General features: G+C 42.8%; 5 protein-coding genes, 1 long non-coding RNA gene, 2 other non-coding genes and 1 pseudogene across 23 annotated transcripts in view; 7 read left to right on the forward strand and 2 right to left on the reverse strand.

Annotated features, from left to right (window-relative positions):
- Nucleotides 1-624: 624 nt before the first annotated feature.
- On the forward strand, nucleotides 625-58956 carry LOC115109527 (casein kinase I). Of its 12 annotated transcripts, none has more exons than XM_029634503.2 (14): nucleotides 651-993; nucleotides 17828-18175; nucleotides 24102-24142; nucleotides 24400-24469; nucleotides 40094-40245; nucleotides 40428-40662; nucleotides 42830-42915; nucleotides 43266-43350; nucleotides 43846-43994; nucleotides 44349-44456; nucleotides 47695-47808; nucleotides 48854-48960; nucleotides 50047-50070; nucleotides 51291-58956. In XM_029634503.2, exons 2-14 carry the CDS (start codon nucleotides 17998-18000, stop codon nucleotides 51343-51345), a joined length of 1404 nt encoding a protein of 467 aa, XP_029490363.1. In that variant the 5' UTR covers nucleotides 651-993; nucleotides 17828-17997; the 3' UTR covers nucleotides 51346-58956. The 12 variants fall into 12 exon arrangements, with proteins under 12 accessions (XP_029490361.1, XP_029490369.1, XP_029490363.1 ...); XM_029634504.2 differs by having other exon boundaries at nucleotides 43849-43994; XM_029634501.2 differs by having other exon boundaries at nucleotides 625-727; nucleotides 869-993; nucleotides 48854-58956.
- Nucleotides 18183-21228, forward strand: LOC135564540 (uncharacterized). Its single transcript, XR_010461126.1, has 2 exons — nucleotides 18183-18939; nucleotides 19269-21228. It is a non-coding gene; the product is annotated as an uncharacterized LOC135564540 (long non-coding RNA).
- A 2681-nt stretch (nucleotides 58957-61637) lies between the features above and the next one.
- On the forward strand, nucleotides 61638-71892 carry LOC115109529 (small ribosomal subunit protein eS17). The gene is made up of 5 exons (XM_029634512.2): nucleotides 61638-61731; nucleotides 62686-62837; nucleotides 64576-64681; nucleotides 71343-71408; nucleotides 71767-71892. Exons 1-5 carry the CDS (start codon nucleotides 61729-61731, stop codon nucleotides 71842-71844), a joined length of 405 nt encoding a protein of 134 aa, XP_029490372.1. The 5' UTR covers nucleotides 61638-61728; the 3' UTR covers nucleotides 71845-71892.
- LOC115109826 (small nucleolar RNA SNORA71) lies at nucleotides 62481-62612 on the forward strand. The gene has a single exon (XR_003860568.2). It is a non-coding gene; the product is annotated as a small nucleolar RNA SNORA71 (small nucleolar RNA).
- On the forward strand, nucleotides 64269-64398 carry LOC115109825 (small nucleolar RNA SNORA71). Its single transcript, XR_003860567.1, has one exon. It is a non-coding gene; the product is annotated as a small nucleolar RNA SNORA71 (small nucleolar RNA).
- A 6407-nt stretch (nucleotides 71893-78299) lies between the features above and the next one.
- Nucleotides 78300-83953, reverse strand: lg25h15orf40 (linkage group 25 C15orf40 homolog). The gene is made up of 4 exons (XM_029634514.2): nucleotides 83604-83953; nucleotides 79140-79269; nucleotides 78842-78969; nucleotides 78300-78750 (listed from the first exon to the last, which is right to left on the reverse strand). The coding sequence occupies exons 1-4, from the start codon at nucleotides 83799-83801 to the stop codon at nucleotides 78658-78660; spliced, it is 549 nt and encodes a 182-aa protein (XP_029490374.1). The 5' UTR covers nucleotides 83802-83953; the 3' UTR covers nucleotides 78300-78657.
- Nucleotides 83954-100420: 16467 nt separating this feature from the next.
- Nucleotides 100421-116483, forward strand: LOC115109531 (protein NEDD1-like). Of its 3 annotated transcripts, none has more exons than XM_029634516.2 (16): nucleotides 100421-100625; nucleotides 101518-101681; nucleotides 102171-102265; nucleotides 102375-102491; nucleotides 102687-102827; nucleotides 103037-103266; nucleotides 103536-103740; nucleotides 104376-104544; nucleotides 104695-104805; nucleotides 104944-104997; nucleotides 105345-105446; nucleotides 105684-105916; nucleotides 110924-111113; nucleotides 113038-113152; nucleotides 113908-113974; nucleotides 115519-116483. In XM_029634516.2, the coding sequence occupies exons 2-16, from the start codon at nucleotides 101546-101548 to the stop codon at nucleotides 115621-115623; spliced, it is 2070 nt and encodes a 689-aa protein (XP_029490376.1). In that variant the 5' UTR covers nucleotides 100421-100625; nucleotides 101518-101545; the 3' UTR covers nucleotides 115624-116483. The 3 variants fall into 3 exon arrangements, with proteins under 3 accessions (XP_029490376.1, XP_029490375.1, XP_029490377.1); XM_029634515.2 differs by having other exon boundaries at nucleotides 101538-101681; XM_029634517.2 differs by lacking the exon at nucleotides 113908-113974 and having other exon boundaries at nucleotides 101538-101681.
- Nucleotides 116484-137546: 21063 nt separating this feature from the next.
- LOC115109534 (LYR motif-containing protein 5A-like) lies at nucleotides 137547-139666 on the forward strand (annotated as a pseudogene).
- si:ch211-59o9.10 (uncharacterized protein LOC561841 homolog) overlaps nucleotides 138626-144179 on the reverse strand; it is a 13119-nt gene continuing 7565 nt past the window's right edge. For all 3 annotated transcript variants that reach the window (XM_029634519.2, XM_029634520.2, XM_029634518.2), the window contains exons 4-11: nucleotides 144126-144179; nucleotides 143745-143869; nucleotides 143448-143537; nucleotides 143232-143325; nucleotides 142997-143106; nucleotides 142667-142788; nucleotides 140092-140191; nucleotides 138626-139872 (exon numbers count right to left, since the gene is read on the reverse strand). The exon at nucleotides 144126-144179 is cut by the window's right edge and continues 499 nt beyond it. In XM_029634519.2, the coding sequence (XP_029490379.1) occupies nucleotides 139816-139872; nucleotides 140092-140191; nucleotides 142667-142788; nucleotides 142997-143106; nucleotides 143232-143325; nucleotides 143448-143537; nucleotides 143745-143869; nucleotides 144126-144179 (752 nt within the window). In that variant the 3' untranslated portion in view covers nucleotides 138626-139815. The remainder of the gene's footprint in view (nucleotides 139873-140091; nucleotides 140192-142666; nucleotides 142789-142996; nucleotides 143107-143231; nucleotides 143326-143447; nucleotides 143538-143744; nucleotides 143870-144125) is intronic.

The following is a 144179-nucleotide window of genomic DNA, read 5'->3' on the forward strand; positions in this document are numbered from 1 at the left end:
ACCTTTTTTTGTTGGTTAATTGTAATGAGGTTGACTGCCTCATCAATGCTTGATGTTGGTTAGTGTTCCATGATTAGACTAACTGCATTTTGTCCAATTTCTATGAGTGGTGGCCCTCAGTTCTCCCTATATTTTATTTTACCTTTTAACTAGGCAAGTCAGTTAAGAACAAATTCTTGTTTTCAATGACTGCCTAGGAACAGTGGGTTAACTGCCTGTTCAGGGGCACCCTTCCGGGTAATAGTCCAACGCTCTAACCACTAGGCTACCCTGCCGCCCCATGTTTAAATGCTTGACCTTTTGTACAGTAAGGTGAACCTCCAGTGCTACATGTTTGGTCAATACCATGAGATTTTCAACCAGTATCAGGAAAGGTTGGTGGAACCAATTCATCGTTGAGAAGTGCCATGTGTGACACATATCATATGCAAGGTCACTTGTAGTACAGTGCCCCTGGAGAAAATTAAGGTTAAGTGCCTTAAGGGCACATTGACAGTTTTATTAAAAAATTACATTTTTACACCTTGTTAGCTCGTATTCAAACCAGCGACCATTCGGCCCATGCTCTAACCGCAAGGCTACCTGCCACCCATAAAGCACATTGACCTGTAATTTCCATGATGACAATGTTCTAGCAGGATGTTGGAGCAACACTTCCGGGACCATTTTTACAGAGACAGAAGAGGAAGCGAGACACTCCATATGTTTTTATTCCGTTTAAATTAACGTAAGTATACAAGACCCCTCTGCTATTGCATTGGCGTCTACGGGAGACACCCTGTTAAACCGGAACTCACCGCTTTTTCCAATGGTAAACAGCCGAAGTGAGCTATCTTCGTTTATGCACCATCTTTGATTTTTATATCAGTGGAGGCGAACTGAAGAGGGCTCTGGGATGCTAACTGAAAACACCAATTGACGTCGCTTCCTCGTTTCTGGCGTAATCGCTACACGGAAAATAAATGACTAAATGCATCCAGGACCACATTGAAAGTAAGTAACATTTCCACAAGCTAAAATTGGCTAACAGCTAACACTAGTTTATCTGCGTTTTCTGAACGCCGCCTAGGCTAGGTTTAGCTAGAAGCAGCTAGCTAGCTAGCAATTTGCTGGCCTGAATTGAAGACGTTGCCTGGACAATTACCTTTAGCCAGCTACTGTAGTTCGTTAGCTAACGATCCACCTACCCAGGCTAGAGAGCGTTGGACCACAAGGAAATGCAGTCACTGTTTTGTTTGTGTCTGTGGTGCAGACAGTACTATACATGGTATGTAATGGGATTGTGAGTGGTTGACTAATGTTAGTGTTGTCTGTCAAATGCGAGTTAGTTAACTACTGTAGTTAGCGAACGTTAACTGGTGATCCAGCTAGGAGGATAATTACTAAAATTGCTAGGTTATCTAATGGACACGGGGACGTTCGTTTTTCACAAGTGGTTATCTATGTCCAGTAATCTGTCACGTTACTCTAACCCATGTCAGAACCAAGCTAGCCAGGTGTCTGAGTTTGTGTTTTGTATCTATTAGGGCTACTCTTCCAAAATTAAGGCAGTTATACAGCTATAAAAACATTTACAATACATTCACCACAGATTACACAAAACATTAAGTGTGTTACGTCACACTAGTTTAATTGAGGTGTCAATCAAAAATGCATCTGTTGACCAATGGGTCAACAATCAATTGTTAATTGTGTAGGTAATCCTCTAAAACAGTGGTTCCCAAACTTTTTGTTGTCCTATACCCCTTCAATCATTCAACCTCCAGCTGCGTACCAGGGTCAGCGCACTCTCAAAAGTAGTTTTTTGCTTTCATTGGAAGCCTGCCACACACACTATATAATACATTTATTAAACATAAGAATGAGTGGGTTTTTGTCACAACCCGGCTCGTGTGAAGTGACATAATAATAATCAATAATTTTGCTCTTTATTTTGCCATCTTACATATCAAGCTTTATTTGTTAATTGAAAATTGTGAATAACTCACCACAGGTTAATGAGAAAGGTGTGCTTGAAAGGATGCACATAACTCTGCATTGTTGTGTTGTATTGGAGATAGTCCGTCTTAAATCATTTTCTACACACTGTCTGTGCCTGTATTTAGTTTTCATGCTTGTGAGGGCCGAGAAGCCACTCTCACATAGGTACGTGGTTGCAAAGGGTATCAGTGTATTAACAGTGCGATTTTTTTTTTTTTTTTTTTCTTCCCAAGGCCGTATACTGTGAGCGCAGCCCAATCCAGAAATCTGTCAGTGGTTTCTGATTAAATTAAATTTTTACAAAACTGCTTGTTGCAATTTTGATGAAGCTCTCTTGTTCAGATATTGGTAGTGGACTGGGGGCAGGGCATGAAAGGGATAACAAATCCAGTTGTTTGTGTCATCCATTTCAGGAAAGTACCTGCGTAATTGTGCACCCAGCTCACTCAGGTGCTTCGCTATTTGACATTGTCTGTAAGCTTGAGTTAATTGCACACACAAAATCATACAATGATGGAAATACCTGTGTTGTCCTTGTTAATGCAGACGGAGTAGAGTAGAGCTCCAACTTCTTAATCATAGCCTCAATTTTGTCCCGCACATTGAATATAGTTGCATTGAGTCCCTGTAATCCTAGATTCAAATGATTCAATTGAGAAAAAACATCACCCAGATAGGCTAGTCGTGTGAGAAACTCGTCATCATGCAAGCGGTCAGACAAGTGAAAATGATGGTCAGTAAAGGTTACTTTAAAAAAGAATGTGTCAGTACTTTGCCCCTTGATATTCAGCGCATTTCTGTATGTTGTAAAAGCATTACATGGTCACTGCCCATATCTTTGCATAGTGCAGAAAATACACAGGAGTTCAGGGGTCTTGCTTTAACAAATTAACTATTTTCACTGTAGTTTCCTAAACATCTTTCAAGCTGTCAGGCATTCCTTTGGCAGCAAGAGTCTCTCAGTGGATGCTGCAGTGTACCCAAGTGGCGTCGAGAGCAACTGCTTGCACGCGCGTTACCACTTCCCTATGTCTCCCTGTCATGGCTTTTGCGCCATCAGTACAGATACCAACGCATCTTGACCACCAAAGTCCATTTGATGTCACAAAGCTGTCCTGTGCTTAAAAATCCTCTCCTTGTTTGCAGAAGATGTCTTCCTTAATTGACCTCCCATAAATGTAATGGACATATACCATGTCTGTTGACTCATCCAGCTGTAACGCATAGAATTCACAGGCTTTGGTGTGATGCAATAATTGTTTCAAAACATCTCCTGCCATGTCACTGATGTGTCGTGAAAGTGTTGTTTGAGGAAGACATTGTCTGTATAGTTTTTATGGCCTTCTCCCCCAGCATTGTCCCAGCCATATCCGTGGCAGCAGGAAGAAATAAGTCCTCCACAATAGTATGGGGCTTGCCTCTCCTAGCCACTCTGTAGCTCACCATATAAGACACTTATAGCCCCTTCTTATTAATGTTATCTGTTGCTTTTATACATGTCTTACTACTCAAAAGTAGTCTTAATTCTCGCTCAAAAAACTACCGTGGTTTATTTTTCAAATTGGCATGTTTTGTTTCTAAATGTCTACACAACAGTGAAGGTTTCATCGAGTTGTGAGATAGCCACTGTGTGTTATATGTGCAAAAGTACTGAGGAAATGCACTACTCCCAATATAAGTGAACCCCAAATCAATGTAGTTCTCATCATATTTGTACCGCTTCGATGGTCCAATGTCAATGTCTGTTGTTCAGTGCTTTCCCGGGTAAGGGGGCAGTAGCTCTTCGGCTGCATCAAATTCACAACTGTCAGGGTCTGTAGTCATTTAGGCACGTTGCCTTTCTGTTCTTGGGCACAGGGACTATGGTGGTCTGCTTGAAACATGTTGGTATTACAGACTGATAGAAGAAGGAAAGCGGCTACGGAAAGCGTGATCACACAGTCGCCCGGAACAGCTGATGCTGTCATGCATGCCTCAGTGTTGTTTGCCTTGAAGCGAGCATAGAAGTGATTTAGCTCATCTGGTAAGCTCGTGTCACTGGGCAGCTCGCGGCTCTGTTTCCCTTTTCCCTTTGTAGCCACATAAGACGAGCGTCAGAGCTGGTGTAGTATGATTCAATCTTAGCCCTGTATTTACACTTTGCCTGTTTGATGGTTCGTCGCCGGGCATAGCAGGATTTCTTGTAAGCTTCCGGGTTAGAGTCCCACTCCTTGAAAGTGGCAGCTCTACCCTCTATCTCAGAGCGAATGTTGTCTGTAATCCATGGCTTCTGGTTGGGGTATGTACGTACAGTCACTGTGGGGACGACGTCCTCACTGCACTTATTGATAAAGCCAGTGATGTGGTATACTCCTCAATGCCATCGGAAGAATCCCGGAACATGTTCCAGTCTGTGATAGCAAAACAGTCTTGTAGTTTAACATCTGCATCATCTGGCCACATTTAACATGTTGATTGATATTTGTTACAACTGATTTGTTTCCCTGCATTAAAGTCTCTGGCCACTAGGAGCGCCACCTCTGGGGGAGTGGTTTCCTGTTTGCTTATTTCCTTATTCAGCTGACTGAGTGCGGTATTAGTGCCAGCATCTGTCTGTGGTGGTAAATAAACAGCCACGAAAAAGTATAGCGGAACTCTCTAGGCAAGTAGTGTGGCCTGCAAATTATCACAATATACTCTACTTCAGGCGAGCAAAATCTAGAGACTTTACAGATCTGTACAGATCGCCCCCCCTCGTCTGACCGAAGTGTGCTGTTCTATCTTGCCTGTGCAGCGTATATCCCGCTAGCTGAATATCCATGTCGTCATTCAGCCACAATTCCGTGAAACATGGGACATCAAAAACTGTAATATCCTGTTGGTAGGATATTCGTGATTGTACCTCCTCTAGTTTTAATATTTGTCTAATATTGTCCAATGATTGCACATTTGCAAGTAGTAGTCCAAACCTAATTTCTCTCATCGTGTCAACTATGCTCAATTCTGTGCCAGAATTAAGGCTACTGGTTACCCGACATGCATGCTCACTTTCCAGTTGAACTCGTAATCTTTCTTATCGAATCTGCAGGACATAAAACAATATAGAGCCAGTTAAGATGGATATCATTTGAGTCGTGTGTGTGTGTGATTTTGACCCTCCCTTTGTTAAGGGACACATTTTTCCATTTCTGTTAGTCACATGTCTGTGGAACTTGTTCAGTTTGTCTCAGTTGTTGAATCTTGTCATGTTCATACAAATATTTACTCATGTTAAGTTTGAAAATAAACTCAGTTAATTAACAATGAGGATGTTTCTTTTTTTGCTGAGTGTATATGTGTGTGTTTATGTGTGTGTTGTGTTATAATAAACTGGGTGGGCCGAGCCCTGAATGCAGATCGGCTGACAACCATTTTTTACTGCTCTAATTACGTTGGTAACCAGTTTATAATAGCAATAAGGCACCTTGGGGGTTTGTGATATATGGACAATATATACCACGGCTAACGGCTGTGTCCAGGCACTCTACGTTGTCGTGCTAAGAACAGCCCTTAGCCGTGGTATATAGTGGCATTAGACCACACCTCCTCTGGCCTTATTGCTTAAGTATACCATTTTTTCGCATTGATTAGAAATTCATGTTTTTTTTTAATATAAGATTCCTCACAAAAACAAGTATATCTCTGTGAAATATCAATGGAATACTGAGCATATACCAAGCTTTTTATTTTGAAAGCCTAATTTAGCTTTTTGCGAGGACCACAAAATGTAAAATCCTCATGTTGTTACAAAAAGCCTGCGCCGCGATAGATGGGATGGCTGACAATGTCACAAACGAAGTGTGCGCTGCCATGGGGCAGAAGTCAGCCTGTTGTGATTTTTGATGGCAGATTGCTAGCAAGGATGACAAGAAACTTCATGTGGGGATTATATGTGGCTCAATCGGCTTGTTTCATCATGTTATTGATACTATGTCAACTGGGTTGAGTTTTTCATCCTATGTTAGCCAACCAACCACGGCTGGTTTCCCGATTTAGCGATGGAATTTGTGGTTTCCAGTAGTTACCACTGCCAAAAAGTCAATGGCTTTTGTGTTTTTGCTTTAAGGTTATCAGTGCGTATAGGGTTAATCACATTTTAAAAACAGAAATTGACGAAAAGGTTTTATGACTTTGTGGCTGTGGTAACTAGTGATGATCAATTTATGCCCTGTTTTCTATCATGATGCATTTCATTGCGTCTTATGTGAACTTCATGCAATCTTGTTCCGCTACTGGACAGATCGGATAGGGTTTCATAACACTAGAAATGTTTCATTCAAGACAGGAGAAACCTATTTTTTCAGTTGATAATAAAACATGTTTTGCGGTGGTGTGTATTCATGGATGCCAAGGGAAGCCAGGCTTCCTCAAATATAGCAATTTTAAAAAAGAACATTGCTTTTCTCTTTCATCGTTTGTTACATTCAGGCTCATGCAAATTTATCTCACCAAAGAAGGCATCTGTGTGAGCGAAACAGCACCCCTCTGTTTTTAATTGGCAAAATTAGCAAATTTATGCATGACATGCCAGCAACTAATACTGAGGCTACACATCTAAGTATAACTGATCAAATTTATAGAAGACAAGCATTGTAATTTTGACTTCTGTAAAGTGAGTGTGGAAGAGGTGAAAAAATTGTCAACAATGACAAGCCACCGTGGTCTGACAACTTGGATGGAAAATTACTGAGGGTAAATAGCGGACGATATTGCCGCTCCTATTTGCCATATCTTCAATCTAAGCTTACAATTTTTCATTTAGGCCCCCAAGTTCTCTGAGCAATTATTTTGGCACATAAGATTGTAAACACTAGGAAATCAGCTCCATCCTCAGAAATACAGTGTAGACATTGTTAATGTTTTAAATGACTATTGTAGCTGGAAATGGCAGGTCCAATAGGTTCACCACTGAGTAAACACGTCTATAATAGATATTAATGTTTTAAGAAAGGAACGTGAGTGAGTGTGTTTACACACACACATTTGGCCTGGCGGACTGGTTTTATGCGCTTACCGATAGGAAGCTGCTGATACGTTTTTTTTTTTTTTATGTTTAAACTCCGCTGGTCTCGGGAAGAAATTACAAGTCTTCACTGTCTGAGACCGAGTCAAGACCGAGTACAAATGTATTCGAGACACTTAAAACGTGGTCTCGAGACCGGACTCGACTGGTTTTCTCCTGTGCCTCTACTTCGAGTACTACCACACTGGTAACTTGAATAAGCAATTTCATAAATGTGTCAACATAGGAATCACAGAAATTGGGTGTTAACCATTACCCCTCTAATGCAGGGATCATCACCTAGATTCAGCCACAGGCCTATCCTTTTTTGACAGGATGGAGTTGGATACTGTAGATACGCCTCACAAGTCCTCAACTGGCAGCTTCATTAAATACAACATTGCTAAACACCCGTCTCAACGTCAACAGTGAAGAGGTGACTCCGGGATGCTGGCCTTCTAGGCAGAGTTGCAAAGAAAACGCCATATCTCAGACTAGCCAATAAAATGAAAAGATTAAGATGGGCAAAATAACACACACTGGACAGAGATATGGCTTTTTCTTTGCAACTCTGCCTAGAAGGCCAGCATCCTGGAGTCACCTCTTCACGGCTGGCCGTTAAATGTACATAGAGGGCTAACATTTATATATGTCAATCTGTCATGGCTCGAACTAGAGGAGAGATTGACTTCATCATTACTTGCTTTTGTAAGAAGTATTGACATGCTGAAACCACCTAGCTTTCTGTTTTTAAACTACTAGCACACAGCACGGACACGCATGCAGACTTGCCACCAGAGGTCTCTTCACAACCCCCAAGTCCAGAACAGGCTATGGGAGGCACACAGTACTACATAGACCCATGGCTACATGGAACTCAGGTAACTGACGCAAGCTGTAGAATCACCTTATGGAACAGCTGGGACTGTGAAGAGACACACACACACAGGCACACTCTTACATATGCTAACACGCTGGCCGGTCCCGACAACTAGCTCAAACACCACTAACCTCTTTTACCACCTACGCAAGAGTCATGTGAAACAGTACGGAGAGAGTCTACGGATGAGACCCAAAAAAGTACATTTGAGTGCTCAAAACAAACCCCCCGACTCAGACGTTGCATGAGGCTTTTCCCCACAGCACACCATATGGCAAAGAATTACAAAAATGGAAGGAGATAACAGCTGCCGTTACAACTTACATCTGCAAAGACATGGCCCTAATTTACACGGTTGAGAAACGGGGGTTTCGTGAGTTGTTGCTAACGCTCGACCCAAGGTACCAAATGCTAATTGATGTGTCATGTATTATTGCCAAAATAACATGTAAGCCCCAACATTTTTAGGCCTAACATTTATTTTGTTTGTTACTATAGTTGAAGTGTTTTCTATTTACCTTTTTTAGATTTTATACATTCATATTTAATATTGTTACTTGCTTAATTGAAAATTTGCACAAAGGTTTTAAATAAAAGGAGAAATAATAAAAGATTATTTGTTGACTTTAATTCAAAATGTAATAAGCAATAGGCCTTTACATGTGGTCATTTTATATAAACTATTTATTCATTGAATTTACAGAAAATGTGCTATATTGTGATATGTATCGTTATCAGGATATTATATTTTGGCCATATCGCCCAGCCCTAATTGTAGATATGTGGTAGAGCCGTGGCCTGAGGGCACGTCATGTCATATATTTTAAGGATCCTCATTAGCTGCCTTGGCAGTAGCTAATGGGGATCCTTAATAAATACAAACCTCTCATGGCCATTTTAGGGATGTGGCAATCCTCTGAGTAAAACATACGTTAACCTCTTTTTTGTTGTTGATACAGTGCATTCGGAAAGTGTTAAGACCCCTTCCCTTTTCCACATTTTGTTACGTTACACACTTTTTCTAAAATGGATTAGGTACATTTGTTTTCCCTTGCCAATCTACACACACTACCCCATAATAGACAAGCAAAAATACCTTATTTACATAAGTATTCAGACCCTTTGCTATGAGACTCAAAATTGAGCTCAGGTGCATCCTGTTTCCATTGATCATCCTTGATGTTTCTACAACTTGATTGGTGTCCACAGGTGGTAAATTAAATTGATTGGACATGATTTGGAAAGGCACACACCTGTCTATATGAGGTCCCACAGTTGACCGTGCATGGCAGAGCAAAAACCAAGCCATGAGGTCGAAAGGAATTGTCCGTAGAGCTCGGAGACATAGATCTGGGGAAGGGTACCAAAAAAATATCTGCAGCATCGAAGATCCCCAAGAACACAGTGGCCTCCATCATTCATAAATGGAATAAGTTTGGAACCACCAAGACTCTGCCTAGTGCTGGCCGCCCGGACAAAATGAGCAATCTGGGGGGGGTCCTTTTGTCAGGAAGGTGACCAAGAACCCGATGGTCACCCTGACAGAGCTCCAGAGTTCCTCTGTAGAGATGGTTGTCCTTCTGGAAGGTTCTCGCATCTCTGCAGCACTCCACAAATCAGGCCTTTATGGTAGTGGCCAGACGGAAGCCACTCCTCAGTAAAATGCAAATGACAGCCCACTTGGAGTTTGCCAAATGGCACCTAAAGGACTCTTAGACCATGAGAAACAAGATCCTCTGGTCTGATGAAACTAAGATTTATGGAAAAGGTGAAGGGGTCTGAATACTTTCCGAATGCACTGTATAAGTGAATTCGTCCCAATACTATTGGACTCATAAATGTGGGGAGGACTATGTACAAGAAGTTGTGACATTTTAAAATTGTTCACCCGATATGGATGAAAATACCCTCAAAATAAAGCTTACGGTCTGCACTTACCTCCTAGTCATTGTATAATTTCAAATCCAAGTGCTGGAGTACAGGGCCAAAACAACAACAACAAATGTGTCACTGTCCCAATACTTTCAGAGCTCACTGTACCCAGCTATGGAGGTACTTTGAACGTCCGAGAGTTGGCCCGATGCCGGGGCTAGCTCAACACCCTGGACCAGATGTAGCTAACAAACTTAGGTGAATTCAAAAACTGCCTGCTACTCAGGCCCAGAAGCTAAGATATGCATATTATTAGTATTTGGATAGAAAACACTGAAGTTTCTACAACTGTTTGAATCATGTCTGTGAGTATAACAGAACTTATTTGGCAGACGAAACCCAGAGGACAAACCATTTGAAGTCACTCTCTTTTCAATGGGGTTTCATTGGGAATCCAGATTTCTAAGCGACTTTCTTGCAGTTCCTATCGCTTCCAATGGATGTCAAGTCTTTAGAAATTGGTTGATGTTTTTCCTTTGAGAAATGAAGAAGTAGCACTGTTCAGAACGAGGCTAGAGGGAAGTGTAATCTTTGTTAGAGGCGCGTGACCTGAAAGCTAGCTACACATTGTTTTCTTCCGGTATTGAACACAGTATATCCCCTCTTAAAGTTGATTGATTATTTACGTAAAAAAATACCTACAGTTGTATTAGAAAGTAGTTTGAGATGTTTGGACAAAGTTTACAGGTAACTTTTGTAGTCATGTTGCGAGAGTTGGAACCAGTGTTTTTCTGGATCAAATGCGCCAAATAGACATTTTGGATATATATTGACGGAATTAATCGAACAAAAGGACCATTTGTGATGTTTATGGGACATATTGGAGTGCCAACAGAAGAAGCTCATCAAAGTTAAGGCATAAAATATCTTGATTTCTGCATTTTGTGTTGCGCCTGGAAGGTTGAAATATGATGGTCTGTATTTGTTTGCTTTCCCCGTAAAGCCTTTTTGAAATCTGAGACGTTGGCTGGATTCGCATGTGTGATTTCATCAAAGTTGAATTTTTATAGTAATTTATTTGAATTTTGCGCTCTGCATTTTCACTGGATGTTGGCCAGTTGGGACACCAGCGTCCCACATATCCCAGAGAGGTTAATAAAATCCACTGTGAAATGTGATCGCTATAGTATCCTTAACTAGCTGGCAGGCAGACACTGGAAGGAGATGTTTTTGAGTGACTGAGTGCTTTGTATAGGCACTTGGATTTCGCTTTTTTGTTGGACTGAGTAAAATGCATGTGACGTAAAATAACATTAACCGGTTCCCATGCTTTTAAAATAATGGTTCTGAAGCCTCCCGAGTGACGCAGCGGTTTAAGGCACTGCTTTGCAGTGCTTGAGGCGTCACTACAGACCTGGGTTTGATCCCAGGCTGTGTCACAGCCGGCCGTGATTGGGAGACCCATGGCCCTGCGTCGTCCGGGTTATGGGCCGGGCGCGTGTAAGCGGACTTCGGTCGCCAGCTGGACTGTGTTTCCTCTGACACGTTGGTGCGGCTGTCTTCCGGGTTAAGTGAACAGTGCGGCTTGGCAGGGTCGTGTTTCGGGGGACACAAGGCTCTCAACTTTCACCTCTACCGATTCCGTAGGGGAGTTGCAGCGACATGACAAAACTATAATTATCAACTTGGATATCACGAAATTTGGGAGGAAAAAGTGGCAAAAGTACAAAAAACAAAAAATAGTTGTGTTCCAGAACACTGGAGATCAAATCTTTTGAAACCGTCCTCTTGGCCGCAGAGACAAAAAAAGGTACCTTTTTTTAAAGGTAATTTCCTTAAATTCTATACATTTTGCCATGGACTGAGTTTTATTTTTTTATCCAGTTTTATAGCTAGTTACCTGCATTTCTACACATTTTGTCATGGGGCTGAGATGAAAAATACATTTTAAAGCTCATTTCCTGCAATTCTACAATTTTTGCCATGTCTTGTGTGGTTTTCTAATGTGGTCTGATTGACTTCAACATTTTAACAAACTCAGTGGGGCTCCCATGCTATTTTATTTGATATATTTTATTCCATAACTGTCCATTCTTTTCTACATACTTTTCTGGTTTTATCATTTTAAGTTTGAATTTAGTACAAGGAGGCCCGGGAAGGCCCAAATGTAGCAACCCTTCATTCTGTTAGTTACGAATGAATTGTATTGTATATTTTATTTGTTCATTTTTCTTAGCTTGCATTGTCCATTGTAACATGTTTGCATAACGACTTCACTCCATGACTGTGACGTTACATTTGATTTAGCACAGCTAGATGAAAAATAATACACATTTATGCAGGCAGAGAATGCATTAGAAAAACACACTGAGCAATTTAATCCCTGACTTTCCACACACTATTGTAGGTTTAGCCATGACGTGTGCGACGTGCACAGAGCTGGAATTTGCATAACAGCCGGTAGAGAGAGGATGGTGTGAATCAGTGACTTTGCTACCACAGGCGAGTCACACACACACACACACATTCTCTATATTGAAAAAACAGCCTTTATTCTCACAATGGCATTTAAAACACCTTCCCCTGTACTTTTGTTTATTGTCCTACCTTAAGAAAACATCTACCTCTTTTCACTGGGCTCTAACTGGATTGTGGTGTAAAATCCCCTCCATCTCCAATTCACAGCTCTGTTACTCCAAAGAACTGAAAACAATGGAAATAGTAAGAACCTGTAATGAAGTTGTAGAATGTCTTGAATTAGTGCACATGACCGCTCTGAAAACAACCCTTAAAGAAATTGGCTAGTCAAACTCTGTAATCTCCTCCAGTATTAGACTGTTGCTGGAACTGCTTTTTTACCAAAGCTTTCCTCCACATTACCAGTAAGCTATTTGTTGAAGTGTGAATGGTCTCAAGTGTAGTAAACTGGAAGGGGAGCTGATATAATGGCCACTTGTTCAACTCATGTGTTTAACGGTTTGTATTCTCCTCCCCTCCCCCCACTTGACTGGTGAATCCACACTCAACCTTTTACGGGTTTAAATTATTCAAGAAGCCCCTCTATGCTGAGTACCTTTTGTGTTTATTATGTCAAAGCTCTGACCCCAGGTCTGATTGGATATTGCACATCAAGGGTTATTTGCGCTAGTTTGATTTGACGTGGCTGTCTAACCCCTTTCCATCAATGCTTTTCATAGACAATGGAGAAAAAAATGCCTTGCTGGGCAGTCGCTGTCGGATGCGAACCGAGCATGAGTATCGTTTTACTTTTAGATGAGGGCTTCCAAGCTTTGTAACAAACTGTTATGGCCTCAGTGAAACATTTACATTTACATTTAAGTCATTTAGCAGACGCTCTTATCCAGAGCGACTTACAAATTGGTGCTTTCACCTTATGACATCCAGTGGAACAGCCACTTTACAATAGTGCATCTAAGTCTTTTAAGGGGGGTGAGAAGGATTACTTTATCCTATCCTAGGTATTCCTGAAAGAGGTGGGGTTTCAGGTGTCTCCGGAAGGTGGTGATTGACTCCGCTGTCCTGGTGTCGTGAGGGAGTTTGTTCCACCATTGGGGGGCCAGAGCAGCGAACAGTTTTGACTGGGCTGAGCGGGAACTGTACTTCCTCAGTGGTAGGGAGGCGAGCAGGCCAGAGGTGGATGAACGCAGTGCCCTTGTTTGGGTGTAGGGCCTGATCAGAGCCTGGAGGTACTGAGGTGCCGTTCCCCTCACAGCTCCGTAAAACAAACAAAGGTTTGAAGGTCTTGCATCTAGGGTGCAGGAAGCACAGAAAGCTATCTTTGTCTTCTGGTGGCCATCTCAGAGCGACTTTTTCCATCTATCACTTTTCCTCTGCGGATAGAAACTCTTTGATCCAGGCGCAGGAAATATCTCATAGGAAGCCGGCCTAATTTGTGCGATCCCAGTCACTGAGAGCGATAACCAACCCACATTGTGGAGAACAGTGACTGATCGCCATACTCCAGCACCAAGGCCCTCTCCTGTCATTGTCAGAGGGAAATGGAGCAGACAATTGTGGGAAATGAAAGGGGATCTGAAGACGTTGACTTTCTTCCATGAATTATTAACCAAATGCCTACTTTTCTCTGCAGGTTGGTGAGACCTGTCCTGCAATGTTTCATTTAGGTCTAGTACTGGCAACGGTAACATAAACCATCATGATTTACTGAGGCTTGGTTTATTAAAAAAAAAAGATGTGGGTGTAGGCTAATTCATTAATGTATGGGGGGGGGGGATGTATGCACTTGGTATGTAGACAAATCACTGAGTATACCAAACATTTACAAACACCTTACTAATATTGTGTTGCACCCCTTTTTGCCCTCAGAACAGCCTCAATTCATTGGGGCGTGGATTCTACAGGGTGTCGAAAGCATTCCACAGGGATGCTGGCCCATGTTGACCTCAATGTTTCCCACAGTTGTCAAGTTGGATGGATGGTTTTGAACCATTCTTGCAACTGTTGTGCGTGAAGAACCCAGCAGCGTTGCAGTACCTGACACAAACCGGTGTGCCTGGCACCTACTACCACACCTGGTTCAAAGGCCCTTAAATCTTTTGTCTTGCCCATTCACCCTCTGAATGGCACACATACACAATCCACTTCTCAAGGCTTAAAATCCTTATTTAACCCGTCTCCTCCCCTTCATCTACATTGATTTGAAGTGGATTTAACAGTCAACATCAGTAAGGGAGCATAGCTTTCTTCTGGATTCACCTAGTCAATCTGTCATGTAAAGAGCAGATGTCCTTAATTGTTTTGTAAACTCTGTGTAATGGCTGTAGTTAATAGCCTAAACCCTCACTGGGTAGGTAGCCTACATAAAAGTTACAAATAGTCCAAACTATATTTAAAAATATATATTACATTTGAATAATATTAGTGACTATGCTCATGGCAGTTATACCCTCCACCTTAGAGCAAAGGTCCTGTAACTTTGCCTCTACAGACAAACAAGGTCACTCGTGGATATATTTAAAACACAGTTCCTGGTTTCTAGTTGTAGCTTGATGTCAAAAGGAGCAAAATCTACATTTGAATGCTAAGGCTAATGTTCACAGCATAATGAATAGGAATTTATCAATGTGAGCCAAAGTACAGTTAGAAACTGTACACAGGTAGTTCCCATATGGCCAAAACAAAAGTTACAACTCAATGTTATATAGCCTTTTTCAATTCTGAGTTTATATCCGGTTTAGTGGACCTGTATTAGTGCCTTGAATTTTTCCTCTGTGGTGACATTACAATTAATTTTAATATAAAAGTTTGTTTCCAAAGTAAGAATTATTTTACTCATTAGTTACTTCTGTCTTTAAATCAGTAATCATATTCCGGCACTTCAAATGAAATACACACAATTTTCTTGTATAATGATGATAACCGAGTGTAAAGCTTTACAAAAATGTTGGGTAAGATTCACAGTAATTTCACTGAACTTAGATAATTGCTTTTATCTTACTTGTGTATTATTATAATGTTACCTGCCTCATGCTTGACAATGTCTTTTACATTTTTGTCTAAGATGACACTTTTTTTCTTTTTTTTCATTTATTGGCGTCACCCCATAGGACATTGTCACACCGACGGACAATACACAACAGGCAGTCCAAATTGTACAGTTAAAACATAATGACACTTTCAGAAGTTTTTGACCACTGTAAAAATGCTTCTAAACATCAGTTCTAAACATCAGCAATGGATCCTCATTTGAAGTGTACTCATTACAATTACAGATACTCCAAAGAGTCATGTATTATTTTTTGTCACTACTTCCCCGAACTGGGAGTGGCTCATTTCCGTGCCTGCTTCCTTCCTTGTGCTAGCTGTTTCTCAGGCTCCCTCTACTGACTCGAACCCTGATTTTCCGTTACCAGTCGTCACCATGGTAGGCACAAAGTACCATTGGAAGTTGATAGGGCAGACATTCAAATGAGATGCCAGTGCCACGAAGGGTCCCCGTATCGGTTTTGGGCCAGCACTTGTTGGCATATCTTAGCGCTACAATTTCCACAGTTATCCAAGTAACATTGGAGCGAATTAATGGAACCTTAACTGATTTAATGAGCCATGCAAAGTTTCACTGTACCGGCCGTGTGTATTTAGACTTGGCTTAATCTTTAGGACAAGAATATGGCAAGATCAACCAGGTAGAGCAGGGGGGGGGGGCAGTTTCCAAAAGAGGCACTGCTGATGGGGGCTCCCAGGGTGAATCACGTATGCCAATCGTTCAGGAAAAGAGAAACTGGTAGGACAGACATAAAGGGACCAATGGGATGGATGTTCTAATGCAGGGAGTGAGAAACCGGAATGGGAGCACCACAGCCATTCCCCAATGTCTGCCTGCACGATCACTAGGACCAGGTAAAGAAACTAGACCCTCCCCGGAGGGCAGAGACAGACGCAGAGGTTGCAGAGAGTGAGAAACCAGGCGTGGGAGAATGAATACATAAATCTTGCAGAATCACTTAAAAGCATAAAAATTGCAGCAGGATACAAATAGGTCTAATGCAAATAAGTGTTATTTGATTATAATGAAATGTTTATTAATAGGTTATGTCCCCTGGAGTGACCGCTGTTTCCTCTGCTGTGACACCATCTTCCTGTCACACCGTTGGAAATCTAAGGCTGTATGGCCCATTTTGGTCCTTATTGTTACTAGTAAGCCTTCCTTATGATTTCACCACAAAGTTTTTATTTTTGTACTTCAAGTGTGTAAAAAAATATATCTACAGTACCAGTCAAATGTTTGGACTCTTTTCTACATTGTAGAATAATAGTGAAAACATAAAAATAACACACATGAAATCATGTGGTAACCATGATTTGCCTTAATGACAGCTTTTCACACTCTTGGCATTCTCTCAACCAGCTTGGAATGGAATAACCTGGAATGCATTTCAATTAACAGGTGTTAATTGAAACCACTACTAAAGGACACCAATAAGAAGAGACTTGCTTGGGCCAAGAAACACAAGCAATGGACATTAGATAAGTGGAAATCTGTCATTTTGGTCTGTCGCAGAGTAGGTGAACGGATGATCTCCGCATGTGTGGTTCCCACCGTGAAGCATGGAGGAGGTGGTGTGACGGTGTGGGGGAGCTTTGCTGGTGACACGGTCAGGGATTTATTTAAAATTCATAGCACACTTAACCAACATGGCTACCACAGCATTCTGCAGCGATACGCCATCCCATCTGGTTTGCACTTAGTCCCAATATCATTTGTTTATCAACAGGACAATGACCCAGCACACCTCCAGGCTATATAAGGGCTATTTGATCAAGAAGGAGATTGGAGTGCTGCATTAGATGACCTGGCCGCCACAATCACCCGACCTCAACCCAATTGAGATGGTTTGGGATGACTTGGACCACGGAGTGAAGGAAAAGAAGGCAACAAGTACTCAGCACATGTGGAATCTCCTTCAAGACTATTGGAAAAGCATTCCAGGTGAAGCTGGTTGAGAGAATGCCAAGAGTGTGCAAAGCTGTCATCAAGGCAAAGGGTGGCTACTTTGAAGAATCTCAAATATATTTAGATTTTGATTTAACACTTGTTTTAGTTACTACATGATTCCATGTGTGTTATTTCACAGTTTTGATGTATTCACTATTATTCTGCAATGTAAAAAAAATACATGTAAAACTTTTGAATGGTACTTTACATCTCGTCATTATATACAGATCTCTGGTGTAAATGCGGAAGGTGCACAGAGGAGCGACGGAGACTAGACCAAAAATACAACATGAGAACAAGCGGACATAAAAACAAAAAATAACAAAACCTTGATTCTTGGAATATCACGCAAAAACATACATTTGAATTCATTTGATATCGCCCAGCCCTAAGCTCCCTCATCACAATTTTTGCCATTTTCAGTATCCTGACAGTATCAATTTAGGACTACACTTTTTTTTTGTAGAGTTATTTTATCCTGCAGGTCCTTGTGTGGTGGGGTTGTCATGGTTTCTCAGTACCTAGTCACTCCATAGTTTATCTCAGCAGGACACTTAAATTGGTCAATTTCTGACATTTCCTTTTCCCTTGTTTCCAGGATACCTGTGAAAGCTCTCGCTCCCCCACCCCAATGTCGAGGTCGCAGTGACGGGGCTGGGCAGAGGCAGAGCCCGGTGCCCCGGCCCCTTTGCCCAGCTGAGGAGCAGCCCCTGACAGGGAGCGCACCATCTCCCTGTGCCTCGTGTCCTCTGGGCGGCATTTTGAGCCATGGAGCACCCACGGGAAAAAGAGGGTGAGCGACCGGCGCGCAGCAGCAAGGCGGGTCAGGGGCGCAGCGGGCACTCGCGCCCCTCTGGATCAGGCTCCTCTGGCGTGCTCATGGTTGGGCCCAACTTCCGTGTGGGCAAGAAGATTGGTTGTGGTAACTTTGGAGAGCTGAAGCTAGGTAAGAACTGGCCACCCTTTCAAGAATACATTTGGAACTTTTTTTGGTGTATGTATGAAGATTGGTTTTACAATTTTGGGCCTCTGTAACATAAAATATTCATTGATGAATTCCTAATGACAGTCAGTGCCCTCTTCTCACCCTCGCTATCATAATATCTCAACACGACGATTAAAGTTGGATGCAATCACTGATTCATGATGAGGTCAGGCCCCAGCTACTCTGCAAAGGCTGTGGACACTGGAATTGAGACACAGATTACATTGGCGGCAAATAAGATGCATTTCATTTTCGTTATGGATAATTACTTTACTTTGAGAGCTGAATGTCTATCCCCCTGCACCTTCACTACAACTCATTATCACATCTGACACCTCGCAGCCTGAGGTGACCTTAAACTCAGGTACATTTTTAAGCCTTTAAGGTCGGAAACTTCCCGGTAAATTTCCTGAAATTCTCAGTCTGAAGTTAAGCATAGGAATCTTGGGAATTTTGCTTAAATTCATCAAAAAAGTTTGCTTACAACAGTGAACCTTTTTTATGGGATACACATAAAGCAATTCTAGGGCTTGTGGCATATTTTGGTTAAACTATTCCAAATTCAATGGAATTGCAACCCTCTGCATGCACTGTGCATTCTTAATCACATGTGCAGTGCACTCATCCATCACATGTACAGCTGATTCTCAAGATCTTGAACACTAATGAGATGCTATTGAGCCCACACTACTACACTGTCTGAGCCAAGGACTACATGCTTTCTGGTAAGTTTTGATTACAATACTGGCTGGGGTGAATATATTTTACATGACATTTGTGATTTAAAAAAAAAAACGATTAAATAGTAGCCTACAGCAAAGTGTTTAAATAATTTCTAACTTGTTAACAATTTCTGCTAGTTAGTTTTTGCTACCATGTGGGTAAATTAGCTTGCTTGAGCCTGCTAACTGAGTGTTAATTCACCTGTTTCCATACATGTTTCATTTTAATACATTTATCTTACAAAGGAGTTTAATCTAACTGCTTAACTATTTATCTGTCCATGGAATTGTGTGTATATATATATTTTAAACTATTTTTCTAATCTTTACAGGAAAATTCCACTGGCACTATCTGATGTGTGGAGACATTTCACTGCATCTAATGTAGAAGGGAAAGCTGTGTACATTTGCAAATATTGTGCCAAATCATATGTGAAGAAAGCAGAAAAGATGCAGAATCATCTGGCCAAGTGCATAAAGTTCCCTCAGCGCTCACAACGAACCTCTAACAAAAGTCCCTCTACTTCTATTCGAGGTGAAAATTATGTATCAGACACCTTATCGATAGCAACAGCTCATGGTCCTCCTGGAATCTGAAGGTTTTCTTTATTCAATGGAGGAACATAGTCATAGATGCTGATGAATGTCTTGCTCAAGCTGTGTATGCAACTGTTTCACCTCTGATGGTCACAGGCAATATGTATTGGAAGAGATTTCTGAATGTTCTTTGCCCAGCATACATCCCTCTAACCAGACATGCTTTATCTACTCATTTGCTGGATGCAGAGTTCAAGAGTGCAAGTGAAGGTCAAGCAAATCATAGAGGAAGCAGACTGTATTGCAGTCTCTGATGGGTGGTCGAATGTTTGTGGGCAAGGAATAATTAACTACATCTCAACCAGTATTCTACAAGAGCACAGACGCAAGGGACAACAACCACACCGTTCTCTACATTGCAGATGAGTTGAGGGCAGTCATCAATGACCTTGGACCACAGAAGGTATTTGCGCTGGTGACAGACACTGCTGCGAACATGAAGGCTGCTTGGTCTAAAGTGGAGGAGTCCTACCCTCACATCACACCCATTGGCTGTGCTGCTCATGCATTGAATCTGCTCCTCAAGGACATCATGGCACTGAAAACAAATGGATACACTCTACAAGAGAGCCAATGAAATGGTTAGGTATGTGAAGGGTCATCAAGTTATAGCAGCAATCTACCTGACCAAGCAAAGTGAGAAGAATAAGAGCACCACTTTGAAGCTGCCCAGCAACACCCGTTGGGGTGGTGTTGTCATCATGTTTGACGGTCTCCTGGAGAGGAAGCAGTCTCTCCAAGATATGGCCATATCACAGTCTGCCGACATGGACAGCCCCATCAAGAGGATCATCCTCGATGATGTATTTTGTGAGAGTGGTAAGCAGCCTGAAACTCCTGAAACCTATAGCAGTAGCCATTGCACGGATTGAGGGAGACAATGACATCCTGTCTGATGTTCAGACTCTGCTTGCAGATGTAAGAGAAGAAGTCTGTTCTGCCCTGCCCACTTCACTGTTGCTCTAAGCAGAGGAAACTGCAGTACTGAAATACATCAAAAAGTGTGAAGATACACGCCACAGCGTACATGTTGGACCCCATGTATGCTGGCAAGAGCATCCTGTCTGGTGCAGAGATCAACAAGGCTCATGGTGTCATCACTACCGTGTCTCGCCACCTTGGCCTGTACGTTGGCAAGGTTCTTGGCAGTCTGGCGAAGAACACTTCCAAGCAAGGGCTTTGGGGTGGAGATGCAATATGACAGTCGAGCCAACGTATCTCATCAGCCACCTAGTGGAAGGGACTTTGTGGATTTAGGCTCTTTCCCCTGTTGCCTCCATCGTCCTCCAAATCCCACCAACATCAGTCGCCTCAGAGCGCAACTGGTCCTTGTTTTGGAACACACACCAAAGCACGCAACAGGCTGACCAATACAAGGGTTGAAAAATTGGTGGCCATCCGGTCAAATTTGAGGCTTTTTGAGCCTGACAATGAGCCATCCTCAACAAGGTTGGAAAGTGACAGCGAAGATGAGGCCTCCGAGGGTGATGTTCAAGAGGTGGACATTGAGGTCCAGGGAGAAGACATGGAAGCCTGAGAGGAAGAAAACCAAAGCTTTAGTTTCTAGACTATATATGTTGAAAATGTTTTTAGGAGATGCAATGGATCATTAGGGATCCTTCAATATTCCCTTTTGTTGTTCAGTGAAGTCATCCCATGTGAACTAATTTAATTAAAGTTCAATTCATAACTAAATAGTTGTTTTTGTTTCTTTTGGAAGGATTTAATCATTTGCAATTATGTCTACTTATGATAAGGTAAAAGGTTTATGTTTCTGTCTCCTTATGATATGGTAAATATATCCAATGCAAAAAAATATCTACATTTTTAAATGGTATTAATATTACTTTGCATATATTCCCATATTCCAGTTCATTCCCATGGAAATGTTCCACTTCTGAATATTCCCCAAACTGTGACCCTACCTGAGTTTATGCATGTGTGTGCCTGCTCATAAGAAGACTCCTCTGCTTCTTTCTCCATGAATACGCTGTTAATGTTGCCTTGTTTCATGTATGCTGAAAGAATCTAATAGAATTCATAATAAGCTTTCCTTTTTAACCCAGTCAGCAAAGGGACATACAGTACCTGCATGGTAAATAGGAGGAGGCTGTTCTTTTAGAGAAGAGAGAGAAGAGTTGTTCATTTGGGTACAGAATAGCAGACCTATCTTTTATATTTTTTTATTTAATTTAACCGGTTTTTGCTTATACGTTAAGGTCATTGGGCCTATTTTACATCACATGTAGCCTGTGACTAAGATATCTGGATTGTCTAATGAACATATTCTCCAAGCAGTACAGTGAGGAGCATGAAGCCATGAAATGAAGAGCTATAGCCAGAAAGGCTTTACTGTTTGTTCTGAAACTGGTTGAGAGATTGAAATTCTCCTCCCTTCTACTCTGCTGCCTCCCACGTGGATATTAGTCCAGGAGGGGGTGGGTGAGAGAGTGGCCTGTTCTCTGGTATGCTCCATGCATGAACTGTGCTGCTGAGCAGTCAGAGGTTCTCTGAGGCCTATAGTTTGCCTGTGGCGTTGTCACTCAGCCTGAGTGTGGCTGGGTTCCATAGGCTCCTCTGCTCACTTATGAGGAATTTAAGAATGGCCTAAATTGCCCTGACATTTAGAATGCTGGACTGCTGTTGCTAGATTGAAGTAGAGAAGAGATAAGCCTACAGGGGCAAGACATCTTAAAAAGCAGATGTGAATACTAACTGTCTTGGGAGGGAGTTGTTATTCAGACCTGTATTCTTCTCTTCTGACTAGAATTCATGAAATTTGACTTTGTTAATCAGGAAACCTCACCACAAATCGTTGGCATTTCAACATTGAACGTGGAGGATTGTAAAAATAGCAAATATCACAAGGTGTCTTTTGGAGCCGGTGTTAACCAGGGAAGAAGCTTCCACGTGGACACTAAACCTTGTACCCTTTGAAATTTAAAGGAATAATCATCTCAGTATCTTTTATTTTATTTTTTCTTCATTAGTCCGCTATAAATACAGTCCCAAAAATGTTGGCTGGTCAGCAGTCAAGCTTTCAATATATAGCACTTACAAGCAGGCAGAAATGTAGCTGGTATGACACCTTTTGGATCATACGTTGCAACGGGTGTATTTCTGCCTTCGTGAACAGCAAGAGCTCAGATAAACATGAAATGACTCCAGGAATCGATAGAACATTGTTCAGAGATGGCAAAGTATGATATAACATTCAACATGGGTGAATCTTTCCTTTAAGCCTGGCATCTCAAAACACGTTTGGTCTATTTCAAAACACACAAACTGAAGTGATGTGCTACGCTAAGTATTTGAATTCTACAATGAAACATATTCTCCCACTGCCCTATGTAATTCCCCCACATTTATATAAAGTATCATTGCACTGCTATGCGCAGGATCATTACATCAAAACACAAGCCGTGTTCTCACTTTCCCGGCTGGTGTCGTACTGTTGGCATTAGCTCTTTCATTCTCAGCTTGCTCCGCAAACGCATTTCACTTCTCTCTCCAAGATGACACCTTTTGTAATGCGATATGACTTAGTGAGCAAGGCCTACAGTCATTCCAATTCCCCACAAAGAGACAGGTAATTGGAGTAAAATGGAGGCCCAAAGTTACTGGTTTTATTAAATCATCCGAAGTTGGTAGTTTTGTGCAAGACGTGCACCTAATAGAATACGCATGATAGGGTTCATGGTATTGCACAATGGGCTTATTCAGATGCCTAATGGTGCATTAGATGCTCCTGGTTGTCCTCCTCACCTCAACTGTCCAATGGGAACCTCTGCATTTATCAAATTGACACGCCTCTGACCTTCCAGTCACTGTTTGTTCAGTCATCGCTGTTATTTGTGAAGCATGTGTCTTAGAGCTGTGGGAGTTAAGATGGTTCCTTGGTGGCTGCACTGGATGTGCCACCATAGAAGTATAATGAATATAACGGGTGTCCCCATTCAAGTCAATGATGGCATAATGGGTGTACTGGTAGACATTGAGTGTACCCATGCCAGGACGTAAAAGCAGGAAGTGTACCCTTCAATCCGTGCTGTGATTTGTTCAGTCAACTCAACTGACATTACAAGGAGGACACTCAATTGCATGAGCCACATCGGTTAGCGTCTACATTACCATGGCAATCCAGCATAGTATTAGAAGGTCTCTGCCTTGCCCGCCTGTGGGGAAAACAATCTGTGGTTACCTAGGTTACCCCCTTGACTCACACCAGAAACGTCATTTTTTTCAATCAGCAGCTTTTTGGCATGTTTTGCGATTTTCTGTATAACAAAAAAAACGCTGACAAAGTTGTCTCTTTTGCAATGGGGAAAGTGTTTATTTTCCCCGATTTGTGGGCGTGGTAGAGGGGTGATGCCCCTTATGAGGTGAATATCGACTCGGCATATCAGTTGATAGAAATGATTGCTTTTCAATACCAGGAAGTCGATGTGACTGTACCCATGAGTTTGCCAGTCAAATTAACAGGGTTAGAGCATCCAAGCCCGTTCTATTCATTATATTTCTTTGGTGCGACCTCACATCTGTTTTGAAATAACCTTTCCCCCCCCTAGGTAAAAACCTCTACACCAATGAGTATGTTGCAATAAAATTGGTAAGTATGTGTTCTTATTTCTGTATTATTTGTGGAGTGACCTAATGAGCAGCTCTTAAAAACATACTGAATAGTCCATTTAAATAATTTTATTTAAAAAATATATATGAATTTGTAAACCTGAATTTGAAAATAGTTTGTTGAAGGATAATTCATTTGAATAATGTACCTATTTAGGTGTACTTCTTATTCTTGGCGTGTAGTGTATGAAAAGACTCCCTTCAACTGAAGTGTTTCCTTCTGTATTCCCCCTCCAGGAACCAATAAAGTCAAGGGCACCACAGCTGCATTTGGAGTACCGGTTTTACAAAACATTAGGCAGCACAGGTAAGACCTTCACTCTGTATGCCACATATTTATCTCCATCCTCTCTCTTCCTTGCTCACTAATCACTCCAACTGACTTGAGGTCACCTCAGATTGGTGATGTTTTGTATGAAGAAAGACTGTGCCCATTCTTAACTGTCACGCAAAAGAAGAATTATCAAGCTCCTGTTATATCAATTTCACTGTGCCTCTGTCTGATAGGGTGAAGGCCCTCAATATTAATGAATTACTGCATGTGGGTGTGTGTGTTTCCTCTTGTCGGTTGCTCACGCAGAATACCTGAATCTCAGGCATTATATTGCTCCAGAATATTTAGGCTTGCAAGGACATGGTAATGTTGTGCAGGTGTACAGTCTTTTAGTGGTTCTCCGTGTTGTGGTTTAATGATTGGAACGGTTGCCTGGGAAAGAGCTTGAGATATCTTTCTCTTACACATACATTACCTTTGCGTCACATACACAACTAGTCACACTTCAGTCAGTGAACTTCCTACACACTTGTCAGTCTCCTGGCTCAGGTACAGAAAGTAGCACTAGTCCTGTGGTGTTGATGAGACACCTGCAGAACCTCTGCGGGAGGTGCCATGTTGTCTCCCTGAATACGCTGCAGAGTGTGTGCTGTCACTTCCCTTTAACAGTTACGCTATTTTACCAATCACACCCAATTGTTAAAAAAAAAAAAAAAAATCTGACAAATTTGGCGGTAGTTGTCTTTTTTATATTATCTTTTGATAAGTCTGATTGTGATGGTAATCACCTTTACTACTTTTCTGAACAGTAGTCCAGTACTATATGGGATGACTGCTTTCTGCTTGAAACCCCCCATTCACTGAAGACAATCACAGGAAGTGCAGTCTGTTCACACTTGCACAGCTGTTGTGCCACCGCTTCCTGTGTTACCTTTGCATGTGGGTCATTGACAGAACCGCATGTGGGTCATTGACAGAACCAGTGTTTAGACAGAGATAATGTCAGTGTTGGGGGAAGGGAGATGTACATCTCAAATATAAGGTCTTGCATAGGTGGGTTCTGGCCATTTCCTCTTGGGCAGTGTTGGCTAAGCAAGTGTCATTAATCAATGAACTAATAAATCCATCAATGGGTACATCAGAGTTGTATCAGTCACATTTTTAATACAAAGTCAGGGTTGAAACAAAAGTTAGCTAAGCAAACGGAGAATAGAAATTTCCTAGGCGCAATATGTAGAAATCCCCCTGCCATTACCTGGTTGATAAAATTCGATCATGTTCACCTAATTTCAGTTTGTGTCCAAACGAGAATCATTGTATGATCTAAACAGCTGTGAAATGGCTTTGCAATAACCAAAAATATATATATTTTTTACTAATTTTGAAGCTTGTGTACAAAACCGAAAGTAAAAAGACACGAGCGGATAATATCCGTATGCTGTATATTTGACGGTGATATGTGGTTCACTCATCTACCTATCCTAAGGTGAATGCACTTATTGTATGTCCCTCTGGATAAGCACACCTGATAAATGTCAAATGTTAACGTTTTGCATACAGATCTCATATTACTGTGTTGAATTTATTTATTAAAACAATTATTATATAGATCTCACAAATGTATAATTTGTACAGTTTATTTAAAATGGAGTAATTTGTTACGTTTGACTGTAAGACCGAGCAGTACTACTTATTTCTCTGAGTGAGACGAAATATATAGCATCTTAATTATAGACAAAAAAAATGTGTCTCTGGAATGAAACCATCAAGTGACAGAATATGTAGAAGAGGAAATACAAGTGGTCAAACTCTTCATATGTTCAGGGGGGGTTCCTAACAAAAGTAGTCCTTTTTGTTTATGTACAGTGTATTGCAATATGTACTGAAATTGTAGTCCATTTTCAAAATGTATTTGTGAATTAAAATGGATATACATTTATCAACTGCTAGACTACAATTGTATTTGCTAAAAAAATATATATATATTTATAGTTTGTGCCATTTTCCAATTGAATTAGAAATTTCAATTCTTGAGTTCACTCATGAAGTGGAGAATTTACGTTGGAATTAATTTGGAGTTTAGACTTTTTGGATTGGAATTGTTAATTAAAACATTTAATCTTTGGAATTTTATTTTAATTTCCCAGTTAAAGGAATTAATCCACATAGTATCAAATTGACAGTAGGGTTTGTTTTTAATAATTCCAAACTGTTTTCCTATATGTATTTGTATAGCTAGACCAGGTCTGGGCAATTATTTTCCATGGAGGGCAACATTAGAATATATTTTGGCCATTGCGGGCCAGAATCATATTACAGGATTATACATTATGTGTATGACTGTATTGACAGATACAGTTGATGTTGGAAGTTTACATACAGTTAGGTTGGAGTCATTAACTCGTTTTTCAACCACTCCACAAATTTCTTGTTAACAAACTATAGTTTTGGCAAGTCGGTTAGGAGATCTACGTTGTGCATGACACAAGTAATTTTTCCAACAACTGTTTATGGACAGATTATTTAACGTATAATTCACTGTATCACAATTCTAGTGGGTCAGAAGTTGACATACACTGAGTTGACTGTGCCTTTTAAACAGCTTTGGAAAATTCCAGGAAATGATGTTATGGCTTTAGAAGCTTCTGAAAGGCTAAGTGACGTCAATTGGAGGTGTACCTGTGGATGTATTTCAAGGCCTACCTTCAAACTCAGTGCCTCTTTGCTTGACATCATGGGAAAATCAAAAGAAATCAGCCAAGACCTCAGGGAAAAAAATTGTAGACCTCCACAAGTCTGGTTCATCCGTGGGAGCAATTTCCAAACGCCTGAAGGTACCACGTTCATCTGTACAAACAATAGTACGCAAGTATAAACACCATGGGACCACTCAGCCGTCATACTGCTCAGGAAGGAGATGCGTTCTGTCTCCTAGAGATGAATGTACTTTGTTGCGAAAAGTGCAAATCAATAGCAAAGGACCTTGTGAATATGCTGGTGGAAACAGGTACCAAAGTATCTATATCCACAGTAAAATGAGTCCTATATCCCCATAACAAAGGCCGCTCAGCAAGGAAGAAGTCACTGCTACAAAACCGCCATAAAAAAAACAGACTATGGTATTCAACTGCACATGGGGACAAAGATCGTACTTTTTGGAGAAATGTCCTCGTCTGATGAAACAAAAATAGAACTGTTTGGCCATGATCACCATCGTTATGTTTGGAAGAAAAAGGGGGATGTTTGCAAGGCGAAGAACACCATCCCAACTGTGAAGCACGGGGGTGGCAGCATCATGTTGTGGGTGTGCTTTGCTGCAGGATGGACTGGTGCACTTCACAAAATAGATCGCATCATGAGGTAGGAAAATTGTGGATATATTGAACCATTAACAAAAGTTTTGTCCGTGGTGCTGAACGCACAGTTTACCCTCAGTGTAGTTGATTGCATTTTAATAATAAAAATACCTACCAAAAGGAGAACATGGATGTGGTTTATTTCTGTGCATGTTAAAAAGTAAAATAAGTAGCATATCTGGACGGATTTACAGTAGGTATACAGTTGAAGTCGGAGGTTTACATACACCTTAGCCAAAGACATTTTCACTCAGTTTTTCGCAATTCCTGACATTTAATCCTTGTAAGAATTCCCTGTCTTAGGTCAGTTAGGATCACCACTTTATTTTAAGAATGTGAAATGTCAGAATAATAGTAGATTTATTTCCGCTTTTATTTCTTTCATCACATTCCCAGGTCAGAAGATTACATACACTCAATTAGTATTTGGTAGCATTGCCTTTTAAATTGTTTATCTAGGGTCAAATGTTTTGTGTAACCGTCCACAAGCTTCCCACAGTAAGTTGGGTGAATTTTGGCCCATTCCTCCTGACAGAGCCGGTGTAACAGAGTCAGGTTTGTAGGCCTCCTTGCTCGCACACCCCTTTTCAGTTCTGCCAACAAATTGTCTATAGCATTGAGGTCAGGGCTTTGTGATGGCCACTCCAATACCTTGAATTTGTTGTCCTTAATAAGCTGTTTTGCTACAAATTTGGAAGTATGCTTGAGGTCATTGTCCATTTGGAAGACCCATTTGCGACCAAGCTTTAACTTCTTGACTGATGTCTTGAGATGTTGGTATGCACAAAAACACAAGAGAGCTCTACATTACATTTAAACTACTCAATCAGTGTGAGGAGTGAATTCTCTGATGGGCATTGACTAGAGCAGTGAAGTCCGGTATAGTTTCTGACGTCGCTATGCGCAGGATTGCTGAAAGGTGAGTCAGTAAGAGATATTCTGTTCCTTGACTTATTATATTTCATCACTGAAAAATGTCTGATCACATACGTAGGTTGACCCAAACAGTACAAACATCTTCTGAGCATGACTCCTAATCTTCTGAAAGTTTTGTTCATCGAGAGATGCATAGAACCTCGTCAGTGACATTGTTTGGAATAGTTCTCCAATCACTGCATCTGACTGAAGATTGATAAGCTCAAGTTGCAGGTCAGTGGGAATGTTATCCACATTATAGGTGAAAGGAGAGGAAACCAACAGCATGTCATTTTCCAACACTTTAAAATCCTCAAACGACGAGAACTGACCGTTCAAAGCACGCAGCAGCGATGTATACTTCTCCCGCTGGTCATCTGATAGGGAACAGACTGGTGGCCGTTCAAAGCACGCAGCAGCGATGTATACTTCTCCCGCTGGTCATCTGATAGGGAACAGACTGGTGGCCGTTCAAAGCACGCAGCAGCGATGTATACTTCTCCCGCTGGTCATCTGATAGGGAACAGACTGGTGGCCGTTCAAAGCACGCAGCAGCGATGTATACTTCTCCCGCTGGTCATCTGATAGGGAACAGACTAGTGGTGTCAGAAGGTGGGTGATTGTTGCCTTCTACTTGGCGGGTCAGGAGGAGTAATTTTCCCTTGAAGGCTTAAAAAAGGCTGTACATCTGATGTGTAAAAAGGCCCTTCTCTTGTAGTTTGGAATTCACTTCATTCATGAGGGCCATGATGTCCACGGTGAAGGCAAAATCAACCAACTTTATTTTATCTTGCAGTTGATGGAAATCCACATATTTCCTTTCATTAGCAAAAACTCAGCAATCTCCAACATCAGGTCCCACACCTTTTTAAGTACCTTCCTCAAAGCCATTTCACGTTTGTGTGGTAGGGGAGATCTGCATGGCCTGACTCTCTTCCAACAGTGAGACAAACTGCCTGTGGTTTTTAAGAATTTGCTCTTATGAAGTTTACAACTTTAGTGACTGTCCACAACATGGCTCATTTTCAAGGCACATTTACAGAGCACCTCCTGATGAATAATGCAATGCAGGAAAAACATTTTCTGATCTGGTTTCAGCTCGGATCTTGTAACCTTTTCAAAAGGCTAATGTTTTTTCCAGTCAAGTTTGGGCACCCATCAGTGGTCACACTGGATAACTTTATAAAACTCAGTCCCAGCTTTGCCACACACTTATTGACCACCTCCAATAAATATTTCCCTGTGGTTGTGCTCTTCATTGACTACACTGAAGCAAGCTCCTCTGTAATTTAAAAGTCTGGGGTTATGCCTCATAAGAATATCAACAACTGCGCTGTGTCACGTGCATCACTGCTCTCATTCAGGGCAAGGGAGAAATGGGTGAAATCCTTTACCTTGTCTTTCACCTGTTGTTCCATATTCTCTGCGATGTCCTCAACACGCCGTGTCACTGTTTGTCTTGACAGGGAAAAATTTTCAAACAGCTCTTTCTTGTCGGGGGAAAGTATTGCTGCAGAGTTGATTTAAACATTCTTTAATGAATTCCCCTTCAGCGACTGGCTTGATTATCTTTCGCAATTTTGTGGGACCGTATCTAGCTAGGTCTCGCAATCCCGTTGATTGCTGAATGCAGTTTTGTGAAAAGTCCTTGCCCTACTCTGCTCAGAAGACATTCCTATATTTCTCTGCATGCCTTGTCGGGACAAGTTGTAGTCTTTAAAGACAGCGATGCTCTTTCACACTAAGCACACAGCTTTCCCTGATACCTCAAAGAAATATTTCGACGTCCACTCTTTCTGGAACACCCTACATTCATTGTCTACTTTTCTTAGTCTAGCTCAGGCCTGATGAGTTTCTGTCTAAACAGTGACATGAGCTGCCTGAAAGTCTGAGATTTAATTCAAATTGGAATTAGTGGTTTTGTTGGGGATAATATTGAATTCTTTGAATTGGCCTAACATTGGAATTCAGAGGAATTGAATATGTTGAATTTACAGGGAGAGAATTCAATTAGAATTGAGTTTGTGGAATTGACCCTAACCCTGATGCGCGTATACCAATGGTACTTGACTCAGAGCTGACTAGCATTCAAGAAGTATTCAGACCCCTTATTCTAACACGGATTAAATTATTTTTTTCCCTCTTCAATCGACACAATACCCCATAATGACAAAGAAAAAACAATTTTGCCAATCGGGTCAAGATCAGGACGAAGGATGCATGTTAACGGCAGGTATAAACAGCTTCTGAAAGTTGTACGTATTCAGAGCAAAAACCATGCCGTGAGGTTGAAGGAATTATCTGTGGAGCTCCGAGACAGGATTTTGTCAAAAGCACAGATCTGGAGAAGGGAACCAAAAAATTCCTGCAGCATTGAAGGTCCCCAAGAACACAGTGGCCTCCATTTTTAAATGGAAAAATTGAATTATTACATAAGTATTCAGACCCTTTAATCAGTACTTTGTTGAAGCAGCGATTACAGCCTCAAGTCTTCTTGGGTATGACCCTACAAGCTTGGCACACCTGTATTTGGGGAGTTTCTCCCATTCTCTGCAGATCCTTTCACTCGCACAGCTATTTTCAGGTCTCTCCAGAGATGTATGATCTGGATCAAGTCCGTGCTCTGGCTGAGCCACTCAAGGACATTCTGAGACTTTTCCCCGAAGCCACAGCTGCTTTGTCTTGGCTATGTGCTTAGGGTTGTTGTCCTGTTGGAAGGATAACTTTCACCCTAGTCTGTGGTCCTGAACACTCTTGAGCAGGTTTTCATCAAGGATCTCTCTGCACTTTGCTCTGTTCATCTTTCCCTCGATCCTGACTAGTCTCCCAGTCCCTACCGCTGAAAAACATCCACATAGCATGAAGCTGCAACCACTCTGCTTCACAGTAGGGATGGTGCCAGGTTTTCACCAGATGTGACGCTTGGCATTCAGGCAAAATGGTTCAATCTTGGTTTCATCAGACCAGCGAATCTTGTTCCTGATGTTCTGAGAGTTCTATAGGTTCCTTTTGGCAAGCTCCCTTCCGCCCCGATTGCTCAGTTTTGCCGGTTGACCAGCTCTACAAAGGGTCTTTTAAAATTGGAGGCCACTGTGTTCTTGGGGACCTTCAATGCTGCAGTCATTTTATTTAGTAAGTTTCTCCAGATCTGTGCCTCGACAATCCTGTCTTTTAGCTCTACGGATAATTCTTTCAACCTCATGACATGGTTTTTGCTCTGAATATGTAACATTTTTCAGAAGCTCTGTTTATACCTGCCGTTAACATGCATCCTTTGTCCTGATCTTGACCTGATTTGCAAAATCTTCTCTGTTTACATATAAGGTCTGATCACTATCAGATCACAATGTCTGTTTATACCTGGTTCTACACTGAACAAAAATATAAACGCAACATGTAAAGTGTTGGTCCCATGTTTCATGAGCTGAAATAAAACATCCTAGAAATGTTACACACAAAAGCTTATTTCTCTCAAATGTTGTGCATAAGTTTGTTTACGTCCCTGTTTGTGAGCATTTCTCCTTTGCCAAGATAATCTATCCACCTGACAGGTGTGGCATATCAAGAAATTGATGAAACCGCATGGTCGTTACACAGGTGCACTTTGTGCTGGGAACAATGAAGGCCACACTCAAATGTGTAGTTTTGTCACACAACACAATGCCACAGATGTCTCAAGTGAGCGAGCATGTAACTGGCATGCTGACTGCAGGAATGTTTAACGGAGCTGTTGCCAGAAACTTGAACGTACATTTCTTTACCATAAGCCGCCTCCAATTTTGCTTTAGAGAATTTGGCAGTACATCCAATCGGCCTCACAACCGCTGACCACGTGTAACCATGCCAGCCCAGGACCTCCACATCCGACGTGGAATCGTCCAGGTGGACAGATTTTGATTGGCTGGGCATGGCTCCCCAGTGAGGTGGGCCTGTTCCCTTCCAGGCTCACCCATGGCTGCGCACCTGCCCAGTGATCTGAAATCCATTAGAGCCTAATGAATTTATTTAAATTCAAATCGACTGATTTCCTTATGAACTGTAACTCAGTAAAATCTTTGAAATTGTTGCATGTTACGGTTTACTTTTTTGTTCATTTATAGAACTATCATTGCTTTTAAAAAAGACGAGTCATCGTTATTTATGGGCCAGAAAAGCTCCTATTAACACTGACGAGCTTGCTAGAACGCTTTATTATAGTCCACCCACGAGGCCCCTATTTGCACTGGAGGAAGCTTAATATAGACTAGTCGCCGAGGCTGCTATTTACACTGACCAGCCCTGGAGGAAGCTTAATATAGACTAGTCGCCGAGGCTGCTATTTACACTGACCAGCCCTGGAGGAAGCTTAATATAGACTAGCCACCGAGGCTGCTATTTACACTGACCAGCCCTGGAGGAAGCTTAATATAGACTAGCCGCCGAGGCTGCTGTTTACACTGACCAGCCTGCAAGGAACCTTTTTTATGCCGATTTTTACACCTGATCAGCCTCCGAGGAGCCTTGCACATAGACCAGCCTCTGAGGTTTCGGGTGAAACTGCTAGCTTTGAGGCCCACCAGCCTTGATAAGGTCTCTAAGTAGACTGACCAGCCTGGGAGGAGCCTGCATTGTGTTAATTAAATGCAATTACCTATCAAATAGGCTTGGGGTGTATACCATATATGGTATTTAGAAATAGCCACGGATTGGTTTTTCAATACCGTGACTACTATTGAAACCAGTTCTTTGATATTAATATTTGTAGCTACTTAAATCAAATTGAATTTATTTGTCACATACACATGGTTAGCAGATGTTAATGCAAGTGTAGAGAAATGCTTGTGCTTCTAGTTCCGACAATGCAGTAATAACCAACGAGTAATCTAACATTTCCAAAACTACTACCTTTTACACACAAGTGTAAAGGGATAAAGAATATGTACATAAAGATATATGAAGATGGTACAGAACGGCATAGGCAAGATGCAGTAGATGGTATCGAGTACAGTATATACATATGAGATGAGTAATGTAGGGTATATAAACATAAAGTGGCATAGTTTAAAGTGGCTAGTGATACATGTATTACATAAAGATGCAGTAGATGAGTAAGTACAGTACATATGCATATGAGATGAGTAATGTAGGGTATGTAAACATTTATATTAAGTAGCATTGTTTAAAGTGGCTAGTGATATATTTCACATCAATTCCCATTATTAAAGTGGCTGGAGTTGAGTCAGTGTGTTGGCAGCAGCCACTCAATGTTAGTGGTGGCTGTTTAACAGTCTGATGGCCTTGAGATAGAAGCTGTTTTTCAGTCTCTCGGTCCCAGCTTTGATGCACCTGTACTGACCTCGCCTTCTGGATGATAGCGGGGTGAACAGGCAGTGGCTCGGGTGGTTGTTGTCCTTGATGATCTTTATGGCCTTCCTGTGACATCGGGTGGTGTAGGTGTCCTGGAGGGCAGGTAGTTTGCCCCCGGTGATGCGTTGTGCAGACCTCACTACCCTCTGGAGAGCCTTACGGTTGTGGGCAGAGCAGTAGGCCGTACCAGGCTGTGATACAGCCCGACAGGATGCTCTCGATTGTGCATCTGTAGAAGTTTGAGTGCTTTTGGTGACAAGCCGAATTTCTTCAGCCTCCTGAGATTGAAGAGGCGCTACTGCGCCTTCTTCACAACGCTGTCTGTGTGGGTGGACCAATTCAGCTTGTCATGTGTACTTAAGTAAATACCTGCAGTCGACTTGTGCAATATGTTAGATAAAGTAGATCACGTTCTTCTTTTCACCTGTCACATTATTTTACATTGAAGCTTACAGTAGTTCCCCAGAAAAGTTGAGCCAACCACGTGTTTGTTTGTAAATAGCACAACTGGAGAAACCTGGAGAAAGCAGGTGAGTCCAGCTGGGTATTGACAGGGGTCGCATTTTATATTGCAAGTCAAGTGTTGTTTTTTACTTCAATAGAGTGATCAGCAACTTTAGTTTACCTTCAGGGAATACATTAATGCTACACATTCGGCAGAAAATAGCTTATTTTTCATCAGATGACAACAGAAGTGCAATGCTATTTGACTGACAGCCACACGAGTAGGCTAAATGAGCTTCTAATGAAAAATCAAGGTATTTATTTTGCTAAACCTAATGCATGGCCATCATATTTATGTTCATCGTAGAATGTAGTCAGCTACATATCCTAATGTTTTTCTTCAAGTTAATCTAGCATTTTTACCAGAGAAACGTAGTTACACATAAATTAGAGCGCTGTCTAATGATGGTGGAGTGGAGAAATGCAATTGAAGCTCTAAATTAGTGTGATCCCGAGCAGAAATTACAATAAGAAGCAGTTTTACAAAACCCTTTGGATGAGTTATCTGTACAGATGCCACTGCTATCTTTTGATTTCCTTGCGGTTTTTTTCTCCTCTCCGTTCTCGGCCCATCTGCTCTCTGCTCCTCCCCCGTCTTCTCCGAGCAGAGCAGACAGGCCCGTTGCTCTATGGACTCCAGACTCCACACAGAGACAGCTTGTACACATGCTCCTCCAGAGCCAGCACTGTTCATTTGCACAATGTCTCTCGTTCACGTTTGCTTGTGAATGTTCAAACTCACCAAAAATTACATTCGATAGCTCCTACATTATACATGTATACCTTTATCTGCAGGATTGCCTGTCTTTGCACTCGTTAGCATATTTAGCTAGCAGATTCCATGGAAGATCGCTGTTGTGCTAATTTGGTTAACATTCTGGTAATGGAGCCCAATGGGCTTTCCTTTTGCGTTTTTGGCACCCTCTTGTGTACTAAGCCGGTAATACTGCAAATCCCGGCATGAGAGAAGGATGGTATGAAGATGTGAAAGTCTGGATTACCGCCCAACCCTACTATCTAACCAGCCTGGTAAATTGCAGCTTGCGATTAGAACATTGCTTCAGAGAAAATAGGTAGCTAAGAAGTTTAACCGTTGTAGCTGTTCTTGCTGCATCATCTAGTTAGATGAAAAAACATCCAAATAGCAGCCATATGCAGCTAGCTAGCAAGCTAAATTAGCTCATTTGAAAATGTATAACCAGCAAAGCAGCTAGCTAATCGACACTGAGTGTAGAAAACATTACATGACAGACTGACCAGGTGAAGGCTGTGATTCCTTATTTGATGTGTTCTGTTCAATCCACTTCAATCAGTGCAGATAAAGGGGGAAGACAGGTTTTGAAGACTTTTAAGCCTTGAGACAATTGAGACATGGATTGTGTATGTGTCGTTCAGAGGGTGAATGGCAAGGCAAAATATTTAAATGCCTTTTAAACGGAGTAGGTGTCAGGTGCACTGGTTTTAGTGTGTCAAGAACTGTATCGCTGCTGGGTTTTTCCACGATGAACAGTTTCCTGTGTGAACCAAGACTGGTCCACCACCCAAAGAACATCCAGCCAACTTGAAACAACTGTGGGAATCATGTGCCAGTCTATGCTCCGATGAATTGAGGCTGTTCTGAGGGCAAAGGGAGGGTGCAACTCAATATTAGGAAGTTGTTCCTAATGTTTTGTACACACAGTGTATATCAGCCTGTATACATTTGAAATAGTCTTTGCAAATAGTATTTTATTTGTGTTTTTGGATACAATGTGCTTTTTCTTGCTGTCCCTCCATCTGCAATTTGAATTTGATTGGCTGAGGGGAAAGAATGGGCGGAGTTGCATAAATGTCAGCATGTGAGGTAGTACAGCCTCACATGCACGACCCAAGGCACTTTTAATGACTTGTCTTGTGTTTGATGTTTTGATGTGGTCCATGTTCCAAAACAATTCTGAAAATGTACCCGTCACTACAGACCGTCACAATGGTGTGTGTGTGTGTGACACCAGATGCCCTGCACAGTACATTGGCTCAGCTCAAAGGCCTTTCTTTATGAGATGAATGAGTAGTAAGTGGAAAGGGTCCATGGTGTGCCAACCACCATGCCATCTGGGTATGATCATGGCTGAGAGGACTTAACCGGTTTGACACAGAGTTTAGCAGATGACCAGGCACAACTCAGATATACAAAGTGTTTTTTTTCTCAAAGTTGCGCGGATGTCACGTGTCCTACTTATATCAGTACACTCAACCTAATCATTACGAAACTTCTATTAGATCAAATAAGCCACACATAGCAAATAATCCATTAAAAAAATCTTGTTATCCAAATTTGACGGTCAAGCCATTACAATTTGTATTTTTGCCACCTGCTGGAGAAAACCGATTTTGGACCCAGTTCTCCCTCTCGTCTAGCCTCCCTCGTCAGTGGGGGAGAAGAAGTCGAAAATGGAGACTAGTGTTGGGGAGAGCTAAATTAGGGCTAGTGAATGATTTGTCAGTGGGCGTTTTCTTTTCTTCACAAGACCTCCTGTGTGTGGAACAACTTCCGAATGATATAATTGGGTGTTATAGTAAAGACCATAGGTGGCTCATGAGTTTCAAGTTTGGGGAAGCTTACAATTTAACCTTACATTTCTACCTACCTGCGTGTCATTTATGAATATTTATTTTGTGCATTTTTGTGGAAGAGTTTCAATTCAATAATGTTTTTATTCCTCTATCTTTGTCACATGATTAATCCTAAAGATCAGAATTTAAACAATAAAGTAAAAAATTTGACTAAAATTCTACGAATGCTAGAGCACCAGCCTCAGCCATAATGGACACATTAATAAACCGTACATAATATATAGAAAAATAATAGAAAATATCCTGATGAAAGAACCTGCATTTTCAATCACAATCTCTCTTTCCACCAGTCTGTCTGTCTTGACTTGAGCAATCACTAGTGAAGTGTAACATTGTATCAACTAGCCTATTCCTGGCCCCTCAGAGTTTCCTGTGCCAGTGAGCTTGGGACAGACAGCTCTTTAAAAAAAAATGTTTTCACTGGGTATATGGGGTCATCAGATCATGATAAACAGACTTCGTTGACTTACTATGTGAGGTTAAGGAAAAAAATGACTGAGAAGCTCAGCTTATTAATGGTGGATGTGGTGAGGTAGGCCTACTTCTAAGCGTGCTCAGGCATGGTCCTTCAACGTTAACAGGACAGAGAAACCAGTCACACACGTTATCAGGACAGAGAAACCAGTCACACACTCATTGCTCACACGGAGCACTCCAAACAAAAGACAATGAAGAGAAAAAAAATGGACAACTCGTAAATGAGGGTGTTGAAATCATCGCAAACTCATGAACATGCTCTCAAGCCAGGAGAGATTCCATATCTCTGACATGCATTGATCCATGGTGTGTTGTCGTTTTTGAAACGGTGTGGGTGTGGAGTATGTTTTATGTGCCTACCTTTGCTGGAGAGCTAAATTGAGTTTTTATTCAGGTATAAATTACATGAGATGCATACAGACTGCCATTATTGGTGACTAGCTAGGTGACTCAGGCCTGACTGTTCTTTGAGTGTGGGGGTGGATTAATGGTTTGATTGGTTGCGTGTCTCAGGATAAGCCAACATTTGCTCCTGTGTGACTGAATTCATTTCTCCCCAAAGCATTTCAAAAGATGCACTCTCATGGCATTAACAGGCTTTTATCCCGCCTCTGCTTAAATCTAATGGGATCTGAGACCAGTTGCCATTTTCATCATTCCGAAACTTGGTAAAAAGATGGTGCAAATACGAATTGGTTTAGGGAGCGGAAGGGGTAAGGTAAAATCACATTTGTGTTAATAGCTTGTAGAGTGGAACTCCTGTAATGCCTCGACAGTTAGGCACCATATGGAAGACATGAGAACGTGGCCATTTGCTGTCGTCGACATTGTCATTTCTCACATTACACACAGTGGGCCTTCAGGACCACTGGGCTTTTCTCAGGATTTCGTATTTCTCTGGCGCCCTCCGTCCCTCGCTCCCTCCCTCCGTCAAGCTTGGAAACACCTGCCCACTCCCACATTCTGCTTGCTCACTTACCTCTGTCACATTACTCTGTTTGTGAGCCACCAAGCTTGTACACGTTGGCTAATTGTTGACCTACTCCGCTGCGGTTTGTCTGGGCCCCTCTTGTCATAGACACACACTTTACACAACTATTTTTTTTCCTTGGCTCATCTTCTTTCTTTTGCCTAAGGGGAATATTATTAACTCTTCTTCGACTCCACCATGCTGTCTCTCTCGTCTTGTTTATGATGCTGGGAATGAAATCCCCATTGTTCAGATCATTGTAAAAGGTAACTTGGGCATCAGTCTTTCTCCTGCACACTCTCACCCCATTGATGCACCGGGCAACTATCATTCCCAGAGCCGCCAATAATGTCTAGGATACTTCTGCACTACTCCAGAATAACGGTATTTTGCTGTACAGATGGGAGTTTGCTATTGGATCGTTTTGGAGCTCTCAACCTCCTATAGTTAGCCTCTGTCGTCCAATAAAATGCATCAGTCATTTTCAGGGCGTTATGAATTTCAGTGATATTCTCTGAAGCACTCTTAAGTTACGTTTAATTTAAATTATGCCTATACACAACAATTTGTGACTAAAATATGCTCAGTCTGGAGAAAATATCTGAAATCCACTCTCTCACACCTATACTGTTGATAAACGCACAAATTCATCCGCCGTACTCGTCCAGAGCACTCTTTGAGAGGGGAAAAAGCTCACTTTTTCGCTGAGCTCAGCTCGTACAAGTAACATCACACCGGGGATGTTATTGGAGCGGAGTACGGAGCAGGTTGCAATCCCAACGGATTGAGCCACTCGAAAATTCCCAAAATGTATCCTTGCCTCTGTTCTTAATCGTTTTTTTTAGCAGCAATTCTCCTCGAGTTGTTACACAGCAGAGATAATTCTGGATATTTTTTCCAATCCCATCGCTGTTGTAGTTTTGCACTAATGGCTACTTGGCTTTGGAGAATGGGGGCGGTTCTAGTTGTGGGTTTCATGGCCGTCGTTATTAGCTTGCCCAGGTTCCTCTGGGCACCATTCCTCTCTGTTCTCTCCTGAGATGGGTACAGCAGATGGCTTCTAACAGCTGCAACAGACAATTCAGAACAACACTCATGACAAACCCCAACCAAACAGCTTGGGCCATCTTTAGATGCCACTTGTGAAGTGTTATGTACAGCATAACTACTGCTCGTCTCAAGTCCTGCATGTGACTGGAGTACAAACTAGTTCCAAAAAGGCTAATGATGAAACAATACCCAGGTATGTGGTCTCACCGGTAGAGCCGTTAAATTGGCATGTGAGCTGCGCTGCCACACCCTCATGCATATTCGAAAGAAATTAATGGTACACTGCATAATCCAAACTCTAAATTGTTTGTCATATGATTTGTTCTACTGAAAGTCTTTTCAATTTCAGTTTAAATGGACTTCTTTCTATATATTTTTTATTTTCCTCTCCCTCTATCCATCCCTCTCTCGCCCTCTCTATCTCAGCGGAGGGTCTTCCTCAGGTCTTCTACTTTGGGCCGTGTGGGAAATACAATGCCATGGTGTTAGAGCTGCTGGGCCCCAGTCTAGAAGACCTCTTTGACCTCTGTGACAGGACCTTCTCTCTCAAGACAGTCTTAATGATGGCTATTCAGCTGGTAAGTAAAGTTTACATCCAAATGACAAAGAAGCTTGTTTTGGGGAATTATGCCCATGTCTCTGTTCTGATTGTATGTCCCAGTGTGGATGTCCATTCAGTTTTTCGGTGTGCATGGAGTTGTGTGTACACCTTTTTTTGAGTGCATGCGTTTGACCGTCTCACACACACTACGCTCCCCAGCTCTCACGGATGGAGTACGTCCACTCCAAGAACCTCATCTACCGAGACGTGAAGCCAGAGAACTTCCTCATCGGGCGGCAGGGGCACAAGCAGGAGCACATCATCCACATCATTGACTTTGGCCTGGCTAAAGAGTACATCGATCCCGAGACCAAAAAACACATTCCTTACAGGGAGCACAAGAGTCTCACAGGGACCGCCCGCTACATGTCTATCAACACCCACTTGGGAAAAGGTAGGGCTACAGTACTTCTCCCCTCTACCAGACAACTTAACTTGTCTCAACTTCCATGTGTGGTACTTACATGGATACAGTATAGGCTACTCATATTTTATTGGCTGAACTTTGCCATTTTTTTGTAGTCTGTCCTGTTTACACATGGCCATGGGAAGTAGTTTGGGGGTGCTGCAAAAGAAAATAATCTACAGGGGAAAGGGGGGGGGGGACACTATTAAAAAATGTGTATTGATGAAATAGTGCAGCTGCCTTTGCAGGTGAGTAATGCTGGGGGAGCCTGAGGGACCTCACGTTTATTCTGATCTATTCTAACTAAATTATATTTAATCACCACAAAAATTCCATGAAAAACGATACAATTACAAACCAAATAAATATGTAAGCTACAGCAGCCTAGGTTAATTGTGGTTTCTTCCCCGTCTTCTCTCTGGCCAATAATGAAGAACCGTAGGCTACATGTGTGCACTGATGCAGTTTCACCCGTAAAATGTGAATAATTATCATTCATGATTGACAGTGATGATGGCCTATAGGTATGTCTAACTTGGTGTTTGAGGGTATTAAAAATATAACATTTTCTTGAGACAATATGTGTGGACATAAGCAGACGATGCTATTGGAGGATGCATTTTATGCATATTTTATAACGGTGATCTCCAACCCTGTTCCTGGAGAGCTACCATCCTGTAGGTTTTCATTCCAACCCTAATCTAGCGCACCTGATTCTAATAAGTAGCTGGTTTATAAGATGAATGTTGTTAGTTACAACTGGGGTTGGAGTGAAACCCTACAGGACGGTAGTGCTCCAAGAGCATGGTTGGTGAGCCCTGTAATGATAGGCTGTTTATCTGTCGGTACAAACCTTGATTGAGGAAATGATGACGTCATTTACACCACTGCAAGTCAGATCTGTGGTAGCTCTGTGGCCGATGGCGTCTGTAAACTGCCTGTGTGCCCCGCTGGCTTCATCCAGCTGAGCAGTAGCCAAAATGCAACCTTTTCTATGCTCTTGCGAACAGGGTAAATAAAGGACCTTGAATGACAGCACCATGGACAACTTATCCCACCCAGAGACTTGGTGCTGCTACTTCGATCTGCCGCTGAGAGATCATCTGTTCACCCACATTGCATCTCACAAAGACATGACGGTTGGAACCAAAAATATTCCATTTGGACTCCAGACCATAGGACAACTTTCCACCGGTCTAATGTCCATTGCGTGTGCTTCTTGGCCCAAGAAAATCTATTCTTCTTATTGGTATTATTTAATAGTAGTTTCTTTGCAGCAATTTGACCATGAAGGCCTGATTCACACTGTCTCCTCTGGACAGTTGATGTTGAGATGTCTGTTACTTGGACTTTGTGAAGCATTTATTTGCGCTGCAATTTCTGAGGCTGGTAATTCTAATGAACTTATCCTCTGCAGCAGAGGTACCTCTGGGTCTTCCATTCCTGTGGAGGTCAGTTTCATCATAGCGCTTGATGGTTTTTGCGACTGCACTTGTAGAAACGTTCAAAGTTGTTGACATTTTCCGGTTTGACTGACCTTCATGTCTTAACGTAATGATGGACTGTCCTTTCTCTTTGCTTATTTGAACTGTTCTTGCCATAATACGGACTTGGTCTTTTACCAAATAGGACTATATCCTGTATACCCCCCTACCTACCTTCACAACACAACTGATTGGCTCAAAGAAATTCCACAAATTTACTTTAAACAAGGCACACCTGTTAATTGAAATGCATTCCACCTCATGAAGCTGGTTGAGAGAATGCCAAGTGTGCAAAGCTGTCATTAAGGCAAAGGGTGGCTACTTTGAAGAATCTCAAATATAAAATATATTATGATTTAACACTTTTTTTGGTTACTACATGATTCCATGTGTGTTATTTCATAGTTTTGATGTCTTCACTATAATTCTACAATGTAGAAAATAGTAAAAATAACGAGAAACCCTCAACTTTTGACAGGTAGTGTATGTGTACATACATAGCCTTTCATGTCTGTAAGCCATAGGTAATTCAAATTCAGAAATGTTCTATTTTGTTCCACATTTTGGAGCTCAACGCATTGAAAGTCCTACATAAGGATACCCAAGGATGTGGTAGGTGGGATAGACGTCGGTCGCAGCTTAAAGCGGATACCCCTCCCTTTTTGTTTCAGAGCAAAGTCGACGGGATGACCTGGAAGCCTTGGGCCACATGTTCATGTATTTCCTACGAGGGAGTCTGCCGTGGCAAGGACTCAAGGTAGGGGAGCTAGGCATGATATCAGCTGGGTTGTTTTCATTGGGCACAAAGTGCGATCTGTTTTTCTATCCATTATCTGAATTTGTCCAATTCGGAAACGCTCATTTTTGTTTTCTGTTGCCTGGCATTTTACTACGATATACTCTAATAATCACAACCCAGATATTAGGAGAGTGTGATGCACTACTACTAGTGATTCAAAGAGTGGTAGAGGGAATGGTAGCCTAAACGAACCAGACGAGCAAAAAAGAGAGAGATTGAAAGACTGCTGAGGAAGTTCAACATTAGTGTGAAGGGAAGGAGATAAGATGGCAAAAGTGTGTTGAACTCAGTGTGCCTTCTACCTACAGGCTGACACCCTGAAGGAGCGATACCAGAAGATTGGCGACACCAAGCGCAACACTCCCATCGAGGTCCTCTGTGAAAGCTTTCCAGGTATTGCCAATCTTCCTTCCTGACCTTGACACTAGTGCCTGCCTTTGTGAAATGGTTACATTTCCTAAAACACGCTCCGCACAGCATACGTAGTAAAATGGCAGTAAATAATTGCAATAGAACGTACAAGAGCGAGCTCTACTGAGAAATGGGCTTATTGAGCAGAAGATGATTCTTGAAGGAAAGGCGCATCGGGGAGGGATTGGAAGAATATGCACTTGCAAGACAATGTTTGCGAATGTTTCCTTGACCTTTTGACTGCTCAGTGACCACATTTTTCTCCTCGATCTTCTCTCAGAAGATATTGGCCTTGTCTTTCAAGTATATCTGTTGGAATGGCTCAATTGTGTTCCACCAAAAAATGATTCTACTTCGTTATGTAAGGTGCTGCAACTCCATGCAGCCTTGGTGCAGTCTATTGTCCGGTACTGTGTGTCTAGATGGAGCTCTTGTTTTGCCTGAACCATGTTGACTGACTGTGTCAACCCCTTGTAGAAGAGATGGCCACGTACCTGCGCTACGTGCGGCGGTTGGACTTCTTCGAGAAGCCCGACTACGAGTATTTGAGGACTCTGTTCACCGAGCTGCTTGAGCGCAAAGGATACCTTTTTGACTACACCTACGACTGGGATGGCAGAGCGATTGTGAGTAGCTCGCGTTCACGTGCTAAATAGCATAAGTGTAGTCTCAGGTACAATAGTCATACTGAGGCTATTGAAAGAGACTAGAGAAAATGTGCTGATTAGCAGCAGCTTGTTAACTGTTCAGTCCCGTATGTCTTGGTGTAGTAATAACTTTATTTGTGTACCGTTCATAGCTGGAAAGCTGTGAAATCAAAAGTACAATAGACATTTAAAACACAAGTGAAAGAAGACAACATGCTTTCCTTGGGCAGCTCTTCACTTGAGCCTTTTTGTCTCTCGTTCTCTCGCTGTCTCGCGCTCTACGTTATATTTACTTTGTTGTTTCTTCTCCAATGGGCTCTCTCGCTCTCTCAGCCTACTCCAGTGGGGTCTGTCAACGTGGACTCTGGTGCGTCTGCCATCACGAGAGAGAGCCACGCTAACAGAGACAGGCCCTCTCAGCAACAACCCCTACGGAACCAGGTAAACCCAGTAGTCTCACATAGCAGTTCACTTCAGCTCTGCCTGTATCTGAAAATGCCAATAATTTCACGAAAATATACTCAAGTCAACAAATCCTCATAGAAAATAATGAGATTTGTTTTGGCGCCACTTCATGACTGCAATTTTAGTTTGTTTCCTATAATGTCATCAACCCTAATGGTTTTACTCAATTCCATTTCCATTCCTGTCAGTTGAATTGGACATGGAATCCAATTCCAAAATTGACAGATTTGAAATGGACAGTTGTCACAAAGTGCTTATACAGAAACCGAGCCTAAAACCCCAGAGAGCTAGCAATGCAGATGTAAAAGCACAGTGACTAGGAAAAACTCACCTAGAAAGGCAGGAACCTAGGAATAAAGTGAGAGGGGCGAAACAGCAGGTCCGGGAGAAGGTAGCATAACTGTTGAACAGGTCAGGGGTCCATAGCCGCAGGCAGAACTTCAGAAACTGGATCAGCATCACGACCAAGTGGGATGGGCGGGGACAGCCAGGAGTCGTCAGGCCAGGTAGTCTTGAGGCATGGTTCAAAGGCTCAGGTCCTCAGAGAGGGAGGGTGTCCTAAGATAACACAAAACACCACATAAGACAAGGGAATTACACCAGATGGGACAGGTTGACCCAAGCCCCCCGGCACATAGACTATTGCAACATAGATACTGAGGCGGGGAGGACAACAATGTGGTCCCGTCCAAAGTTTACCCCCGAACAGGGCCAACCAGGCAGGATATAACCCCACCTACATTACCAAAGCACAGCTAAAGGGATATCAAAGACCACTAACTTACTACACTGAGACAAGGCCAAGTATAGCCCACAAAGTTCTCCCCCACCACACGATCCAGAGAACAGTAAGGATGGGATCAAACCAGTGACTTAGCCACCATAATAGGGTCAGCGGCAGAGAATCCCAGTGGAGAGAGGCGAGCCGGCCAGGCAGGGACCGCAAGGGTGGTTGTTAACTCCAGTGCCTTTCCGTTCACCTTCGCAACCCTTTGCCAGACGACACGCAATCATAGGATCTACTGAAGAGATGACTCTTCAGTAAAGACTTAAAGGTTGAAACCGAGTCTGCATCTCTCACATGGATCAGCAGACCATTCCATAAAAATGTAGCTGTATATGAGAAAGCCCTGCCTCCAGCTGTTTGCTTAGAAATTCTCTGGACAATAAGGAAGCCTATGTCTTGTGACCGTAGCGTACGTGTAGGTATGTACGGCAGGATGAAATCGACAAGATAGGTAGGAGCAAGTCCATTTAATGCTTTGTAGGTTAGCAGTACAATCTCCAAATCAGCCCTAGACTTATCGGGAAGCCACTAGCACTGGAGTAATATGACCAAATGTTTTGGTTCTAGATTGTAGCAGCCGTATTTAGCACAACCTTGTCAGCCACACACTGACAATCGATAAGCATTGCTTGTTTGAACACCATGTACACTCCCTCCATATTATTTGGAGAGTGAAGCCTGAACTTTCATTTTGGCTCTATACCTAAGCATTTTGGATTTTAGATCAGATGTTTAATATGAGGCAGCAAGCACAATGTCACCTTCTTTATTTTACGGTATTTTCATACATCTGTTTTAACTTTTAAAAGGGGACATTCTGTACTGTCGCCTCAAACGTTTGATCTCAAATCCATAATGCTGTAGTGTAGATCCAAATTGAAAGTTCAGGCTTCACTGTCCAAATAATATGGGAGTGCATATGGTGTTCAAGAAAGCAATACTGTCCAAATAAAGGGGAGTGTAATTGTATAATTGACCTAGAGTGAGCTGCAAAGCTGTTAAAGGTTCATGCCAATGCTATTGAGTTGAATGACATGGTTTTGGGATTGTCTAAATTTAATCTCAATAAGCTTTTATAGTTTACACTACAGTACATCCACCATCATTTAAATTAGTGCATGTAGTAGACCATATAGTTTGTTCCAACTTGATGCCTCTGCTTATGCTCCATGGAGTTCAAGCCTTGCTTTCAATCATCTTTTGTTTTGGGTTTGTCCTATTTGGCTTGTTTAAGTGAAAATTATATTTTTCTGCATATTTGCGTTTGGAAAAATACAGACGCAAATTAGCTTTCAGGTCAAAATAGGGATCCTAGCATGTAGTCTCAGCTGATATTTCAAATGTTGGCACCAAAATACCTTGTCCATATCCGCCTCTGTCTGACTGTTCGACCGGAGAGGCATGGAGAGCCGCAAAATGAATTTCTCCGCTGGAAGTCCTCCAACTTTGCTCCCGACAGGCAGGGAAGCTTGTCTCAAATCTGATTGGCTGCAGCTTGAGTGGTGCTACTTGATTGTCCTATGACTGCGTTGCGCCCAGGAGGCCCAGACTAATCTCTAATCAGTGCTCCACCTGTGCCACCATTGGTGCTACAGTATGTGCCAGACAGAGATTGTGAGATGGAGAGACAGAGGGAGGGTGGGAAGGAATTGATATGGAGGGGGGATTTAGGTGGAGGGAGAAAGCAGAAGGAGATGGAAGGTGAAGAAGGCAGAGTGTACTTGAAAGAGAATGAGAGGGGGAGAGAAAGGAAACGTCCTTGGTTTTGAGGAGGTCGACCTAGATCACCCCATTAGGTGAGTCATTTTACTGAGCCAGGGCTTCAGCCCCGCGAGACAGGAGATGCCAGCCAGTCTGAAATGAACACAGTGTTTTCCAGTTGAAAGCTCCCAGACTGCGTAAGTCACCTGCCAAAACTCCTGCAACAACTCTATTAGCAGCTAATCCCTCAATGTCCTGTCACGTACAACCTGTCCTGTCCAAGGGAACGGTGATAAAAGAATTACAGGGGGACAAAGCAGAGCCTGCCTGGTCCAGACATTTCAATCAATATAGCCAGGATTCAGGTCAAAGAAACAACGCAAGTCTCTTAGAGAAGAAACCAGGGTTATAAAATAAGGAAATTTAAAAAAGATGATGTCAAACATGCATACAGGGTTTCTCTTAACTGGCTAAAAACGTTTTGCTTTAAATACATTTGTGTATCTAATTTTAAAGCTATTTTTGCCTTTTCACGCTTACTTTTTTATTTTGACCTGGTTGTTCTCAACTTACACGCTTGGCAAAGCCGTGAATACGTCTCACCTTTTACTTTTTCTTTGCTTTTTTTTTTTGTGCTGCATGGCCTGTCGGCGCCTTCCTCTCTCGCTCACTCTCGGCCCATCCACGTCCCCCTCCGCCCATCCGCCTCCCTAATCAACCAACCAGATGGCAGCATCAGACCGCAGAGGAGCATGGGATGCACAGCCCCACCGACAGACAAATTCCTCCTACCTGAGCAGCTCCCACCTGGCTGCAGACAGGCATGGGGGCTCTGTGCAGGTATACACCAACAACGGAGAGACCAGAATGTTAACTACATGTACACTGGCTGCCTTTCAAACCTAAAAACCTGCTTCATTCCCTATGTCCTTGATAGCCCTCTAGCCCACAGATCAGAAGGGACATAGATGTAGTAGATGAAAGCAATATGGCAGAAACGTCTTATTGAATTGCTAGGTGGGGCCCTCGCCACATTGCTTGCACCACCTGCTCTTTGCACTTAAGATAAAATGTTGTACTGTATATGTGTATGTGACGCTGTTATGATGATCAACAGCGGAGGCTGTCCGTGTTGTGTTTCTGTGTTTAGCAGCCAGAGAGGAGAGACAGCAGCAAGCAGACACTCTGTCTGAGGAGGAGGCAGACAGGGAGAGACAGGTTCACAAGGCCCATCAGACAAACGCGTTCAGTCACATTCTAACAAGAACCTTTCCCATTAAGGGAGACTGGTAGTAAAGGGGTAGAGGTAAAGGCTAATGAGATGGGTAAATGGTGCCACACATGGATGTCTGGCAATGGCTAAACTGTATGGAGGGAGATGGGTAACTTCACTTTAGTTGATGTTTCTATGGTGAGGGCCTACATACTACTGCCATAGGCGTGACCGAGCAGGCGAGATACCGTAAGCATTTATTACAGCTGATGTCAATGTAACATCTTATGACAACCCGCTTTACGCTAACTTGACACTTTGTTGTTGTTGAGATGGTTGGCTAGGCCTACTGCAAGCTAGTGTGCATATGTGAGAAACAGTTTTATGTTGTGACTGTGTTAAGTTAGTTGTCACAAAATGCGGCAAGTAGCCTAACGGTTAAGAGCATTGGGCCAGTAATCCAAAGGTTGCTGGTTCGAATCCCCTAGCCGACTAAGTGAAACATTTGTCTATGTGCCCTTAAGCAAGGCACTTAATGTAATCATGACACATTGGGCTGTATTATGATCATGCCAGTGTTTGATTGACCTTATGATGGAGATGTCAATGTTGTATTTTTCTGTTTTTAATCCTTATTTTGGTTTGACTGATATTACCCCCCATGTGCCTAAGGTGGTAACCTCTACCAATGGGGACCTGAATGCAGACGACCCAATGACGGCCCATTCCAACGCACCTATCACAGCGCAGGCCGAGGTGGAGGTGGTGGAAGAGGCCAAGTATGTATCTGGCACTTCGTCTTCTGTCGTAGCTAGCTCTCTCTCTGTCGTAGCTAGCTCTCTCTCCCTGTCTCTCTGTCCTAGCTAGCTGTCTCTCTCTCGTAGCTAGCTGTGTCTCTCTCGTAGCTAGCTGTCTCTCTCTCGTAGCTAGCTCTCTCTCTCTCTCTCTTTGTCGTAGCTAGCTCTCTCTCTCTCTGTCGTAGCTAGCTCTCTCTCTCTGTCGTAGCTAGCTCTCTCTCGCTCTCTCTCTCTCGGTCGTAGCTAGCTCTCTCTGTCGTAGCTAGCTCTCTCTCGCTCTCTCTCTCTCTCTCGGTCGTAGCTAGCTCTCTCTCTGTCTCACGTTCTCTCTCCATCTCTCGCTTGGTCATCTGTCTCTTTCAGTAGCACTTTGTTATTATTTGTATTGGAAGACAATTTACAACAGCAAGTGGTCATTGGAGTCATTTCTTTACTATGACTTTTGCTCAATCCATGAGATTGACTGATTGTCCAATCCCAACCTGTTTGAAGCTCAGTCAAAGAGGATTTGATCCAAGAAGTCAAACTGCTTGAGTCAGGATCAAGTCCAAACAAGTTGTCTCTTGTGGCTGGAACCTGTTCGGACCGGATGGGGTTTTGATGGGGGATCTCCTGATAAACTGATCATCTGCAACAAATCCAAATTTGATTCCGTTAGTTTCAATTACAATATGAGGGGAAAAGTTATGAAGATTATCTGAATTATTTTATTAAAATGTTCTGAAAATATACCAACTAGCTAAAACAAAAACTTTCAAAATAAAAAGCCACATCCTTGTTTAGTAAGAATCTGTTCTACCTGTGCAATCATCATTTCAAAATAGTGAATAAGTACCATATACCTAACTTCACATTCAATGTCATCTAGTAGATTTACAGATGATATCCCTATTCTGATTATTCCCTATGATTGTCCTTTCCTCCATTGCCCAGACACAGTTTTGTCTGTTACCCGTGTGTATGTATGTGCATGCAGTTCTACATTTCAGAAGGACTATCTTGAGTTGTTGTCCCTCTCTTTCTCTCTCTGTACAGTATTAATATGTCTTTTCTCCTCACACTCTGTAGCTGCGTGAAAATGCTCAACCTGTGGTGAGTCTCCGCTCCCATGCACATCAGCCATTCAAAAGGGAGTGGACCAGACTAGCACCAGACAACATATCCAGCACTGTGTTGGTTTCTTGGCTTCACCCCTTCCATTAAACAAATTACTATGTTACTTTCCTATTGGGTTTTAGGCCTCTCACATGATGTGATTTAATATCCTTTTCACACTACTGAGAGGAGCTGAAGGATGGTTATGTAGCTCAAATGTAAAGCTTTTGAGAGTTTGTTGAGTGAACTGGAAAGACGAATGCCTGGGCCACACAAAGATTTTGTTTTCTGTCAAGAACGGATTTGCGAATGGCGTTCTTACAGGGCACGCAAAGAATTAGAAGGTTGGTTCTACAGTTATTAACCTGCGTCCTTGTACAATCTAATTGCAGAACTTGACAAATGTTTTTGGGCCAGCTGGGTAGCATACAGAGTCTGGGTGTATTCCCTCCCCATTGAATGTTTGCTTTCTTCTTCACCGTCACACTCTCACACTCATTCTTATACCTGTTAAATGTTCAACGTCCATTCTTTATTACCTCTAACCCGTACGTGTCACTTTTGGGTTTGTTTACAAGCTGACATTTTGAATATTTTAAGTTGTGAATTGAGTGCAACATGAGTCTTAAGGGATAATAGTGAGAGATACACACGGAGTATACCAAACATTGAGGACACCTGTTATTTCCATGACCGACTGACCAGGTGAAAGCTATGGTAGTCACTTGCTAAATCCAACTCTATCAGTGTAGATGATTGGGAGGAGACAAGTTCAAGAATGATTTTTAAGCCTTGAGACAATTGATACATGGATTGTGTGTGCGCCATTCAGAGGGTGAATGGGCAAGACAAAACATTTACACTAAGTGCCTTTGAACGGTGTATGGTAGAAGGTGCCAGGCGCACTGGTTTTTGTCAAGAACTGCAACGCTGCTGGGCTTTTCATGCTCAACAGTTTCCCGTTTGTATCAAGATTGGTCCACCACCCAAAGGACATCCAGACAACTTGACACAACTGTGGGAAACATTAGTGTCAACATGGGCCAGCATCACAGTGGAATGCTTTCGATACCTTGTAGTCCGTGCCCTGACGAATTGAGGATGTTCTGAGGGCACAGCCTCAATTCTTTAGGTGTTCCTACTGTTTGGTATATTCAGTGTAGATTGTCAAGTAACTGTCCTTCCTTTTCTCCCTCTTCTCATTCCTTTCCTCTCAGGTGCTGTTGCTTCTTCAAGCGAAAACGGAAGAAGAACACTCCACGGCAGAAATGAGCTCCTGCAACTCTGTCCGATGTCACTGAGCGGGTTTGGTTTTAAGGAAACTAATTAAGGGGCATTTCCAGTTGTAGTTGGGAGAGAGACTTTTTATTACGAGAGATATGCGATTCTTAATGACCCGGACCTACTGAATGACCTTCGCCACAGAGACCTTTCTTTGATAATTTGACCACTGACACTCCCTCTGGATACCGGAGAACATCTCTTAATCTTCCTCAGTTTTTTTTCTTCCCTTTTGCTCAAGTGGAGATCAAAGTCAAATATCCCTCCCTCTCTTTGAGGGAGTGAGGAGACCAGTCTTGCAGTCTATAGACCCCATATTTTTTCTGTCTCACGTCTCTCTCTTGCGCTCTCTCTCCCCATTCACCAAACACTCTCACATCCCCAGTAAAAGCAGGTCTTAAGCTGTCCCTAATTGTTTGCTTTTTGTTCATGCATATTTATGTCTGTACATATGTGTGGATGTATGAATGTGTCCTAATGGTTAATTGATTCATATGCCACCCAGCCCCTCCCACTTAGCTCTGTTTGACTGTCTTGGAAGTATAGGCGATATTAGGGCAATTCCACATCAGGACAGCCTGAAAATATTTTGGGAGTATCAAATTGTTCTTGCAATTCTCACATAGAAAGTTCATTGGAAGGAAGAATGTTTGACATGCTTTTTACATTTGTATCACATTTTTCTTCTATCATAATGAAAGTGGTTTTCTGGTACTTTGGAAGATACAGTATGACCCATTTTATACATAGATGTTGACATTATAGGTCATTAACCAATCACATCCCTCCTTTAGAATGGCACATTTAGCAATTCACCAGCAGAGGGAGTTCCCTTTTTTTAATCCATTTTCCCATTCAACTGTGTTGGTGGTGCTTATAAAAGCCTACTCTGGAAATGTGATGTACTTGTAGAGTATATATATTGTTTCAAACAATGTCCTAAAATGAGCTAATCTAAAATTGTATTTCAGAATGTAGACATAGTCCATATGTTAGAGCACACTATAAGGAGTATAATGACACCAAGATGTTCTGTGTCATGTATGGTGCATGGATCATAAGATCTTACAGGAGGCATGTATAGGTCTAAAAAGGGCCTAAAATTGCTACTTACATCATGATTATCAAAAAAAAAAAAGCATGTCAAACATCCTTCCTTCAAATGAAGTTTCTAAATGAGAATTTCCATAGCAATCCAAGTGTCCCAAAAATATTTTCGGGCTGTCTTGGCACAGAATGGCCCATTTATAAATAATACTACAAAGTCCTAAAGTAACCTCTTGCTCCAAGCCGAGACACCGCTTCATGTCCCCTCATAGATCTGCAAAGACGTGACCGGTGTAAGCAGTATGTTAATAGTTCCACTTTTGCTTCTGGTTGGCTAAGTGAAGTTTCCACCACATTGCTCAACACACATCCAGTTCTTTCACATCTATAAGGGTTTATTTGGGATTGGGCATAAGTAGTCAAAGCAGAAAGAAAAGGTAGAAAAGGAGGGAACAGCGAAAGACCAGCACGTTCCTAATGCATCCCTGCCAGGGAAATAAACCTGCTTGTACTATTCACCTCACAAGTCACTTACTACATTTGCTTGGTACCTCCATATTTGTATTAAAAACTACTAAAAGTGCTAATTAGAAGGATAAGCAAGAAAAATGTAAGACAGCAGTTGGTGAGTGACCAAAGGGATGTGTGTGGAAAGAGGACCAGTTGTTACCAGATTGGGATTTATTTCTGAAAATGATTTGAATTCTAGATCCCTGTGTTTGATGCACTGTTCATTATAGCAAATGCACATCATTGCTTGTAACCACTCACTCCTTTTCAACTTCAGGCCTTGGTCTATTGTACATTTTTGGGGGAGACAATCTATCGACAATAGATCAGTTACGAGTTGCATTTTGCATTGCTTTAGTTAACATTGCACGTACCCCTAAACTGGTCCCTGTTATCCACAAACACTTAGATTTCTCTGTGTGGATGAAGGAAAAGTTGCTTCCAAATGCTGATCTAAGGTCAGTTTAGCTTTTTTACCTCCTAATATTTAAGGCTAGGATTGGGATAGAATGAACTGATCCCAGATGTGTACTTCGGGGCAGCTTCTACCGCCAGTCTGTCTGTATACAGAATCTTGGATAAGGAGAACAGACTTAGCTCTCCCATTGATTTAGATGCTACTGCTCCCTCTTCTGGCCTTAACATGGAATGCCTTAATCAGATCACCTCTCATTAGAGCCTATCAGGATAGGTGTCTGGTCACTGCAACAACATACCAGCCAATAAGAAGACATGCATGTTGACGAGTCTGATTCCAAAAAACCGGCTGTTCTCAACTCCAATCCTGGGGTACCATCTGGTGTTGCACATTTATGTTCTAGCCCTGCCCTAACACACCTGAGTCACTAAGTTAAAGCTTCAATGCAGCCTTTTTTACATGTATTTTTATCTCCATATCAAATTCGTTCTGGGTAACAATTAAGTACCTTACTGGCATTGTTTTAAATTTAAAATGGTCAAAATGAAAGACTTAACAAAGAGCAATTTCTCAAGCTATTTTTTTGCTCTGACTGTCAGTGATCTGAGTGGGGAGGGGATAACTGTAAACGAGCTGTTATTGGCAGAGTGGTGAATTTCACAGTATTGTTCCAACCTCATAGTGTGGAAATGTATATAAAACACAGAAGAATCATGTTTTTGACTGCACTGGGCCTTTAAGTATTTGAATCATGCCTGTTAGTGCTGGGCCTGAAACAAAAAAGCTGCAGTGCTGCGGTGTGGACCTTCAAGACCTGGACTTAAAGCCCCCCATGCAGTCTTTACTATTTAATTTTAAATCATCACTGTGTCTAATAAATCACTGTTTATTTCATGAAAATAACAAATATATTTTTGATCATTTAATACCCTGAGCCTTCTTTGGCCCTTGAAATGCTGTCTGACCATGTGGGCGTTAGGAAATACGTTTGAAGATACACAGCCATAATTCCGTTTACAATAACCCGAAAAATATTGAGTCCCGGTTATGTGAAACCAGGATAAGATACTTGAGATATGCTGATCTTAGACGGGATACTGTGGCATGTAAACATCTCATCACTGTTGACTGTTGTTTTTTGCAGTCTGCACAGGCTCAGTTGCGCATATCATTGGTGTTGTGTGATGTTTTCATCAGTCAAACAAATCACTCCAAAGAGAGGGCGATTTTGCGCTGTTCGATCCATCATAATTCCATAATAATTGATTTTGCTGATACTCTGTACTGGACTGTATAGCATGCTGGCTACTTTCACCCCTAATTTAGACACTTCTGCTTATAATTTCCGACATTTGGTAGGTCGAATCATTTCGGACATTTGGTAGGCCATTTCTTTGTCAACTATAGTTAGATACATGCATATTTTCTTCTGTCATAACTTGTTGCCATAGAATACTAAATAAAGTAGTGCTCACCAGAATGTCTTACATCGATAGAATGAATGCATTACACAGGAGGTTGGTGTCACCTTAATTGGGGAGGATGGGCTCGTGGTCATGACTGGAACGGTATAAGTGTCAAAAACATGGTTTGATGCAATTCCATTCGCTCCGTTTCAGCCATTATTATGAGCCGTCCTCCCCTCAGCAGCTTTGACTGCTGCATTCGTAATCTTGTTAACACCAGTAAAGTTGTCTGTTTCGTTTAGGGACCGGGAGAAAACGCAATAACTCCAAAACAGTGGAAAGATTGGCCTTGAGCAAAATGACCAATGTCATCAGTTTGACCGGTTTAAAGGAAATGAAAAGCAGAGAACTATGAAACATTTCTGTTAAGACTTCAGTTCTTCTTGGGTGCATATTTTATGTGCTTGAAATACTGTATTCTGGCATAACGGTGTCAAAGATAACACATTACAATCGCCAAAGCATTTTCTCAAGAGATGCTGATAGAAAGAAATCATATTTCTCCACTCCTGTTCCCGAGACAAAATTATAATTTGTTGTATCATAGTACTGCAAGAAATCCATAATTCTGCAGGAGTTAATATTATATTATGCTACATGTGAGATGTTATAGGCCTACAGTAAGTATTTCAGTTACTTTCCCATTTAACCCATATTAACTATAATGACTAATATTCTGTTTATACTCATGAACGGGATATCGAAGGTGCATGTAAACAGCATATCCCGAATAAGAATTTAAGCGGAATATGAGCTACTGTCCGGAATACTGTGCGCATGTAAACGTGGTCACTATTTAGCCTGTGGAAATGGTCGCATTTTGTGAGATGATACTGTGGTGTGTCTCAATTTAAATCAATATTAGCGCAGACATCGTTGAGAAAGCAGAATTTGAATATTTAAAATATAGGAACCTCCTTTGTGTCCTATGTAATGTCATCGGAGTGAAAGGAAGTGAATGGCCTCTGCAGTCAAAACATTTGAGGTTGTGAAATGCTGAACTTGAGAATGATATTCAACCCACCCCAGTGTTGACCCCTGAATGGTTATCTTGTCTGTTTCGATATATTGTTTTGTTGTTAATGTGAACAAAAAATGTATAATGTACTGTAATTTTACAAAATGTAATCATTGAATGACCTTGCTTTTTGGTGGGGGAAGGTGTTTAAACAGTGATTGAGTGCACTACTTCTGCACCTACTGTTGTCTGTAGTTAGGATTCCGGTCTCGTTCTCTACCATCTCGATCGGGTGTGTCAAACTCATTCCATGGAGTTGGACTAGTGTCTGCTGGTTTTTTTAAATTTTTATTTCAATTAAGCCCTAGGCAACCAGATGAGGGGAGTTCCTTATTAATTAGTGACCTTAATTCATCACTCAAGTACAAAGAGGAGCAAAAACCCGCAGACGCTTGGCCCTCCGTGGGATGAGTTTGACACGTGATCTAGGTACTATCCACTTTCATTTGTGTGTTATGGAAATGGTGGAAAGAACTCGTGGCCTTGAGGCAAGGCTGGGGGAATTGTCAATTTCCTTATATGCTTCTATTGAATAACTCCCTTGTACACAGACACACAGGCGTGAAACCCAAGCACAGTGTTCATTATTTTTACTTTTTTGTCTTTTGGCAGGATCCCAAGTTAACACTGACTAATGCCCCCTGGTGTGCAGGAGGACTTTTGTCTTTCCTATGATGACACATTTATCTTTGGCATGTCCACTCCCTAGCTGCCTTTTATGGATGGACAAACAAATGTTCTGTATATTTTTGAGTAACAGAGTTTTTGTGTGCTGTGTGTGGATTTAAGTTATTTCAAATGTACTTGAATGGAAAGATATGGGACGAGTCTTAGTGGAATGTCAGGATTTACTCAGATGCCATTGTCGGACTAAATTATGTGCGTATGAGCAATGTTCTTTATGCATGGATTGGTCAATTGATTGATTGATTTACCCACATGTCATTGAGGCTTTTAGACATCAATGCTGACCACAGCAGGCTAATTGTGTAGTGGGTAAAAGTCCAGGCTTAGGCTGTTGTCATGTATCTCTCGCTCTATCTTCCTTTTGCTCTCATTCAACTCTTTGTTGAGGACTTCCTCCCTTCCTTGAAGTAATTACTGATCTAACCAGAGGAGGCTGGGGTTCTATAGGAGGATGGGCTCATTGTTAATGGCTGGAATGGAATATATGGAACAGCATGTTTGACTCCGTTCCATGTATTCCATTCCAGCCATTAACAATGAGCCTGTCCTCCTCTGGTTAGATCAGTAATGATTTGACAGGTGAAAGTGATGACTTTTCCCTCATGGCTTTCACCTGTCCAGTCATATCTAATTAGTGATTGCTTAAATGACAGGGAGAAAGGACAGTGTTCGTACCAGGACTTTTGACTTGCTATGAGGCTGGTGCAGCACGGAGGTGCTGACCCTAGGGTTTCTTGAAAGGACAGAGGACTTCCACTGACCTCCACACGCCCCTGGTGGCAGTATATATTTGCCCATACAGCTGTCTGATCCCACTGTGGGTCATTTTGAAGCCTTACATTCCCATTGCTCCATGACATGTTAACATAACCCCCTCCAATGGCAGGGTTTGTTTGAGATGTCACTCACTGTATTGGGATAATCTATGGATAGATGTATACCTCAGAGAAAAGCCATTTCTGACTCTCTCACCACACACATGCACATTCTCATTCCCTTTCTCCTTTTTGCTCTCTCACTCAGTCTTTGCTCCCCAGTGCCAGCTTGTTGACCTCTGGTGCCAAGGGCGCTGAAATGTTAGCGTGTTGTAGACATGAGCCCTATTCTCTGCTCTTAAGATGGTGTCATTTTAGACCCATTTGGTGGGTTAGCTGGATCATTGCAAGTGATTTTGAAAAGCCATTCAAAATAAAAATAATTTGCCATGTTATGCTTGTGTGACAACCATACCATCTCAGAATTTGTGTAGTGAAATATTATTTTGCTTTGGCGCATTTAGGTGACATGAGGCTTCTACTATAGTAATATTGCTTATGATTACAGATGATTTGCTTCTTTCATTAAGTATTCTAGGCCTGCTTGTTTTGCTTGATCCCAACCACCAAAGTTATTGTTTTGTCATCCCTGTTTTCTTATTATTGTTCATTTTTATTAAGGAAACCACTTTATCAATATATGTTTTGCCAACTTTTGTGTAACATGTACATATGAGAAGTCCTCTCTAAATTATTTAGTTGCTGCAGAGGGGGCATGGCTTTTTACCCTCCATCAGCAACCAGAAGATGACACTGAGTCAGATGGCTTTGGCTGGTTGTATCCTCATGCCTTCTGCATACTGCATAAAGGGGTAGATTTCATTCTATCGGAGGTCTTTTCATTGGTTTTAAGCACAAAGTTATTGTATTGGTATACTTTGTGTACTTTTAAATAATACTGTCCTGCTTAAATGAGCAAGGCCCACCAGGGCCTTAATGACCATTTTTCATTCTTACTGTCATTCCAGATCATCTCTGCACTTTCTCAGTGTTTGAGGGACCATTTATCAACAGTTGCTTGCATTTGTCTACAGAACTGTGTAGGGTGCAAGCTGCAAATACTGCTCAAGTGAAGACTTCCTGACATTACCTTCAGTTGCTTATATACTGTAGACCTCCAGTGGTTAGAGACAAGACTGCAATATTGTACTGATTATTTTTAATTGTAAATTATGTGAAGTTTATTTTGTTTTTATGTTCAAATTGGAGTCTATTTTCTCAGCCTGGTTTTCTTTTCACCCTCTTCAAAGCTGTGGAACGCAAACTTGTACAGTGCTATGAGAGCTTATGTCTCGTGTTCTCTGGTAATGGTTTCAAAGCTATGAATATAAGAATCAAGTCTTAAAATTGTATTGTGTATATTGTGTTGAAACATGAATGTTACTTCAAAATGTATTTGAACGCTTTAACCAACCTAGTTAAGGGCTCCTATCCTGAAAAACCCCTCGTGTTTTTTTTTCAGGTTTTTGAATTCCTTTTTTTGGGGGGGGGGTTGGACTGTCATATTATGCCTACTTCCCAGAGGCCTCTAGTGAAACATGTCATGGGACCTTTCCAAAATTTCACTACACTACTTCAAAATAACTCAACTCAAGTTTGCACCCATTTTTTATGTAAAATAAAAATCTCTCTTAACCTTTACTCTTGGCCCTGTGTTTCTGTCCTTGTGCTGCGGACTTCTTGCCGTCCTAGAAATACACAAGATTGTGTCGTCTGATTCAATTAATGAACTTTTTCATTGTCTATCGGGATGCTCAAATGCACTTTGTTCAAGTTTCACTTGATGAGCAGTTTATTAGTTGAATCAATTGTTTCAGTAGGTTAGAGCTAAAGCCTGCACCCTATAGGGCTCCAGGGTTGGTGAGGGGTGACGATGTTGCACTGTGTGAAATGCAGCCCTAATAACCATATCCCCAAAACATGTTAATGAACTGGAGGTATAAAAAGGTGACTGAATATGGGAACACTGTCAATCCTTTCACTTCAAAACACTGTACAATAGAATAAAGTGTAAACTTATTATGATGTGTAGGATATTTAAAAAATGTTCCCAGCAATTTATTGGTTTTGTCATCAGTGCCTTCTTCACGGCATCTCCAGCAGTGTGATGCCGAAATGTTGGTTTACCCAATAAATTACTGGAAGCTTACATGTGTTTGGAGTTTGCCAGAAAGGCATTTCACTGAACTTGTGCATGTGACATTGAAATGTGTATGTATGTATGTATATACACTGCTCAAAAAAATAAAGGTAACACTAAAATAACACATCCTAGATCTGAATGAATGAAATATTCTTCTTAAATACTTTTTTCTTTACATAGTTGAATGTGCTGACAACAAAATCACACAAAAATGATCAATGGAAATCAAATTTATCAACCCATGGAGGTCTGGATTTGGAGTCACACTCCAAATTAAAGTGGAAAACCACACTACAGGCTGATCCAACTTTGATGTAATGTCCTTAACAAGTCAAAATGAGGCTCAGTAGTGTGTGGCCTCCACGTGCCTGTATGACCTCCCTACAACGCCTGGGCATGCTCCTGATGAGGTGGCGGATGGTCTCCTGAGGGATCTCCTCCCAGACCTGGACTAAAGCATCCGCCAACTCCTGGACAGTCTGTGGTGCAACGTGGCGTTGGTGGATGGAGCGAGATATGATGTCCCAGATGTGCTCAATTGGATTCAGGTCTGGGGAACGGGCGGGCCAGTCCATAGCATCAATGCCTTCCTCTTGCAGGAACTGCTGACACACTCCAGCCACAAGAGGTCTAGCATTGTCTTGCATTAGGAGGAACCCAGGGCCAACCGCACCAGCATATTATCTCACAAGGGGTCTGAGGATCTCATCTTTGTACCTAATGGCAGTCAGGCTACCTCTGGTGAGCACATGGAGGGCTGTGCGGCCCCCCAAAGAAATGCCACCCCACACCATGACTGACCCACCGCCAAACCGGTCATGCTGGAGGATGTTGCAGGCAGCAGAACGTTCTCCACTGCGTCTCCAGACTGTCACGTCTGTCACATGTGCTCAGTGTGAACCTGCTTTCATCTGTGAAGAGCACAGGGCGCCAATGGCGAATTTGCCAATCTTGGTGTTCTCTGGCAAATGCCAAACGTCCTGCACGGTGTTGGGCTGTAAGCACAACCCCCACTTGTGGACGTCGGGCCCTCATACCACCCTCATGGAGTCTGTTTCTGACCGTTTGAGCAGAAACATGCACATTTGTGGCCTGCTGGAGGTCATTTTGCAGGGCTCTGGCAGTGCTCCTCCTCCTCCTCTTTGCACAAAAGCGGAGGTAGCGGTCCTGCTGCTGGGTTGTTGCCCACCTATGGCCTCCTCCACGTCTCCTGATGTACTGGTCTGTCTCCTGGTAGCGTCTCCATGCTCTGGACACTACGCTGACAGACACAGCAAACCTTCTTGCCACATCTCGCATTGATGTGCCATCCTGGATGAGCTGCACTACCTGAGCCAATTGTGTGGTTTGTAGACTCCGTCTCATGCTACCACTAGAGTGAACGCACCGCCAGCATTCAAAAGTGACCAAAACATCAGCCAGGAAGCATAGGAACTGGGAAGTGGTCTGTGGTCCCCACCTGCAGAACCACTCCATTGTTGGGGGTGTCTTGCTAAATGCCTATTTCCACCTGTTGTCTATTCCATTTGCACAACAGCATGTGAAATTTATTGTCAATCAGTTTTGCTTCCTAAGTGGACCGTTTGATTTCACAGAAGTGTGATTGACTTGGAGTTACATTGTGTTGTTTAAGTGTTCCCTTTATTTTTTTGAGCAGTGTACAAAGCCTACAGTTTACTCACCATTAGTCAGCACCTCTACTAACTTTTTGGGGTGTGCAAGCTCTTGCTTTTCACTAAACTTATGGTGTGACATCACCTGAATGAGAACCAAAGCATTGGCAAATGATTCCATAAGAATCCATATCAGCCATAGACAGAATCGGCATAAGGAACAATGAAACTTGAATTTGTTTCTCATGTTAATACTCAGACTGTACAATGTGAGATGTGCAATATTTCTGCACTATTTGAAGACGGACCGGACTGAACTGAAGCTCAACAGGGGAAACCAAATGTTTCTGTTTTCAAGCATTATTATAAAGTAGCCTAAAGTGTGTTTTGTAGCTCTTCACTTTATTTTGAGCAATACCTTTTATGTACACTGCTGCACACCACTTTTTTTCATTTGAATTCATAATCCTATATACGTAAACAGTTTGGGAATAGAAATCTTTCCTAATAAATTAAGTCTGATAATTGTTTCACGAATTCCTCCACCACTAGGGGCCAGCAAAAAAAAATTCGCCTTGGTTTGCCAGTTCTGCATGCCCTCTTTTTTAAACTTCTGCTCAAGAATTTGTTTGGCCTCTTCAACTAACCCGATTCAATATGGTGGGTACTCAAACATTTACAACCCCACTAAATCTATCGTAATCGGCGCTTTTTAACCAACCGTAATGGTATTTAGGTCTGTAATAGTAACATGTTGGATGTATTATACAATCACATTGACATATTGAGTTGGAATGCCGTTCCTGGCAGTTTTTATGAACAATTTAATGTAGAGTGTTCCCCGAGATGCTAACGGAAGAAGCAGTACGCGGGCATTTGGCTGTCCATGAACAACCTCGTTTTCCATATCTTGATTTGATTAGAATCAGTAGAGAGAACTGGCAGTGCCTTCAATGTTGCAGAATCATCCGATGTGTGTTTGGTGGTGTTGCACCTAGGTATAAGCTGTATGTAAGGAATTGCATTTCATTCGTGATACTGATAAGCATAACTGGTTAGTTTGCTAACTAACGGTACCTTATTGCCAAATCATCCTAGTTAACCTTAGCTAGGGGTCTAGCTACCGGTAGTTATTTATCCATGTACAGTACTAGCCTGCTAGTTATGATTAATCACTGGTGTAACTAGTCATGACTTCCATTTACTAGCCGGGTACCTCGCTAGTTAGCCAGTATACACAAAGTTGCAACCCAGATAACTAGTAACGTTACAAGTAGTAACTGTATTGGGTTAGCTAGTTACGATTTTGCATTTCTGATTAGTAAGCTAAATGTAGGTTGCATGTCAGCCGTGGGAATACTGAAACCTACAATTTCAGCAGCTTCTGTACTTTAATTTCTTACATTAAACCCTGTATCGAAAGTGGCTATGGTGTTGATTTAAGTGGCCAGGTCATTGATAGTACAAGGAAAAGTGAAATGAGAGCCTTTCCCGTGTTTGATGGGTCCTCAATCCCAACTGAACCCTGGTTCTCTCAGACATTTTACATGTGGAGAATTTGGTCCATTCTGAGCATTCGGGAAACTGAAAGTCATTTGCACAACTTTACAACAGGGACGAGTCAGGACTAAGACGGTGAAAAAGGCCGCCCGGGTCATCATTGAGAAGTACTACACCAGGCTGGGAAATGACTTCCACACCAACAAGAGGGTGTGCGAGGAGATCGCAATCATCCCCAGCAAGAAGCTGCGCAACAAGATAGCTGGGTGAGTCTTTCTTTAGACATATGGTCTATGTTTAGAGCATAGAAGGGGACCAAGTGAGCAATGTTTCTCAACCTTTTATCTTGGTGGCACCACTGGCCTTTTGAACAGATTCAATCTTTAGACCAGTGACTTTGAAGAAGTCAGATTTGGCTGTATGTAGTCTTTTAAAAGGATAACCATAACTTGTAATTTGATCACACCATGGTAGTGTTTCTGGGTAAGTGGGCATTTTGTATATGTGAATAAGATGGGGTGGCATGTACATAAACATGATTAAGGTGGTTGTGTTTGAGATGGATTGTTTAGGGGTTTCCCCTTTGTACTGAAATCTTTATGGATGCTATGGGATGAGGCACTATCACATTGGACTATAATTATACATACATACAGACACACACACACACACCCCATACTGTTATCAGGATACCAACACCACTGAGTTGCATAACATGACATAAAATTATTTTACATTGCTCTTCCCCTTTTAATTTGTTGTGCTGAATGACTCATGTTTAGACATTGCTTGAACTTCAGACCGTTTCCACGGTTACCCCATGGATATTCAGTCTTGATGAAATCTACCTGAAAAAGACTCAGGAGTCTCTACAAGCCAGAATGTTGAATACAATTATCTTTACACTTTACCGGTTGTCTGTGCTGTTGGTCTTTTTGACAGTAGGAGGTGGAGATGGGGTATCCACAGAAAAGTGTTTGTCTGACTTTTTGCGGCACCTATAGGTTTTGTCGCTTGTTTTCTGACGCATTGTACTTGATGCACAATATGTAAATGATAGCCGAATGTAACCTTAAAGTAGTTGACCAAAGCATGTTTCCTCTCCATCTGTTGGAACTGTTTGTGAAATTTGCCAGCTGATTGTGTGGGACAACGTTCGGTTCGTCTCGGCCATATTGTGCAAGTGTTTTTCGCATGCGAAAAACAGATAAACAGACCAGTGTACTGAAGGTTGGGTTGATGACGATTCCCTTTGGATATTTTGTCTGATTACCCCCGACATGGGGACAAAATCAGCAGACAACGGGTAAAGTTGAAATTAAGTTCGTTCATAGGACTTGTAGTAGGACTGTTCGGTAATGCTGAGCCTACATGATAGAGATGAGAGTAAGTATTTCTCTCTTGGATTCTAAAAGAAGCTAGTCTATGCTGTGTTTTGTGGCTGGTGTTGCCTATGGATTGAATTTGAGCTTATGTCAACATAAAGCATATTGGTCAACCCTGAAGTAGCTCATTCATTACATTTGTTCATTTAATTAACATCGACTATGCTGCAGTTCAATCAGGTTGGAGTTCAACACTACTTGTAATAGCATGGGTGAATCACAGCCAGTCTGCTGCACTGGCTTGGAGGGACTGACTCATTCATTCTATCATATCCCTGACGTAGCTAATTATTGCTAGTTCGCCACTTAAAACCCTGTATCGAAAGTGATTATGGCATGACTGTTGCCATAATCATTGATAGTACAGGAACAGTGATTTTTGAAAGCTTTTCCCGTGTTTGTTGGCATACCTGTTCCTGTCAAACCCTGTATCTTTCAAACATCTTCTACGTCCGCAACAATCTAAACTTGTGTGAAACTCATTCTCATGTTAGGCTAGTTTCTGGTGATCTTGCAATTTTAAAAAATTAATTACAAATTTAAAAAACTGGTGTGATCCAATGCTGTGACAATTGTGAAGTTGAATGTGAATGAACTGGATTCTTGATTGTGCACTCAGGTATGTGACCCATCTCATGAAGCGCATCCAGAGGGGCCCCGTCAGAGGCATCTCCATCAAGCTCCAGGAGGAGGAGAGGGAGAGGAGGGACAACTACGTCCCAGAGGTAAGTGTGCCCCCACCCACACAGGGCTTAAAAATAACTTTAGATTTACAAAAATCTACCAACCACAGTTTTTACCAGCCAAAATATATTTTTGTGCCAATATTACCCCTCCCCCCAAAAAAAATAAACATGAAATTGCAATTTTTTTTAAACAAATGTATTGTGGTATATTGCTGAATTTAATATTCTGTGACCTTTTAACCAAAATATCAGACACATTTTCAACTGCCCCTTTAAGGTTACCATGGTAATGGGGCCATCAGTCATGTGCCTGTGAGAACCTCACTAGTAGAGGCCGACAATGTCTCTTTGCTAGCTGTCGAAGCAAACTCAAACACTGACAGCTTGAGAAACCAGCACACTGGTCTTGCTTGTATCACTACTCTTTATTAAGCTTTACGTATCGGCCTTCAAGCTCTGGCGAAGGCCTTGAGGCCGATACGTAAAGCATAATAAAGAGCAGTGATGCTAGCAAGAGTGGGTTTGTTCTTTTTTCTCATCTTATTAAATTGTTAAAGGTCTAACACCATGGGCCAAAAAGGTTCTGTATGACGCAAGGAGCCTCTTTACACAATATACTGAACCAAAATATAAACAAAACATGCCAAAATCAAGTAAGTCAATTGAAATAAATTAATTGGGCCCTAATCTATGGATTTCATATGACTGGTAATACAGTTGGGCACAGATACCTTAAAAAAAAAAAGTAGGGGCGTGGATCAGAAAACCAGTCAGTATCTGGTGTGACCACTATTTGCCTCGTGCATTGCGACATCTCCTTCGCATAGAGACGATCAGGCTGTTGATTGTGGAATGTTGTCCCACTCCTCTTTAATGGCTGTGTGAAGTTTCTGGATATTGGCGAGAACTGGAACACACTGTCGTACAGGTTGATCCAGAGCATCCCAAACATGCGCAATGGGTGACATATCTGATGAGTATGCAGGCCATGGAAGAACTGGGACATTTTCAGCTTCCATGAATTGTATACAGGGGTTGTGCATTATCATGCTGAAACATGAGGTAATTGCAGCAGATGAATGGTACAACAATGGGCTTCAAGATCTCATCACGGTACCGCTGTGCATTCACATTGCCATCAATTAAAATGCAATTGTGTTTGTTATCCGTAGCTTGTGCCTGCCCATAGCCTCAACGCCACCATTGTGCACTCTGTTCACAACATTAACATCAGCAAACCTCTCGCACACACAACGCCATACACGTGGTCTGCGGTTCTGAGGCAGGTTGGACGTACTACCAAATTCTCTATAACAACGTTGGAGGCGGCTTATTGTAGAGAAATCACCGTTAAATTCTCTGGCAACAGCACTGGTGGATATTCCTGCAGTCAGCATGCCAATTGCACGCTACCTCAACTTGAGACATCTGTGGCATTGTGCTGTGACAAAACAGCACATTTTTAGTGGCCTTTTATTGTCCCCAGCACAAGGTGCACCTGTGCAATGACATTTAACATTTACATTTAAGTCATTTAGCAGACGCTCTTATCCAGAGCGACTTACAAATTGGTGCTTTCACCTTATGACATCCAGTGGAACAGCCACTTTACAATAGTGCATCTAGGTCTTTTAAGGGGGAGAAGGATTACTTTATCCTATCCTAGGTATTCCTTAAAGAGGTGGGGTTTCAGGTGTCTCCGGAAGGTGGTGATTGACTCCGCTGTCCTGGCGTCGTGAGGGAGTTTGTTCCACCATTGGGGGGCCAGAGCAGCGAACAGTTTTGACTGGGCTGAGCGGGAACTGTACTTCCTCAGTGGTAGGGAGGCGAGCAGGCCAGAGGTGGATGAACGCAGTGCCCTTGTTTGGGTGTAGGGCCTGATCAGAGCCTGGAGGTAGTGAGGTGCCGTTCCCCTCACAGCTCCGTAGGCAAGCACCATGGTCTTGTAGCGGATGCGAGCTTCAACTGGAAGCCAGTGGAGAGAGCGGAGGAGCGGGGTGACGTGAGAGAACTTGGGAAGGTTGAACACCAGACGGGCTGCGGCGTTCTGGATGAGTTGTAGGGGTTTAATGGCACAGGCAGGGAGCCCAGCCAACAGCGAGTTGCAGTAATCCAGACGGGAGATGACAAGTGCCTGGATTAGGACCTGCGCCGCTTCCTGTGTGAGGCAGGGTCGTACTCTGCGGATGTTGTAGAGCATGAACCTACAGGAACGGGCCACCGCCTTGATGTTATTTGAGAACGACAGGGTGTTGTCCAGGATCACGCCAAGGTTCTTAGCGCTCTGGGACGAGGACACAATGGAGTTGTCAACCGTGATGGCGAGATCATGGAACGGGCAGTCCTTCCCGGGAGGAAGAGCAGCTCCGTCTTGCCGAGGTTCAGCTTGAGGTGATGATCCGTCATCCACACTGATATGTCTGCCAGACATGCAGAGATGCGATTCGCCACCTGGTCGTCAGAAGGGGAAAGGAGAAGATTAATTGTCTGTCGTCTGCATAGCAATGATAGGAGAGACCATGTGAGGTTATGACAGAGCCAAGTGACTTGGTGTATAGCGAGAATAGGAGAGGGCCTAGAACAGAGCCCTGGGGGACACCAGTGGTGAGAGCACGTGGTGAGGAGACGGATTCTCGCCACGCCACCTGGTAGGAGCGACCTGTCAGGTAGGACGCAATCCAAGCGTGGGCCGCGCCGGAGATGCCCAACTCGGAGAGGGTGGAGAGGAGGATCTGATGGTTCACAGTATCGAAGGCAGCCGATAGGTCTAGAAGGATGAGAGCAGAGGAGAGAGAGTTAGCTTTAGCAGTGCGGAGCGCCTCCGTGATACAGAGAAGAGCAGTCTCAGTTGAATGACTAGTCTTGAAACCTGACTGATTTGGATCAAGAAGGTCATTCTGAGAGAGATAGCGGGAGAGCTGGCCAAGGACGGCACGTTCAAGAGTTTTGGAGAGAAAAGAAAGAAGGGATACTGGTCTGTAGTTGTTGACATCGGAGGGATCGAGTGTAGGTTTTTTCAGAAGGGTGCAACTCTCGCTCTCTTGAAGACGGGAGGGACGTAGCCAGCGGTCAGGGATGAGTTGATGAGCGAGGTGAGGTAAGGGAGAAGGTCACCGGAGATGGTCTGGAGAAGAGAGGAGGGGATAGGGTCAAGCGGGCAGGTTGTTGGGCGGCCGGCCGTCACAAGACGCGAGATGTCATCTGGAGAGAGAGGGAGAAAGAGGTCAGAGCACAGGGTAGGGCAGTGTGAGCAGAACCAGCGGTGTCGTTTGACTTAGCAAACGAGGATCGGATGTCGTCGACCTTCTTTTCAAAATGGTTGACGAAGTCATCTGCAGAGAGGGAGGAGGGGGAGGGGGAGGAGGATTCAAGAGGGAGGAGAAGGTGGCAAAGAGCTTCCTAGGGTTAGAGGCAGATGCTTGGAATTTAGAGTGGTAGAAAGTGGCTTTAGCAGCAGAGACAGAGGAGGAAAATGTAGAGAGGAGGGAGTGAAAGGATGCCAGGTCCGCAGGGGAGGCGAGTTTTCCTCCATTTCCGCTCGGCTGCCCGGAGCCCTGTTCTGTGAGCTCGCAATGAGTCGTCGAGCCACGGAGCGGGAGGGGAGGACCGAGCCGGCCTGGAGGATAGGGGACATAGAGAGTCAAAGGATGCAGAAAGGGAGGAGAGGAGGGTTGAGGAGGCAGAATCAGGAGATAGGTTGGAGAAGGTTTGAGCAGAGGGAAGAGATGATAGGATGGAAGAGGAGAGAGTAGCGGGGGAGAGAGAGCGAAGGTTGGGACGGCGCGATACCATCCAGTAGGGGCAGTGTGGGAAGTGTTGGATGAGAGCGAGAGGGAAAAGGATACAAGGTAGTGGTCGGAGACTTGGAGGGGAGTTGCAATGAGGTTAGTGGAGGAACAGCATCTAGTAAAGATGAGGTCGAGCGTATTGCCTGCCTTGTGAGTAGGGGGGGAAGGTGAGAGGGTGAGGTCAAAAGAGGAGAGGAGTGGAAAGAAGGAGGCAGAGAGGAATGGGTCAAAGGTAGACGTGGGGAGGTTAAAGTCGCCCAGAACTGTGAGAGGTGAGCCGTCCTCAGGAAAGGAGCTTATCAAGGCATCAAGCTCATTGATGAACTCTCCGAGGGAACCTGGAGGGCGATAAATGATAAGGATGTTTAGCTTGAAAGGGCTGGTAACTGTGACAGCATGGAATTCAAAGGAGGCGATAGACAGATGGGTAAGGGGAGAAAGAGAGAATGACCACTTGGGAGAGATGAGGATCCCGGTGCCACCACCCCGCTGACCAGAAGCTCTCGGGGTGTGCGAGAGCACGTGGGCGGACGAAGAGAGAGCAGTAGGAGTAGCGGTGTTGTCTGTGGTGATCCATGTTTCCGTCAGAGCCAAGAAGTCGAGGGACTGGAGGGAGGCATAGGCTGAGATGAACTCTGCCTTGTTGGCCGCAGATCGGCAGTTCCAGAGGCTACCGGAGACCTGGAACTCCACGTGGGTCGTGCGCGCTGGGACCACCAGATTAGGGTGGCTGCGGCCATGCGGTGTGGAGCGTTTGTATGGTCTGTGCAGAGAGGAGAGAACAGGGATAGACAGACACATAGTTGACAGGCTAGAGAAGAGGCTACGCTAATGCAGAGGAGATTGGAATGACAAGTGGACTACACGTCTCGAATGTTCAGAAAGTTAAGCTTACGTAGCAAGAATCTAATTGACTAAAATGATTAAAATGATAGAGTACTGCTGGGGTAGGCTAGCTGCGTTGTTGACACTACCCTAATCAAGTCGTACCGTTGAGTGTGAAGTTTCTACAATGCTGCTTATCGGGAGCTAGCTGGCTAGCTAGCAGTGTTGGTTACGTTACGTTGCGTTAGGAGAACGACAATAGCTGGCTAGCTAACCTAGAAAATCGCTCTAGACTACACAATTATCTTTGAAACAAAGACGGCTATGTAGCTAGCTATGTAGCTAGCTACGATCAAACAAATCACGAAAAGCGAGCAATGAGAATGCTGTTTAATCAGCTTCTTGATATGCTACACCTGTCAGGTGGATGGATTGTCTTGGCAGAAGAGAACTGCTCTCAAACTGGGATGTAACCAAATTTGTGCCCAAAATTTGAAAGAAATAAGCTTTTCGTGCGTATGAAAGATTTCTGGGATACTTAAGCTCATGAAACATGGGACCAACACTTTACATGTTGCGTTTATATTTGTGTTCAGTGTAACATTCATTCATTATCACTGGTATTGACAATGGAAGGCTGCTGGTCTCTGATCCGATATTTTGTACAGTATCTCCTGCCGTTGTGGCCTTGAAGTAAAATGCTGCACCGATAGGCTACTGTATAAAACACATGTGGTCTGTCAACCCTCCATCTGCAGAGCTATTGGGTGTGCAGGCTTTTTATCTAGCCCTGCTCAAACATACCAGTGTCAGCTTATCAAGGTCCTGTTGAGCAGCTGATTCTTACAATGTTGTGTGTTCGAGCAGGGCCATTTAAAAAAAAAAAAAAGCCTGCACACCCAGTAGCTCTCCTGGAATCTCCTGCAGGAGGGTTGGCCACCCTGAAACATTACATTTATAACCAAATGTGTTTTATGTCATAAAATAATTCCCTCATTCAGTGAACCAGGGATCAAATGGCTAAGGTGGGCGAGGTAGCTAACTAAGATGTTCATCTATTTGTAAGGTTCAAATATTGTATTCACTTCTTGACAGCATTGGAGTTATTTGTCAATTAGGCAATTCTAAGAATATATATTTTTAACTTGGTCAGAATTACATGGCTAGTATTGAATAGAGGAGAATTCTAACCAATTTTGAGCGCTGCGTCATTATTTTACCTGCTGCGTAAATGTCTCTCTCTCCTCTGGCAATGGCCCACTGGCACACGGAGGTGATGCATACACAATGAATGACCAGGATTTTCATTAGCTATAACTGGGCAAATAACTCACTAGCTCGCAATGAATATCAACAAATGTGCACACGCGGCTAGGCTCGCTTTGATCTCAAAAACGCATCTTGCGAATGACTACATGATTGAAAGAATGCTCGTACCTGTCAATGCAGGTCTACAATAATTGCATCCAGAAGACAGTGATCCAATTTTTATCAGAGAGCTTGTTTGTTTGATATTCTGTTTTTACATGTTTTTTTTCGGCCAACTTAAATCTATATTCTTCTTGTCTGACTATTTTTTTTTTCTTCCCCGGGCAAGTGGACAAGCGTTAATGTCAAGCCCTGATAGCTATGCATGCTTCTACTTTGCCTAGGCACCATAAGATGCATTCTCATAAACTGCTTTTAGTCATCAAAAATCGCCTTGCGCTGCTGCCATTGGGAATCTTAAATCTATAGTTGGGATAGGATGTGACACCTTTTGATTCAAATCTGAAATTCTTTTTGATTTGCCCTGTATCGAAAGTGACTATGGCATGAATGTTGCCATTAAAAGTTCAGGAGTAGTGATCTTGAAAGCTTTTCCCGTGTTTGTTGGAATACCTGTTCCTGTCAAACCCTGTATATTTTTAAAAATGTGTTAAGACCGCAAACCTTGCCCCAGGCAGCCAGTAACTGCTGTATGCCCTGTTGAATTGGTGTCATGTGGCAGTGTTGCCTGTTTAACATGCACACTATTAATACATTGTTTTGTGGACAGCGCTGACATGCCATTAGCGCAGTAACTAAATCTTTGTTTTTGTTTCCAGGTGTCTGCACTCGACCAGGAGATAATCGAGGTTGACCCAGACACCAAGGAGATGCTCAAGCTACTGGTAAGTCCCTCACAGGCAGCTACTTTTGGTGTCTTATTGATGACTATATGTGCAGTGTGAAGATGACACCTTGGTTTTAACCCTGTATAAAAAGTGACAAAGGCATGATTGTTGCCATAGTCATTGATAGTACAGGAACCATGACTGAGATTTTCCCATGTTTGTTGGAATACCAGTACCTGTCAAACCCTGCATCTTTAAAATATCTTCCACGTCCTCCCCAGTCTTAACTTCAGGGTGAAACTACTTGGCATTACGAGACCAGTCTTCTGCGATTTACATTGTTAGCATTAACCTGTGGTGTATTCTGGTGGTAACTTGTTGGTGAAATTAGATTTTATCTTCCTCCTTCCTCCAGGACTTTGGCAGTTTGTCGAACCTGCAAGTCACCCAGCCAACTGTCGGAATGAACTTCAAGACACCAAGAGGAGTCTAGGCATTTGTCATATCGCTTAATAATAAAATAAAAAAGAACACAAAAATGTTTCCTAGTGGTGTTGCTGTTTAGAACATGGATGGGCAACTCAAGGGCTGGATTGGTGTCACAATTTTGCCCCAGTTAACACACCTGACTCCAATAATCCACTAATCATGATCTTCAGTTTAGAATGCAATTAGTTTAATCAGCTGTGTTAGCTAGGTATGGGGAGAAAGTGACACACCACTCTGGTCCCAGAGGACTGGAGTTACCCATTCCTGGTTAAGAACAAGTAGAAACGCATGAGTGCACACTCCAGGATAATTAGTATTTTAACCATTTTCAGAAAGGGGAAAGCCATAATCATGCTATGTGGGAAAATGTGAATAGGATATGTGCTTAGTCCTCGTTCATGTGCTTGTTTCAATTGGCCGACCTGTCATTGCAGGCTTTGTGTAGTAAGGTTGGGTTTCTATACATATGTCTAGTATTACTCATTCACTGCTACAGCAGCATTGTGAAGTGAGATTAACATAACTTTACATTTGAGAGCTCTTGAGTTAGTACTGTGCACAGTACTGTTAAAATCTTTGTAGGGTTTTGGATTGAGTGGATTAGAACAAATATTCCATTTGACCCATGAAGTTTAAAACTCAGTTCCCTCTATGATCAAATGGCATCTTCACATTTTGCACTTCCACTTATGTGAACATTGAAAGACATTCCATTATTTACAATTATTTGTTAATGAAAAAACAGTTTTGATCAAAGTTTGTACATTCCATTATTTGTTAATCCAGAAAAACATGCTAAGTAAACATTTTGCAAACATAGCACAATGGGTAGACATCTCAAACCATCTAGAGAAAATCACTCCAATGTGTCTACTACTAAGATAAAAGACAACCGACTAGTAGCCATACCACCTTCTATCCCACTGCTGATTTACCTCTGAAGCTTAACAGTTTTGGACTTGCTCAATCCATGGATGAGAGATCAGATAGAAGTGGTGTTAGAAGGCCAGTAGGGGTGACTCTCCTCTGGTCTCTTTGTGGTTTTTATTTTTGCATGTGTCTATATGACAGTCTTCAAGCTCACAGATAAAAGGCCCCATTTCATGCTACATCACTTTTTTTTCATGGGCTGTGATGAATAGCGTACCCTGGTGTCCACTGGCAGGTTATGGGTCTGGTGAAGTGATGTGGATTGTAAAAGAGGTGCACCAGGCCAATCAGTAGAGATTGAGAAAGGGGAGGGGGGGGTTATCAGACCATATCTGAAATGATAGCATACACAAACCACAATACCCTTGGGATCTGGTTTTCATTTCCCATCTGCACCCTATTGGAACTTTGGTGGAACTATATTGTATAGCAAATACCAGGTAATCACTAAGAATATATGACATGGTAAAATGGTTATTACACAGTTAAAGTAACCTATTTTATACTTTATTTTTTAGGTATTCAATAACACAAGCACCACTGGTAGCAGGTAGAACTGCAGTGATATAGATATTGGACTGTTCAACAATGTATTATGATCTCAGCTGGCTACGACCGGGAGACCCATGGGGTGGCGCACAATTGGCCCAGCATCGTCCTGCTTAGGGGAGGGTTTGGCTGGCAGGGATGTCCTTGTCCTATCGCGCTCTAGCAACTCCTGTGGCGGGCCGGGCGCAGTGCACGCTGACACAGGTCGCCAGGTGCATGGTGTTTCCTCCGACACATTGGTGTGGCTGGCTTCTGGGTTAAGGGGGCATTGTGTCAAGGTTGGGTTGTGTTTCAGATGACACAAAACTCTCGACCTTCGCCTCTCCCGAGTCTGTACGGGAGTTGCAGTGATGAGACAAGACTAACTACCAATTGGATACCATGAAATTGGGGGAAAAACGGGGGGGAAAAGTAGTACTATGATTAGGATATACAGTATTTTTCATCCTTGCATAGGGCAGATTATCAACTTGAGTTATAAGTACATAACTTAAACTGGTAAAATCATGCATTGATATTGACAGTTTGTTTTTTTAAATCGGAGTTATTTAAAGTTAGGATTCGGCATCATGTAATCTCGTCTCAACCAAGCGCATCAAGGATGAAAGCCAAATCTTATTTTCCAGTTCTGTGTGCCCGGGGGCACAATAAAAATGGGTTTTCCACTATTCAGTGCTGTGAAACCTCCTGCTATAAATATCCATCAAAAGAGGGGCAAGTAAAAGGGTTTAAAATCCTCCCCTTGTTCCTCTGCCAATTTCCGCCAGGCTGTTGGCCACAATTTGGTTCCCGCTTGTCTTCTTTTGAGGTCTGTTTAGCGCTGCCTACATAGCCCGTCTTCAAAACTCACTGTGCTCACACCCCATCCCTCCACCCCCATTTCCCCAACACACCCACCATCCTCCAACAGCTTCCATCCTTAATCTCCTCTGTGTTGTAAAAAAGTTTAGAAAATGAGCCAGATTACCAGGAAAATCTCACAGAAAATTCTTGCTTTACCTATTCTGAATCAAGCAGTAGTGATTGAGGAAGACCAATGTCACTGCCAGATGAGAGGACTTCAATAACACCAACTGACCCAATCAATCTCAATTCATCCCCAGGAACAGAAATAGCAATTCACCTCCGTACAGCCTAAATCAATCCCATTGACTTCCTCCACTGATCAAAACAAGGTCTCTTATCAATTAAGACACTCATTAAATGTTTGTCTCCTAATTACTTTTCGGTTGTGCTTTAATGTTACATTTAGTTTGCTATAGAGTTTGCTACAAAGTTGAGCTCACCTCTAATCTTAATGAAACAGTTTACAAGCATGTCAACAATCAAGGATTACAAAGGTAAACCCAGACGATGAGCTAAATGCCTTCTATGCTCATGTCGAGGCAAGCAACACTGAACCATGCATGAGAACACCAGCTGTTCCGGACGACTGTGTGATCTATCTCTCCATAGCCGATGTAAGTAAGACTTTAAACAGGTTAACATTAGCAAGGCCATAGGGCTAGAGGGAATACCAGGATGTGTACTGACCAGCTGGAAAATGTCTTCACTGGAATGTTCAACCTATCCCTGACCCAGTTTGTAATACCAACTTGTTTTAAGCAGACCACCCCGAACGCCAAGGTAACCTGCCTAAATGACTATCGCCCCGTAGCGCTCACATCCATAGCCATGAAATGCTTTGAAAGGCTGGTCATGGCTCACATCAACACCATCATCCAAAACACACTGGACCCACTCCAATTTGCATACCACCCAACAGATCCACAGATGACACAATCTCTATTGCACTGCACACTACCCCCACCCACCTGGACAAAAGGAATACCTATGTAAGACTGTTCTTCATTGACTACAGCTGAGCACCCCTCCATGCTCATCACCATGCTCAGGACCCTGGGACTGAACACCTCCCTCTGCAACTGGATCCTGGACTTCCTGACGGACCGCCCCCAGGTGATGAGGGTAGGCAACAACACATCCGCCATGCTGACCATCAACACAAGTGCCCCTCAGATCCTCAAATGGTTCTACAGCACCATTGAGAGCATCTTAATTGGCTGCATCATCGCTTGGTAACTACAAGGAACAGTAACTTACAGTAACTACAAGGCACCCGATGGCAAGGTGCTACAGAGGGTGGTGAGTACGGCCCAGTACATCACCGGGGCCAAGCTCCCTGCCACCCAGGACCTCAGAGGAAAACAAGGCTGCTAAATAGCTAATCAAATGGATTGACCTTCTTCAAGCTGCTTGTTGATCATTGCTAGACAGACATTTTCAAGTCTTGCCATAGATTTTCACGTCAATTTTGAGTCAACTGTACCTAGGCCACTCAAGAACATTCAATGTCGTCTTCGTAAGCAACTCCAGTGTAGATTTGTCCTTTTGTTTTAGGTCATTGTCCTGCTGAAAGGTGAATTCGTCTCCCAGTGTCTATTCCGTTTCATTTTAACCTATTCTGACAAGCATAACTACTTATTTATTTTACCTTTATTTAACTTCGCAAGTATGTTAAGAACAAATTCTTATTTTCAATGACAGCCTAGGAACAGTGGGTTAACTGCCAGGGGCAGAACGACAGATTTGGTACTCAAACAAAACGCTTTGTATTCAGGACAAAAAAATTGCATTTCTTTGGTAAATGTTTTGCAGTATTACTTCATTGTTTTGGAATATGTTTAGTCTGTTCAGGCTTCCAAATTTTCACTATCATTCAGGTTAGTATTGTGGAGTAACTACAATTTATTTTTATTTTTTAACCTTTATTTAGCTAGTGAAATTAGTTAAGAACAAATTCATATTTACCCATGGGGCAGCACACAATTGGCCTAGCGTCATCCGGGTTAGGGGAGGGTTTGGTCGGCAGGGACGTCCTTGACCCATTGCGCCCTAGCAACTTTTGTGACAGGCCGGGCGCAGTGCACTCTGACACGGTTGCCAGGTGGATGGTGTTTCCTCCAACACATTGGTGCGGCTGGCTTCTGGGTTAAGTGGGCATTGTGTAAAAAAGCAGTGCAGCTTGGTTGGGTTGTGTTTCGGAGGATGCACGACTCTCGACCTTCGCCTCTCCCAAGTCCCTACAGGAGCTAAGACTGTAACTACCAATTGGATACCACGAAAGCGGGGTAAAATAATGAGAAGAAAAACAGATACAGAAATAAATACTGGTACCTACATGAGGTCAAAGAAAATAAACAAAACATACACTGAGTATACAAAGCATTAACAACACCTGCTCTTTCCATGACACAAACTGACCAGGTGAATCCAGGTGAAAGCTATGATCCCATATTGATGTCACTTGATACATCCACTTAAATCAGTAAAGATGAAGGGGAGGAGACAGGTTAAAGAAGGATTTGTAAGTCTTGAGACAAGTATTTTGTGTGTGCCATTCAGAGGGTGAATGGGCAAGACGAAAGATTTAAGTGCCTTTGAACAGGGTATGGTAATAGGTGCAACGGTTTGGTCAAGAACTGCAACACTGCTGGGTTTTTCACGCGCAGCAGTTTCCTGTGTGTATCAAGAATGGTCCACCACTACCCAAAGGACATCCAGCCAACTTGGAGCAACTCAATATTAGTAAGGTGTTCCTAATGTTTGGTATATTCATGTAGGTTTTAGGGGCAACAAATAGAATGCAGGGAAAACATTTTACTGGCAAAAGGATCTAAGCTATTTTCTAAAAGATTTAACTAACCAAATCAAATGTTATCAAATTTTAGTTGCCACATGCTTCGTGAACAGTGTAAACTAACAGTGAAATGTTTACTTACGGGCCTTTCCCAACAACGCAGAGAAAGAAAATAGAGAAATAACAGAAAAGTAAAACAAAGTAAAAATAAAAGTAATAATAGATACATATGAGAAACGATAAGTTGGTTATATACAAGGAGTACCAGTGCAGAGTCGATGTGCAGGGGTAAGAGGTAATTGAGGTAGACAAAGTGACAGATAGTAACAGTAGCAGCAGAGTATGTGATGAGTCAAAAAAGTTAGTGCAAAAAGGGTCAATGCAGATAGTCCGGGTAGCCATTTGGTTAACTATTTAGCAGTCTTACGCCGCCTCTGGATGAGCATTTTCCTGTTTGCTTATGGCCTTATACAGCTCATTGAGTGTGGTCTTAGTGCCAGCATTGTTTTGTGGTGGTAAATAGACAGCTACGAAAAATATAGATGAAATGTCTTGGTAAATAATATGGTGTACAGCTTATCATGAGCTATTCTAACTCAGGCAAGCAGAACCTTGAGGCTTTCTTAATATTTGAGATCGCCAACCAGCTGTTGTTAACAAAGTGACACACACCACCACCCCCCTTGTGCTTACCCAACGCTGCCGTTCTGTCTGCCGATGCATAGAGAAAAACAAGCTAGAATATTATCCACGTCCTTGTTCAGCCAAGTTTACAAGAAACAGGATATTACAGTTCTTCATGTCCTGTTGATAAGATAGTTTCGAACGGAGCTCATCCAGTTTGTTCTCCAGTGATTGTATATTCGCCAATAGAACAGAGGGTAGAGGTGGATTATTAACTTGACGCCACAGTTTCATCAGGGTACCTGCACATCGGCCTCTATATCTCTTTCTCTTCCGAGTGTCAGTATTAGGACCTGGTCCGGGGTGGGTAGTATGTCCTGCGCCGCCGACTGATTGAAGTAGAACTCTTCATCCAAGTTGAGGTTAGTGATCGCTGTTCTGATGTCCAGAAGCTATTTTAGGTCATAGGAAACGGTGGCAGAAACATTATGTACAAAGAAAGTTAATATCAGCGGCAAAAAAACACACAAAATAGCAGAATTGGACAGGAGCCCCTAAACGGACGCTATACATTCCAGTGCCATTTCTACATACCGTGAGCCATCTCTTGCACTGAAGGTAGATGGGCTGAAAAGGTGGTAACTTAAGATAACTTGGTCAGTATAAACATGATACATCAATAGCAATCAAATAAGTAACCACACCTAAGGCAAGACTCATTGTGATTCATATTTTTATTTTTTATTTTTACTTTTACTATCATAGTGCAAAAGATGATAAGGTAATTATTTCTGAGAAAAGAGAGAGGATGGCCTCCGTAAACAAGGGTTCTTTCAACATTTTGGGAATAATTTCAGACCCCTACACATTTCAAATAATTATAGAATGCTTCCATATAGGGCATGTCACATATTGTGTATTTATTGGTGTATGTGTATTTATTGGTGTATGTATCAGCTGATGCAAACACATAGCTACAATCTTATTTTATCTGAACTGTTTTCCATAGATGTCTTAAAATCAACCAATACTGTAAAGGTGCATAGGACCAGGAATACAATGTCCTCCATGATGTCATCCAGAAGCCTCTTGCTTTAACCTGTCCAACACCTGCTCCGGGGTTAGTGACCCAGTCACTTTAATAATCTTCTCTCTGGATCTGGAGCCCTGCAGAGAGACATAAGGACATGATGCAGCATTTTAGTTTCAATTTAAAACTGTTCTGTTATGGGCAACACAGTAGGCTATATAAACAAACCTTGTCCAAAACGACTTCACTTCTCTTCAACTCCAGCACCTTGGAGAGATACCGCACAAGCTCCGCATTGGCCTCCCCATCTGTTGGCGGTGCGGCAATAGCGACACCTACTGCCTCTATAGACACATCTGGGAAAGATCATTTTTGGTTTAAAAATGACATAGCCCAGCTACGTTAAATGTATTACACACAAAAAATACACAAATAATGTGGGCACACAAATATGGGGCTAGCCCTCAATTAGTCTCGTAGTTGAGTTTCTATTGCCATCATTTTTCGGTATACAAAAAGAGTGCACCTGTAATTGCGTTCTGTTTAGATCCAGGCTTCGCGTGCACTGAAATTGTCACCACTCCGTTCTTGTTTCGAGCTACTGGCCCAGAAGGTGAAGGTTTCTCCGACGGCTTCTGTAGGCCTACAGTTTTATTCTGATGAAGAGAGAGGGACAACATTTTTACAGTACAGTAGTAAGTAGCCATTGGTCTGCATGAAAGTTAATTTGACTCAAACCTCTCCAGAGAGGACATATGAATAAAATAAAAAATAGTCCTCATTATGTCAAGATCACAACTTATTTATCTCATGATCACAACATAACAAAAGCTGTTTTGTTGAGATCACAAAATAATAAATGTACCACGAATGATCTATTAATTTCTTCAGATGCATGATAACCACTTCATCAAGCAGCCACAGGTTGATTACAACGCAGGGTATTTAAGCCATGAACGATGCCTGACAGACAACCTCGTCTCCCAGTCTGCTTGCTGCCCCCAAGACTACAGCCAATTGCATGCAAGGAACAACGCAGCTAACTTGGCTAATCTTTTGAGCTAACTAGTTAGCTAGGTAGTCTTGTTAGCTAACTAGTTAGCTAGGTAGTCTTGTTATCTATGATGGTTGTTAGCTTACATAACTGATATGTGTAATTATAAGTGACACTTCATGTTTTGTGTATAATATTTACACTCACAGTGGGTGAGCTTCATTCCCGACAGGCTGATCAGATTAAATTTCAGCCTCAAAGGCTGATATCTAGATGCTTTAGGCTGTTTTATAGGTAAAGCTCCTTGCAGGCAGATTAACTGTCAGCGCTTTATAGGCTGATGCTTATAAACCAGAGCGGGTGAGCTCTATTCCTGGCAGGCTGATCAGATTAAATCAGGATGCTGCCTTGTAGGCTGTTTTATTTGTAAGGATCCTTGCAGACAGCCTACAAGGCAGCATCCTGACCTAATCAGACTGCCAGGAATTAACTCTTGATCATTTACATAATGCACTGTTTGCTAATCTTTCTGCAAGGAACTTAACCTATGGAACAGCCAACAAGGTAGAATCCTGATTTACTACAGAGCATTCAGAAAGTATTCAGACCCATTTACTTTTTCCACATTTTTACGTTAGACTTATTTTAAAATGGATTTAATATTTTTCCCCCCTTATCAATCTACACACAATACCTCATAATGACAAAGTAAGAATGGGTTTTTAGACATTTTTACAAATGTATACAAAAAAAAATAATATTACATTTATGTAAGTATTCAGACCCTTTAATCAGTACTTTGTTGAAGCACCTTTGGCAGCGATTACAGCCTCAACTCTTCTTGGGTATGACGCTACAAGCTTGGCACACCTGTATTTGGGGAGTTTCTCCCATTCTTCTCTGCAGATCCTCTCACGCTCCGTCAGGCTGGAAGGGGAGTGTCGCTGCACAGCTATTTTCATGTCTCTCCAGAGATGTTTGATCGGATTCAAGTCCGGGCTCTGGTTGAGCCACTCAAGGATATTCAGAGACTCTTCCAGAAGCCACTCCTGCACTGTTTTGGCTGTGTGCTTAGGATCGTTGTCCTGTTGGAAGGTAAACCTTCGCCCCAGTCTGAGGCCCTGAGCGCTCTGGAGCAGGTTTCTATTAAGGATCTCTCTGTAAATTCCTCCATTCATCATTCCCTTGATCCTGACTAGTCTCCCAGTCCCTGCCACTGAAAATCTGCACAGCACGATTCTGCAACCACCATGCTTCACCGTAGGGATGGTGCCAGGTTTCCTCCAGATGTGACGCGTGGCTTTCAGGCCAAAGAGTTAAGTCTTGGTTTCATCAGACCAGAGAATCTTGTTCCTCATGTTCTGAGTCCTTTAGGTGCCTTTTGGCAAACTCCAAGTGGGCTGTCATGTGCATTTCACTGAGGAGTGGCTTCTGTCTGGCCACTCTACCATAAATGCCTGATTGGTGGAGTGCTGCAAAGATGATTGTCCTTCTGAAAGGTTCTCCCATCTACAAAGAGGAACTCTGGAGCTCTGTATGAGTGACAATCGAGTTCTTGGTCACCTCCCTGACCAAGGCCCTTCTCCCCCGATTGCTCAGCTCTAGGACGAGTCTTGGTAGTTTCAAACTTTTTCCATTTAAGAATGATGGAGGCCACAGTGATCTTGGGGACCTTCAATGCTGCAGAAATGTTTTGGTACCTTTCCCCAGATCTGTGCCTCAACACAACAGAGCTCTATGGATAATTCCTCCGACCTCAAGGCTTGGTTTTTGCTCTGACATGTACCGTCAACTGTGAGACCTTATAAAACAGGTGTGTGCCTTTCCAAATTATGTCCAATCAATTGAATATACCATAGGTGGACTCCAATCAAGTTGTTCAAACATAGCAACGGGTCCGAATATGTATGTATATTAGGTATTTCTGTTTCTTATTTTTAATACATTTGCAAACATTTATCAATACCTATTTTCGCTTTGTTATTATGGGGTATTGTGGGTAGATTGATGAGGTAAAAAAATATTTAATCAATTTTAGAATAAGGCTGTAATGTAACTAAATTTAGAAAAGGGATGGGGTCTGAATACTTTCCGAATGCACTGTATCAACCTCTCATGCTGCTATTGAATCTGATCAGCCTATCAGGAATGGAGCTCACCCACTCTGTAAATGTTAATATTTTCCATAAAAGTATCCCTTACAATTATACACATCAGTTATGTAAGCTAACAACCAGCATAGATAACAAGCTAGCTAGCTAGCTAGCTAACAAGACTACCTAGCTAATTAGCTAGCTTGTTTGCTCACCCCATAAGACTAGCCAAGTTAGCTGCGTTGTTGCTTGCATGCGAAGCTGGAGTGGAGCGTGCCCAATTTTTAACTGGAGCGAGTTTCGAGTTTCCCAAAGGCTGGAGTGTTGGACTTCTCGCCCGCTCCAGTAGCGCTCACTTCACAAGCTCGGGGCATGCCCCGCCCAGCATGCATTTGTAGTCTACCTGTGTGCTGCTATAGCCTCATGCTTGCTTTAGCTACTGTCATGGAGTTCGCTAATTTTAATAAGGAAACTGTTAAAGCACACAGGTGCAAAATCAAGGTGACTTACAAAGATGAGGAGGGCCAAGAGCAAGACGGAATGCGGTGGCGTCGTGTCCACAACTAAATAATCATTGTGGAATCTGAAAATACATGCTTACAGAAATGAAGAAAGTGGGTAGCTAGCTAAATGTGTTAAAGTATTTATAAATAAAAAAATCTGATCTCTTAAAAGTTTAGTTCATTTTCGTTCTATTATCTATACAATAGGACATCATTCATTTTGGCAGGGAGCGCGACCTGAACCCACAAACTTCTGGCCCGAAGCACCATTGACTGAGTCGATAACCTCCCTTATAAACCTGGGTCGCTACAGTGTAGACATGATTTATTTTACCCTTATTTTACCAGGTAAATTGACTGAGAACACATTCTCATTTACATCAACAACCTCCCCAAATACAGGTGTGCCAATAGTTACAGGGGATAGGAGGGGGGATGAATTAGCCAATTGTAAATTGGGCATGATCATATGACTGTGATGGTATGAGGGCCAGATTGGGAATTTAGCAGGACACTGGGGTTAACACCCTTACTCTTACAATAAGTGCCATGGGATCTTTAGTGACCACAGAGAGTCAGGACATCCGTTTGACGTCCCATCCGAAAGACAGAACCTTACACAGGGCAATGTCCCAAATCACTGCCCTGGGGCATTGGGATATATTTTTTTAGACCAGAGGAAAGGGTGCCTCCTACTGGCCCTCCAACACCACTTCCAGCAGCATCTGGTCTTCCATCCAGGACCAAACCTGCTTAACTTCAGAAGAAAGCCAGCAGTGGGATGCAGGGTGGTATGCTGCTGGCCAGTTTATGGACAGTATATGAATAGAAAAAGTGTGTAGCCTACAGCAGTAGTTATATAGGATGAGCCTTATAGGCTCTCCATGGTCAATCTGTAATTGACGTGGCCGTACAGCATGTATTGCAATGCAGCCTCCACAGACTTTAAGGCTTTCATAGCTTAGTGGAGCAGAGCTATTGTGAAGGACGTTGTTAAAAGAAGTTAAGTGTTTATACTGCACATATCACCCCGCCTACTGTCAGCCAAGCATGTCAATGCGGAGCTATACAGAGCCCTCCGCAATGTTACAACATTTTAGAACGGAACAGAGTTTGATTTGGCCTCTGCATGCCCCAGAGGCTCCGTAATTGCGTCACAACCCCCATAGGAAGTCTCCGACCACATTTTCGGATCAAGCATAAAGTGTCTTTTACAATACAGTATATACATGTGTATACATGTGAAGTGGGTAAAACAGTATGGGTAGCAGTCTCTAAGGTGCAGGGTTGAGTACCGCAGGTGGTAGCCGGCTATTAATAGTAACTAGATTCTGGGCTGGGCAGGGTACTGTACTGGGCGGAGGTTGTACTACACGGACATTGTTTTAGCACAGCCCTACCGTTTTGTCCTTTTTGGGCATGTTATGGTTTCCAGAGTAATGTCTTCTTGCTGCCAAAGGTCCCTCAAGCTGGTGTGATGATGAGGACAGTCTCCGACAGAAGTAGAGAGACAGATCCTTTTGGATAAAGTTGCTCAAATGTAACACCTGAAATAATGTTGTCCGGGTTAAACGAAAAGAACGGGTTTGGGTGAACATCAAGGAATCTCAGTGACTATTCAAACTATAGTGCTTTTTTTTGTATATATATGTTTTTATCTCCAGTAACGTCAAGGCACAGCGGTCAGAAAATGTTAACAAAGCTACTACACACAGTGCTGTCTGGGACCTATGTGAAGCTAGCCAGACTAAAGATTAGCAACAATAGTGTAATTTCCGGTTTGCTTTCAAAATAAAAGTCCCAATTGAAATAGTGGAATCATGCCATGTTTGGACTAGATAATACTTAACAAAGTCGGTTTGTTGTTATATAAATTCAGTAAAATGCAATAATTTGTTAATTTGACACAAAAAAAGTAAAAATCTTTTGAAATCTCACGGTGGATGTATTATACTTTAGAATTGCATTGGGGGCATGTGGAATATGTTGAGGGTTATGAATACTTTATGAAGGCACTGTACAGCCTAACCTATTGATTGTGCACTCATGAAATGGGATATCAGCCTACTCACTGACACTCGCAGAACACAACTGTGTAGAGTTTACACAAATATTAGCATTTCATGGGTGCACAATCCATAGAGTAGGCTGTACAGTGCCTTCATAAAGTATTCATAACCCTCAACATATTCCACATTTTTGTGTTACATGAGGATAGTGAAAACATGTTTTTAGAAATCTTAGATAGTTTACTGAAAATAAAGTGGCTCATTTACATAAGTATTCACATCCCTTAGGTAGCGATTACAGCAAGAGCTTTGCACACCTGGATTGTATAATATTTGCACATTATTCTTTTAAAAAAATATTCAAGCTCTGTCGTTGGTTGTTGATCATTGCTAGACAGCTATTTTCAAGTCTTGCCTTAGATCCTCAAGCTGACTTAAGTCAATTGTAACTAGGCTACTCAGAAACATTCAATGTCCTCTTGGTAAGCACCTCCAGTGTATATTTGGCCTTGTGTTTTAGGTTATTGTCCTGTCTGAAAGGTGAATTTGTTTCCCATTGTCTGTTGGAAAGCAAACTGAACTAGGTTTTCCTTTAGGACTTTAGGACTCTATTCCGTTACTTTTTATCCTATAAAACTCTCTATTCCTTGCCGATGATGAGCATACCCATAACATGAAGCAGCCACCACCATGCTTGAACATATTGTTGTGTCTTTACTATCATTAACTGAAGACTGATAGTTTTTATCAAAGATTCTCTGTAATTAGTTATTACGCGATTAGACTGATTAATCATGTAACCGTAATTACTAGGAAGTCGGGGCACCAAGGAAAAATATTCAGATTACAAAGTTATAATTTCCTAAAATAATTTTTCAGATATTTTATCTGATCAATTAGTCTTCGAATTAATTAATTATTTACCTCACGTTATTCTCATTCCAAACGTCGTAAATTGTTGGTTATCTGCACGAACCCAGTCTTCACTATGAGTCATCCATACATCAATTGTCTTAAAGCATTTATTTATTACTAACTAAGTAATTCACAGAAATGCATAAACAAACAAACAAACAAACAAGGTAAATGTGGTTACATGAAATGATAGGAAAATGTGCCCTAGTGGGCTAAACTGGCATGGCGGCTTGTTAGACAAAAGGGGAAGTGGGGGTCGACTAAGAAGTCACTACAGAGTTAATAATTATAACAATTGAAATGCTAATCCTTTACAAATGAACTCTCACTCATTCGGGAACAATTGCAATCAATATATATATTTACGCTCAGTGTGTCGTCTTGATCGCTGGTGAAAAGTTTGTTTCTTTTGTAGAATTGTCCGTCTCTCTCCCCCTCTCGGTTTTGGTTAGAGGGGATTGTTCAGAGTGACATTCATTATAGAATGGATGTTTCGGCGGTTGTCGTTCTTCGCATTCAATGATACCGTATTCCTAGCTGCAGACTAGTAATTAATATCAAAGGCTTGTTCTTATTCTGTCGGTATCGATAGTCTAAGAGTTTAACCATGTGGTATGGTTAAAAGATTCAGCAATGGTCTACAACCTTTGTCCTCCTAATGGAGAAAAACATGGTCTACAACCTTTAGCCATCTCGTAATTGAGGTGAACTCGGGTCTGCTGATAATTTCTCAAAGTTGGGTTTTATTCGGAATGGCAGAAAAGGGGCTGTCCCAGGAGGCCTGACCCTAACTGAGCTCAGGGGCGGTCCTCTGATTTAGTTCAAATCAAAAGGGAATTGTATTTTTCTTCATTAAACAGTCCAAAATCATATTACACAATTATACAAACAGTATTATACTCACTCATTCATCTTATACAACAATTAGATGTAAACCTCATATCTGAGGCTATTATATAAACAGCGTTATGGTAATGTGGCCACACCGTCTCCCATGAGCTTTCCCAAGTTGTGACAAACGGACCAGTTCGTAGCTGGATTCTTCACCAATCTTTTATACTTTCTCCGGAACATGAAATTTGTTCGTACCTCAAGTTCTGTGAGGTGGAAGGATTTCCTTTGTCCTCTATGAAAATGTACTCTCTCTCTCTACTATGTGTCCATGAGGAGATCCTCAGGAATTTACGACGTCTCTCTGACCACAGCAACCTAGTTGGAGGAAAGGGGGAGTCAGGGAGAGGGGGATGGGCTTGCTATACCCAAAGAGGCCAACGTCATGACAATATGAAGAGCTGTACTCAGTGATGTCTTGTGTTGGATTGCCCCAAACATAATGCTTTGTATTCAGGACATAAATTAAATTTATTTGCCACCTTTTTTGCAGTTTTACTTTAGTGCCTTATTGTAAACAAGAATATTTTTATTATGTAAAGGCTTCCTTCTTTTCACTCTGTCATTTAAGTTAGTATTGTGGAGTAACTACAATATTGTTGATCCATCATCAATTTTCTCATAGCACAGCCATTAAACACTGTAACTGTTTTAAAATCACCATTGGCCTCATGGTGAAGTCCCTGAGCGGTTTCTTTCCTCTCTGGCAACTGAGTTGTATTTGTATTTATTATTTCAAGGCAGCAGCTACTCTTCCTGGGGTCTTGCAAAATAAAGGCAGTTACAGTGGGGAGAACAAGTATTTGATACCCTGACGATTTTGCAGGTTTTCCTACTTACAAAGCATGTAGAGGTCTGTCATTTTTATCATAGGTACACTTCAACTGTGAGAGACGTAATCTAAAAAAAAAATCCAGAAAATCACATTGTATGATTTTTAAGTAATTAATTTGCATTTTATTGCATGACATAAGTGTTTGATACATCAGAAAAGCAGAACTTAATATTTGTTACAGAAACCTTTGTTTGCAATTACAGAGATCATATGTTTCCTGTAGTTCTTGACCAGGTTTGCACACACTGCAGCAGGGATTTTGGCCCACTCCTCCATACAGACCTTCTCCAGATCCTTCAGGTTTTGGGGCTGTCACTGGGCAATACGGACTTTCAGCTCCCTCCAAAGATTTTCTATTGGGTTCAGGTCTGGAGATTGGCTAGGCCACTCCAGGACCTTGAGATGCTTCTTACGGAGCCACTCCTTAGTTGCCCTGGCTGTGTGTTTCGGGTCATTGTCACGACCCATCTTCAATGCTCTTACTGAGGGAAGGAGGTTGTTGGCCAAGATCTCGCGATACATGTTCCCATCCATCCTCCCCTCAATACGGTGCAGTCGTCCTGTCCCCTTTGCAGAAAAGCATCCCCAAAGAATGATGTTTCCACCTCCATGCTTCACGGTTGGGATGGTGCTCTTGGGGTTGTAATCATCCTTCTTCTTCCTCCAAACACGGCGAGTCGAGTTTAGACCAAAAAGCTCTATTTTTGTCTCATCAGACCACATGACCTTCTCCTATTCCTCCTCTGGATCATCCAGATGGTCATTGGCAAACCTCAGACGGGCCTGGACATGCGCTGGCTTGAGCAGGGGGACCTTGTGTGCGCTGCATGATTTTAATCCATGACGGCGTAGTGTGTTACTAATGGTTTTCTTTGAGACTTTGAGACAGCTCTCTTCAGGTCATTGACCAGGTCCTGCCGTGTAGTTCTGGGCTGATCCCTCACCTTCCTCATGATCATTGATGCCCCACGAGGTGAGATCTTGCATGGAGCCCCAGACCGAGGGTGATTGACCGTCATCTTGAATTTCTTCAATTTTCTAATAGTTGCGCCAACAGTTGTTGCCTTCTCACCAAGCTGCTTGCCTATTGTCCTGTAGCCCACCCCAGCCTTGTGCAGGTCTACAATTTTATCCCTGATGTCCTTACACAGCTATCTGGTCTTGGCCATTGCAGAGAGGTTGGAGTCTGTTTGATTGAGTGTGTGGACAGCTGTCTTTTATACAGGTAACGAGTTCAAACAGGTGCAGTTAATACAGGTAATGAATGGAGAACAGGAGGGCTTCTTAAAGAAAAACTAACAGGTCTGTGAGAGCCAGAATTCTTACTGGTTGGTAGGTGATCAAATACTTATGTCATGCAATAAAATACAAATGTATTACTTAAAAATCAATGTGATTTTCTGGATTTTTGTTTTAGATTCCGTCTCTCACAGTTGATGATATGATACAAATTACAGACCTCTACATGCTTTGTAAGTAGGAAAACCTGCAAAATCAGCAGTGTATATATTTTTCCTTTATTTAACTAGGCAAGTCAGTTAATTAAGAACAAACTCTTATTTTCAATGACAGTGGGTTAAATGCCTTGTTCAGGGGAGAAAGACAGATTTTTACCTTGCCAGCTCCAGGATTCGATCTTACAACCTTTCGGTTGCTAGTCCAACACTCTAAGCACTAGGCTATCCTGCTACCCCACATACAATTAAAAAAACATTACAATACATTTCACAACAGTTAGTGCCCTCAGGTTACTACTTTACTACCACGACAGCGGGGTAGCCTAGTGGTTAGAGTGTTGGACAAGAAACCGAAAGGTTGCAAGTTCAACTCCCCGAACTGACATGATACAAATCTGTCAATCTGCCCCTGAACAAGGCAGTTAACCCACTGTTCCTAGGCCGTCATTGAAAATAAGAATTTGTTCTTAACTGACTTGCCTGGTAAAATAAAAATACCTACAACACAAAATTCATGTGCATGTGTCTATGCCTTTTCACTGTCCCCACTGTTTCATAGGGTGTGTATTTAAATCAGATTTTACTGTTTGCATTAGTTACTTGATGTAGAATAGTTCCATGTAGTCATGGCTCTATGTAGTACTTTGTGAAGGGTGTCTGAGCTGTGTGGGTGTCTGAGCTGTGTGATAGTTTAAACAGACAGCACGGCTGCATTCAACATGTCAATACTTCTTACAAAAAAAGTAGTGATGAAGTCAATCTCTCTTTTGCTTTGAGCCAGGAGAGTTTGACATGCATATTATTAATGTTAGCTGTCTGTGTACATTTAAGGGCCAGCCATGCTGCCCTGTTCTGGGCAGCCTGTCCCTCTATAGCACCTGAACACAAGACCGGACAGTAGTCCTGGTGAGACAAAACTAGGGCCTGTAGGACCTGCCTTGTTGATAGTGTTGTTAAATCAAATCAAATATATTTATATAGCCCTTCTTACATTAGCTGATATCTCAAAGTCCTGTATAGAAACCCAGCCTAAAACCCCAAACAGCAACCAATGCAGGTGTAGAAGCACGGTGGCTAGGAAAAACTCCCTAGAAAGGCCAAAACCTAGGAAGAAACTGAGAGAGGAACCAGGCTATGAGGGGTGGCCAGTCCTCTTCTGGCTGTGCTGGGTGGAGATTATAACAGAACATGGCCAAGATGTTCAAATGTTCATAAATGACCAGCATGGTCAAATAATAATAATCACAGTAGTTGTCAAGGGTGCAGCAAGTCAGCACCTCAGGAGTAAATGTCAGTTGGCTTTTCATAGCCGATCATTAAGAGTATCTCTACCGCTCCTGCTGTCTCTAGAGTTGAAAACAGCAGGTCTGGGACAGGTAGCACATCCGTTGAACAGGTCAGGGTTCCACAGCCGCAGGCAGAACAGTTGAAACTGGAGCAGCAGTACGGCCAGGTGGACTGGGGACAGCAAGGAGTCATCATGCCAGGTAGTCCTGAGGCATGGTCCTAGGGCTCAGGTCGTCCGAGAGAGAGAAAGAATGAGAGAATTAGAGAGAGCATACTTAAATTCACACAGGACACCGGATAAGACAGGAGAAGTACTCCAGATATAACAAACTGACCCTAGCCCCCCGACACATAAACTACTGCAGCATAAAACCTTAAAACCTTAAAATCAGCCCTTGCCTTAACAGGAAGCCAGTGTAGGGAGGCTAGGGAGGCTAGCACTGGAGTAATATGATTTAAAAAATTGGTTCTAGTCAGGATTCTAGCAGCCGTATTTAGCACTAACTGAAGTTTATTTAGTGCTTTATCCGGGTAGCCGGAAAGTAGAGCATTGCAGTAGTCTAACCTAGAAGTAACAAAAGCATGGATTAATTTTTCTGCATAATTTTTGGACAGAAAGTTTCTGATTTTTGCAATTTTACATAGATGGAAAAAAGCTGTCCTTGAAACAGTCTTGATATGTTCATCAAAAGAGAGATCAGGGTCCAGAGTAACGCCGAGGTCCTTCACAGTTTAATTTGAGACGACTGTACAACCATCAAGATTAATTGTCAGATTCAACAGAAGATCTCTTTGTTTTTTGGGACCTAGAACAAGCATCTCTGTTTTGTCCAAGTTTAAAAGTAGAAAGTTTGCAGCCATCCACTTCCTTATGTCTGAAACACAGGCTTCTAGCGAGGGCAATTTTGGGGCTTCACCATGTTTCATTGAAATGTACAGCTGTGTGTCATCCGCATAGCAGTGAAAGTTAACATTATGTTTTCGAGTGACATCCCCAAGAGGTAAAATATATAGTGAAAACAATAGTGGTCCTAAAACGGAACCTTGAGGAACACCGAAATGTACAGTTGATTTGTCAGAGGACAAACCATTCACAGAGACAAACTGATATCTTTCCGACAGATAAGATCTAAACCAGGCCAGAACATGTCCGTGTAGTCCAATTTGGGTTTCCAATCTCTCCAAAAGAATGTGGTGATCGATGGTATCAAAAGCAGCACTAAGGTCTAGGAGCACGAGGACAGATGCAGAGCCTCGGTCTGACGCCATTAAAAGGTAATTTACCACCTTCACAAGTGCAGTCTCAGTGCTGTGATGGGGTCTAAAACCAGACTGAAGCATTTCGTATACATTGTTTGTCTTCAGGTAGGCAGTGAGTTGCTGCGCAACAGCTTTTTCTAACATTTTGAGAGGAATGGAAGATTCGATATAGCGCGATAGTTTTTAAAATATTTTCTGGGTCAAGGTTTGGCTTTTTCAAGAGAGGCTTTATTACTGCCACTTTTAGTGAGTTTGGTACACATCCGGTAGATAGAGAGCCGTTTATTATGTTCAACATAGGAGGGCCAAGCACAGGAAGCAGCTCTTTCAGTAGTTTAGTTGGAATAGGGTCCAGTATGCAGCTTGAAGGTTTAGAGGCCATGATTATTTTAATCATTGTGTCAAGAGATATAGTACTAAAACACTTGAGTGTCTCTCTTGATCCTAGGTCCTTGCAGAGTTGTGCAGACTCAGGACAACTGTGCTTTGGAGGAATACGCAGATTTAAAGAGGACTCCGTAATTTGCTTTCTAATGATCATGATCTTTTCCTCAAAGAAGTTCATGAATTTATTACTGCTGAAGTGAAAGCCATCCTCACTTGGGGAATGCTGCTTTTTACTTAGCTTTGCGACAGTATCAAAAATACATTTTCCTCAATTAAGTTGGAAAAATAGGATGATCGAGCAGCAGTGAGGGCTCTTCAATACTGCACGGTACTGTCTTTCCAAGCTAGTCGGAAGATTTCCAGTTTGGTGTGGCGCCATTTCTGTTCCAATTTTCTGGAAGCTTGCTTCAGAGGTCGGGTATTTTCTGTATAACAGGGAGCTAGTTTCTTATGACAAATGTTTTTAGGGGTGCAACTGCATCTAGGGTATTGCGCAAGGTTAAATTGAGTTCCTCAGTTAGGCGGTAAACTGATTTTTGTCCTCTGATGCCCTTGGGTAGGCAGAGGGAGTCTGGAAGGGCATCAAGGAATCTTTGTGTTTTCTGAGAATTTATAACACGACTTTTGATGCTTCTTGGTTGGGGTCTGAGCAGATTATTTGTTGCGATTGCAAACGTAATAAAATGGCAGGAATGGAGGAGGTCTTTATCCTAGTGAGATTGCTAAGGCGAACACGGCCATGTTTAGTTTTGCCCAACCTAGGTCGAGGCACAGACACGGTCTCAATGGAGATAGCTGAGCTGACTACACTGACTGTGCTAGTGGCAGACTCCACTAAGCTGTCAGGCTGGCTTACAGTGGAGCTAGAGGAGTTAGAGCCCTGTCTATGTTGGTAGATAAGATGAGAGCACCCCTCCAGCTAGGATGGAGTCCGTCACTCCTCAGCAGGCCAGGCTTGGTCCTGTTTGTGGGTGAGTCCCAGAAAGATGGCCAATTATCTACAAATTCTATCTTTTGGGAGGGGCAGAAAACAGTTTTCAACCAGCGATTGAGTTGTGAGACTCTGCTGTAGAGCTCATCACTCCCCCTAACTGGGAGGGGGCCAGAGACAATTACTTGATGCCGACACATCTTTCTAGCTGATTTACACGCTGAAGCTATGTTGTGCTTGGTGACCTCTGACTGTTTCATCCTAACATCGTTGGTGCCGACGTGGATAACAATATCTCTATATTCTCTACACTCGCCAGGCAGATCAGCACTTTATTATGAAACAGACCTCACCCCATCTTAGCTACAGTTGCATCATGTTTACATCAATACTGCTCGACTGAGGGACCTTGTATGTGTGGGGTACAGAGATGAGGTAGTCGCTCCAAAATCATGTTAAACACTAATATTGCACACAGAGTGAGTACATGCAACTTATTATGTGACTTCTTAAGGAGATTTTTACTCCTGAATGTATTTAGGCATGCCGTAACAAAGGGGAATAATACTTACTGACACAAGACATTCAGCTTTTCATTTTTTATTAATTCGTAAAGATTTCTAAAAACATAATTCCATTTTGACATTTTGGGTTATTGTGTGTAGGCCAGTGACACAAATCTCAGTGTAATCCATTTAACAACATAACAACATTCTGAACTTGTTTAGCATTATCTCGTCAAAATATGGCATGATTCCACTATTTGTATTCGTTTTAATCATTTTCAATTGGGGCCCTTTATTATGAAGGCTAACTGCAAATGGCAGTTTTGTGGCTAATCCTTATTGTGGGTAATTTCACACAGTTCTGCCTGCGCATGGCAAATTGCAACAGCGTGTCTCCATCGGTGTCAACTCTGCGCGTTATCTACGCATGTTTTCTAAACGTTTTTTTTGTAAAGGCATTCAGAAAATTAAATTCATAACAATTTGCACACATAACAATTCGCTCACTTTTTATGTCTAGTATACTTCAACATGTTCTGTATTACTTTAGTTGAAGGGCAGCTACATAAGAACTTCATTCATTTGCCATAAAACACACAGCAGGAGGTTACAAACAACATAAATACGTATGAAATGGAATAACTACAGTGTTAACTTAACAACTGCAGTATAGTGATATACTGTGACATAACTTTAAAGAAGCACTATGCAGAAATCACTCTGCCATTTCCTGGTTGCTAAAATTAAAATAGTTTGCCTATTTTCAGTTTATGTGACAAAACAAGCAAATACAGTGTAGAGAATCATTGTACCATCTAAACCGCTGTGAAAAATATTTGACATAAACTATAATATTGTATTTAAAAAAAACTAAAGTAAAAGATGCAAAAACGAAGCCTAACAACGGGAAGCATAGAAATTACGCACATAAAACAGTTCTACCGCTTGTTAGACTTGCTTTCAATAAGAATGACAGATCGATAACTAACATTTCAATGTAAATTTGGTCGGGTCACCCCAAAAGTTACATATTGCAGCTTTAACAGAAATTTGCAGGCACTAAAGTAAACATTTCGTAAATTCTTATGTATTGCTTGTGAATGTGTAATGCAGTCCTTATTGGTGCTCCTAAACTTCAAGGTGTTATAGCATGTTCACATTCTATAATGTTATCCCACCCCTGAAAAACACCTATGACTGCCTTTCCTTGCAGTTGAGTGGTTCAGCCTTCCTTCTGAAATAATATCCCACCCACTTTCTCACTGGGTCCCCTTTAAGTTCATCCCATTCAGAAACTTCAGAGCAAGCAGCATAACACACAGCACACACACTCACATGTGTACCAAGTATCCAGTGACAGACTCATCCCTCAATGGAAAACAGTCCAAGCCAAGACACAGAGGGAAATCCTTATCTATGGTAAGAATAACTCATATTTATCAAAATAGTCAGATGTTAGGAAAAGCAATAGCTTACATATTTTCCAGTCATAGCAAAAAAAGGTCAATGCAATGGAAGTTAACTGAAGGCAAGGCAGCCCATACCAAAGGAAACATGCAGCCCAGGTGCTGTTTCAAGTGGAGACGCTAATGATAGATTGACATGTCATAACTCACCTAGAGATGGACAATACTTAACCCTCAAATCAAGACTAGACTTGTCTTATTGGAGGTCAATGGTCCTCATGCATTTGGAACATGGTTAGTTATGCACAACATTGTTTAAAACCAAGTAAATGGTTTGATGTTTATTTGGACCCCCATTAGTTGTTACCATCACAACATATACTCTTGCTGGTGTCCATTAAAATCAAATCAAATCAAATTGTATTTGTCACATGCGCCGAATACAACAGTGAAATGCTTACTGACAAACCCTTAACCAACAACGCTTTAAGAAGTTAAGAAAAAAAAGTGTTAAGTAAAAAATAGATTTTAATTTTTTTAATAGAAAATAAAAGTTACAAATAATTAAACAGCAGCAGTAAAATAACAAGCAAGGCTATATACAGGGGGTACCGGTACAGAGTCAATGTGGAGGCTATATACAGGGGGTACCGGTACAGAGTCAATGTGGAGGCTATATACAGGGGGTACCGGTACAGAGTCAATGTGGAGGCTATATACAGGGGGTACCGGTACAGAGTCAATGTGGAGGCTATATACAGGGGGTACCGGTACAGAGTCAATGGGTGTGGGCACCGGTTAGTCGAGGTAATTGAGGTAATATGTACATGTAGGTAGAGTTAAAGTAACTATTCATAGATTAGAAACAAAGAGTAGCAGCAGTGTAAAAGAGTGGTCTGGGAAGCCCTTTGATTAGCTGTTCAGGAGTCTTATGGCTTGGGGGTGGAAGCTGTTAAGAAGTCTTTTGGACCTCGACTTGACGCTCCCGTACCACTTGCCGTGCGGTAGTAGAGAGAACAGTCTATGACTAGGGTGGCCGGAGTCTTTGAGAATTTTTAGGGCATTCCTCTGACACCGCCTGATATAAGGGTCCTGGATGGCAGGAAGCTTGGCCCCAGTGATGTACTGGGCCGTACGCACTACCCTCTGTAGTGCCTTGCGGTCGGAGGCCAAGCAGTTGCCATACCAGGCAGTGATGCAACCAGTGCTGTCGAGGGTGCAGCTGTAGAACCTTTTGAGGATCTGAGGACCCATGCCAAATCTTTTCAGTCTCCTGAGGGGAATAGGCTTTGTCGTGCCCTCTTCCCAACTGTCTTAGTGTGTTTGAACCATGATAGTTTGTTGGCCAAGGAACTTGAAGCTCTCAATCTGCTCCCCTACAGCCCCGGCGAGAGAATGGGGGCGTGCTCGGTCCTCCTTTTTCTGTGGTCCACAATCATCTCCTTTGTATTGATCACATTGAGGGAGAGGTTGTTGTCCTGGCACCACACGACCAGGTCTCTGACCTCCTCCCTATAGGCTGTCTCATTGTTGTCGGTGAACAGGCCTAACACTGTTGTGACATTGGCAAACTTGATGAAGGTGTTGGAGTCGTGCTTGGCCATGCAGTCATGAGTGAACAAGGAGTACAGGAGGGGACTGAGAACACACCCCTGAGGGGCCCCCGTGTTGAGGATCAGCGTGGCGGATGTGTTTTTCCCTACACTAACCACCTGGGGGCGGCCCATCAGAAAGTCCAGGATCCAGTTTCAGAGGGAAGTGTTTAGTCCCAGGGTCCTTAGCTTAGTGATGAGCTATGAGGGCACTATGGTGTTGAACGCTGAGCTGGTGTTCATGAATAGCATTCTCACATAGGTGTTCATTTTATCTAGGTGAGAAAGGGCAGTGTTGAGTGCAATAGAGATTGCATCATCTGTGGATCTCTTGGGGTGGTATGCAAATTTGGGTGGGTCTAGGGCTCCTGGCATAATGGTGTTGATGTGAGCCATTACCAACCTTTCAAAGCACTTCATGGCTACAGACATGAGTACTTCGGGTCGGTATTTATTTAGGCAGGTTACCTTAGTGTTCTTGGGCACAGGGACTATTTTTTATTTTTTTATTTCACCTTTATTTAACCAGGTAGGCTAGCTGAGAACAAGTTCTCATTTACAACTGCGACCTGGCCAAGATAAAGCATAGCAGTGTGAACAGACAGCAACACAGAGTTACACATGGAGTAAACAATAAACAAGTCAATAACACAGTATAATTTTTTTTAAAGGTGGCCTGTTTAAAACATGTTGGTTTTACAGACTCAGTCAGGGACAGGTTGAAAATGTCAGTGAAGACACTTGCCAGTTGGTCAGAGCATGCTCAGAGTACACGCCCTGGTAATCCATATGGCCCTGCGGCATTGTGAATGTTGACCTGTTTAAAGGTCTTACTCACATCGGCTATGGAAAGCATGATCCCACAGTCGTCTGGAACAGCTGGTGATGTCATGCATGTTTCAGTGTTACTTGCCTCGAAGGGAGCATAGAAGTAATTTAGCTCATCTGGTAGGTTCGTGTCACTGGGCAGCTCGTGGCTGTGCTTCCCTTTGTAGTCTGTAATAGTTTTAAAGCCGTGCCACATCCAACAAGGGTCGGAGCGGGTGTAGTATGATTCGATCTTAGTCCTGTATTGACGCTTTGCCTGTTTGATGGTTCGTCGGAGGGTATAGCGGGATTTCTTATAAGCTCCCGGGTTAGAGTCCCACTCCTTGAAAGTGGCAGCTCTACCTTTTAGCTCAGTGTGAATGTTGTCTGTAATCAATGGCTTCTGGTTGGGGTATGCACGTACGGTCACTGTGGGGACGGTGTCATCGATGCACTTATTGATGAAGCCAGTGACTGATGTGATGTACTCCTCAATGCCATCGGAAGAATCCCGGAACATGTTCCAGTCTGTGCTAGCAAAACAGTCCTCTAGCTTAGCATCTGCTTCATCTGACCACTTTCTTCTTGACCGAGTCACTGGTGCTTCCTGATTTAGTTTCTGCTTGTAAGCAGGAATCAGGAGGATAGAATTACAGTCATATTTGCCAAACTGAGGGCGAGGGAGAGCTTTGTAAGCATCTGTGTGTAGAGTAAAGGTGGTCTAGAGTTTTTTTCCCTCTGGTTGCACATTTAACATGCTGATAGAAATTAGGTAAAACAGATTTGAGTTTCCCTGCATTAAAGTCTCTGGCCACTAGGAGTGCCGCCTCTGGATGAGCGTTTTCCATTTTGCCTTTGGCCGTATACAGCTCATTGAGTGCGGTATTAGTGCCAGCATCGGTCTGCGGTGGTATATAAAACAACTACGAAAAATATAGATGTAAACTCTCTTGGTAAATAGTGTGGTCTACAGCTTATCATGAGATCCTCTATCTCAGGTGAGCAAAACCTTGAGACTTCCTTAGATTTCGTGCACCAGCTGTTGTTTACAAATATGCATAGGTCGCCGCCCCTTGTCTTACCAGAGGCCACTGTTCTATGCTGCCGAAAAGCTTACAACCTTATGTTAATCATGTCGTCGTTCAGCCACGACTCTGTGAAACATAAGATATTAGAGTTTTTAAATGTCCCGTTAGTAGGATATATGTGTTCGTAGTTAGTCTATTTTTTTATTGATTGATTATACGTTGGCTAATAGGACCGATGGTAAAGGTAGATTACCCTCCCGGCAATGGATCCTTACAAGGCACCCGGACCTTTGTCCACGATATCTACATTTTCTCCTCCTGCGAATGACGGGGATGAGGGCCTTGTCAGGTGTCTGGAGTAAAACCTTCCTGTCCGACTCGTTGAAGAAGAAGAATTCCTCCAGTACGCTGCCCTGATATCAAGAAGCTCTTTTCGGTCATAAGACATGGTGTCAGAAACATTATGTAAAAAATAAGTTACAAATAAACGCAAAAAAACATATACATTAGGACAATTGGTTACTGGATCGTAAGACGGCGGCCATCTCCTTCTGCGCCATTACTACTTTTTAACTGTGCTATTCAAGTGTTGTCATTGTCCTTCACTTGATCCATTAATTATAAACAGGAAATCATTTGCTTTTTTCATTTGGTTGTGACACTTTGTAGCCCAATCTATTGAGAGAGACAATGTAATTTGGTTACCAAGATAAACAATCATATTTATTGACAAAAATATACCAACTAATATACTTAAAATCTTTTGCTTTTCCAGTTTCCAGAGAACCCATTCTCTATGACGCAAATGGAGGAAGAGGTATGGAGGTTTGGATGGAAACAATCATCCATTAAAACTGAGCTTTTGGTCAGCATTAGCCAAAGTTCAGTCAATGTTCACAACACTCTATTTAGACATGACATAGGATATTATGACATTCCTTCCATCCCAGTAGCCGGACGCAGCTCTGGTCTGGTGGAAGTGTTGCTGCCGCGTCGCCTCTCCACAGCCGAATGGCCGGGACTCTGCAGGGATCCCTCCTCAAAGAAGTCCCCCCCTTCCCTGGAGAACGGACTTAGGGGATGTTTCTGTTCTCGACCCAACCAACCAGCCATGGAGATATGTCACGCGCCGTGGAAGACAAAGAAAGCTTCCTCTGGCAACAGGTGCCTCCTTGGAGATGTTAAGCCCGGACTGGACACAGACCAGAACTGGCTTTGCCACCCTGGATCCAGAGGTTCAAGCGCCTTCTTCCTTAGCGGCTTCCAATTCAAGATCGGATCAGGAGGTACCTGAATCTTGGTCCTCTGTTCTGTCTCCTTCTCCGGTGGCTTCTACCTTGGGTTCAGATCCTCAGAGCTCCCACCCTCATCAGACCGTGAGGCTGCCAAAGAGACCCGGCCCGTGCATCATCCACGATGGATACTACAGCCGGCTCAGGTCCATCGGGCCCCACCTCCCTTCGGTCCTTGAGGGGTCTTCTAAATCACTCGAGGCGAAAGAACGACCGGACCTCCTCGGCTGTTTCACCAGCTGTCATCATCGACAGCTCGATGGTGAGAAACATCTTGGTTCCCAGTGCAAAAACCCTGTGCTACCCAGGAGCATGAGTAAAGGACATTACAAGGCTGCTTCCCGCTGTTCTGATGCCGGGAGCTGACACTGTTGTAGTCCATGTGGGGTCAAACAATATCAGGAGGGCTAGCTCAGAACTTCTGAAAATGGACTCAAGACCAGTCACAATGTAAGTAATTTAATTGATGTCCCCCTAACTGCCCTGAATAACTCTGTTGATCCTACAGCTATTGTATGCAGTAATCATGTGCCTATGAACCAGAGTTACACTGTTAGCACTGAGGTGATGTGCCCTAGTAGGACGTCCACTGTGTGCAGCTCACCCTGCACTATCAGCTCCAATATAAATAACATGAGCAACATGATAACATGATAACCTTCCCAATAAAGCATTAAAAACAATAACCCAGAAAAGTGCTAAAAATAGCCCATATTAACATATGCAGCTTAGTAATAAATAAGGTTAATGAAGTAAACAACTTGCTTGTAACAGATGGCATTCATATTCTGACTATCTCTGAAACTCACTTAGATAATACCTTTGATGATACAGTGGTAGCAATACATGGTTATAACATCTACCGAAAAGACAGAAATGTCAACGGGGTTGTGATGCAGTCTATATGTTAAATACTGTTGAAGTAATATGGCTACAGGTTAATCTGCCTCACCTATAGCCCATTCTTGTGGGAAGCTGCTACAGACCACCAAATGCTAACAGTCAGTATCTGGATAATATGTGTGAAATGCTTGATAATGTATGTGATATCAACAGAGAAGTATATTTTCTGGGTGATTTAAATATTGACTGGCTTTCATTAAGCTGCCCACTCAAGAAAAACATTTAAACTGTAACCAGTGCCTGCAACCTGATTCAGGTTGTCAGCCAACCTACCAGGGTAGTTACAAACAACACAGTCTGAATAATTCTTAACTTATTATGGATCACCATTACCTGCTGCCAAGGCAGCAGCTACTCTTCCTGGGATCCAGCAAAATTAAGGCAGTTTATACAATTTCAAAAACATTACAATACATTTACAGATGTCAAAACACACTGTGTGCCCTCAGGCCCCTACTCCACCACAACCACATACAAAATCCATGTGTACCTGTGTATAGTGCGTATGTGTATGCATGTGTCTTTGCCTATGTTTGTGTTGCTTCACAGTCCCCCGCTGTTCCATAAGGTGTATTTTATCTGTGTGTTTTTTAATATATAATTTTACTGCTTCCATCAGTTACCTGATGTGGAATGGAGTTCTCTATGGGAGCGTCTATGAGTTGTCTTTCTGGGCTCGGCGTCAGTTAAACTGCAGTACCGCCAGTGTCCTCTGTATACATGAGATGGCTTGCTTCCCAACTGGAGCCCTGGGGATTTAGGGGGGCCGCTGTCCTGGCTGCAAATGCAGGAATGCCCACATGCAGGATCGCCGCCAATTGCGGGTTGCAATTGCACACTATTGAAATTGTTTGTGACAATTCCAGTCTTTCGTCCGACAATTCATAGGACAATTTCACAAGGAAATCAGGAACAAGTGAGTGCCATGAATTGACAAGCTCGCATTGACTAATGACTTTAGCTAGATAGTATAACCAAACCCTGTACTTTAAACTTTATTTAGCTAATCTAACGTTTGCTAGCTAGCAACTTGATCAAATTTAGCCACTGGCTAACGTTTACATGCTAGCTACTCTTTCTTCGCAGAAGTAGTCTCAACTAACTAGCTAACGTTAGCTACCTGTGGTTAACTAGTTAATTAACCTTAGTAGGTTCACTAGTTATCCATTTAACTTAGGTGTTTACAGCAGCTTTGTTGTACGTTTTGATAATTTTGAATAGTCAAAAGAACCACCAACTCGCTTGCCAATTCAGGCTAACTTATCTAGCTGTTTACATTTGAGCTTAGTTGGCTAACGTTAACTAGCTGTTTTGCTAATGGTGTTAGCTAGCTAATGTTCTTGTGGCTTGATAAATATAACTAACGTGACTAGAAGCTGAGTTGTTAGCTGATAGTGCATGTAGCAATGTTTGATAAACTTTTCTCAGCTTTGCTCAAATCTCCATTTGGGCTAGCTAACCTAAATAGCCTGTTACCAATTGAAATGTAATTTGCACTTTTTTTTATTATGCATTTCTTCTGTATAGCTTGCTCATTTATTAGCTACGTCATTAACGTTGTTTTCGCTTCTCTGAAAATTTGTTGTGAAATAATTCTCTTAACATGGGCTTTCTCTCTAGATGGGAGGTAGTTCTCTATCAATTGCATACTCGGGGTCTTTGTCATGTCAGTCTCACTGCAGAGAAAATACACCCACTGCAAGCTCAAAACATCTTTGCTTCTTGGCAGCAGCGTTATTTCTCAGTAAACGCATCTAATTTTGCATCCATCTGACAACGGGGGTGTGTGTGTGCGCCATCACTCACAGCGGTCCTTGTGTCTCTGCAGCCGTTGCTATGGAGGAGGTGACGCATCTGGTGTCGTCGGGTGACTGTGTTAAGATCTGGGACTCAGCCTCCATGACAGTTTTGGAACAGTTTAACCCGCACAGCGCTACACACCCTGTGGCCCAAGTGTGCTGGAGCAGCAACAGTATCCTTCTTACTAACCATCTGGGTATGTCCATGTACCTATGTTCAAATCAAAGTTTATTTGTCACGTGTGCCGAATACAACAGGTGTAAACCTTACAGTGGAATGCTTACTTACAAGCTCTAACCAATGGTGCAAAAAAAAAGTGTGTAGGTAAGTAAAGAAATAAAACAACAGTAGAAAGACATTTGAAAAAGAGTAGCAAGGCTATATACCTGTTAGTCAGGCTTATTGAGGTAGTATGGCTTGGGGGTAAAAACTGTTGAGAAGCCTTTTTGTCCTAGACTTGGCACTCCGGTACCGCTGTTATAATGGATTATTTTTTGTTTTCCCTTTGCTCTCGTCACATTCTAGTTGAACCATAGTGATGAGCAGCCCCCACACCTTCATGTAAACAATTGATTTTTTAGGTCATTTTTATCATCTACCCAGTTCTGTTCCGTGACATAAATGACAATATGCAGTCAGTTGCCTTGACTTGACTCCTCAGATCAGTATCTTGTAAGTGCCAGCAGTATAGGAGACAAGCTGGTGGTATCCAGTCTCAAGTCCGCTCCTATCCCAGTGGTGGAGCTTGCAGAGGGGGTGAGTGTATGTGGCCTGACAGCCAGGGCCAGTAAAATACTCTTTCAGTTTCATTCTAATTCATTACCCTCCCGCATGTTGTCACATTATTATATTTTTTTGTCCTCAGAAAAAGCAGACACGTGTGAGTCTGAACTCAACGTCCCAGTACCTAGTGAGTGGGGGGCTTGATAACTCTGTTAACATCTGGGACCTGAAGGCCAAGAGGCTTCATCGCACCCTCAAGGTACCCTCAGTCTTACCTGTGACCCTACCCATGGGAACTATGTTCTAGTACTTATATTTCAAACACATCTCACCTGAACACCTGGTCCAAGCTTTTGGTGTAGATATCGAGGCATTTTAGAGTTACCTGTATTACTAGCACAGAGGCTCAAGAACTCAAGGCACAATCTACATCCTCAAATGTCTCTCTCACCAGGACCACAAAGAGGAGGTGACGTGCGTGTCCTTCAACGGCAGTGACAGCTACATCGCCTCGGGCTCCACCAGTGGTGACATCATCCTGCACAGCATCACCACCAACCTGTCCAGTAATGCATTTGGACACGGCATCAACCAAGTGAGTGTTCTGTTGGACCTGACACACTTAACACTGTAACCATGACCCTTTGCTTATACTTAGCCAATTCTATCCCAGTGCCTGAGTGGTATGGGCTAGGGGTTGTTACTGGTCATCAAATCAATATGAGGCTGAAGGATAAAAGACAATGACAAAATTGGGAACAATTAAAATGCCTCAGGTCTAAAATTACGTTCCTCCCACCTTAGCCCATCCACGACCTGAAGTACTCTGTGGTTAAGCGCTCCCTGCTGGGCAGTGTATCAGATAGCGGCTCGGTGGTCCTGTGGGACGCCAACACTCAGAAGGAGCTGCACGTGTTCGATGGAGCCCACAAGGCCCCCGCCTCAGGCCTGGCCTTCTCTCCTGCCAACGACCTGCTCTTTGTCACCGTTGGCCTGGACAAGAAGATCATCTGCTATGACACCTCCAGCAAGATGTAAGAGCATGGGGTTTAGTATTGACCAAACAAGTTTAGAGATATACTGTTTGACTGAGAGAGAGCCTGTTACCTTGGTATTTTTTTACAAGCTTTGTTGTTGCAATTTTTGGGGGTCAAAACACATTCACATTATTTTGTAATTTGTCAATGATGCTGTCCTTTACTAGTGATTAGTTCTTCAACAGCGCGAAGGGGACTTTAGAACTGGCTCTTGTGCTTTCAAGTACAGTGTTGATGTTTGTTTGTTTCCGCTGCCTCTCTCGCAGTATTCTCCGCAACATGTGTGTGGAGTCCCCGTTGACGGCCATTGACTTCACTCCAGATGGGGCAGGGCTGGTAGTGGGCTCCACCCAGGGCAGACTGTACCTGTACGACCTGCGCAACCTCAGCTCCCCTACTAAGACTGCCGCGGCACACAAGACCTCCATCACCAGCTTGCGCTTCCAGAGTTCCCAGAGCAGACACCTCAAGGTAGGCTACACACCACAGCCCACTTTTAAATGATTTCCAGTCACAAGATTTGAAAAGTTTAAAATAAACCGCACTCTTTAAAATCCCTGAATTGGATTTTCCTAAACTGAGTTCAAATTTTATTTTTGTTAGGGACTGCAGCTGTGCTGTGACTAAGACACTGGTTTTGAGATTTTGGGATGACATTTGTTTGCGCAAGGGGGCACGCCAAGACCATGTGGGTTTTCTTTGGTCTGTTGTGCATGTTGTATGGAACCAACTCTTAAAAAAAATAAAAATCCTTAATTTATGTAAATAGTTTGACACTTATTGTGACATAAATGCTTTTGTATTGAGTGTTCTATTTCACTTGATGGGAAATGCTGTGCCCTTTTGTTTTTACAGTAAGCATTTGCCCAGAGTAATGCACTTTGTCAGTTCAGCGTTTATTTCTTGACAGCATGCACTGTAAGCCTGCATTGTATGGCTATGGGCTCCTGACTAATAAAGGACCCAAATGCTTCTAAAACCTTAAATACAGATCTCAATAGAGAAAGTATTGTAGCTTGTATGTATTTAACTGGCATGTGTTACCTGAGATCAATTAAACTTGACCTTTGCAAGCTAACCATGTCCCTTGGTTTTTCCCTTGTTAGTCCAGTAAAATAGCTTCCAGCAAGTCTTCCAGGGCCCAGACAAGCAAGAGGATCTCAGCCAGGCTGGGTAGTACCTACCTACCAGTAACTACCCCCAGCTCCAATCCCCCCTCTAGCCTGCCTGCACACCATGCAGTAGAAAGAGGGGATGGACAAGCCCAGGGCACAGGTCAGACTCACTCTAGTACCTCAAATATACTCTGGCCAACATCCTGACCTGAAACACCAGCCGATTTCCAATTCATGGTCTAGACCAGTGCTAGTCAAACCTTAGCTTAGAGGTCCAGAGAGCAGATTGTGTGTGTGTGTGTGTGTGTAGGCACACACAGAGAGGCAGAGGGCCAGCTGGGTGTTGACTGCCTGCCTAGTCTGGACAAGTTCAGCAACGTGGGTAGAAACAGCCTGGACATCTTCTCCCCCGTAAAAGACGGTGAGCTCCACACTTGTCTTTGACTCTTCAATTTAGTTTCAACTTACTCTCTGATATATCAAGTTTAGATTTGGTTGTCAGTCTCTCTCTCCTCCCTGTTTTCTTTTCAAACTGACAGCTTGTTTTCTTTGTCTTTAGATTACAAAGCCCACGGGATGAGTGGTGATGCTTCTGGTGGAATCAAAGGGAAAGGTAGGTGTATTTGCCATGTCCTCTTTTACAGTTCAAGTAGTTCTCTCGTTGAATGAATGGTCATGAGGACCCTGCACCGCTAACCATGAGTTGAAGACATGCGTCTTTTTCAATTATCCCTCTGTAATAAACCTGATGCAACTAATCAAGGGCTTGGCTAGTAGTTGAATTGGGTGTGTTAGTGCTGGGCTAGAACAAAAATGTGCACCATGTGGGGTTCATCCAGGAATTGATTGAGAAACACTGCTATAAACATTCAATAAAGTTCACTGTCCACTGTACATCTCATATATACTGGTGTACATGATTGAGACCACATTTGTGACTGTTGTTTGTATGTACCATAGCGATCAGTTTGGATATGTTCTCCAGAGAAGGGCAGCAAAGCATGGAGAAGTTCAGCAAAGTGGGACGCAACAGTCTGGACATTTTCTCTCCTGTTAGAGAGGGTGAGATTCTATTTGTGTGTCTCTTGACATTCAAAGTTCACATTGTTCTGCACAGCTTCACAGCTTTTGTTCTACTTACCCAGAGTCAGATGAACTTGAGGATACCATTTTTATGCCTCTGCCTGCAGTATGGAGGAAGTTATCGGTAGTTTCGTGAGCCGACACTTAACTAGTATTAGCGTAATGACTGGAAGTCTATAGGTACGGTAACGCCATTGATTAACTTGATCTTTGCAGATTACAAAACTCATGGAATGACTGCAGATGAATCAAATGGGAAGAAAGGAAACAATCTGGACTTCCTCCCTACCTACTCTGGTGGTCCCCCACACCACAAGACTCCCCTGGGCACCCTTGGAGGAGGTTGCTGTTACAGCCCCCTGCGTGTTTTCCAGACCCCTTCACCAATCAAAGAGGAGCTAGCCATGCCTCCTGCACCAGCTCAGACAGACACACAGGACTCAAAAAGGGTCAGTCTACTTTATTCAATCAGCTGTTGTACCATGACCAACTTGGAATGCTGACACAGACCATTTGAACCAGGAGTATTCAATTATTGTCCTGGGGTCTTCCCAGCCCAACACGATCAGACCTGATACAAATACTTAAGGACGTTCATTACTTGAATCAAATGTGATAGTGTTGGGCTGGAACAAAAAGGTGCCAATCAGGGAAGCCCCAGAACCAGAAATGAAACTCCTGATTTAGTCTCTGTTTTTCCTGTCAAAATGTGCAGTGCCTTCAGAAAGTATTCATACCCCTTGACTTATTCCACATTTTGGTGTTACAGCCTGAATTCAAAATGGATTAAAGATATATTTTTTTACACACAATACTCAATGACAGTGAAACAACATGTTTGTAGAAATGTTTGTACATTTATTGGAAATTAAATACAGAAATATCTAATTTACCCAAGTATTCACATCCGAGTCAATACATTGTAGAAACAGCTGTAATCAATGCCAAAGGTGCAAGTCTCTAAGGGCTTTCCACACCTGGATTGTGCAACATTTGCCCATTTTATTATTTTGAGAAGTCTTCAAGCTCTGTCATTTGTTGTTGATCATTGCTAGACAACCATTTTCAGGTCTTGGCGTAGATTTAAGTCAACTGTAACTCGGCCACTCAGGAACATTCTCTGTCTTGGTAAGCAACTCCAGTGTAGATTTCGCTTTGTGTTTTAGGTTATTGTCCTGCTGAAAAGTGAATTCATCTCCCTGTGTCTGGTGGAAAGCTGACTGAACCAGGTTTTCCTCTACGATTTTACCTGTGCTTAGCTCCATTCCGTATCTTTTTTTTATCCTGGAAAAACTCCCCAGTCCTTAATGATTACAAGCTAATCCATAACATGATGCAGCCACCACTGCTTGAAAATACGGAGAGTGGTACTGAGTAATGTATTGGATTTGCCCCAACCATAACCCTTTGTTTTCAGAACAAATAGTTAATTGCTGTATAATTGCTTTATTTTTTGCAGTGTTAGATGGCACCGGCAGACGTTTTACGTGCCCCCAACAGATTGTGTTTATTTGCATTGTTCGTTACTTATTTTGTACATAATGTTGCCGCTACCGTCTCTTTTGACCGAAAATAGCGTCTAGACATCAGGACTGCTATTACTCACCACGGACTGGCAGAATCCTTTTTTTCCCTTTCACGACTCTGACAAGCCCGACGCGAAGGATATACCGCTTCCTCTGGAACAGGACCCGGTCCCAGTGATCTGTATGAAGAGGAGGCGGCAAAAGAGGGGCCGAAGGGCGGCTGCCATCTGATAATTCGTAGGTGTTCGAATAAACCCCCACTTCCCTCCATTCTGCTAGCAAACGTACAATCCTTGGAGAATAAAATCGATGAGTTACGCGGAAGATTAAACTACCAGTGGAACATTAAAAACTGTAACATCTTATGCTTCACGTGGCTGAATGACGACAATATCAACATACAGCTATCTGGTTATACGATGTACCGGCAGGAAAGAACAGCGGCGTCTGGTAAGACAAGGGGCGGCGGACTATGTATTTTTGTAAATAACAGCTGGTGCACGATACCTAAGGAAGTCTCAAGCTATTGCTCGCTTGAGGTAGAGTATCTCATGATAAGCTGTTGACCACACTACCTACCGAGAGAGTTTTCATCTGTATTCTTCGTAGCTGTTTACATACCACCACAGTCAGAGGTTGGCACTAAAATAGCTTATGGCGGATTACAGCTCATTCAATGCTAACAAGAAAACGTTCACCCAGAGGCGACGCTCCTAGTGGCCGGGGACTTTAATGCAGGGAAACTTAAATCTGTTTGACCTAATTTCTACCAGCATGTCACATGTGCGACCAGAGGGAAAAGAACTCTGGACCACCTTTACACACACAGAGACGCATACAAAGCTCGCCCTCCATTTGGCAAATCTGACCATAATTCTATCCTCCTGATTCCTGCGTACAAGCAAAAATTAAAGTAGGAATCAACAGTGACTAGATCGATTAAAAAAGTGGTCAGATGAAGCAGATGCTAAGCTACAGGACTGTTTTGTTAGCACAGACAAATATGTTCCAGGATTCCTCCGATGGCATTGGGGAGTACACCACATCAGTCATTGGCTTCATCAATAAGTGCATTGATGACGTCGTCCCCACAGTGACCCCAACTAGAAGCCATGGATTACAGGCCAGAGCTGCTGCGGCGAACCATCAAACAGGCAAAGCGTTAATATAGGACTAAGATCGAATCGTACTACACCGGCTCCGATGCTCGTCTTATGTGGCAGGGCTGGCAAACCATTACAGACAACAAAGGGAAGCACAGCCGAGAGCTGCCCAGTGACATGAGTACCAGACGAGCTAAACTACTTCTATGCTCGCTTCGAGGCAAATAACACTGAAACATGCATGACAGCACCAGCTGTTCCGGGAAGACAGCCGATGTGAGTAAGACCTTTAAACAGGTCAACATTCACAAGGCCACAGGACCAGACAGATTACCAGGTAGTGTACTGCGAGCATGCGCTGACCAACTGTCAAGTGTCTTCACTGACATTTTCAACCACTCCCTGTCCGAGTCCGTAATGCCAACATGTTTTAAGCAGACCACCATAGTGCCTGTGCCCAAGAACACTAAAGTAACATTCCTAAATGACTACTGACCTGTAGCACTCACATCTGTAGCCATGAAGTGCTTTGACAGGCTAGTCATGGCTCACATCAACACCATCATCCCAGAAACCCTAGACCCACTCCAATTTGCATACCGCCCCAACAGATCTACAGATGTTGCGATCTCTGTTGCACTCCACACTGCCCTTTCCCACCTGGACAAAAGGAACACCTATGTGAGAATGCTTTTCATTGACTACAGCTCAGCGTTCAACACCATAGTGCCCTCAAAGCTCATCAATAAGCTAAGGACCCTGGGACTAAACACCTCCCTATGCAACTGGATCCTGGACTTCCTGACGGGCTGCCAACCCAGGTGATTAGGATAGGTAACAACCCATCCGCAACGCTGATCCTCAACACAGGGGCCCCTCAGGGGTGTGTGCTCAGTCCCATCCTGTACTCCCTGTTCACTCATGACTCCACAGCCAGGCACGACTCCAACATCATCATTACATTTTCCGATGACAACAGTGTTAGGCCTGATCACCGACAACAACAAGACAGCTTATAAGGAGGAGGTCAGAGACCTGGCCGTGTGGTGCCAGGACAACAACCTTTCCCTCAACATGATCAAGACTAAGGAGAGTATTGTGGACTACAGGAAAAAGAGGACCGAGCACGCCCCCATTCTTATCGACGGGGCTGCAGTGGAGCAGGTTCAGAGCTTCAAGTTTCTTGGTGTCCACATCACCAACAAACTAGAATGGTCCAAGCACACCAAGACAGTCGTAAAGAGGGCACAACAAAGCCTATTCCCCTCAGGAGACTGAAAGATTTGGCATGGGTCCTCAGATCCTCAAAAGGTTCTACAGCTGCACCATCGAGAGCATGACTGGTTGCATCACTGCCTGGTATGGCAACTGCTCGGCCTTCGACTGCAAGGCACCACAGAGGGTAGTGCGAACAGCCCAGTTCATCACTGGGGCCAAGCTTCCTGCCATCCAGGACCTCTATACCAGTCGGTGTCAGAGGAAGCCACCCTAGTCATAGACTGTTCTCTCTGGTACCGGAGGGCCAAGTCTAGGTCCAAGAGACTTCTAAACCGCTTTTACTCCCAAGCCATATGACTCCTGAACATCTAGTCAAATGGCTACCCAGACTATTTTCATTGCCTCTCCCCCTCTTTACACCACTGCTACTCTCTGTTGTCATCTATGCATAGTCACTTTAATAACTTTGCCTACATGTACGTACTACCTCAACTGTGCCCCTGCACCTTGACACAGTATCGGTACCCCCCTGTATATAGTCTCGCTATTGTCATTTTACTGCTGCTCTTTAATTACTTGTTACTTTTATCTCTTATTCTTATCCATATTTTTTTTAAACTGCGTTGTCGGTTAGGGGCTTGTAAGCAAGCATTTCACTGTAAGGTCTAAACCTGTTGTATTCGGCGCATGTGACTAATACAATTTGATTTGATTTAGTGCCTTGTTGCAAACATGACGCATATTTTGGAATCTTTTTTATTCTGTACAGGCTTCATTTTCACTCTGTTCATTAGATGAGTATTGTGGAGTAATAACTGTGGATGGATCAACATTGTATTCTCCTGTCACAGGCTTTAAACTCTGTAACCGGTTTAAAGTCACTGTTGGACTCATGGTGAAATCCCTGAGAGGTTTCCCTCCTCTCTGGCAACTGAGTTAGGAAGAACACCTGTATCTTTGTATTGACTGGATGTATCCAAAGTGTAATTAATAACTTCACTATGCTCAAAGGGATATTCAATGTCTGCAAATGTTTACTCCTGAAATGATTGTCTCGCCATAACAAAGGGGTTGAATACTTATTGACTGAAGACATTTCAGCTTTTCATTTTGAATTAATTTGTTTAAAATAATCTAAAAACACAATTCCACTTTGCCATTATAGGGTATTGTGTGTAGGCCAGTGTCACCAAATCTAATTTTAAATTCAGGCTGTAGCACAACAAAATGTGGGAAAAGTCAAGGGGTGTGAATGCTTTATGAAGGCATTGTACACAATAGTCAACCTCTCATACAGATGAAAGTTGTCTCCCAGAGCAAGCCCCCTCTAAAATAGGCATTATTTTATGCCTGGCTTCTACTGTAAGGCTTCTCAAAAATTTTACCTTTATTTAACCAGGCAAGTCAGTTAAGAACAAATTCTTATTTTCAATGACGGCCTAGGAACAGTGGGTTAACTGCCTGTTCAGGGGCAGAACGACAGATTTGTACCTTGTCAGCACTATGGATGCAGGATTTAATGGCTTCTAAGCAAGTTGTGGTCCAGGCAGTACTGAAACTGGAGACAATGTTCAAGCTGCTCTTCACCTGTTGTCTGTTTGACTGACAGTATGAGAAGGGCTGTGGTTCCAGTCTGGAGGGTGAAGGCCCAACCACGCTCACGTCATCAGCCCAGACCTCACACAGCCAACCAGCACCGCCATTCTTCACCACTGAACCCGGCCTGAGGACAAATGAATTGCAGGCCCAGCTGAGCTACAACACGCCCCTAAATGGTGTGCTGCCCATTATTGTACCAGGTGAGTTAGTGTTGTTATTTGTCTGTTTGGGTGAGAGCTGTAGATAATATGCTATATCAATGAATTTAGCATAACATGTATTATATCATATTATTATATTATAACTATACAGAACAAAAATATAAACGTAACATGTAAAGTGTTGGTCCCATGTTTCATGAGATGAAATAAAAGACCCCAGTATTTTTCCATATGCACAAAAATGTTTTTTATATCCCTGTTAGTGAGCATTTCTACTTTGCCAAGGTATGCCACACCTGTCAGGTTGATGGATTATCAAGAAGCTGATTAAACAGCATGATCATTACACAGGTGTATCTTGTGCTGAGGAAAGTAAAAGACCGCTCAAAAAAGTGCAGTTTTGTCACACAACACTATGCCACCGATGTCTCCTTTTTGAGGGAGCGTGCAATTGGCATGCTGACTGCAGGAATGTCCACCAGGCCTCCCGAGTGGCGCAGTGGTCTAAGACACTGCATTGCAGTGCTAGCTGTGCCATTAGAGGTCCTGGTTTGAGTCCAAGCTCTGTCGCAGCCCCGTGGGGCGGCGCACAATTGGCCCAGCGTCCCCAGCAGGGATGTCCTTGTCCCATCGTGCTCTAGCGACTCCTGTGGTGGGCCTGGGTGCATGCACGCTGACACTGTCGCCTGGTGTACGGTGTTTCCTCTGACACATTGGTGTGGCTGGCTTCCGGGTTAAGATGGCATTGTGTTAAGGACCAGTGCGGCTTGGTTGGGTCGTGTTTCGGCTGACGCATGGCTCGTCCTTCGCCTCTCCCGAGTCCGTACAGGAGTTGCAGCGATGAGACAAGACTGTAACTACCAAATTTGGATACCACGAAGAGAAAAAAAGAGCAATTAAGGAATATCCACCAGAGCTGATTCCAGATAATTGAATGTTAATTTCCCTACCATAAGTTGCCTCCGTCATTTTTCAGAATTTGGCAGTATGTCCAACCGGCCCCACAACTGCAGACCACGTGTATAGTGTTGTGTGGGCTAGCGGTTTGCTGATGTCACCGTTGTGAACAGAGTGCCCCATGGTGACGGTGGGGTTATATGATATGGGCAGGCATAGACTACGGATCACAAACACAATTGCATTTAATTGATGGCAATTTTAATGCACAGAGATACCGTGACGAGGTCCTGAGGTTCATTGTCGTGCCATTCAATTCATCTTCCGCCATCACCTCATGTTTCAGCATGATAATGCACGGCCCTATGTCGCAAGGATCTATACACAATTCCTGGAAGCTGAAAATGTTCCTGCATACTCACCAGACATGTTACTAATTGAGCATGTTTGGGATGCTCTGTATTTACATGTACTGCAGTCTGTTCCAGTTCTTGACAATTTTAGCAACATCGCACAGCCATTGAAGCGGAGTGGGACGTCAAATCAGTTTATTTGTCACATGCACTAAATACAACCGTGAAATGCTTACTTACAGGCCTTAACCAACAGTGCAGTTTTTAACTAAAAAATAGGTATTAGGGGAACAATATAAAGAAAAAAAAAGAAAAGTAAAATAACAGTAGTGAGGCTATATCCAGTATTCCACAGACCACAATCAACAGCCTGATCAACTCTATGCGAAGCAAATGGTAGTCACACCAGATACTGACTGGTTTTCTGATCCACACCTCTACCTTAAAAAGAAAAGTTTTCTGTGACCAACAGATGCATATCTGTATTCCCAGTCATGTGAAATCCATAGATTAAGGCTTTATTTATTTATTTCAATTGACTGATTTACTTATGAACTATAACTATAATTTATGAACTGTAAATATTTGAAATTGGTGTATGTTGCGTTCCTATTTTTGTTCAGTATTGTAAAATATGAAATTATGTATGCACAGCATTACATGTACAGTGTGGGGTAGTGAGTTGACGAAACTAATGAAAAATACCCTGTCAGTGTCTTTGGCAGTGGCATCCTCGTTATCCGAGAGAATAGTGGAGGCTGTTGGAACAGAGGGTGGAGGGGCTCCCCTCACATCTCTGCAGATCCATGAGACCCTGGAAGACTTCCGGTGGGTGCACCTTCTCACAGCATATCACTTACAGTTGCCGAACCATCTTGTGCACCGTTTCTCTGTTCAATAGTGTCATTGGAATTTCATAATTCCTATAATTAAATTCACTCAGTATATTTTATAAGAATTTGTAAGATTCCTATTTGCATAAAATAGACAGAGACCAGTCTTATCAAAATTAGATACTAGTATTTATTCTCGGAGCTCGCTGCCATGTAACCACGAACAACAGTTTATATACAAAATATGACGTCATAGGTTATAAACTGTCCTTCCTCCTATCGACCAGGACAAAGCAGGTTCAAAAGTTTATTCCAACCCCCTCGCTCGCTCACTCCAGACACACACTTGTGAAGATTAACTTCTGGAATCTTCACCTTTATCCATCACTATTTAGAAGACAGTTCCAGATAATGGAAAACCCAGGAAAACACTCGCTGCCTTATCTAAACATCCCAGAGCTAAGTTGAGTTGGTTCAACCATAGGTTAACAACCCTTTTTGCTTACTTAAAAACCCACAATCCATTCCTCCCCAACCTAGCTGAAATTGTATTTATTATGTTTAATTACCCCCTGTTTCATGCTACACAATCCCTTCCTTATGAATTAACATTATTAATCAGATATAATAAAACAGAGTAGAGTTTAATTAGTTATAGTTCTATTTAAAATGTAGATATTGTTTAGTCATTACTCATAAAATTCCTAACATAGTTTTGTAGATTTTTGGCTAACCCCGTTTCCTCCACAGGGACACCTGCCACCGAGACATAGTGAACCTCCAGGTGGAGATGGTCAAACAGTTCTACATTCAGCTGGTATGTGACGTGTCCCTCTGGTCTAACTCCACACGGGTCCACTGTGACACATAGGCCACTACACACCACACCACACTTGAGTCCCCGATAAAAGCACACGCTAAACCAGTCTGCATTGTGGTTCCATTTCCCAAACCGACCTCTTGCAGGGTTCGTACTGTCATGAAAATCCTGGAAAAGTCATGGCATTTTAAAATGGGGTTTTTCAGGCCTGGAAACGTCATAGAAAATCATTGTATTATTTCTGTTAATGTAATTTTTAAGGTTATCAATCAAATAAAAATCAACATATCAACCAGGATCCGAATGACACTTTAGGGCATCTGTGTTTGCGTGAATCACCTGCATATGTGCGAGGCAGCCAATTCAAAACATACAGTTGAAGTCGGAAGTTTGCATACAGTTGAAGTCGGAAGTTTGCATACACTTGAATGGCGCTCACCCACTCTGTAAATGTTAATATTATCCATAAAAGTATCCCTTACAATTATACACATCAGTTATGTAAGCTAACAACCAGCATACAGTTGAAGTTGTAAGTTTACATACACTTAGGTTGGAGTCATTAAAACTCGTTTTTCAACCACTCCACAAATTTCTTGTTAACAAACTATAGTTTTGGCAAGTCGGTTAGGACATCTACTTTGTGCATGACACAAGCAAATTTTCATACAATTGTTTAGACAGATTATTTCACTTATTCACTGTATCACAATTCCAGTAGGGGTCAGAAGTTTACATGCACTAAGTTAACTGCCTTTAAACAGCTTTAAAAATTCCATAAAATGATGTCATGGCATTAGAAGCTTCCAAATGGACAATGACCCCAAGCATTCTTCCAAAGTTGTGGCAAAATGGCTTAAGGACAACAAAGTCACGGTATTAGAGTGGCCATCACAAAGCCCTGACCTCAATCCTATAGAAAATGTGTGGGCAGAACTGAAAAACCGTGTGTGAGCAAGGAGGCCTACAAACCTGACTCAGTTGCACATGCTCTTGTCAGGAGGAATGGGCCAAAATTCACCCAATTTATTGTGGGAAGCTTGTGGAAGGCTACCCAAAACATTTGACCCAAGTTAAACAATTTAAAGGCAATGCTACCAAATACTAATTGAGTGTATGTAAGCTTCTGACCCACTGGGAATATGATGAAAGAAATAAAAGCTGAAATAAATCATTCTCTCTACTATTATTCTGACATTTCACATTCTTAAAATAGTGCTGATCTTAACTGACCTAAGACAGGACGTTTTTACTAGGATTAAATGTCAGGAATAGTGAAACTGAGTTTAAATGTATTTGGCTAAGGTGTATGTAAACTTCTGACTTCAACTGTATATTGTACCCTATAGTTATCTGTTTAGCCATTATTAGCATGTATTAATGTTTTCGTCAAGTCACAAAAAAATTAGCACAACACTGGCGAATAAGGCCATAAAGTTAATAAAATTTTAACAAATCATAATTTAAACAATAATATTTTGTTTTATTCCTTCTGTCAAAATGTGTATAAACCCTGCTCTTGGTTCCTTGCTTCCTTTCAGAACGAGATCCATGGTCAGATCGAGAGGTACTCTGTCAATGACTCGCTGGTGGAGGAGATCGAGAAGCTGAGGGAGGAGAACAAGCGACTCCGAGACAGTTACTGAGAGGTTGACTTGATGGAGTTAATCACCCCTGGATGCAGTTGTTGTCCCTTCTCAACTCGGACAAAAGTCTTCCGCAGAGCTCAAGGTCTATGTGGAATAATCGTGCCAGGGACAGAACTCTGAAGGCCAAATGTGCCTTTTTTTGTATCCTGGTTTAATTCCCTCCGTCTCTTTACATGGCATGCAGGGACCCTTTTTGTATTCTCACCAGTTTATTTTGTACATGTCAAACTTGCCAAGGGCCTTGGAATGGATTAATTAAGAAGTGCCTTACTAGTTGTAACCCAAGGGCTGGACCAGTATCTTATCAGTCACAAGGTATGACACAGTGGTTATCATGCTGGACTGGCCCGTGATGGCATGGCACTATTTTACCCCAATTCAAAACCGGTCTCTCCTCTCGCAGGTCCTTGTTGACTCCACCAGTGGATCTAATATAATGGACAAGTGTAAGTAATGATGCAAACTCCGTTACAATATTGCTGATACCTATTCATTCCTTTTAGATCTGTGAAGGAGAGATCAGCAAGGACCCAGGGATTGGAAGATGCATTAGCTTGGGATTGCCCTTAAATACTTATCTTCAGTATGGTTGAAGTTGATAGGGTCTTTTGGCTTTTACTGGAATACTGAAGATAAATTAGGGCATGCCTTTGTTGGAAGACATAATCATGATAGTGTTTGTTGTGGACTAAGTAAGAAAAGGCCATATCGGTCATCGATTTCTCTTATTGTAAGCAAAGTGGTGCCAAGCTCCCCTCTATGAAGGGTGCTTGCATCGCCAAGTTTCTGTTCCTCATAGTTTAGTTTCTTTTGTTATAGATTTTTTATAGGAAAATAAATACTCAATATGCATACAATCTCATTCTGATTTCAGAGTGACGCAGGAGACCGTTGAACGTTTTCAGTTACAATGCACCGTGAATGGTTCCATAAAGAGACAGCATGTTAATTCTTTAATTTAACAATGAAATACAGGTGCAACAACACTTACAAAATAATACTTAAACATCTGTAATAGTATTGATTAAAACAAATCTGATGCTTAGAGCCCAAATACTTCCTAATGGAGGAATTGAAAAACTAGATCAGACTGCATGGCCACATCATCAAAATGGAATAAAAGCAACCTTAGGATCAGTGCTATCTGGGATCCTTGGGACGTCCTTAACCATTACCCATTTAAAATGTCAACTTCCATAGGGTAGGGACGTCCCAGCACGGACCATAGGGCGAACACTGATAGAGGAGCTCTATGCCAGCAGCTCGGAGGATGGAACACTCCGCCTGTGGCAGACCGCAGTGGAAGGGCATGCTGCCAGGTGAGCACTGGCAGACAACTAACCTGTCCCTGTGGTCCATTTCAAATGGATGTTATTCTAGAAATTTGAAGTAGCTAAGTTGAGACTTTTTTTCTCTAAAAAAATGAACAGTTCAAAAATACTGATTTGAACGATGGACTGGCCCAAAGTGGCACTTGTATGACTACACAAAAGAAAGATGGAAGATTCCATTGAGGTTTTACGCATCATTGATTAATATGATACTTTCAGATAGACACCAATATGGGCATATATATAAATATGTATACACTAAAAAAAACATGGGAAAATAGAATTAAGTAATCTTAGAAAACCTTGTTGGTCTTTGGGGTTGGTTTTACAGAGTTCCCCAGTGCTGTAGTCATATTTGTAGATCTTATAATCATCTCCACCTGCAACAAAGTCCTTGTCAAATCAAAGTTTATTTGTCACGTGCGCCGAATACAACAGGTGTAGACCTTAGTGAACTGCTTACTTACAGGCTCTAACCAATAGTGCAAGAAAGATATTGGGTGAACAATAGGCAGGTAAAAAAACAGTGAAAAATAACAGTAGCGAGGCTATTAAAGTAGATAGGCTACATAGACATCGGTTAGTCGGGCTGATTGAGGTAGCATGTACATGTAGATATGGTTTAAGTGACTATGCATATCTAATTAACAGAGAGTAACAGTAGCATGAAAGAGGGGTTAGCCAATGTGCGGGAGCACTGGTTGGTTGGGCCAATTGAGGTAGTATTTACATGAATGTATAGTTAAAGTGACTATGCATATATGATAAACAGAGTAGCAGCAGCGTAAAAGAGGGGTTGGGGGGGCACACAGTGCAAATAGTCCTGGTAGCCATTTGATTACCTGTTCAGTAGTCTTATGGCATGGAGGTAAAAACTGTTGAGAAGCCTTTTTGTCCTAGACTTGGCACTCTGGTACCACTTGCCATGCGGTAGTAGAGAGAACAGTCTATGACTGCGGTGGCTGGGGTCTTTGACAATTTTTAGGGGCTTCCTCTGACCCCGCCTGGTGTAGAGGTCCTGGATGGCAGGCAGCTTAGCCCCAGTGATGTACTGGGCCGGGCCGTACGCACTACCCTCTGTAGTGCCTTGCGGTCGGAGGCCGAACAATTGCCGTACCAGGCAGTGATGCAACCAGTCAGGCAGGTTGCTCTCGATGTTGCAGCTGTAGAACCTTTTGAGGATCTCAGGACCCATGCCAAATCTTTTTAGTTTCCTGAGGGTGAATAGGCTTTGTCGTGCCCTCGTCACGACTGTCTTGGTGTGTTTGGACCATTCTAGTTTGTTGGTGATGTGGACACCACTGTTGTGTCGTCTGCAAACTTAATGATGGTGTTGGAATCGTGCCCGACCATGCAGTCGTGGGTGAACAGGGAGTACAGGAGGGGACTGAGCACACACCCCTGGGGAGCTCCATTGTTGAGGATCAGAGTGGCAGATGTGTTGCTACTTACCCTCACCACCTGAGGACGGCCCATCAGGAAATCCAGGATCCAGTTGCAGAGGGAGGTGTTTAGTCCCAGGATCCTTAGCTTAGTGATGAGCTTTGAGGGTACTATGGTGTTGAACGCTGAGCTGTAGTCAATGAATAGCATTCTCACATAGGTGTTCCTTTTGTCCAGGTGGGAAAGGGCAGTGTGGAGTGCAATAGAGATTGCATCATCTGTTTGGACGGTATGCAAATTGGAGTCAGTCTAGGGTTTCTGGGATAATGGTGTTGATGTGAGCCGTTACCAGCCTTTCAAAGCACTTCATGGCTACGGACATGAGTGCTACGGGTCAGTAGTCATTTAGGCAGTTTGCCCTTGTGTTCTTGGGCACAGGGACTATGGTGGTCTGCTTGAAAGATGTTGGTATTACAGACTCAATCAGGGACATGTTGAGAATACAGTGAAGACACTTACTAGTTGGTCAGCACATGCCCGGAGCACACGTCCTGGTAATCCGTCTGGCCCTGCAGCCTTCTGAATGTTGACCTGTTTAACCTTTTGCGATGAGCAAACCTGTATCCGGGAGCGTAATCATAGCCTCAAACGCATTAGCATAACGCAACGGACATAAATACCCCTATAAACTTTTCCTATTCATGAAAATCGCAAATGAAATGAAATAAATATATTCAAACACAAGCTTAGCCTTTTGTTAACAACACGGTCATCTCAGATTTTCAAAATATGCATTACAGCCAACGCTAGACAAGTATTTGTGTAAGTTAATCATGGCATAATGCTATGATAGGCTCTGCTGGCAGCAGGCAATATTTTCACGAAAATAAGAAAAGCAACCAAATTAAATAATTTACCTTTGAAGAACTTCAGATGCTTTCACTCAGGAGACTCCCAGTTAGATAGCAAATGTTCCTTTTTTCCAAAAAGATTATTTTTGTAGGTGAAATAGCTCCCGTTTGTTCATCATGCTTGGCTGAGAAATCGACCCTAAAATGCTACAACTATAACGCCAAACTTTTTTCAAAATTTGCTCCATAGTATCGACAGAAACACGGTGAATGTTGTTTAGGATCCATCCTCAAGGTGTTTTTAACAAATATATTCGACAATATATCCGTCGAGGCAGTTGGTTTCTCATAAGAAGCGACTGGAAAAATGGCTCAGTATTTTACGCAAGGTTTTCTGCGGGAGACACAATGTCACCACATGCCATATATGGTCCCTTACAGCCATTCTTCAAGGGAAATGCCTAAAAAGACGTCACAATGCTGTAGACACCTTGGGGAAAACGTGGAAAACGTAAGCTCATTCACAGCCATATAAGGAGTCATTGGCATGAGGCGGTTTCAAAAAATGCGGCACTTCCTGGTTGGATTTTTATCTGGGTTTCGCCTGTAACATCAGTTCTGTGGCACTCACAGACAATATCTTTGCCGTTTTGGAAACGTCAGAGTGTCCTCTTTCCAAAGCTGTCAATTATATGCATAGCGCCCCCTAAATCCAACTGGTTAAAGGTCTTACGTCGGCTACAGAGATCGTGATCACACAGTCGTCCGGAACAGCTGATGCTCTCATGCATGCCTCAGTGTTGCTTGCCTCAAAGCGAGCATAGAAGTGATTTAGCTCGTCTGGTATGCTTGTGTCACTGGGCAGCTCGCGGCTGTGCTTGTCTTTGTAGTCTGTAATAGTTTGCAAGCCCTGCCACATAAGACGAGCGTCGGAGCCGGTGTAGTATGATTCAATCTTAGCCCTGTATTGATGCTTTGCCTGTTTGATGGTTAGTCGCAGTGCATAGCAGGATTTCTTATAAGGTCCCGGGTTAGTGTCCCGTACCTTGAAAGTGACAGCTCTACCCTTTTAGTTCAGTGTGAATGTTGCCTATAATCCATGGCTTCTGGTTGGGATATGTACGTACAGTCATTGTGGGGACGACGTCCTCGATGCACTTATTGATAAAGCCAATGACTGATGTGGTGTACTCCTCAATGACATCGGAAGAATCCCGGAACATGTTCCAGTCTGTGACAGCAAATCAGTCCTGTAGTTTAGCATCTGCTTCCTCTGACCACCTTGTCTGGATGAGTTGGTAGAAGAGCGTCAATGGTTTTGATCAGGTCATGGCTGGTGATAAACGTAGAATTTTAGTCGTGAGCTCGGACAAGTTGTAGACAGTCTGACTCTCCATCCGCTGTACATTTTTAACACAGCAGACTTATACTTTAATATGACAGGTCACAAAACTGTTTTACTGTCTGTCCCTTAGCCCTTCATAATAGCCCATTGAACAATACTGAACAAAAATAAACATGCAACAATCTTTCAAAGATTTGACCGTTAGATGTATACTGGTCAGCCCTCCAACGTGCCAGTGGCCATCGAAAGGTGAGCATTTGCCCACTGAATTCGGTGAGGAATAGGCTTTGGGGGTGACCAGTGAAATATACCTGCTAGAGCACGTGCTACGGGAGGGTGCTGCTATGGTAACCAGTGAGCTGAGAGAAGGCGGGGCTTTACCTAGCAAAGACTTCTAGATGGCCTGGAGCCAGTGGGTTTGGCGACGAATATGTAGTGAGGGCCAGCCGACGTGAGCATACAGGTCACAGTGGTGGGTAGTATATGGGGCTTTGGTGACGAAACAGATGGCACTGTGATAGACTGCATCCAATTAGCTGAGTAGAGTGTTGGAGGCTATTTTATAAACGGCATCGCCGAAGTCTAGGATCGGTAGGATAGTCAGTTTTACGAGGGTATGTTTGGCAGCATAAAGAGCTGAACATTTAGAGAAATTAAAATTCAATTTTCTGGCAACAGCTCTATTGGACATTCCTACATGCCAATTGCACGCTCCTGCAACTTGAGACATCTGTGGCATTGTGTTGTGACAAAACTGCACATTTTAAATCATCAAATTGTATTGGTCACATACACATTTACCAGATGTTATTGCAGGTGTAGTGAAATGCTTGTGTTCCTAGCTCCAACAGTGCAGTCATATCCAACAATTCACCACAATACACACATCTAAAAGTAAAATAATGGAATTAAGAAATCTATAAATATTAGGACGAGCAATGTCGGAGTGGCATTGACTAAAATACAGTACATATGAAATGAGTAAAGCAGTATGTAAACGTTATTAAAGTGACTAGTGTTCCATTATTTAAAGTGGCCAGTGATTCCATGTCTTTGTATATAGGACATCAGCCTCTAAAGTTTGAGTAACCGGGTGGTACCCGGCTAGTGATGGCTATTTAACAGTCTGATGGTCTTGAGATAGAAGCTGTTTTTCAGTCTCTCAGTCCCAGCTTTGATGCACCTGTACTGACCTCGCCTTCTGGATGATAGCGGGGTGAACAGGCCATGGCTCGGGTGGTTAAAGGCCTTGATGATCTTTTTGGTCTTCCTGTGACATCGGGTGCTGTAGGTGTCCTGGAGGGCAGGCAGTGTGCCCCTGGTTATGCGTTGGGCAGACCGCCCCACCCTCTGGAGAGCCCTGCGGTTGCGGGCTATGCAGTTGCCGTACCAGGCGGTGATACAGCCTGACAGGATGCTCTCAACTGTGCATCTGTAAAAGTTTGAGGGTCTTAGGGGCCAAGCCAAATTTCTTCAGCCTCTTGAGGTTGAAGTGGCGTTGTTGCGCGTTCTTCACCACACTGCGTGGGTGGACCATTTCAAATCAAATCTTATGTCACATGCGCCGAATACAACTGGTGGTAGACCTTACAGTGAAATGCTTACTTACAAGCCTTTATCCAACAATGCTTTAAGATGTTAAGGGAAAAAAGTGTTAAGTAAAAAATAGAAAATAAAAGTAACAAATAGTTAAACAGCAGCAGTAGTATTTCAGATTGTCGGTGATGTGTATGCCGAGGAACTTTCCACCTTCTCCACTGTGTTCCCGTAAATGTGGATAGGGGTGTACTCCCTCTGCTTTTTCCTGAAGTCCACGATCAGCTCTTCCGTTTTGTTGAGGGAGAGGTTATTTTCCTGGCACCTCTCCGCCAGGGCCCTCACCTCCTCCCTGTGGGCTGTCTCGTCATTGTTGGAAATCAGGCCTAGTCATGGGTGAACAGGGAGTACAGGAGGGGGCTGAGCACATACCCTTGTGGGGCCCCGGTGTTGAGAATCAGTGAAGTGGATTTGGCATAAGCTACAGACAACAAGCACATTTGGATTTTATCAATGGCAGCTGGAATGCACAGATACCATCCGTGATGAGATCTTGAGGCCCATTGTCATGCCATTCATCTGCCGCCATCACCTCATGTTTCAGCATGATAATACATGGTCCCATGTCGCTAGGATCTGTACACAATTCCTGGAAGCTGAAAATGTCAGTTCTTCCATGGCCTGCATACTTACCAGACATGTCACCCATTGAGCATGTTTTGGGATGCTCTGGATCGATGCGTATGGCACTGTGTTCCAGGCAAATGGTCACACCAGATACTGAATGGTTTTATGATCTACGCCCCTACCTTTTAAGGTATATGTATTCCCAGTCATGAAATCCATAGATAAAATGTATTTCAATTGACTGATTTCCTTATATCAAATCAAAGTTTATTTGTCACGTGCGCCGAATACAACCTTAGAGTGAAATGCTTACTTACAGGCTCTAACCAATAGTCCAAAAAAGGTATTAGGTGAACAATCGGTAGGTAAAGAAATAAAACAGTAAAAAGACAGGCTATATACACAGTAGCGAGGCTATAAAAGTAGCAAGGCTACATACAGACACCGGTTAGTCAGGCTGATTTGAGGTAGTGTGTACATGTAGATATGGTTAAAGTGACTGCATATATGAGGAGCAGTAGAGTAAAAGAGGGGTTGGTGGCGGTGGGTATGAATGGTAACTCAGTCAAATCTTTTCAATTGTTTAATGTTTATTTTTGTTCAATGGGCTATTATGAAGGACGAATCCGACAGACCGTAAAACAGTATTGTGAGCTGTCATATTACAATATGTCTACAGCTAATCAAAACTATTGTTAAAAGTTTACAGCGGTTGGAGAGTGAGACTATCTACAACTTATCTGAGCTAAAATTCAATGTGTATCACCAGCCCTGACCTGATCAAAACCGTTGACGCTCCTGCCTCCATTTACTCTGCCTCAATTCACCCAGACAAAAACTTCTTTGTTGCAGGTGGAGAGGATTATAATATCTTCAAATATAACTACAGCACTGAAGAACTAGGTAAATCCAACTCCAAAGAGTTTGAAATTTGTTGCATTTCATATTTTTGTTCAGTTATATACAGTTGAAGTCGAAAGTTTACATACACCTTTTTCACAATTCTTGACATTTAATCTTGGTAAAAATTCCCTGTTTTAGGTCAGATAGGATCACCACTTTATTTTAATGTGAATGGTCAAAATAATATTATTTATAGTATTTATTTCAGCTTTTATTTCTTTCATCACATTCCCAGTGGGTCAGAAGTTTACATACATTCAACTAGTATTTGATAGCATTGCTTTTAAATTGTTTACCTTGGGTCAAACATTTCAAGTGGCCATCCACAAGCTTACCACAATAAGTTGGGTGAATTTTGGCCCATTCCTCCTGACAGAGCTGTTGTAACTGAGTCGTGTTTGTAGGCCTCCTTGCTCGCACACGCTTTTTCAGTTCTGCCCACAAATTTTCTATACGATCGAGGTCAGGGCTTTGTGATGGCCACTCCAATACCTTGACTTTGTTGTCCTTAAGCCATTTTGCAACAATTTTGGAAGTATGCTTGGGGTCATTGTCCATTTGGAAGATCCATTTGCGACAGCTTTAACTGTCTTGAAATGTTGCTTCAATATATCCACATAATTTTCCGTCCTCATGATGGTATCTATTTTTGTAGTGCAGCCGTCCCTCCTGCAGCAAAGCACCCCCACAACATGATGCTGCCACCTCCGTGCTTCACGGTTAGGATGGTGTTTTTCGGCTTGCAAGCCTCCCCCAAACATCAAATCAAATCAAATTTATTTATATAGCCCTTCGTACATCAGCTGATATCTCAAAGTGCTGTACAGAAACCCAGCCTAAAACCCCAAACAGCAAAAAATGCAGGTGTAAAAGCACGGTGGCTAGGAAAAACTCCCTAGAAAGGCCAAAACCCAGGAAGAAACCTAGAGAGGAACCAGGCTATGTGGGGTGGCCAGTCCTCTTCTGGCTGTGCCGGGTAGAGATTATAACAGAACATGACCAAGATGTTCAAATGTTCATAAATGACCAGCATGGTTGAATAATAGTAAGGCAGAACAGTTGAAACTGGAGCAGCAGCATGGCCAGGTGGACTGGGGACAGCAAGGAGTCATCATGTCAGGTAGTCCTGGCCAAGGGGACCAGCATGGTTGAATAATAGTCAGTTGAAACTAGGGCTGGCCAGGTCCTCCGAGAGAGGTAGAAAGAAAGAGAGAATTAGAGAGAGCATATGTGGGGTGGCCAGTCCTCTTCTGGCTGTGCCGGGTGGAGATTATAACAGAACGTGGCCAAGATGTTCAAATGTTCATAAATGACCAGCATGGTTGAATAATAGTAAGGCAGAACAGTTGAAACTGGAGCAGCAGCATGGCCAGGTGGACTGGGGACAGCAAGGAGTCATCATGTCAGGTAGTCCTGGGACATGGTCCTAGGGCCCAGGCCAGTTGAAACTGGAGCAGCAGCATGGCCAGGTGGACTGGGGACAGCAAGGAGTCATCATGTCAGGTAGTCCTGGGGCATGGTCCTAGGGCTCAGGTCCTCCGAGAGAGAGAAAGAAAGAGAGAAGGAGAGAATTAGAGAACGCACACTTAGATTCACACAGGACACCGAATAGGACAGGAGAAGTACTCCAGATATAACAAACTGACCCTAGCCCCCCGACACATAAACTACTGCAGCATAAATACTGGAGGCTGAGACAGGAGGGGTCAGGAGACACTGTGGCCCCATCCGAGGACAGGGCCAAACAGGAAGGATATAACCCCACCCACTTTGCCAAAGCACAGCCCCCACACCACTAGAGGGATATCTTCAACCACCAACTTACCATCCTGAGACAAGGCCGAGTATAGCCCACAAAGATCTCAGCCACGGCACAACCCAAGGGGGGGCCGCCAACCCAGACAGGCTGACCACAACAGTGAATCAACCCACCCAGGTGACGCACCCCCCAGGGACGGCATGAGAGAGCCCCAGTAAGCCAGTGACTCAGCCCCCGTAACAGGGTTAGAGGCAGAGAATCCCAGTGGAGAGAGGGGAACCGGCCAGGCAGAGACAGCAAGGGTCGGTTCGTTGCTCCAGAGCCTTTCCGTTCACCTTCCCACTCCTGGGCCAGACTACACTCAATCATATGACCCACTGAAGAGATGAGTCTTCAGTAAAGACTTAAAGGTTGAGACCGAGTTTGCGTCTCTGACATGGGTAGGCAGACCGTTCCATAAAAATGGAGCTCTATAGGAGAAAGCCCTGCCTCCAGCTGTTTGCTTAGAAATTCTAGGGACAATTAGGAGGCCTGCGTCTTGTGACCGTAGCGTACGTGTAGGTATGTACGGCAGGACCAAATCAGAGAGATAGGTAGGAGCAAGCCCATGTAATGCTTTGTAGGTTAGCAGTAAAACCTTGAAATCAGCCCTTGCTTTGACAGGAAGCCAGTGTAGAGACGCTAGCACTGGAGTAATATGATCAAATTTTTTGGTTCTAGTCAGGATTCTAGCAGCCGTATTTAGCACTAACTGAAGTTTATTTAGTGCTTTATCCGGGTAGCCGGAAAATAGAGCATTGCAGTAGTCTAACCTAGAAGTGACAAAAGCATGGATTAATTTTTCTGCATCATTTTTGGACAGAAAGTTTCTGATTTTTGCAATGTTACGTAAATGGTCTTGATATGTTCTTCAAAAGAGAGATCAGGGTCCAGAGTAACGCCGAGGTCCTTCACAGTTTTATTTGAGACGACTGTACAACCATTAAGATTAATTGTCAGATTCAACAGAAGATCTCTTTGTTTCTTGGGACCTAGAACAAGCATCTCTGTTTTGTCCGAGTTTAATAGTAGAAAGTTTGCAGCCATCCACTTCCTTATGTCTGAAACACATGCTTCTAGCGAGGGCAATTTTGGGGCTTCACCATGTTTCATTGAAATGTACAGCTGTGTGTCATCCGCATAGCAGTGAAAGTTAACATTATGTTTTCGAGTGACATCCCCAAGAGGTAAAATATATAGTGAAAACAATAGTGGTCCTAAAACAGAACCTTGAGGAACACCGAAATTTACAGTTGATTTGTCAGAGGACAAACCATTCACAGAGACAAACTGATATCTTTCCGACAGATAAGATCTAAACCAGGCCAGAACATGTCCGTGTAGTCCAATTTGGGTTTCCAATCTCTCCAAAAGAATGTGGTGATCGATGGTATCAAAAGCAGCACTAAGGTCTAGGAGCACGAGGACAGATGCAGAGCCTCGGTCCGATGCCATTAAAAATGTCATTTACCACCTTCACAAGTGCCGTCTCAGTGCTATGATGGGGTCTAAAACCAGACTGAAGCATTTCGTATACATTGTTTGTCTTCAGGAAGGCAGTGAGTTGCTGCGCAACAGCCTTCTCTAAAATTTTTGAGAGGAATGGAAGATTCGATATAGGCCAATCGTTTTTTATATTTTCTGGGTCAAGGTTTGGCTTTTTCAAGAGAGGCTTTATTACTGCCACTTTTAGTGAGTTTGGTACACATCCAGTGGATAGAGAGCCGTTTATTATGTTCAACATAGGAGGGCCAAGCACAGGAAGCAGCTCTTTCAGTAGTTTAGTTGGAATAGGGTCCAGTATGCAGCTTGAAGGTTTAGAGGCCATGATTATTTTCATCATTGTGTCAAGAGATATAGTACTAAAAGACTTGAGCGTCTCTCTTGATCCTAGGTCCTGGCAGAGTTGTGCAGACTCAGGACAACTGAGGTTTGGAGGAATACGCAGGTTTAAAGAGGAGTCTGTAATTTGCTTTCTAATAATCATAATCTTTTCCTCAAAGAAGTTCATGAATTTATCACTGCTAAAGTGAAAGTCATCCTCTCTTGAGGAATGCTGCTTTTTAGTTAGCTTTGCGACAGTATCAAAAAGGAATTTCGGATTGTTCTTATTTTCCTCAATTAAGTTAGAAAAATAGGATGATCGAGCAGCAGTAAGGGCTCTTCGGTACTGCACGGTACCGTCCTTCCAAGCTAGTCGGAAGACTTCCAGTTTGGTGTGGCGCCATTTCCGTTCCAATTTTCTGGAAGCTTGCTTCAGAGCTCGGGTATTTTCTGTGTACCAGGGAGCTAGTTTCTTATGAGACATTTTTTAGTTTTTAGGGTGCAACTGCATCTAGGGTATTGCGCAAGGTTAAATTGAGATCCTCAGTTAGGTGGTTAACGGATTTTTGTCCTCTGGCGTCCTTGGGTAGGCAGAGGGAGTCTGGAAGGGCATCAAGGAATTTTTGTGTTGTCTGTGAATTTATAGCACGACTTTTGATGCTCCTTGGTTGGGGTCTGAGCAGATTATTTGTTGCAATTGCAAACGTAATAAAATGGTGGTCCGATAGTCCAGGATTATGAGGAAAAACATTAAGATCCACAACATTTATTCCATGGGACAAAACTAGGTCCAGCGTATGACTGTGACAGTGAGTGGGTCCAGAGACATGTTGGACAAAACCCACTGAGTCGATGATGGCTCCGAAAGCCTTTTGGAGTGGGTCTGTGGACTTTTCCATGTGAATATTAAAGTCACCAAAGATTAGAATATTATCTGCAATGACTACAAGGTCCGATAGGAATTCAGGGAACTCAGTGAGAAACGCTGTATATGGCCCAGGAGGCCTGTAAACAGTAGCTATAAAAAGTGATTGAGTAGGCTGCATAGATTTCATGACTAGAAGCTCAAAAGACGAAAACGTCTTTTTTTTTTGTAAATTGAAATTTGCTATCGTAAATGTTAGCAACACCTCCGCCTTTTTGCGGGATGCACGGGGGATATGGTCACTAGTGTAGCCAGGAGGTGAGGCCTCATTTAACACAGTAAATTCACCAGGCTTAAGCCATGTTTCAGTCAGGCCAATCACATCAAGATTATGATCAGTGATTAGTTCATTGACTATAATTGCCTTTGAAGTAAGGGATCTAACATTAAGTAGCCCTATTTTGAGATGTGAGGTATCATGATCTCTTTCAGTAATGACAGGAATGGAGGTGGTCTTTATCCTAGTGAGATTGCTAAGGCGAACACCGCCATGTTTAGTTTTGCCCAACCTAGGTCGAGGCACAGACACGGTCTCAATGGTGATAGCTGAGCTGACTACACTGACTATGCTAGTGGCAGACTCCACTATGCTGGCAGGCTGGCTAATAGCCTGCTGCCTGGCCTGCACCCTATTTCATTGTGGAGCTAGAGGAGTTAGAGCCCTGTCTATTGTTGGTAGATAAGATGAGAGCACCCCTCCAGCTAGGATGGAGTCCGTCACTCCTCAGCAGGTCAGGCTTGGTCCTGTTTGTGGGTGAGTCCCAGAAAGAGGGCCAATTATCTACAAATTCTATCTTTTGGGAGGGGCAGAAAACAGTTTAACCAGCGATTGAGTTGTGAGACTCTGCTGTAGAGCTCATCACTCCCCCTAACTGGGAGGGGGCCAGAGACAATTACTCGATGCCGACACATCTTTCTAGCTGATATGCACGCAGAAGCTATGTTGCGCTTGGTGATCTCTGACTGTTTCATCCTAACATCGTTGGTGCCGACGTGGATAACAATATCTCTATACTCTCTACACTCGCCAGTTTTAGCTTTAGCCAGCACCATCTTCAGATTAGCCTTAACGTCGGTAGCCCTGCCCCCGGGTAAACAGTGTATGATCGCTGGATGATTTGCTTTAAGTCTAATACTGCGGGTAATGGAGTCGCCAATGACTAGAGTTTTCAATTTGTCAGAGCTAATGGTGGGAAGCTTCGGCGTCTCAGACCCCGTAACGGGAGGAGTAGAGACCAGAGAAGACTCGGCCTCTGACACCGACCCGCTGCTTAATGGGGAAAACCGGTTGAAAGTTTCTGTCGGCTGAATGAGCGACACCGGTTGAGCGTTCCTACAGCATTTCCTTCCAGAAACCGTGAGAAAATTGTCCGGCTGCGGGGACTGTGCCAGGGGATTTATACTACTATCTGTACTTACTGGTGGCACAGACGCTGTTTCATCCTTTCCTACACTGAAATTACCCTTGCCTAACGATTGCGTCTGAAGCTGGGCTTGCAGTACAGCTATCCTCGCCGTAAGGCGAGCACAGCGGCTGCAATTAGAAGGCATCATGTTAATGTTACTACTTAGCTTCGGCTGTTGGAGGTCCTGACGAATCGTGTCCAGATAAAGCGTCCGGAGTGAAAAAGTTGAGGAAAAAATAAATAAATATATGAACGGTAATTAAAAAGTGAAAACCGTAAAGTTGTCAGGTAGCAAAATAGGTTGGCAACAAAACGCACAGCAACTCGAAAACAAGCCTGCAAGTTGTGACCGGAACATAACGATGGTCCTTATGGCCAAACAGTTCTATTTTTGTTTCATCAGACCGGAGGACATTTCTCCAAAAAGTACGATCTTTGTCCCCATGTGCAGTTACAAATTGTAATCTGGCTTTTTTTATGACAGTTTCGGAGCAGTGGCTTCTTCCTTGCTGAGCAGCCTTTCAGGTTATGTCGATATAGGACTCGTTTTACTGTTGATATAGATACTTTTGTACCCGTTTCCTCCAGCACCTTCACAAGGTCCTTTGCTGTTGTTCTGGGATTGATTTGCACTTTTCGCACAAAGGTACGTTCATCTCTAGGAGACAGAACGTGTCTCCTTCCTGAGCAGTATGACTGCTGCTTGATCCCATGGTGTTTATACTTGCGTACTATTGTTTGTACAGATGAAGGTGGTACCTTCAGGCATTTGGAAATTGCTCCCAAGGATGAACCAGACATGTGGAGGTCTACAAATGTTTTTCCTGAGGTCTTCTTGCTGTGAGATGTTACCCCACTCCACCAAGGCCGTTGCAAGTTCCCGGACATTTCTGGGGGGAATGGCCCTAGCGCTCACCCTCCGATCCAACAGGTCCTAGACGTGCTCAATGGGATTGAGATCCGAGCTTTTCATTCAACAAGCACAGCACTTACACAAATTGATGATAAAAAGATTGGTGTCTGTTTTGTTAGACTTCAGTGTGGATTTTTACATTATCGATCATAGTCTGGTGCTGGCAAACTTGTGTGTTATGGCTTTACACCCCCTGCTATATTGTGGATAAAGAGTTACCTATCTAACAGAACATAGAGGGTGTTCTTTAATGGAAGCCTCTCCAACAAAATCCTGGTAGAATCAGGAATTCCCCAAGGCAGCTGTCTAGGCCCATTACTTTTTTCAATCTTTACTAATGAATTGCCACTGGCTTTAAGTAAAGCCAGAGTGTCTATGTATGCGGATGACTCAACACGTCAGCTACTACAGCGACTGAAATGACTGCAACACTTAGAGACGATACACCCGGGCAGGGCCAACCAGGCCGGATATAACCCCACCCACTTTGCCAAAGCACAGCCCCACACCACTGAGGGATATCCACAGACCAACTTACTACCCTGAGACAAGGCTGAGTATAGCCCACGAAGATCTCCACCGCACGAGCTGGAGGTGGCGCAAAACCAGACAGGAAGATCGTCTGACTCAACCCACTCAAGTGACACACCCCTCCTAGGAATGGCATGGAAGAGCACAAGTAGGGTCAGAGCCAGAGAATCCCAGTGGAGAGAGGGGAGCTGGCCAGGCAGAGAGAGAAAGGGTGGTTTGTCACTCCAGTGCCTTGCATTTCACCTTTGCACCCCTGGGCCAGACTACACTCAATCATAAGACCTTCTGAAGAGATGAGTCTTCAATAAAGACAAAGGTTGAGACCGAGTCTGCATCTCTCACATGGATAGGCAAACCATTCCATAAAAATGGAGCTCTATAGGAGAAAGCCCTGCCTCCAGCTGTTTGCTTAGAAATTCTAGGGACAATAAGGAGGCCTGCGTCTTGTGACCGTAGCGTATGTGTAGGTATGTACAGCAGGACCAAATTGGAGAGATAGGTAGGAGCAAGCCCATGTAATGCTTTGTAGGTTGGCAGTAAAACATTGAAATCAGCCCTAGACTTAACAGAATGCCAGTGGAGAGAGGCTAGCACAGGACTAATATGACACTTATCACACTTTTTGGTTTTAGTCAAGATTCTAGCAGCCGCATTTAGCACTAACTGAAGTTTATTTAGTGCTTTAGCTGGAGACTAGTGCAATGCAGTAGTCTAATCTAGAAGTGACAAAAGCATGGATTAGCTTTTCTGCATCATTTAACAGAAAGTTTCTGATTTTTGAAATGTTACTTAGATGGAAAAAAGCTGTCCATTTTTTTTGTTAGTCTTGATATGTTCGTCGAGAGATCGGGGTCCAGAGTAACGCAGAGGTCATTCAGTTTTTTTTTAGTTGACTGTACAACCATCAAGATTGTCAGATCCAACAGCAGATCTGTTTCTTGGGACTTAGAACTAGCATCTCTGTTTTGTCCGAGTTTAAAAGTAAAACATTCACTTTGTCTGAAACAGGCTTCCAGGGTAGGCAATTTTAGGGCTTCACCATGTTTCATTGAAATGTACAGCTGTGTCGTCCGCATAGCAGTGAAAGTTGACATTGTGTTTTTGATGACATCACCAAGAGGTAGAATATATTGTGAAAACTAGCCAGCAGGTCATCACCCGCCTCAAAGGTATGTTTGTAAGATGCGGGATACCTACCGAGATCATTGCGACAACTCAAATCAAATTTTATTTGTCACATACACATGGTTAGCAGATGTTAATGCGAGTGTAGCGAAATGCTTGTGCTTCTAGTTCCGACAATGCAGTGATAACCAACAAGTAATCTAACTAACAATTCCAAAACTACTGTCTTATACACAGTGTAAGGGGATAAGGAATATGTACATAAGGATATATGAATGAGTGATGGTACAGAGCAGCATACAGTAGATGGTATCGAGTACAGTATATACATATGAGATGAGTATGTAGACAAAGTAAACAAAGTGGCATAGTTAAAGTGGCTAGTGACATAAGGATGCAGTCGATGATCTAGAGTACAGTATATACGTATGCATATGAGATGAATAATGTAGGGTAAGTAACATTATATAAGGTAGCATTGTTTAAAGTGGCTAGCGTCTGCTAAATGACTTAAATGTAAATGTAAATTTCCCATCAATTCCCATTATTAAAGTGGCTGGAGTTGGGTCAGTGTCAATGACAGTGTGTTGGCAGCAGCCACTCAATGTTAGTGGTGGCTGTTTAACAGTCTGATGGCCTTGAGATAGAAGCTGTTTTTCAGTCTCTCGGTCCCAGCTTTGATGCACCTGTACTGACCTCAACTTCTGGATGATAGCGGGGTGAACAGGCAGTGGTTCGGGTGGTTGATGTCCTTGATGATCTTTATGGCCTTCCTGTAACATCGGGTGGTGTAGGTGTCCTGGAGGGCAGGTAGTTTGCCCCCGGTGATGCGTTGTGCAGACCTCACTACCCTCTGGAGAGCCTTACGGTTGAGGGCGGAGCAGTTGCCGTACCAGGCGGTGATACAGCCCGCCAGGATGCTCTCGATTGTGCATCTGTAGAAGTTTGTGAGTGCTTTTGGTGACAAGCCGAATTTCTTCAGCCTCCTGAGGTTGAAGAGGCGCTGCTGCGCCTTCTTCACGACGCTGTCAGTGTGAGTGGACCAATTCAGTTTGTCTGTGATGTGTATGCCGAGGAACTTAAAACTTGCTACCCTCTCCACTACTGATCCATCGATGTGGATAGGGGGGTGTTCCCTCTGCTGTTTCCTGAAGTCCACAATCATCTCCTTAGTTTTGTTGACGTTGAGTGTGAGGTTATTTTCCTGACACCACACTCCGAGGGCCCTCATCTCCTCCCTGTAGGCTGTCTCGTCGTTGTTGGTAATCAAGCCTACCACTGTTGTGTCGTCCGCAAACTTGATGATTGAGTTGGAGGCGTGCGTGGCCACGCAGTCGTGGGTGAACAGGGAGTACAGGAGAGGGCTCAGAACGCACCCTTGTGGGGCCCCGTGTTGAGGATCAGCGGGGAGGAGATGTTGTTGCCTACCCTCACCACCTGGGGGCGGCCCATCAGGAAGTCCAGTACCCAGTTGCACAGGGCGGGTCTCGAGCTTGATGACGAGCTTGGAGGGTACTATGGTGTTGAATGCCGAGCTGTAGTCGATGAACAGCATTCTCACATAGGTATTCCTCTTGTCCAGGTGGGTTAGGGCAGTGTGGTTGAGATTGCATCGTCTGTCGACCTATTTGGGTGGTAAGCAAATTGGATTGGGTCTAGGGTGTCAGGTAGGGTGGAGGTGATATGGTCCTTGACTAGTCTCTCAAAGCACTTCATGATGACGGATGACTTAAATGTAAATGTAAATGTAGTCTCTCAAAGCACTTCATGATGACGGAAGTGAGTTCTACTGGGGCGGTAGTCGTTTAGCTCAGTTACCTTAGCTTTCTTGGGAACAGGAACAATGGTGGCCCTCTTGAAGCATGTGGGAACAGCAGACTGGTATAGGGATTGATTGAATATGTCCGTAAACACACCGGCCAGCTGGTCTGCGCATGCTCTGGCCCTCTTGGCGCGGCTGGGGATGCCGTCTGGGCCTGCAGCCTTGCGGCCTGGTTAACACGTTTAAATGTCTTACTCACCTCGGCTGCAGTGAAGGAGAGACCGCATGTTTTCGTTGCAGGCCGTGTCAGTGGCACTGTATTGTCCTCAAAGCGGGCAAAAAAGTTATTTAGTCTGCCTGGGAGCAAGACATCCTGGTCCGTGACTGGGCTGGGTTTCTTCTTGTAGTCCGTGATTGACTGTATAGACCCTGCCACATGCCTCTTGTGTCTGAGCCATTGAATTGAGATTCCACTTTGTCTCTGTACTGACGCTTAGCTTGTTTAATAGCCTTGCGGAGGGAATAGCTGCATTGTTTATATTCGGACATGTTACCAGACACCTTGCCCTGATTAAAAGCAGTGGTTCGCGCTTTCAGTTTCACACGAATGCTGCCATCAATCCACGGTTTCTGGTTTGGGAATGTTTTTATCGTTGCTATGGGAACGACATCTTCGACGCAAGTTCTAATGAACTCGCACACCGAATCAGCGTATTCGTCAATATTTCCATCTGACGCAATACGAAACATGTCCCAGTCCAAGTGATGGAAGCAGTCTTGGAGTGTGGAGTCAGCTTGGTCTGACCAGCGTTGGACAGACCTCAGCGTGGGAGCCTCTTGTTTTAGTTTCTGCCTGTAGGCAGGGATCAGCAAAATGGAGTCGTGGTCAGCTTTTCCGAAAGGGGGGCGGGGCAGGGCCTTATATGCGTCGCGGAAGTTAGAGTAACAATGATCCAAGGTTTTACCGCCCCTGGTTGCGCAATCGATATGCTGATAAAAATTTAGGGAGTCTTGTTTTCAGATTAGCTTTGTTAAAATCCCCAGCTACAATGAATGCAGCCTTCGGATAAATGGTTTCCAGTTTGCAAAGAGTTAAATAAAGTTCGTTCAGAGCCATCGATGTGTCTGCTTGGGGGGGATATATACGGCTGTGATTATAATCGAAGAGAATTCTCTTGGAAGATAATGCGGTCTACATTTGATTGTGAGGAATTCTAAATCAGGTGAACAGAAGGATTTGAGTTCCTGTATGTTTCCTTCATCACACCATGTCTCGTTAGTCATGAGGCATACGCCCCCGCCACTCTTCTTACCAGAAAGATGTTTGTTTCTGTCGGCGCGATGCGTGGAGAAACCCGTTGGCTGCACCGCATCGGATAGTCTACTAGAAGTCTACTCAGTTTGTCTGCACTGAGTTCGTGTTCAGAAGGAAGTATGGTTTCGCTCATACCACCTCTAGCTGCACAGACCGCTAAGCAAATTCTTAAACAACCAGACCCACACATGGCACTGATGTGCTACCGAGCCACGCGCAACAGGAGCAAGCCCAGCACAACTCATGACAGGACATCTGATCAGAAAAGGGGAGATGTCTCCATCATGACATGCTCATCCTTGAAAAATGCCATAAGGTCTGAAATAGACATACTGTACAGACAATTACCTGGGCTAAGTAAAATAAAAATTGATCTACTGATCTGCTGACCAGCTAGCTAAAGTGTAGTCAGTGGGTAAGACAGAAAAGGGAAGGAAGAAGTTCAACACTTCATTCAAGTCATTTCAATACAGCACATGGGTTCATCATGGATTGAGCACAGAAGGTCTCTGATCGCGCTGGTGAACGGTAGCGAAGTGTCACTAGAGATGACACGCAGGAGCTTCCTGCAAGAATTTGTAGTCATGCTGAGGTCTTCTCTTGCTAATTAGTATTTCATTTTTGTAAATTGAGGATACTATATTGATAATTACACGGTTATCAAAACCTCACGCCAAGGTAAGCCTACCAATGTACACAGTGAATTTTACGAGCACTTCAAATTAAGTATGTGAAAAATGTATGGTGGAAAGACGAACCATTTCCGTGTTTGACCGCTAGGTTTTATGGGTATTAGGAAGCATCCACTGTGGCAGACAAAATGGCACAGATATAAAGTTGAGTCCTCTATCTCTGCTGCTCATTGGTAAGGTTGAGAAAATCGGACGTTGAGTGATGAGGAGCAACAGGACACTGGTCAGGTTTCCACTAGATAGCACAGCCACAAAGTCAAAATGGGCTATATCGTAAAAATTAATTGGAACAAAAATGTGCTTTTTGGTCTTAATTTAAAACTGCAATATGTAACTTTTTGGGCTAGCTGACCAAATTCACATATAAATGTGAGTTATTGATCTGTCTTTCTCATTGAAAGCAACAACTTATATGTGAATTTGGTCAGGTAGCCCAGAAAGTTACATACTGTCCATGTGCATTATTTCTGCTTCCCGTGAAGTTTTGTTTATCTTTTACTTTTCGTTATGTACACCAACTGAAAATACAATATTTTGGGTTATGGAAAGATATTTTACAGTGGTTGAGATGGTACAATAATTCTCTACACTATACTTATTCGTTTAATCACAAACTGAAATTAGGCAAACTATTAGAATTTTTGCAACCAGGAAATGTCAGTGATTTCTGCATAGTGCATCTTTAAGGTTAGCAGTGTGGTTGAGGTTAGGTTTAAAAATCAGATGTTAGAAATAGGCGGGGTTTATGACTTTGGGGTGATAACTAGTGACGACACACTGGTCCGAGTTCACTAGTTATCACAGCCACAAAGTCATAAACCCTGCCTGTTTCTACAATTTCTCTTCTTAAAATCTTATTTTCAACATCATTAACCAAAATTCAAAAGGCACTCGCACATCTGAGCAATCTCTTTGCAGGTGCATGGCAACAGTTGAACAAGATGAAGGAAAAAGGAAACCGCACACTGATCTTGGTAGTATCACTGATATTTAATAAGCTAACGTAAACAAACACTAACCACACGCCTAAACTTAAATTAAGACCTAACACCAACACCAAATGTTTGTTTCCATTCATTTTTACTATATAGACATTTACATTTAAGTCATTTAGCAGACGCTCTTATCCAGAGCGACTTACAAATTGGTGCATTCACCTTATGACATCCAGTGGAGCAGCCACTTTACAATAGTGCATCTAAATATTTTAAGGGGGGGTGAGAAGGATTACTTTATCCTATCCTAGGTATTCCTTAAAGAGGTGGGGTTTCAGGTGTCTCCGGAAGGTGGTGATTGACTCCGCTGTCCTGGTGTCGTCGTGAGGGAGTTTGTTCCACCATTGGGGGGCCAGAGCAGCGAACAGTTTTGACTGGGCTGAGCGGGAACTGTACTTCCTCAGTGGTAGGGAGGCGAGCAGGCCAGAGGTGGATGAATGCAGTGCCCTTGTTTGGGTGTAGGGCCTGATCAGAGCCTGGAGGTACTGAGGTGCCGTTCCCCTCACAGCTCCGTAGGCAAGCACCATGGTCTTGTAGCGGATGCGAGCTTCAACTGGAAGCCAGTGGAGAGAGCGGAGGAGCGGGGTGACGTGAGAGAACTTGGGAAGGTTGAACACCAGACGGGCTGCGGCGTTCTGGATGAGTTGTAGGGGTTTAATGGCACAGGCAGGGAGCCCAGCCAACAGCGAGTTGCAGTAATCCAGACGGGAGATGACAAGTGCCTGGATTAGGACCTGCGCCGCTTCCTGTGTGAGGCAGGGTCGTACTCTGCGGATGTTGTAGAGCATGAACCTACAGGAACGGGCCACCGCCTTGATGTTAGTTGATATATAGCCCATTTAGGCTGTGGTAACTAGCGGAAACCCTGATCCGGGTACAAATTAACGTAAAGGCTGCGTAAACGTTGCATTGCGCGTACGTTTACAACAGTCAGGCGATGCAACGATGATCCAATGACACCGTTTGTAAGGTAACTGTAATATTCATGTGTAAACATACTGAATTGTAATTGGATGCATTTTACCGCCGTATCATACTGCGCTATGATTGGGTAAAACCACCCAGGTGTTGAGGTCATCTTCGGTTGATCATGGTATGAGACATGCCAGTTATAGCTAGCTAATAAAGAGCTATGTTTAGAAATATCCGGTCGTACTGCATTTGATTATTTTGTACAAAGCGTGCAAGACAGTGACTATACTCTGCTAATGTATGTTAAAAGCTAATTTATGTATTGCAGTTTGTTTGAACTTTATTGTAGGTTGTTTAGCTGTCTGTTGTGATCTACATAATATATTAGAGTAGAGAGAAAAGCATTGGCTAACTGTTAGCCACAACACCAACAGTTGTGTCTAGCCAAAAAGTAAACTAAAAGCTAAGTTATAAAACGCTAGCTAGTTGGATAAGTATGTGCACGTAAGGACAACCGTAGCATAGGATGGCAACCGTGTGACTAGGCTAATTAATGCAGTGATAAAGCACCTTCTGTTTACACTTTGTTTTGAGTTCACCTTCTAGGCAACTATGTTAACGTAGTTATTTATGTGTTTCAGCACTGAAAGTCACCTGTGTGCTGTCCAATTGTCCCTAGGCTTTGGGACCATGGCTTATCCATTAAGGAGTGAAGTGGTCAGGCTGTATAAAAATGTAAGCATAAATTTGTCCCTTTCAATTTCTTCTTCACGTGGCCTTTTGTCTAAAGTATAACAGGACGTCCAGAAATCAAATGACCACTACTTTAAGATTAAGATAACTTTATTGGTAAATTGCACACAAGGTCCAATCATAATTTAACATCACCTTTTAACTGAACCCCTCCGAAAGACAAGCACACATACAGACCGGGTGCCAGCTGTGTTGTGGGAGGTGGGGGCAAGTGCCTTGCTCAAGGGTACATTGTCAGGCATTTTCGGTTGCTAGCTCACTTCCTGACAGATCTTCAGTCGGACCTCGGATTTGAACTGGCAACCTTCCGGTCGCTAGGCTACCTGCCCTAACGCACATTTTTTTGTTTTTAAAATATACGTTTCTACCCCCTTCAATGGGTAATTGTCACTGTTCTACTCCTCCAACAGCTCCTATACCTTGGATGGGAGTATCCCAAAGGTGCTGGCTCCTTTAGGGATAGACTGAAGTCTGCATTTTTGAATAACAAAGATGTGAAAGACCCAGAGATGATCAAACAAATGATAGCCCGAGGGTAGTTTGTCATCAAGGAGTTGGAAGCACTTTACTACCTGAGGAAGTACAGAGCCATGAAAAAGCGGTACTATGAACCTGAGGAATGACTGGCGACACCACTGCCTTGAAATGTGACAATAACAAAGTTATGGTGCCCTCTATGAAGATGTTTTATTAAGAAGGGTCTAAGAAGCCACCTGACGAGTCCATCAAACACCAGAACGATTGAAGGCCATATTAAAGTTCAATAGAAGCCATGACAGTGCATTCAGTGTACAACAGTATATGCGGTTTAATATGCTGTCCTTGTTCCAAGCATACTTTAAACAGTATACTGGCTTTTGTAGTCTTGTATTTTCCTTTTTATACAATATTTTACACAGATCAACTTTGCCAAAACCACTATAAAACCACCTCAAATATTTATTTGAAACTATGCTGGAAAAATATTTTGGGGATCTGAAAAAAAAAACATTCAATGTGGAATGAGAATACTAAAACATAGCAGTGAACCTGAGTTGCTTCATTCAAGTAGAATAACTTCATATTGGTGTAAAATTGAGGTTTTAATACAAAATAAAAACATTTGAACTCTTATCTGGTGATTGAACGTTATTGTAGGATGTCGATCTTCAGAGTATAAAATTAAACTTAAGTCTTAAAGTCTTGTAAACACCTTAACACATGAGAGGTTGTCGCGTTGTATGTCCGGTGAGGTCCAGGTCATGTTCCGTGGTCACTCTGGCTCAGTCACCACTGCACTCGGATATGTCAATTCGGCAGATAGGGCACGTGGAGTTTTCCTGCCAACAGCAAACAACCAGGTGTATTTCTTTCTAATATATTTCATGTTGTTATCTTATAGTTTACCATTTACCTTGTACAAACTCAAGGTTCAATAGTTAATTTAATTACATTTTAAAATGGTGAGAACACCAACTGTTGTAACTGCATTGTAACACAGTGCTGTCTAAATAGGTTGTGTTGGGGCCTGCTTATATTGCACCACAGAAAGTGTGTACCTTTAACCAGCGGTCGATGCATTGCATATGGTAGTTATGGAGGCAAGGGAGCATCCTCAGCAGTTCCCCCTCTGTATAGTCCGAGAAACAGATCTGACACCTGTACACAGAGGAAAACATTATCACTGGAGAACACTAAGAGAATACACTAGTAGTAGTGTTGTCACTAAACCAGAATTTTGACTTCGATACTGTCTCATAAAACCCATGAATGACAGCACAAGCTCACAGTCAGTTGAGGAAGAGATGTGACAGACGAAGGGGGACAGTATCTATAGACGTGACGGAGAGACGATTAAAGGTGCACTATGCAGATATCGTTCTGCCATTTCCTGGTTGCTAAAATTCAAACCATTCACCTAATTACAGTTTATATGACAAAGCAAGCATAGTGTAGACAGTGTACCATCTAAACCGCTGTGAAATATACTGTTTGTAATATATAGTGCCTTCGGAAAATATTCAGACCCCTTCACTTTTTGTTACGTTACAGCTTTATTCTAAAATATATTAAATTGTTTTATTTCATCAATCTACACACAAGGCCACAGGAAGGACAAAAAGATCAAGGACATCAACCACCCGAGCCACATCCTGTTCACCCCGCTATCATACAGAAGGTGAGGTCAGTGCATCAAAGCTGGGACTGAGAGACTGAAACAGCTTCTATCTCAAGGCCATCAGACTGTTAAATGGACATCACTAGCCGGCTACCACCCGGTTACTCAATCCTGCACCATATATAAAACATTGAATCGCTGGCCACTTTAAAAATGGAACACGAGTCACTTTAATAAATGTTTACACACTGCTTTACTCATCTTATATGTATATTGTATTTTATTCCACTGTATTTTAGTCAATGCCATGCCAACATCGTCCTAATATTATATCTGCACAGCTATTTTCAGGTCTCTACAGAGATGTTCAAACAGGTTCAAGTCCAGCTCTGGCTAGGCCACTCAAGGACATTCAGAGACTTGTCCCGAAGCCACTCCTGCGTTGTCTTGGCTGTGTGCTTGGGATTGTTGTCCTGTTGGAAGGTGAACCATTTTACCCCAGGCTGAGGTCCTGAGCAGGTTTTCATCAAGGATCTCTGTACTTTGCTCTGTTCATCTTCCCCTCAATCCTGACTAGTCTCCTAGTCCCTGCCGCTGAAAAACATCCCCACAGCATGATGCTGCCACCATGCTTCACCGTAGTGATGATGCCAGGTTTCCTCCAGATGTGATGCTTGGCATTCAGGCGTTCCAAGCGGGATGACGCTCCAAGCAGGCTGTCATGTACCTTTTACTGAGGAATGGCTTCCTTCTGGGAACTCTACCATAAAGGCCTGATTGGTGGAGTGCTGCAGAGATGGTTTTCCTTTTGAAAGGTTCTCCTATCTCCACAGAGGAGCTCTGTCAGAGTGACCATCAGGTTCTTGGTCACCTCCTTGACCAAGGTCTTGATGGTTCCAGACTTCTTCCAATTAAGAATGATGGAGGCCACTGTGTTCTTGGACCTTCAACGCTGCAGAAATGTTTTGGTACCCTTCCCCAGATCTGTGCCTCGACACAATCCCGTCTCGGAGCTCAACGGATAATTCCTTGACCTCATGGCTTGGTTTTTGCTCTGACATTCCCTGTCAACTGTGGGACCTTATATATAGACAGGTGTGCCTCTTTCCAAATCATGTCCAATCAACTGTTTTTCACACAGGTGGACTCCAATCAAGTTGTAGAAAAATCAAGGATGATCAATGGAAACAAGATGCACCTGAGCTCAATTTCGAGTCTCATGGTAAAGGGTCTGAATACTTAGGTAAATAAGGTGTGTTTTTAATACATTTGCAAACATTTCTAAAAAGAAATATGTTTTTGCTTTGTCATTATGGGGTATTGTGTGTAGATGAGGATTTATTTAATACATTTTAGAATTAGGCTGTAAAGTAACAATGTGGAAAAAGTAAAGGGGTCTGAATACTTTCCAAATGCACTGTATACACACACACGTTTTGCATGTGTTATTGCAGTGGCAGAGAAATGCTTGTTTCTAGCGCCACGCGACCAATAAAATGTTATTCGTATTCCTATTAACTTCCAGCGGCTTTATCGCAATGCTAAGTCATACCGGCCAACTTACTGCCTGCTTGAACGGCAATAACTCAGATAAACATGAAATTACCCTGGGAATCGATGCAGAGCTCAGATGCACAAAAGCAATATAACATTCAAAATGGGTGAATCTTTCATTTCTGTGCAGCATGAGTGGGGAGCTAACATGTTGCAGCCCAGACTTCCAGTGCTCTAGCAAAAAGTGGAGCAGGCAAAAGGCATGAACTTTGCACTCGTTGTTTATGTAGTAGTAATGAAAAAGTACCGAAGTATATAGTGCTACACTAATCTGAAGCGTGCTGATATTCTGAGCAAGTAAATTGATGTATTTTTAATTAGAACTGGTGAACTGCACTGCGTCATCTTTATTGGAAACTATGATGAGTTTAATCAATGTGTCACTGCTTTGGCTGGAACAATATCCTGTGCTCAGACAGTCCCATCTTACATTATGGAAAAGGTACTCGTTTGTGACTTACTGTGTCTTTCCTGCACTATGTGCTGGGTCGTAGGTTTTCGTAGGCAGCCTCTCAATCTCTCTTTCACTCAGGGTTTTCTTGGCCACAACAGCACCCTGGCCCTCCTCAAAGGCCAGTAGAGCCTGAGAGATCAAAACAGAGCATACACACATGAACCAAAACCCACATTATTAAGACAATGGGGTTACTAGGGATGCAAGACCTAAATCAATGCAAGAAAAATGCTGGAAAACCTATGTAAGAGTTTGACTGCAAAACAGAAGGTGTGATGCCTACATGGAGAGGACAGAAGCTTAGTTTGTTTCACAAATGGACCCAGGCAAGTTGTACCTCATAGTTGTCTCCCTGACTGTCATCAAAGAGAGAAGAGACCACATGACGGGGGTTTCTGCGACGAGGAGTGCGAGATCGGCCTCTTCCTCTGCGCCTTCCCATCAACTCTGAATGATTCAACAGACACTTAACACACATACACACCACAGCAACAAAACCATTTTCTAACTAAGTAGTGCATCAAGCATACCAGTAAATTTCACACTACTGTGGTTGTTGTTCAGTAACATACCTTCCTCTAATCCCGCGACGAGAGGCGAAAACGCTGCGTAGTTCACTGCTGAGGGCCAGGGCGACATCCAGTTCATCCCTAAATGAGGATCATACTGGAGGGGGACAGAACAATAATCAGACCAGTTCACACAGCAGCGCAATTCAAAATAATAACAGTGGAATCCCCATTCAGTGTTACATTGAGTGTGTACGTGCTTTTGGACATAATACTCACCGGGTAGTTGTGGTGGGGTCTGTTGGGCGCCATGGCTTCCTGCTGTCTCCTTTGTTCCTGCTGCAGTTGCTCCTCTCGGTCAAACTGTTCCTACAGAGAGAAAAAAATCCATCACACAGGCTAATCAGGAGACTGAAGGTTTTATGTGAAAGTAATTAATTCAGTTCCAATCCTGAATGTACTGATTAAGATTGAATTAGCCTGAAGTAGAGAACCCAACAGTGTGTTGTCGACCAGTGTTGACTTACAGCAAGCTTGTTTTAAAAAGATAAGTGGTATCCTTTGAGTTATCCCTACCTGAAGACTGCGCGCAAATGCCTCATCTTCCTTCAACTGCACTGCACGAACCACAGCCTCTACAATGACATCATCATCGTTGTCACTGATGACCACCTCGTCATATTTGGGCGACATTGCTTCGTCTGTTGAGATAAGAGTAGTCAGAGGGTCCAGAGACACACCAAGGATAAGCTTATGGTTCTGCTGTTGTCTGTGAATTCTGTTCCGAGTCAGGTTGGTCAATGTGTAGTGAGTCACTTAAAAGTGACCTAGAATCTACTCTGCAGTTAACTTTTAGGTAGGTCTACAAAGTCTATATCAGGCCCGTAACATTTCGAAGTAGCGTTCTGTCAAAGTGCTAAACTTCTTTTCGCCTTAGTATATGTGTCATCTTCTTACCCGTAGAGAAAGGAACCTCCCAGCCAGCAACATGACTCTCTTTCTCTGTGCCTG

Source organism: Oncorhynchus nerka, linkage group LG25, assembly GCF_034236695.1.
Source record: "Oncorhynchus nerka isolate Pitt River linkage group LG25, Oner_Uvic_2.0, whole genome shotgun sequence".
NCBI classification, from domain to species: Eukaryota; Metazoa; Chordata; class Actinopteri; order Salmoniformes; family Salmonidae; genus Oncorhynchus; species Oncorhynchus nerka.

Excerpts from the sequence above, each read along its gene's own strand:
- lg25h15orf40 (XM_029634514.2), bottom strand. The coding sequence starts at position 83,801 with ATGTTCACCCAAACCCGTTCTTTTCGTTTAACCCGGACAACATTATTT. Across the intron at positions 79,270-83,603 it reads TGCCCAAAAAGGACAAAACG|AATAAAACTGTAGGCCTACA; the intron begins GTAGGGCTGTGC and ends TCTCTTCATCAG. Across the intron at positions 78,970-79,139 it reads TAAACAGAACGCAATTACAG|ATGTGTCTATAGAGGCAGTA; the intron begins GTGCACTCTTTT and ends GATCTTTCCCAG.
- LOC115109529 (XM_029634512.2), top strand. Across the intron at positions 64,682-71,342 it reads GGGACAACTACGTCCCAGAG|GTGTCTGCACTCGACCAGGA; the intron begins GTAAGTGTGCCC and ends TTTTGTTTCCAG. Across the intron at positions 71,409-71,766 it reads AGGAGATGCTCAAGCTACTG|GACTTTGGCAGTTTGTCGAA; the intron begins GTAAGTCCCTCA and ends TCCTTCCTCCAG.
- LOC115109531 (XM_029634516.2), top strand. The coding sequence starts at position 101,546 with ATGGAGGAGGTGACGCATCTGGTGTCGTCGGGTGACTGTGTTAAGATC. Across the intron at positions 102,266-102,374 it reads TGGTGGAGCTTGCAGAGGGG|AAAAAGCAGACACGTGTGAG; the intron begins GTGAGTGTATGT and ends TTTTGTCCTCAG. Across the intron at positions 102,828-103,036 it reads TTGGACACGGCATCAACCAA|CCCATCCACGACCTGAAGTA; the intron begins GTGAGTGTTCTG and ends CTCCCACCTTAG.
- LOC115109527 (XM_029634501.2), top strand. The coding sequence starts at position 17,998 with ATGGAGCACCCACGGGAAAAAGAGGGTGAGCGACCGGCGCGCAGCAGC. Across the intron at positions 24,470-40,093 it reads CAAAACATTAGGCAGCACAG|CGGAGGGTCTTCCTCAGGTC; the intron begins GTAAGACCTTCA and ends TCTCTATCTCAG. Across the intron at positions 43,351-43,845 it reads CCTCTGTGAAAGCTTTCCAG|AAGAGATGGCCACGTACCTG; the intron begins GTATTGCCAATC and ends AACCCCTTGTAG.